The sequence below is a fragment of the Eptesicus fuscus genome, chromosome 9, assembly GCF_027574615.1.
Source record: "Eptesicus fuscus isolate TK198812 chromosome 9, DD_ASM_mEF_20220401, whole genome shotgun sequence".
In the NCBI taxonomy this organism is placed as follows: Eukaryota; Metazoa; Chordata; class Mammalia; order Chiroptera; family Vespertilionidae; genus Eptesicus; species Eptesicus fuscus.
In genome coordinates this window covers 36,103,741-36,247,919 of record NC_072481.1, presented here as the reverse complement: position 1 = coordinate 36,247,919, position 144,179 = coordinate 36,103,741, and the positions used below count along the sequence as shown (strand labels likewise).

Here is a 144,179-nt window from a genome sequence, read left to right as displayed (position 1 = left end):
GCTTCATCTACGCTACTGCTGATTCTCTATAGATTATTCTTCATTCCAGTTAGTGTATCCTTCATTTCTGATGCTATTGAGGTTACCACTAAGTTCATTGAGAATCGTTATAATCAGTGTTTTGATCTCTACATCTAGTAGATTGCTTATCTCCATTTTTCTTTTTTAGTTATTTTTTGATGTTTTGTTCTGCTCCTTCATTTGGGTCATATTTCTTTACATTATCATTTTGGCAGCATACCTGTTTTTGTTTCTATGTATTAGTTAGAATTGCTATATCTCCCAGGCTTGGTAGAGTGGTCTAATGTAGTAGGTGTTCTATAGGGTCCAGTGGCACAGCCTCCCTGATCATCCAAGCTGGGCACTTGAGGTGTAACCCCCATGTGGGCCGTGGGACCAGCCTGTTCATCATCTCTACCACTCGTACCAGTCTCATGGTAGCTTTTTAAATTCCCTACTTTTAGGACTTCCATTCAACTATATTTCAGACAGCTCAGAATGATGGTTTTTCTGTAGATTATTGTAATTTTGATGTGGTTGTTGGATCAAGACACACTTTCATTATCTATACATATAAAAGCCTAGGCAACTGAACGACCAGTCGCTATGACATGCACTGACCACCAGGGGGCAGATGCTCAATGCAGGAGCTGCTCTCTGGTGGTCAGTGCACTCCCACAGCCAACCTCCTGCAGCCGGCCAACCTCCCGCAGTCCCTCCCCCTGGCCAGCCGGCTCTGATGACCCCAATTGGGGCCACTGGCCAACCTCCTGCGGCCCCTCCTCCCGCCGGCCAACCTCCCATGGCCCCGATCAGCCCTGATTGCTGGCCAGGCTGAGTGACCCCACCCATGCATGATTTCATGCACTGGGCCTCTAGTAAGAATATAAAATGGGTTAAAAGTAAAAGAATGGATAAGGACAGCTTGTGCCAAAAGTAACCAAAGATAAGGTAATATAGCTATTCTAATATCAGACAAAATAGATCATAAGACAAAAAGCATTAGTAGAGATAAAGATAATGATTTAATAATGATACATAATGATAAAGGTGTTTAGCACAAAGATATCAAATTTATAACACATGTAGGTATACACACTAATCTTGTACCCACCACTCCCATGTCACATCCCTCTGTGTATCAAGGATGTGTAACAAAGTCCAATTATATGTTTTCTATCTGAGTGCCTGCAATGGATTAAATTTTTGTGTCCTAAATTTGTATTTGAAATCCAACCTCTCAATGTGATGGTTTTAGTCGGCGGGGCCTTTTGGAGGTAATTAGGTCATGAGGGTGGAGTCCTCACAAATGGGATTGAATGCCATTATGAAAGAGACACCAGAGAGCTCACTCATCTTCCTCCCACCATGTGAGGATGCAATGAGAAGATGGCAGTTTGCAACCTGGAAGAGAACCCTCACCAGAACCTGACCATACTGGCATCTGATCTCAGACCTTCAGTCTCTAGAGCTGTGAGAAATAAATGTCTGGTGTTTATAAGCCACCTTTTCCATAGTACTTTGTTATAGCAGCCTGAATTGACTAAGAGAATGCCTACCTTTCTTCTCTCTATTACCCTTGCTCTTCTTGCACTATGTTCTTGTCAAGCTTTCACAAGCTCTCTTGGGGTCCATGGTTTGGTGTCTGCATTCCTATCCTGGTTTCTAGCCCTCTGGGGCCTGCCTTTCATTCTGCTTCTATCTCTGCTCTAACCAGGCATTTAGCCTTATCTGACACTATCACCTAAGAAATGGCATGCACACATACCTCATAGACTTTTTGAACAGAATAGTGGTCTGGTATACACTCCTCTCCTACTAGAACTAATATCCCACAACATTATATTTTGGAGATTAAGATCCTCCTAGGTGAGCTTGCATGAATCACCTTATCTGTGCCAAAATTGCTGCCTCACCCAGGGGATTGGTCTTCCTTATTCATTTCTCATTTTCTTGCATGTGAACTAGCCAAACTCAGATAAAAAAATTGTAAGTTATAAATATCATTTTCAGAAAAAAATTAGGCAGAAAATATGTTTCTCTTTTGCTGATGGTGAGATATTTTATCACCTTATCTCAGAGCTCAAACTGCTTTCATTGGAAACTGTGGCTTGTTAAGTCATCTTGAGGTAGGCAAATACAGACAAGCCTAGGCTTCAGCTAGTGCCAAAGCTTCTGAGAAATTATGTATTATTTTCTCTGTGTGGGACATAGAGTCAAAAAGGAAAAGGGGAAAATAGAAAGAAATCATTATAATAGCATCATATGTGTCGTAAGCTGTGTAACACATCTATGATCCTCAAGTCATTGGTAAAGCAATGGACATTACAAATGCTTGGGATATTCGATTCCTTGTAGACATTATTAAAGTCATTGAGGTCTGCTTTTGGGATTATGTGGAAGCTAAACAGGGACAGAATGCTTAATTTTAGTGGCTAGAGATATAGGTGACATGCATATTTTGATTCTATAGAAGTTTCAGAGATTTCTGGTCTTCCCCCAAATATGGAACTATTTAGGAATTCAAGGACACTTCATCTAGGACACTGGGGAAGAGGAAATACCCAAATAAGATCTGGATCACAGGTACATTCAGTAAATTACATGTCCCACTCTGTCATATCCAGCTCTGCTTTCTGAAGCTGCCAGAAGAGTTTTATATCTGCTTTATGCTCCCAGATACTGGCCTGTGACTTCTCAGGAGTCCCCAGACTGGTAGAAGTCTCCAATTTGGGGTTAAAGTAGGACACTCTCACTTATAGCCTCCTTTTATTCTCATCAATTAACCAAAGCTCCTGTGACTACTGCCACTCAACCTCTGGTTCATAGCTGGGATTTTACTTTTAAAGGCCAACCTCTTTCTCCATGTCTGCTATTTCTTGAGACAGTGCCTCTGTCAAGGGCCTGGTTGCTGTGGGAAATGGATCAGAAACTGAGAGAGTGAGTGGTAGAGACTTACTAGTACTTTATGGAGTTAGCAGTCTGTTCATCCTACTGCTTAGACCTGGTGTGACATACAATCTTTCAAGTTCCACAATATTCATATGTGACCTGTGAATCCTTACTGTGTCTCCTCACATATCATTGTTCCTCTCTGGGCATTAGTTTCCCTAAACTTAAAATGAACCAAGAGATTTTTTTTTTTACTAGTTCTGTGCTGCTAGGAATATGATCAGGTCATTAGAAGGAAAGATTAACATTGCCATCTACTTCTTCTTGTACCTCCATTCTATTTTTTAAATTCCCTGCTTGATGTCTTTAGTCCTAATTTTTATCCTGGCTCTGCCTGGGACCCTATTTTCTTTAGAATAGGGTCTCTGCCTGGTTCTAATTTGACCTGATAGAGACAGTACTTCTGATCTTAAACTATTGCCTCTGTCAGTTCTCCTAGAAGTTATGCTGCATATCATTAGCTACCAGACTTTCAGCCTTGTAATCTAAGACCTGGAAGCTTTTAAAAGAATTGCTCCTGGATTCTGCCCTCTTGCCACCAACAATAGTGACCACGATCTGTCACTATGTCTTTTGGGGACCAAGCAGATCCAAGTGGCCTGTTTGAACTCTCTGTCTAAATGTCCTTTCTTTGTATTGAAGCCTGCTGTATTCAGGGACTGTAACTTTATATCAAATAAAAACTTCTTCTGCTTCCATTGGGTTTCCTCCTTTCTTTTCCGAAGAATTCAGGCTTCACAGATGCCCTTCACTTTACAAAAATGGTGACAATCTGATTGGCTGCTGCTGATTAGACCCTGGACATTTGATTGAATCTGGGAAGAAAAGATGCATCTCTGGGACGGAGGCTCTCTGGAATATTGTGCTGTATAAAGGCAGAAATACTGTCATCTGTTTAGTAACTGTGTCCATCACTGTGTTCTTTTCAAAGCTCTCTTTCACATAGACCATCATCATTGTAAGGTAGGTTGGGGAGCTATTTATATTTTACCATATTAGCAATAAAAATGAGGATTTTAAAGATGTAAGACACTTGCTTAAAGTAACACAAAACTACACATGCTTGAGAAAAACAGAGTTGTTTAATTTTAATGAAAAGCCCTATGAAGACACAGGCTTCTTTTCATTCTGGCCACTCCCCTCCCCTTCCTGCCCCCCCATTTCCTATCAGGATCTATGGAAACCAGGCGGTAGCTCAGATCAGAGAAGACAGGATTCCAGGCAGGGCCAGGACAGACATCTGAACTGAAGCAATCAAACAGCACATCTAAAAATGGAATGGCAGAGTAAGGAAAGGTAGATGCTATGGTCAGTAGAGTATAATCCAGTAATAACCTGGATTCTCTCCTAGGCTCTCTGTTTACCTTCTTTCAGTCCAAGCTTCTATCCAGCAAAAATGTTTCTGCCATGCTTCTTTGTGTGTGTGAGTCAATTCCATCTATTATTACCCTTTTAATTCTTTCTTTAAATTACAGTTTGCATTCAACATTATTTTGTATTCGTGTCAGGTGTAACAGCATGGCTGTTAGACAGCCACTTACTTTACAAAGTGTTCCCCCTGATATTTCAGGTAGTAGGTATTTACCATGATTCTTAAAACTCTGCATCTACAATCCCATCGTCTACGATATTTCAGACAGAAAAATCCTTACTTCAGGTAACACACATAATTCCACACTTTCTGTGCCTGTAGAGAGTCCGTGGAAACTATAACTCCTGCTCTTCCAGTTTGTAAATTTTCTGCCATGTTGATGGAATCTACTAAGGAAGGAAATGTTTCTCACTCTTCTCTCTCTTTTTCTCCTCAAATATTCAGAAACAAGGATCAGCTGGGATAATGGAATGGGTAAACGAGTAAAAAGTCTATTTCTTTAACATGTCCCAGATTCAAATGTTTTGACAAATATTTAGTATCTTATAAGATATAATTGCAAGAGGAAGAACTTGCCATTTTCAGAAATATTTTGCCTAGTGAATGGTCTATGTCTCCATGTTTTGCAGAATTATCATGTTTGCTATCAAGCTATGATCAAGTTTCTCTGGATGATTGGTGAGCAGGACAATGGTCCTTAAGTTCCTTCTGTCCCAGTAAATGCAAGTGGGATGTCAAAGTCATGTTCATATTCATCATATTCATATTTAATTGACTCAGCACTGACCTTTGTTTGTTGGTGTGGTAGTTTGATTTCACAAACATGAGACTTAGCTCCATTTAACACATACAGTAATACTTTGAGAACAGAATTAATATTTCTCTTTTATGAAGCTTTGTCCCAGATCATGCAGCACACAGCAAAAGCAGGCAGGAATATAACACAGGCCAACGTGATTGTCTGTTACTCCACATTACTTTATAAGGTGTGTATGTGGGGTTAGCCCACAGACCCTGGGGCATCAGAGTTAGGAATTCCCCTTAACAGGGGATGCAGAAAGTCAATAAAAGAAGAGTCTAGACAGTGATGGGCAACCTTTTGAGCTTGGTGTGTCAAACTTCGCCAAAAAACTGAGCATAACTGGGGTAGTGTGTCACTTTGAGGAAAAAACTAACTCCAAGACTCTAGTCGCAAATGTTTCATCCTCAGGAGCAGCAAATGTTTCATCCTCGGCATGCGGCCGCGTGTCATCAGAAATGTGTCATAGGTTCACCATCACTGGTAGGACGTACTTCAGATGAGGCAGGTTGAGCAGGCAGTTATTCAGCAGACTGGCAGGGTTCAGGATCCAGGAACTCAGGGGATCAGCTAAAATAGCCCCCAAGTGCAGATTGGGCAGTGAGGTTTATTATTGCTGGATTTTGTTTTGCTGTATATGTGCCTCCACAGCTAATACTATTGTTAGCAATATTCTGAGAAAGGGCTTACAGGGGTCCTCAAACTTTTTAAACAGGGGCCAGTTCACTGGTCCCTTAGACCATTGGAGGGCCGGACTATAGTTTAAAAAAACCAACTATGAACAAATTCCTATGCACACTGCACATATCTTATTTTGAATTAAAAAGCAAAACGGCAAAAACACCCGCATGTGGCCCTCGGGCTGTAGTTTGAGGACGCCTGGAGAATATGCTTCATTTTAATGCTGCATGATGGTGCCCTCTGCAACAAAGTTGGGTTGGGTCAAGGCAAGGGGCAGTGCTGGAGAGTCATTCTCAAGAATTTAGAAGGGATCATGGCAAAAGCAATAGCCACACATGGGATACCAGGCAGGTACACAGACAAAGGCAGACCAAATCCCAGTGATGAACGGCTCCTGTAAGCCAGGTCTGGGCAAGGCTTGTGAATTCTGACCTGGGAGAAGTGGACTGGATGAGCCTCAGACACGTAAAGTAGGGAAGTAAAGAATGTCTGCTATGTTTGACATGCCTACTCACATCTCAAAGGCTTCTCAAATCTGACAATACAAATACTAAAAGTGTGGGCTAGCTACCCCAGAGAAAAGGCTGGGGTAGCTAGTATTTCAACTCAAGTAGCATACAAAGACTTGTATCTTTCTCAAGTCCATTTATAGAGCATAGGGTTTCCTCACCATAGGGGGTACTGACATTGAGTTCCAACTTAGGTGATTCATCCCTTTCTGCTCCTGAGGAAGAGAAGATCTTCCCCAAGAAATCAGAATGATGCCCCAGCAACACTCCATTTCAACAGTGATAAAGACTCAGTCTACTAACCTGCTCAGGCCTCCAATACATCTCCCCGCTCTGGTCTTCCTTTTGAAAACTATCAATCCCACCATGCTTTTATTTTATTTCAAAATTCAAATTCCTGCAATCTCTTCTTCTCTTGGATTCTTTTATACCTTTACTTTTTCATTTCTTTTTTTTCCCTACCCATTCTATCTATTGGCCCAGGATACTAATTCTATGTAACTTCACTCTATCCATATATTCACCTTATTTTTATAATTCTTTCTTCCTCCCTCTCTTAGTTAATTTTATGTGTCAACTTGGGTATTTCATGGTTCCAAGTTTTTGGTCAAACATCAGTCTAGATGTTGCTCTACAGGTATTTTTAAGATTTTATTAATCTTTAAATCAGTAGGCTTGTGGATAGATCTCATGCAATCAGTTAAAAGTATTAAGAGAAAAGATTGAGGTACCCTGAAGAAGGGATTCTACCTTTGGACCCGAGAGAGCAACATTAACATTTCCCTGGGTTTCCATACTCCTGGCCAGATCTACACAACTCAGAATTGACAACCCCCACAATTGCATGAGGTAAAATAAATCTCTCTGTGTATATATACATCCTATTGGTTTTGTTTCTCATGAGAATCTTTAATACACTCCCTCAAAGAAAACTTGACTCAGCCCCATGGAAACCACCTCCCACTAAGTGGGTGTCACTAACTGCTTTTTCTCTCCCACAATAGACCACAGAGACAGGAAGCAGAGTCAGCATTCTATAAGCCTCCCATTTACTACCTCAGAAGTCATATTCTTTTTTGATCAGGTAAAAGCCCATCTTTCTTTGTTATTGATATTATCCAACCAAGAGAGTACTACTTTTATGTTTCTTACTTTTGTCATCTACAACCTCCACATCACGTCCACTCATTCACTCAAGATAACAATGTCTGGCTCTAGCCTATACATTTGGGACAGTGATATCTATCTTGAAGGATAGTTGTCAGAACTAGAGCCAATATGTATAAAATACCTAACTCTGTGTGACCACATAGGAGTTATTAGCATTTATTATGTTTCTATACAGGTCCTTGTATAACCAGATGAGGCTCCAATGACCATAAGGACAAGCCATCCAACAGCCCTGGTTTCAAAGCTCTTTGACCTTCATTCCAAAAACTTCCACCCAAACTGCTCTTTGGCCACTCATATCACAGCAAAGTACTGTATCTTGTTAGTTTAAGAGGGAAGCATGTTCCTTAAAACTCCCCAGCCACTTACCACAAACTAGTTTTACATATTTCAGCCAGAAGAAAGACTTACTTAAGAAAACTATTTCTGTGATTTCCATGAAAAGAAAATTTCCCCAAACACTACTGGTCTCTTGCTCCACCACTGTATTCCTCCCATCAAAAGAAGAGAAGGTGTTATGGTTGGTTGGTGACAGGATTAACCAAATTTTTTCTCAATTTGCTTGGAGATAATTTGTCAAAAGTCAGTGACCACAGGGATTCAATTTATTTTCTAAACTCAGACCAGTGTAAAATCCTAGACAGTATTTTATTGTCCAAACACCTATTTCTTTTCAGGTGGTCTGAGGAGGATAGGAGTGGTGAGGATGGGTAAGCAGGGAGTCCATTTGGTTTTTAAATTAAGCCAGCAATTTTACTGGTGATAAAGCATTGTCATTTATTAGCCTTCTTAGATCTCACTTGTCATCACAAAAAACTGCTTTACCTGTCTGAAGTCTTAAAGGACAAAATATTGATTGATAACCATATCTTTAGACCATCAGGATTTTTCACACATTTTCCTACTGTAACTAGTCTTTTATTACATGAAGACATAACCCTAAACTCCCTCTATAGTTTGTCATGACAACAACCAATGCTGAATTGATCTCATTCCCAACAGGGCTCTGGATATGTGGAACAGGGACTATTGGTGGCTGTTGTCTGGAGTCAAGTGAACTTTATGCAGTAGAAATCTCTAATAAGTCACTGTTGAGAGACTGGGAGGTCCTGGATGGACACAAGCAAGATACTGGTTCAAACTTCAAAAGGGGAGAATGTGTGTTTGAGTGTGAACATGTTATACACTGAGATGCCCTACAGTGTGAACCATGAGAGTCCCTGCTGGGCAAGCACAGTGCCCACCTCAGTGGCTGATGAGAAGTCACATCCTCTCTCTGGACTCTAACTTACAAAATACCTCATCTCTGCTAACCTCTTGACCATAATTACCAAGGGGTCAGATTCAAGTCTCTTTGGGTAACTCCTTCTTTTTACCCCAAATGTGAGAATTATTTTAATTTCCTAAGGATTTCAGAAAACAATGACAATTGAGGATACTTCCAAAGACAGAAGTAAGATAATTATCACAGACAAAAAAAGTAAAATACAAAATTGAATGTTGTAAGGTGATATTTGACAGGGGATTTTCTTCATTTAGGAGTTTGGCTGCTACTTGGATGTACTTATGCTGCTGTTTCTGTTGCTGGTGGTGACTTGCCTTGGCTTGACTTGAGTCTGTCTGCTCATTTGAATCACTACTGTGAGTGAGCTGGTTGCCAGTGCAGCTCTGCCTTGCTTCGTTCTCTTTATATAGCAGCAACGTTATCAAGGTGGTGCTTTTGGGAACATTCAGGGAGCAAGGACTTGTTCAAATTTTGAATGGATTAAGTCACATACATGTGAGTAGTCTAATCCTCTTCTTCCAATTTAGCTGTGGCCATTCTCAGGTTCCATTCTGTAATTTTTTTTTTTAATCTAGTTTTTCTTACTATGCTGGCTACTGCTCTGCTCTAAAAAGGGAAATTTGTTACGGGCCCATTTAGGGAAAGCTCACAGGGGTAAACTATTTGATTCCATGATGAGTTCAGAGACACCTAGTTTCTGAGAAAAGCAGATGCAGAAAATAAGTTTTCCTTCTCTTTTGTCAGATAGGTTACAGACACTAATATAAATAGGACATGCAAGGAAATGTGTCCAGGTTCAGAATAAGAGCAAGGGATACTCCTTTTTGAGACAATGATTCATTCTGATATTTCCTTAAGGTCATGATTTAAAAGGGTCTCCCTCAGATTTAGGGCGCTGCCATATTCAGAAACTTAAAGGCCAGGTGTCAGGATGCCACAGTGTGATGATTTAGAGGCAGGCCATTGTTGACAGGACACATTCATGCTCTCCTCGTGGAGATGTATGAACGGATAATAAAGAAATATATAATATATAAAATATGTCCTATATATGTAAAAAATATGTAAAATAGGGGTCTGTTATTTATTTATTTAGCATCTTTTTAAAGTTTATTTTTCAATTTCATTTACATTCAATATTATTTTGTATTAGTTTCAAGTGTACAACATAGTGGAGAGATAATCATATACTTTATAGTGATCCCCTTGATATTTCCAGTACCCATCTAGCACCATACATATTATTACAATGTTATTGACTGTATTCTCTATGCTATACTTTACATCCCCATGACTGTTTTGTGACTACCAATCTGTACTTCTTAAACCGTTCATGTTTTTCACTCATACTGCACACCCCCTCCCCTCTGGCAGCCATCAGCCTCTTCTCTGAGTCTATGAGTCTGTTTCAATTTTGTTTATTTATTTTGTTTCTTAGATTTCACATATAAGTGAAATCATATGGTATTTGTCTTTCTCTGACTGACTTATTTCATTTAGCATAGTACCCTCTAGGTCCATCCATGCAAATGGTAAGATTTCATTTTTTATGGTTGAGTAATATTTCATTACATATATGTAACAGTTTTTGTTTTTTTATAATTTGTCTATTGATGGGCACTTGGGTTGCTTCCATATTTTGACTATTGTAAATAATGCTGCACTGAACATACGGGTGCATGTATTCCTTCAAATTAGTGTTTTGGGTTCTTCAGATATATACCCATAAGTGGAATAACTGGTTCATAAGGCAGTTCCACTCTTAATTTTTTGAGGACCCTCCATACTGTTTTCTGTAGTGATTGTACCAATCTGTATTCCCAGCACTAGAGCACGAAGGTTCCCTTTTCTTTACATTCTCATCAACACTTGTTGTTTGTGGATTTATTGATGATCGCCATTCTGACAGGTGTGAGGTGATATCTCATTATGGTTTTAATATGCATTCTCTGACAGTAAGTGGCATTGAACATCTTTTCATGTGTCTATTGACCACCTGGACATGTGTCTATTCAGGGGAAGTGTTTATTCAGGTTTTCTGTAAAGACATGTTTTTTAGAATAGCAAATCTTCTGATCGTGTTTGACTTTCAATATTTCAACTATATTATTACCTAGTCTCCCCTCTACCCCCACCATCAAAATTATGTGGAGTTTGCTTGAACACTTCCCCAGCAAGGGAAAAATTGGGTATAACTATTATAGTCTTCATGTCAGTAAGTAGTTATAAAGCTGTAAATAGTATTTATAACTTTTTTCATTATCTAATCCAGATTCCCCTTTTCCTCACTTTAGAGAATCAGAGTTCTTTACCTGTTAGGAGACTCTAATCTTCATTCCTAAAACATTTGAGTCTTTAGTGGTCTTGCCTTTATTCATTACTGTGGTCTTTAATTAACACCTACTATTGAACTTGAAGTAATTAGATGTGTTCAAGAGAATCCCCTGGATTCCAGGCATAGTCTTCTCTGCCTTGAGAGTGTATATTACCCTTTAATAACTGGATTTCAATACATTTTTGCCTATTGATTCAGTAGTATAAGGAGCCCAAATTTGCCAAGTGGCAGTCTCAACTTCCATGTTACCAGGGATATATTGCTTACATTTGTGAAATTATTCCTTCCTTGAGAAGACCTTTAAACTGACAGAGCTCAAAATTATTGGAATGGGAAGCAAGGGTTCAGTGAATAGATTATTTGGTATGATAGTAGGAGAACCTCTCCCACTTTTGTCTCTAGTCTTGAATCTATGTGTTTTGGCAATTGAATTAAAAAGCACCACGTATAAATCATTGGTTCAAAGATAGACTGATTCTTATGGGGTCTTGTTACAGCCTTGCAGATGGTGCTTTCCAGCAAGCACCATACCTGAGTCTTCAATAGGACATGGCAATAACCTATAAGGCCAGCTGCTTCTGTGTAAAGGAATATATGATATGATCCATCAATTTCATAAGTAGGAGCTCATTACTGTACTTTTTATGGTAAAATTAGTTCCTGAACCAGAAACCATTTTGTGTGGAACACCATGACAACAATAAAGCATTGTTATAAATTTGTTCTTGGTGAATCTGGCAGAAGCACTGCAGCCAAAGAAGGCAAATGCATATACGGGATAATTATCCAATTCATGAAGGACAAATTGTCCTTTTCACTATGGTGGCAGAGGTCCAATATAATCAATTAGTGGAGAATGGTTTCTCATCCAGAGGAATACTTGAAAACATGGGGCTTAATGTTTAATCCATGCCATTGGTAATTGGGCAACCAGTTATGTCAGTAGGCAGAAATTGTGGAGAGGGAAAATCCATCTTGTTGAGCTCATGCATAGACCTCATCGCACAACCACACCTGCTTTGAATATAAGCCCATTAAACAAACACTGAGGTTGTTCACAAGAAAAAGTTGATTTACATCCACAGAATGGGGCATCTTGTCCACTTGATTATTGAGAGCTTTCTTTGCAATAAGCAACCTTGAATAACCATGCAAAGAATTTATGAATATTTCCATACTTCGTGCTCATTGTGAGTGGTACATTCACACAAAAACTTTACTAGACTGCCTTTCATTAACCCTTTGCACTCGCTTGCTTTTTTCTCGATTCCTTTATTCTAATGCTAACCGTGTTGAGTCACACTCGACATCCGAGTGCAAAAGGTTAATCTTCCTACTTCATATATTTCAAGATTCTGACCAGTTGGCCAGTCTATCAGTTGGTGTTATGAGCCAGTATAGATCTTTATGGTCACCTAGTGTCTCATTATGAGGCATCTAGTCTTGACCAGAGTGCAGGGATAAGCCAGAAGCTGATTCTCTCAAGGAGAAAAGTTAATTGCTGAAGATGGTCTGCCTTTTCCCCCCAAATCTGTAGATATTTACATGGTTATTCTTGAAAATGAGAGACTCAGACAATCTGATTTCAAAGCTCAATATACACCAATCAAGACAATATGGCTATTGCTGTAAAGATACACAAATAGATTAATAAAAGATAACAGAGTCAATAAATAGACCCAAATTTTCTGCACTTTGAACCTTTATCAAAAATGAGTTATCAATATATATACCTACTAGAGGCCTGGTGCACGAAATTCATGCATGGAGAGGGGTTGTCCCTCAGCCCAGCCTGTACCCTTGCCAATATGGGACCCCTCAAGGGATGTCCAACTGCCCGGTGGGATTGGGCCTAAACGGGCAGTCGGACATCCCTCTCACAATCCAGGACTGCTGGCTCCCAACTGCTTGCCTGCCTGCCTTTCTGATTGCCCCTAACCGCTTCTGCCTGCCAGCCTGATCACCCCCTAACCACTCTGCTGCCAGCCTGTTTGCCCCCAACTTCCCTCCTCTGCCGGCCTGGTCACCCCTAACGGCCCTCTCCTGCAGGGTTGATCACCTCCAACTGCCCTCCCTTGCAGGCTTGGTCCCTCTCAACTGCCCTCCCTTGCAGGCCAGGTGCCTCCCAACTGCCCTCTCCTGCTGGCCATCTTGTGGTGGCCATCTTGTGTCCACATGGGGGCAGGATCTTTGACCACATGGGGCAGCGATATTGTGTGTTGCAGTGATGATCAATCTGCAGATTACTCTTTTATTAGACAGGATAGAGGCCTGGTACAGGGGTGGGGGTCAGCTGGTTTGCCTTGAAGGGCATCCCAGATCAGGTGGGGGTTCCCTTGGGGCGTGGGGCGGCCTGAGCGAGGGGCCTGTGGTGGTTTGCAGGCTGGCCACGGCCCCTGGCAACCCAAGGGGAGGCCTTGGTATCTGGAATTTATTTTCCTTCTACAATTGAAACTTTGTAGCCTGGAGTAGAGCTAAGCCTGGGGCTCCCTCAGAGGCCGGCAGCCATTTGTGTTGGGGTTATAATTGAAACTTTGTTGCCTTAAGTGGGTGGGCCTGGCCAGGGTGTGCAGAAAGCTTTGCTTCCCCTGTTGCTGGCGGCAACCCTGGCCTGCTCTCTCAAGCTCCATTCTGCCGCCATTTGTTTGAATTTGTTTACCTTCTATAATTGAAACTTTGTAGCTTGAGTGGAGGCTTAGGCCTGCAACGGCTGGCAGAAAGCTTGGCTTCCTCTGTTACCTAGGGAACCTTGCTCTCTGTGGCGGTAGCCATCTTGGTTTGGGTTAATTTGCATACTCGCTCTGATTGGATGATGGGCATGGCTTGTGGGCATGGCTTGTGGGTGTGTCAGAGGTATGGTCAATTTGCATATTTGTCTATTATTAGGTAGGATCCCCCTGTTGATACAACACTGTTTTGATTAGTATAGCTTTCTAATACATCTTGAGATTAAATAGGGTTGGGTCTTTAACTTCATTATTTTAAAAAATTATTGGAATTTTCCCATATAATTTTGATGTATTATATAATTTCCTCAAAATAACATGCATGGATTTTGGGGTTAAGTTTAGTTTATAAATAAATTTCAAAGTATGGACTTATAAACAATACTGAGTCTTAATATATCTTTCTACTCAGGTGGGTCTTCAATTTCTAAGATGTTTTGGAATTTTCATTGTAAAAATTCTATACTTATTTTATTAAATTTATTTTGAGATGTTTAATTTTTATGTTATTGTAAACTGTATTTTTTAAATTTAATTTTCTAATTATAATTTGTAGTATCTGAAATAAAATTTATTTTATTTATTGGTGTTATTTTCTGTAGTCTTATTATATTTATTTATTTATTAGCTTTAAGGTTTTGTTTTTATGTAGATTCCATAGGTTTTTCTATACATATATTCATGTTACCAGTTAATAGAATAAGTGTTACATTTTTCTTTCTGATCTTTATGCCTTTATTCTTGTCTTCTTACACTGGATTGGATAAGTACAATATTAAATAGAAGTAATAAGATCAGACATACTTGCTTTAGGCTCTAGCTTAACAGAAAGTGTTTAGCATTCCATCATTAAGTATGACATTAGCTGTAGGTTTTCTATAAATACCTTTTATCAGACTAAGAGAGTTTTATTCTATTTATATTTTGAAAAAATTTGTTATGTGTTGAGTTTTGTGAAATAATTTTTTTCTGCATCTGTTGAGATGATCATATAATTTTTGTCCTCTATTTTGTTAATGATGTAAATATTCTGTTCCACTTTTTTTTGTTTTTTTACCTTTTCTTCTCTTTTAAGTTCAGTTTGGATTCTAGTTTTCACTCTTCAGGTTTACTGCCCCCCCCTTTTTTTTATGGTGTCCTATTTGTGGTAGACCCATTTAAATTAACTCGTTTTTAAAAAAAATTTTATTATTGAAAGTATTACATATGTCCCCCTTTCCCTTCTAAATTAACTCTTTCTATATAATATCATGTATTTATATTTATTATTTTTTAAACAGTGTCCATATTTCTGGAGAAATTTTTCATCTGGTCACTCATATTGTACTTTTCTAACTAGATATTTTATTATATTTATCATAATTATCTTAAAGTTCTTGACTTGTAAATCAAATATCTAAGCCATCTCTAGGTCTGCTTCTACTGACTCTTTCCTCTCTTGATGAGTCACATGTTATTGCTTGTTCATATCTGATAAACTTTTATTGCATGTCAGACAATGATGTGCTAATTCTAAGTACTGAATGCTAACTCTAATCATATAAAGATATGTTTCTTCTTTTGTCAGGCTTTTAATGGGGGGGGGGGGCTAAATTAATCTAATTTGTAGTTGACCTGCATCATGGCAATTTCAGCTTTTGTTTCATTTAGTTTCACTACTTACTTGAAATGCTGTGGGCATGTGATCAGAATTTCCTTTAAAAGGAATCTGGGAGCAAGTTGTATGAGATATCTTTATGCTCTACAACCCAGTTGTCATCTTCCTGATCTCTGAGACATCTTTCTCTGATTTATATTCAAACTGCAAGCTTTTTGGTTCACTGAGGAATTCTTTTTGCTCTCTTGTTATATTTAGTTGTTCCATTTCTTAGAAGATCTTTCACTGCCCTCTTTCTCTGCCCCAAGCTGTTAGAAGGCCAATGCAATGCTACTGATGAATGAGTCTCTAGGAAGAATTTCTCTCATATTTTCTACCTTTCCCTCAATCTTCAGCAACCAATGTCTTGTACTTGAGGGACATCCTGCATGCCTCAGGTGGTCTCTCTCTTACCTCTTATGCCGTGTCCCCAGTTTTTCGTACACTACTCTCATGCACTAATTGAATTCCCATGGGAAAAAGTTGGTGTTATATATAGACTTGCTCTGTGGCAAGAGCTATTCTAATCTATCAGCTCAGCCCACATATGACTGTTAAAAGTTTAGTTTATTTTGTCCATGGTAAATTTTCCTCCTCTGAAAATTTCACCAGAGATGAAAGAAACTAGAAACAGGTCTTTTTTCAACTGGATTTCCGCCCCCCTGGAATTTAGTTCATTAGGTTTCTTTGAGTTCTTAGCTCTCTCATGGTCTTTACAAAGCTATAATTTTATAGCTTATTAACATTCTCATTTTTAGGGTGGAAGTAACAGTCTCTTATTACCTAAAAAAATGAAACAATTTTCAATTTTTATCAATGTCTCAAGAATAGTACAAAGAACAAATATGCCCAGAGACTCCATAAAAGTATTATTATTTGTTCCAATAAAGTTCTTTTTAGCAGAAGATTCCAATCCAAGATTATACATAGTGTCTACTTTTCAGGTCTCTTTAGTCTTCTTAAGTCTGGAAAATTGCTTCAAATTTTCTTTCACTTTAGTGACCTGGGCATGTTTTATAATTATAGAACATTTATTTTGTAGAACATTTCAACTTAAATTGGTGTGATGTTTCTCCTTGATTAGACTCAAGTTAATAACTTTAGGCTGAAATACAACATAATTAACCCTATGTTAGTCTCATTGCATTATGACTGGTGGAATATGATGTTGATTTATCCTATTTCTGGTAGGAACTTTGATCACTTGATTAAAATGTTGTCTTCCATTGCAAAAATAAATTTTACATATTTCCCTCATTTTTATTGATAACTATTTTGTGGGGGAGATTATGTAAAATCTCATTTCTCTTTTTACTTTTACCTATTACATTTTAGTATTCATTAATGTGACTTATCAAATTAATTATTATGATGATGGTTGAAATGGGTGATTTTCTAATTTCCTCATTCCTACTTACTTAGTATTCGACTGTAAGAAAAATTTTATTTATTTATTTATTTATTTATTTATATGTTTACATCAGTTTGAACTCATGGGTTTCTATTTTATTCAACAGATATAATCCATAACTATATTATTTACTTTGAAGCTCAAATTGCCCCAAGTTAGGCAGTGAGAGTCCTGAATTCTGTGTCCCCATCATATATTAATTTAAGGCTCATCTTGTTCATGTGTTTGTTTTTACACTATGACTCTGGAATTAGTTATTTGTCTAAAGAACTGTGATTCCATTGAGAATGGAGTGGTATTTAGAGACCAAGAACTGGGTGCTATATATACTCAGTGCTACTGAAGTGCTAGTACTCCTAGTCCCTCTCAGTGGACAGAGATCAGAAAGAAAGAAAGGAAAAAAGAAAGGAAGGAAGGAAGGAAGGAAGGAAGGAAGGAAGGAAGGAAGGAAGGAAGGGAGGAAGGAATTATATACATATATAATTTTATTGCTCTTTATATATGTATGAATATGTGTATATATGTGTGTCTATCTACACTAATAAAAGAGAAAGATGCAAATTGACTGTACCTTTGTGACACCCACCAGCCAATCAGGAGTGGGTATGCAAATCAACCCAACAAAGATGGTGGGTTAATTTGCATATGCAGGTGCCAAGCGGTCAGAGGTGTTACACACCACCCCAGCCGCTCCGGGCTTCTGTGCAGTGTGGGAAGGCAGAAAGGCGACTTTGGGCCGGAGCGAAGGCAGTGCCGGCAGCCAGGGGAAGGAAGGCCCATTCTTGCACAGATCTTCATGCCAATTGTATATAGACACCATATTTTTCTTTGTTTTTACCTTATCCTTTGCTGTGTTATGATTCAATGTGGATTTATGTTTCTATAGATTTTATTTGTATGATTTCATGTTAAACCTTGAATAAATGCTTCCTTATATATAGATAGACACACATACACACATATTTATACATTTATTCTCTATCTACCTATATATATATTAAAACCCATGCCTTTAAACCAATTATTCTAACACAAAGTCACAGAATCTATTCTAGCTTTCTTTCAATATTTGTAGCTCCTTTATTATATTGTAAAAGGCCTGGCTCCTATTATTTCATTATTTGTTGTTTTTTAAAAGTTCTTGACTGATTTTACTATGAGGTAATGATAAGCAAGTTGTTCTGGAAGGTTATATTTTTTTCTTAGTATTAGTTTGTTCCTTAAATGTTTGATTTGATTAAATTCACTAGTAAAGTTATGTGTGCTGTTAGTTTTCTGTATAAAAAGATTTTAATTATAAATGTAATTTCTTTAATAAATATCCACTATTTATATTTCCTATTTCTTGTGTCAGCTTTATTTCTAGTTTCCCACTTAATGTGCATTGTAAATTTATTGTCATAAAATGTTCACAATATTTATTTAATTTCTACCAGAATACCTTCTTTACACAAACAATACTGGCAATTTGCTTTCCCACATTCTTTTCTGCTGTTTTACCAAAGATATATCAATTTTGTTCATCTTTTTATTTAAAAAAAATCTTTATAATTTAATTGATTTTTCTCCATGTTAATTTTCTATTTCATTGATTTCTATTCTTGTTTTTATTTAACTTCTTCTACCTTCTAAAAGTTTGTTTTGCTTCTGTTTTCCAGCTCCTTAAGGTAGAAGCTTAGACATGAATTTAATCCTTTAAATTTTTTCACATAGGCATTTAAAACTACAATTCTCTATCTAAACTCTGCTTTAGCTGCACACTACATATGTTGAAGTGCTGTGTTTCAATTCACATTTAGCTCATAATATTTTCTAATTTCTCTTCTGAATTTTTTTGACACATGGACTATTTGGTAATGCATTGTTTAAATTTCAATTATTTGACTATTTTCTAGATTAAAACAATGGTTTCTATTTTACTTTCCTAAAATAAGAGGACTTATTCTTTAGGATTTTAATTGTTTGGAATTAATTGTGACTTGTTTTATGTATTTGATCTGTCATGGTGTATGTTCAGTTTCTGGATATAATCTTCTATAAATATAATTTTATTATTCAACTTCTTTATTTTGCTCATTTGATGGGTGAAAAATTGCATTTACCTGATTAGTAGTGAGATTATGAATTTCTTTATACAGATTTATCTGTTCAAGTCTACCCTTTGATGGATTTCTTTTTCATACAATTTAACAATTTATTCATTATTAGCATAGATATTTAATTTAAAGTTGTAAAATTAATTTTTCCATATATTTTGTACTTTGTGGACTTATTAAGAAATCCTTTTCACTCCAATGTCACAAGACACATTATCCTGAGTTTTTATTTACTCCTTTTTTCATAGAGTGAGCTGTTTTCTTCAGGAATCCATCTTTGTTCAACTGATAGGTAGTTCTACCTGTTTTAGTCAGGGTTGTGGCGGAGAACAAAAGGCAGATTCAGATTAAATTCTGAAGATAACCAAATGAAGAAAATGTTTATTCAAGAGTAACTGGAATTAAGTGAGCTAACAAGATCCTCAAGATCTGGCTAATGATGAGTTATCTCCCCTCATCATGAACAACAAAGGACAAAATAGTGTTTCCAAAGCCTGAGAGATCCAGAACCTTGTGTGATGGGCCATGAGCTGGCTCTGTAGTTGTAGAGAATGAGCCCATTGGCTGAAGTGTGGGCCAAAATGAAAGGGAGCAGGAAAGAGATAGCCTGGCCTCTTCCCAATCTTTTTTTAAAAAAATATGTATTTTTAAATTGATTTTGAGAGAGAGGAAAAAAGAGAGGAAAAGAGAGATAAAACATAGAAGAGAGAAGAACATTGTCATGAGAGAGTAACATCATTGATCAGCTATCTCCTGCATGTCCCCTACTAGGGATTAAGCCCACAACCTGGGCATGTGCTCTGACCATGAATCAAACCAGTGATCTCTTGGTTCCAGGGTCAATACTCAACCATTAAGCCACACCCAGCTGGGCCTTTTCCCAATCTTTAGTCCCCTTTCTATGGCAAAAGGACCCCAAATTATTGAGTTGGTAGAGGTCAGCTATGCAAACTACATAGGAAGGAAAAGAAGTGTAAGAATGGTTCTGAAGGGACAAATGGAGAAAGTACAGCTTATACCACATATATTAAATGCTGCAGGTAGTGTTTTTGACTCTCTATTCTGTTTCATTTGGATTTGAGTTTTCTAATACCAGGACTACTGTGTGTGTGTGTGTGTGTGTGTGTGTGTGTGTGTGTGTGTGTGTATTTTCTTCTACTATAGTTAATTAATATATAGTAGAATGAATCAAAAAACTTTGTTGTTCTATAATTATCTTAGCTATTAGTAAATATTAATTCTTTCCCATAATTTTTAGATTAAACCATTTTATTATTTCTAATATTCTACTACACTGTATTAGAACTACAGTGAATCTATATATTAATATGAGATAATTTAAAATGTTAATATTTTTTCCTCCATGAATATTATGTAATTATCCAATTATTTAGGTATATAAGACATTTTTAAAACTCCAAAGAGAGCTCACACATTATTTAAATTAACTTAATTAAGCTGGAGGAAAGGAGTACTATTTTAAAAAATGTATTTGTATTTGTCCATCATCTTATCACTTTCTATGTAAATTATATCATCCATATTTATTAGTTTTTCTTCTTCATTTCTAATATTGCTACACTGACATCTTAATTTTCTAATTGTGTTAGATAAAAATTTTACTTAAAGAGAAAAATTCCAAATAATTTTCCTCATTAAATATACTTTTTATGGAGATGTCTATAGGTAGCCTTTATTAACATAACGATGATCCTTCCTATTTTCATTTTCAAAGACTGTATCCATCATGTACAATCTTCCCAGATACAAGATTCCTAAGATACTTTATTGTGAGTTTTCATCATAGAAAATTTAAATGATTCAGTCTTATGATACATAATAAAAACATTGTTTTATGCTCTATTTTCAAGAAGAGGCAAGTCAAGTTAAAACTTGTGCTTGAGAGTTGTTATTGAATCCTGATGGCAAAAATGAGTTTGAACAAAGTCCTACACACTGGGTGGGGTTGCCACCTTCAGATTTTTCTTGTGAGGGGAAGCTGTTGTACACAGGTATTCATGTATGTTGTACATGTGTTTAAGGGTGTGAGGAGGCTATACAAAATATCTGGAAGGAATCTAGGTCTTTAACAATCTAGAGAAGCTGACCTACCAGTCTTGAAATGTGTGCCTTTAGCTTTCTTTGATCATGTTTAAGAAAATCTTAAAGATAAATATTGAATAGGTAGAAATAATATTTATAATATATTTGAATTAAAGAATAACAATAAACTGAACAACCATGTAACTGCAACCCAAACCCATTTAAGAAAAAAAAAAAAAGAGACATAACAGTTTCATCATTAAACAAGATGAAAAAAGACCAAAGGTGGGTTTCCAAGGTTTACAAAGGTGGGGCAGCTCCTTCTGTTTTACTTGGTGCTCCATCATCTTCAGCCTCTGGCTTCCACTTCAAGATTCAAGGTAGGTATGAAGTATAGCTATCAGGATGACATTCAGTCTGACTCCAAGGAGGAAGAGAAGAAGCTGTGACTCCTTCCTTTAGGGATTAAAGAATGTTGTTTACAGTTCTGTTTGCATTGCTTTGGCCAGAAATCAGTTATACAGCTTCACCTTGCTGCCAGGAATCTGAAGTGTAGCTTTATTTGAGTTGTTCAAGTTCCTTCATACACACTGGATGTTCTTCACTAAGGAAGGAAGAGAAAATGATTCTGTTTAAGAGACAACTAGTGATTTGTATAATAAGGATTAATTAATATATTTTAGATACTGATCCTATGTTAGTAGTAGGTGTTTCAAATGTCTTCTTCTATATCAGAACTTGCCATTTTACTTGCTTTATAATATCTTTAGATAAATACACTGTTAAATTTAATGGAGTTGAGTTTTCCATTGCCATTTTATTCATAGTTTGAGAAATTTGTCCATATTCCAATTTCATAAAAAATATATTACTATTATCTCCAGATCCAGTCATGCTGTTCCAAATGGTAAGAGTTCCTTCTAAGCAAAATAAGCCAGAGAAAGACAAATACCATATGATCTCACTAATACATGGAATCTAACGAACAAAATAATCTGATGAACAAAATAGAATGAGAGGCATGGATATATGGAACAGACTGACAATGTCAGAGGATAGGGAGGTGGGGAGGACTGGATAAAAGGAAGAGCAGAGATTAGCCGAAGAACATACTGTATATGCAACAATGTGGTGAAGGTCCAGGGGAGGTTGGGGTGGGGGCTGGATGGAGGTGAACATTCCCAGAGGGGAATGAGGGACATCTGTAATAAAATCAACAATAAAAAGGAAAAAATATATTACTATAAAATTATTCAACATTTTTATAGCTTTGACTTAGCTTATTTATAGCTTATAGATTTAGAATCTCTACTTCCTCTGTGCAGCTGTCTCAGCACCATTCATAGAAAGTAATTATTTTCTTAATTGATTTGCAATGCTACTTCTATCATGGATAAGGTTTCCATGTGTGTTTGGATCTATTTTGTTGATTTACCTATTCATCAATTTCTACATTAATATCACAGCTCTTTCTTATTACAATAATTTTATTTTATTTTATTATTTATTTATTTATTTATTTTTGAATTTTTTGAATTTTTTTATTTTAATAAATCTTTATTGTTCAGATTATTACAGGTGTTCCTCTCCCCCCCACCATAGCTGCCCTCCACCTGACTCCCCACCCCCCCCATGTCCTTACCCCCCGCCACTGTCTTCATCCATAGATGTAAGATTTTTTTTGTCCAATCTCTTCCCACACCCCTCAGACCCCCTTCCCCTGAGAATTGTCCATCCTCTCCCTTTCTATGTTCCTGATTCTATTATATTCCCCAGTCCATTCCGTTCTTCAGAATTTTTATTCACTTGATTTTTAGATTCACTTGTTGGTAAGTATGTATTTGATGTCTTTTTGTTGTTCATAATTTTTACCTTTACCTTTTTCTTCTTCTTCCTCTTCTTAAAGAATACCCTTCAGCATTTCATGTAATCCTGGTTTGGTGGTGATGAACTCCTTTAGCTTTTTCTTGTCTGTGAAGCTCTTTGTCTGACCTTCAATTCTGAATGATAGCTTTGCTGGGTAGAGTAGCCTTGGTTGTAGGTTCTTGCCGTTCATCAATTTGAATATTTCTTGCCACTCTCTTCTGGCCTGCATAGTTTCTGTTGAGAAATCATCTGACAGTCGTATGGGTACTCCCTTGTAGGTAACTAACTGTTTTTCTCTTGCTGCTTGTAAGATTCTCTCTTTGTCTTTTGCCCTTGGCATTTTAATTATGATGTGTCTTGGTGTGGTCCTCTTTGGATTCCTCTTGTTTGGGGTTCTGTGTGCTTCCTGGACTTGTAAGTCTATTTCTTTCACCAGGTAGGGAAAATTTTCTGTCATTATTTCTTCCAATAGGCCTTCAATATCCTGCTCTCTCTCTTCTTCCGGCACCCCAAAAATCCTGATGTTGGTACGCTTAAAGCCATCCCAGAGGCTCCTTACACTATCCTCACACTTTTGGGTTCTTCTTTCTTTCCGCCTCTCTGGTTGGGTGTTTTTTGCTTCCTCATATTTCAGATCTTTGGTTTGACTCTTGAGGTACATTGATTTATAGTTGAATTTCTGTATATTCTTTATTTCAGACAGTGTATGCTTAATTTCTGACTGGTCCTTTTCCATTTTTTTGACATTCTCATTAAGGTCCTTGGAGGTCTCTTCAAGTTTCTCAAAGGTTTTTAGGAATGGAGAGGACCTTATAAATGTGGTTCTGAACTCTGTGTCGTCCAGTAGTTTACTTTCCTCCATCTCTCCTATTTGTGACATTTTTCTGTGTCTCCGCATTTTGGCTACCTCCCTGTGTTGATGGAGTGGCTTTGTGTGGTCAGTGACCTATAGGGGCCAGTAGCTCAGCTTCCCCAATCACCTGAGGTGGTTGCTCTTGGTACACCCCTTTGTGGGCTGAGTGCAAAGTCTTAGTGTAGTTAAGCCTTGATTGCTGTTGGTACACTGGGAGGAATTGACCTCCAGGCCAATTGGCTGTGAGGACCCGCTGTATCTATAACGGCAGAACTGCTGCGCTGTAGACATGCTTATGGTACAGGCCTTGTTTCAGTGGGGTTTTGGTGCTCAGTGAGTCCGCCTCCCGAATGTGTCACTTATGGATGTGAGGAGTTGAAATCTGGTGTCTCACACTGACCACTAGGTGCATTGGCTTCTGGATCTCCAATGGGGTGCAGTTCAGCTACTGTCTGAGAACTGCAGCCCTCTCCTCCCTGCTTGGAGTTTGGAGGCCTTGGAGCTGTCTGTACTGGGTTGCAAGTTTACTAGCTTAAACTGCCTGCAATAGAGAAGGCCATTCATATGCAAAAGCCACTGCTTGGAGCTTGGGTGTATTTGTAGGTTATGCGGGGCGGAGTCTCAGAGAGTCACTAGGCTAGGGTGAGGCAAACAGCGATGGCTGGCAGTGAGCCTTCTCTGCCTACCACCATGTCCCCGTGTCCCTGTGTCTCGCGCCCCAGCAAACGATTATTCTTGCGTGCAGCTCTGCAATCAAGCCACCTTCACTTTCTTACCCAATGGCAGACAGCCCAGCTTCTCCCCAGAAGCTGAATTTCAGAGAGGTCGAGAGCTTGTCTCTCTTCAGGTTGAAGAAAGCAACGCCTACCACCAACCGGCTCTGGTGACAGCCTGTTTCGCACACGCGTGCATGCACCCGTACCTCAGTTTTTCAGCATTTGCACCCTGAGTGCTCCATCTAGTTGTAGGAGCTTCCACTCAGCCAGCTTTCCTGTGGTTCTGGGTGATAAACATTTTGTCTTTTAGTTGTATATTTGAAATTGTTGTGGACGGCAACAGTTCAGATGTTTACCTACACCGCCATCTTGGATCTCCCTACAATAATTTTATAAGTCATGATATCATTTCACTCAGATTTTATCACATTATTTTTCTTTATTTTAAACTATTTTCATTATTGACATTATTACAGATGTCTCCATTTTTTCTTCCTTTGCTCACCTTCATCCGGCCCCTGCCCGCCTTACATCTGGCCATCACCACACTGTTGTCTGTGTCTATGGGTTATGCATATACAGTATGTTCCTTGGCTAATCCTTTTACATGTTTTTCATTCAGTCCTTTACTCCCCCCTTTCCTCTGACATTGTCAGTCTGTACCATGTATCCATACCTCTGGTTCTATTTTTCTTGTCAGTTTATTTTGTTCATTAGATTCCATATCTTGGCTCTTTTTTGACCCAACACTATCCTATCTATGTTTTGGAGTCATAATTTTAAGATTTGTAATACAAAACAACAACCAAAAAATTAAAAATTTTGACTGAGAGTGCATTGAATCTATAGAATATGTTATGTAGAAGTCTATGATATTGAATTTTCTAATCCATAAACACCATGTTGTGTCTCTGGGATTTTGGAATACTGATGTAGTATCTTTCAATAGATAGTATTATAATAGAATGTCATAATTTCACTAATAAAAATTTTGCATTTTTGGTACATTTATTCTTGAGGAATTTATATTTTTGTTGCTGTTTTTAACAATTATAATTGCAAAAAGCTATATATGTTAACTCTTGTTGGCAGAAATGCAAGTAATTTTATAATAAAGAAACAAAGTAAGTATTTAGAAAAATATTATTTTCTACGTAAAATCACAAATTGTTTAACAATCAGTTATTAACATTTTGTTTATACGATTGTTTGTTGAATGTTGATATTATTTTGGGTTATATATGTAGGCTTACTGTTAAGATATTTATATTCCTAATTTAGTTATTACCAATAATGTCATCATGAAGTTTACTAGAGGCCTGCTGCATGAAATTTGTGCACAGAGGCGGGGGGTGGTCCCTCAGCCCAGCCTGCACCCTCTCCAATCTGGGCCCCCTTAAGGGATGTCCGACTGTCCAACTAAACGAGCAGTCAGATTCCCTCTCACAATCCAGGATTGCTGGCTCCCAACCACTTGCCTGTCTCTGCCTGATTGCCCCTAACCGCTTATGCCTGCCAGCCTGATCACCCCCTAACCACTCCACAGCCAGCTGGATCGATGCTTAACTGCTCCCTGGCCAGCCCGATTGCCCCTAACTGCCCTCCCCTGCCAGCCTGGTCACCCCTAACTGCCCTCTGCTGCCAGTCTGGTTGCCCTTAACTGTCCTCCCTTGCAGGCCAGGTCACCCCCAACTGCCCTCCCCTGTCAATCTGGTTGCCCCTAACTGTCCTCCCCTGCAGGCCACACTCCCCCGCAACTGCCCTCCCCCACAGGCCTGAGTCCCCCCCAAACTGTCCTCCCCTGCAAGCCTGGGCCCCCCACAACTGCCCCCTCTGCAGACCTGGTCTCCCCCTAGCTGCCCTCCCTGCTGGCCTAATCGCCTCCAACTGCCCTTCCCTGCAAGCCTTGTTCCCCCCAACTGCCCTCCCCTGCTGGCCTGGTCCCCCAAAACTGCTCTCCCCTGCAGGCCTGGGCCCTCGCCAGGTGTCCTCCCCTGCAGGCCTAGTACCAATAAACTGCCCTCCCCTGCTGGCCTGGTCACCCCGAACTTCCCTCCCCTGCTGTCCTGGTCCACCTCAACTGTCCTCCCCTGCAGGCCTGGTCCCCCGCAACTGCCCTCCACTGCAGGCCTGGATCCCCTCAAACTGTCCTCCTCTGCAGGCCTGGTCCCCCCCAACTGCCCTCCCATGCAGGCCTGGGTCCTCCCAAACTGTCCTCCCCTGCTGTCCTGGTCCCCCTCAACTGCTCTACCCTGCAGGCCTGATCCCCCTCCCCCAACTTCCCTCCCCTGCTGTCTTGGTCCCCCTCAACTTCCCTCCCCTGCAGGCCTGGTCTCCCCCAACTGCCCTCCCCTGCAGTCCTGTTCCCCCGCAACTGCCCTCCCCTGCAAGCCTGGGTCCCCCCAACTGTCCCCAACTGCCCTCCCCTGCCAGCCATCTTATGGCGGCCATCTTTTGTCCACATGGGGGCAGCCATCTTGTGTCTTGGAGAGATGGTCAATTTGCATATTACTCTTTTCTTAGATAGGATTGTACATGTCCCTTGGTCATATATGCATGTATTTATCTGATCATACATCCAGATGTAGAATTGCTGGATCACAGGCTGTTTATTTTCAACTTCAGTGGAAGATGCTAAAGTGCTTTCAAATACAGTCGTCCTTCTTATCTGTGCTTTCACTTTAGGAAGTTTCAGTTACCCATGGTCAACCAAGGCTCAAAAATATTCAATGGGAAATTCCAGAAATAAACAACTCCTAAGTTTTTAATTGCATGCCATTCTGAGTAACATGATGAATTCTCGCACTGACCTGCTCCATCCCACCTAGGACATGAATCATCCCTTTGTCCAATGGAACCACACTGCTTATGCTACCCACACATTAGTCATTTAGCAGCTCTCTTGGTTATCAGATCAACTATTGTGGTAACACAGTACTTGGTTCAAGTAGCTCTTACTTTACCTAATAACAACTCCAAAGTGTAAGAGTAGTAATGTTGGCAATACATACGTATATGTCAAAGAGAAGCTGTAAGTGTATATATAGGGGTCAATGCTATCTATAGTTTCAGGCATTAACTGGGGGCCTTAGAATGTATCCCCTACAAATAAGAGTGTACTGACGTATCATTGTACCAATGCATTCAAACTGGACATGAACATGAGGAATGCCCAGGACACATTATACCACAGCCTCATAAAACTTGGCATTGTCAGCCTTTTCCACTGTAGCCATTCTGGTGGGTGTGACAATTATATTGTGGTTTTATTATGTATTTTTCTGATTCTTAATGAGGTTCTACATCTTTTCTTATCTTTACTGCTATTGAGGTATTTTCTATGTTAAGACTGTTCAGGTCCCTTGTCTATTTTTCTTTTGGCCTATCTGTTCTAAAAGTCATTTGTGTCATTCAAATTTTAAAAATATATATCCAGGATATGAGCTCTTTTATCATTTGAAGTTTTGCAAATACCCCCAATCTGTGTCATTGCTTTCAGCTAATTATTCTTTCCAATTCCATTTTCTTTTTAATGGATAGATTAAACCATTGTAAGACACATCTAACTTGCAACTTTTCTCTCCTTTAATACATCATTTTATATTCTTGTACTATAAAACACAAATCTCAAAATGGAATCACATCATTTATATTTGCATATAAGCACTCCATATTCTAGCACGTCAAATCTAATATTTTATTTATTAACGTATTTGAGATCCTTCATCAATCCAACTTCACTTAACTGTTGATTATATGAACAAATATGTCCCTCTCAATCCAGCATGCTAATGCCTATCTCCATATCATAGCAGTGTCGCCTTTTTTCTATCTAGGGTTCCTAGAAAAAGAGCCCAAACTTATTACTAAGAGTTTATTAGAAGGGGGTTGCAGTTTAGGAGCCTGGCTAGTGTGACTCAGTGGTTGAGTGTCCACTCATGAACCAGAAGGTCATGGTCAGGGCACATGCCTGGGTTGTGGGCTCAACCCCCAATAGGGGGCATGCAGGAGGCGGCAGATCATTGATTCTCTCTCATCACTGATTTTTTTTTCTCTCTCTCTTCCTCTTCCTTTCTCTCTGACATCAACAAAAACATTTTTTTAAAAAGTGAGGGGGGAAATTAGGAAATAAAGCAAGAGAGGAGTAGCATTTATCTGCTTGCTTATTCCTATTACCTGTTAATATCCCCATATATCTTACATCTGAGTGTTTTGACTTAGCTCTTCTGGGCAGCTACTGGGGAGTCTAGATTCCACCTCCCTGATGTGGCATTTCCTTTGAATGTGGAAATAGTGGGTGAGGCCAGAAATTCCATAGATTCAGATTTGTCAGACCCTGCTAACACAGTGATCTTATCAATGTTTTTCTAAAGCTGGCCTATCCCCCACAGCAGAAGGCACACAGTGTCCCCTTTAGGAAATGAGGCCACATCAGAAGCAGCAGCCAGGGCTCTCCATTGACCAAGTGGCTCAGGCCAAGGGACAGATGAGGCCGAGTGGAGATGTACATAGCTGGGTTCTGTTTACCTTTATGTTCTCGTCTACCACAGCTGCCCTTCAGAATAGTAATCTAAGGAAAGCAACGAGCCACAGTAGAGCACAGGAAAGAAGGAGAAAAAGAAAGCATCTCAATGGGTCTGACATTTGTGGTTTGACTAAGTCATTTGGTTGCACATCAAAGGGAATTCTCTAGAAAGACAGGATTTCAAAATTCTCTCTCTCTCTCTCTCTCTCTCTCTCTCTCTCTCTCTCTCTCTCTCTGTGTGTGTGTGTGTGTGTGTGCGTGTGTGTATTACCATGATTCTTGCTGCCTGATCCCCATTGCTATTTCATTTTCCAGGTGTGATGGAGCCTTCACTTTCCTGTGTACCTGGATACTTTGTGTCCTTTCTCCTCTTACAGATGGTGCTCACCTCGGGTAAGGACATCTATTCTTTTTCATGGTGTGTCACAGTGATAAAGAAAGATCATGGAGGAAAATGACCCTGAGGGAAATGAGGACGTTTTCTCACTGATGTTTTTCTGGTTCCACCCTTTTTGTTGTAGTATAGAGGATAGAAAGGAGGCTGTAAACAACTTGTGATTAAGAAATGTTATTTCAGTGACTGAATCTTTCTCAGCCCCGACTCCATCCACAGTGCTGTAATGATGTGCCTAGGAGATGAGACAGATAAATTCTCACTGGCAAATCATAATGAATATACCCCTTATGTTTAGGAACAAAACACAGTCATTTATGTGACTACCAGTTTAGTTTTGAATTAGAAGTTTAGTAGAACCTCAGGTAAAGCGCTGGATCTGTCCACAAATTTTTCTTATTGCAGTAGACCTTAAGTCTCATCATTCAGATTCCTTATGGTGAGAAGGAAAAATGTTGTCGGCAGAGACAGGAATGAATTTGGCATAGTTGAAAGAAGCCAAAACTCAGAGCATTGGAGGAGCTGTGTGATAGTCACCTATAGGTTTATAACAGGTTATCCCCCAAATGAATGTTTTCAAGCAACCAACATTTTATTACATTTCACAGTTGGTGGGTCAGGAATTCTGGCTAGCACTTTCTTCTGTTCCACGGGACACAGACTGAGGTCACTTGGTGTATTCAGCTGGTGGGCAGGATGGTCTGAAGAACCCAGGGTGGTTTCTTTCATGTCTGGAACTTTGGTGGAGTAGGCTGGAAGGCTGGGATTATCAGATGGCATGTCAACACATGGCCTTTCTGCCATGGTGGACTCAGGGGAGTCAGACTTCATTTTGGCAGCTCATGGCTTCCAGAAAGAGTGTTAAAATATAATAAAGGAAATAAATTAAACGAATGAGAGCTGCTAATTTCTTAAGACAGGCTCAGAAATCATTGCAGGTCATCTGCCATATTCTACTGAGCAAAGCAATCACAGAACATACAGTTTCAAGAGGAGGGGACATAGACCCTTTATCTTCATGGAAGGCACATCAAAAAATTTGTGGCCACCTTAATCCACCAAAAAGGATACTGAAAAAAGCAGCTGTGTGTTTGATAAGTAAAGGATATTGTTGGGCAATATTGGTTCACATCCTACCTCTAGACAATGGGAGAATCTCCCATTCCTTTGGTAAGTATTTACAGAGTGCCTAGTAGGCACAGACAGTGTTTTATGCACTGAGGATAATAAAGAGAATGTAAAAAGGAATAAGACAAAACTCTGCTGTTGCATGACTTACGTATTAGTGGGCCCTGAGAGAAAATAAAGACAGAAATTAACAATATCAGGTAGTTGTATGTGCTGTGAAGACATGTGTAGGTATGATTAGAGGAGATGATAAATGGGTACTCATACAAAATTTCCTAAGGAGTTGCCATTTAAGCTGGGACCTGAGAGATATGAGGCAGAGTGTGGATGTCAGAGTGGAGATACTCCTGAGAGTCAAATTCTGAGTCAGAAAGAACTTGGCATCAAGAACCAGAAAGAGGCCAATGTGTCTGGAGCAGAGGGGTCTCGGTGAAGCATTTTTCTGTGGCCTTCACACTAAAACCTCGGTCTCCCACTTCCTTCACAGAGCAGTTCACTGTGCATAGCTCCAGGAGCCGCCACGTGGTCCTGGTAGGCGAGCACACTGAGCTCAGCTGCCAGCTCTCCCCACCGCAGAGTGCGGAACACATGCAGGTGGGCTGGTATCGGGATCACTACCAGCCGATTTCCATTTACAAGAAGGAGAAAAAGCACTCTGGAAAAAGCACTCAGAACTATACAAATCACACAGTGCTCCTGAAGGATGCCCTGGGAGAGGGCAAAATGACCCTCAGGATCCATAATGCCAGTGTTATTGATGAGGGGAAGTACCACTGTTTCTTTAAAGATGGTGACATCTCTGAAGAGGCCGTCATGGATCTGAAGGTAGCAGGTAAGGGCAGAGGAGTCATCTCTGGGTTTTCTATGTAGTGCCGCTCTGGACCCACAATCCAGAATTCATGAATGGTGGGCCATGAGGAAAATATCTCAGGGTATTTAAAAAATCTATAACTTTTATAATGTACAGAAAAATACATAGAATAATGTCATAAACTAGATACTTGGTTAACAATTTATTATATTTACTTCAGATCAAGTTAATGTCACCTTTGTGCTCATCAATGATGCTATTCACTTGTTCCCTTTCCAAGAAGTAACCATTAAACTCATTGTCTCTTTTAGTTAACAAAAAGGCATTCATAAAAATATTATTATTTTGTGTGTTTTAAATTTGCACAACAGTATCATTATGCATATTCTATTGACCTGATTACACTCTTAGTTTTTTATTTTTATATCAATCAGTGTTTATTCAATTGGGTACAGTTCATTCTTTAACTGCAGTATAGTATTCCACTCCATAAATATATGACTATTGATTTATGTATTCCCATATCAATGGACATTAAGGTAGTAGACAAATTTCTGTTCTTATGTTAGACTGTAGTATTTGTGTCCAAGAGTTCTTTTAAAATATACAGCTTGCAGTTAAGTTACTAGGCCATGGTGTACAAATATCTTCAAATTATTAGCAGTTACCCACCAACATGATTGGATCAATTTATATTTGACTCAAGTCATGTAAAAGCTACATCCACACCGATACTTGAAATTACTATGTTTTTAAATGTTGGCAAGTTTTAAAAATATTTTTATTGATTTCAGAGAGGAAGGGAAAGGGAGAGAGAAAGAGAAATATCAATGATGAGAGATAATCATTAATCAGCTGCTTCCTGCACACCCCCTACTGGGGATTGATCCTAAAACCTGGGCATGTGCCCTGACTGGGAATCAAACTGTGACCTCCTGGTTCCTAGGTCGACGCTCATCTACTGAGCCACACCTGGCAGGGCAAACTTTGATTTTAGTTTAGCTTATCTTTAATAATAATAAAGTTTTATTTGTTATATAATAGAGACCTTTTTTTCTGATTCTTACCTGTTTATTATTTTTTCCCATTTTACTATTGAGTTCTGTGATATATATATATTTTAATTTGTGGAATTGTTCTTTATTCTGGATATTACAATTTAGTTTTTATTTATGTTGCAATTTTTTTTAGTCTACTGCCTTTTAAAAAATGTATGGTAACTTATTTTACATAGATTTAATTTTGATATTATTAAATTTATAGTCTACCAAATTATAATTTATCATTTGTGTCACATTTGAGAAATTTCTTCTTATCCTCATTTTTGAAGATATTTGCTTTAAATTTTTGAAGCTATATTTTCACATTTAATTCTTAATCTATATGGATTTTACCTTTGTGTCTTTTAATGAGCTAATAAAATATATATTTATTGACTATTCCCAAAAATTATAAGGTAATTCTGTCATCTACCAAGTCCATACCTCTGCATGGGTCTTTTTATGAGTTTTTATTATGATTACTTTTTAGGTCATCATTATCTAATTATCTATACCTAATACAATACTGCTTTTCTTAAATTACTACAGCAATGTGTCTTGGTTTGTGTAGGGTATATCTAATCTTGCTATCTTTCTCCAAAATTGTTTTAGCCCCATATAGTCTGAATTATAATTACAAAGTTAAATCCTCTTAGGAATTATGATTAAAATTGAATTGAACAAATAGACTAGTTTTGAGAGATTTGTCATGTTTCTTTATTACATCAGTGCACATTTACTCAGCCTTTTATTTTAGTTCAATTTATATTTCAGTTAAATTTGATATGTTTACCCATAAAGATCTTGTATAACTTTTGTCAGAATTCATTAGTTAATTTTTTTGGATTATGAATGAGATGGTATTGTTACAAAAATTAATGATTATGGTTGTAATGTAGAAATGTTGCTGATTTATTTTGTTTTATTTCAATGTTATTTACTTTTAAATAAAAACATCAAGATTCAAAATTTAATAATTTAAAAAATGCATAGTAAAGTCTCCCATATACTCCAATCTTACAGCTATGAATTTCACCTCCCACAGGAAACTAATGTGATTAACTTCTTACACACTACCTCTTGAGATATTTTACATTTATATGCATAATATGCATAAACATACATACGTCCATGCATATACAAACATACAGACATATATGTATTTATCTGTATATAAATTTTATATATCCACTAGAGGCCTGGTGCACAAAATTCGTGCATGGGGGGGGGATGTTCCTCAGCCCAGCCTTCACCCTCTCCAATCTGAGATCCCTCTCACAATCCAGGACTGCTGACTCCCAAATGCTTGCCTGCCTGCCTTCCTGATTGCCCCTAACTGCTTCTTCCTGCCAGCCTGATCACCCCCTAACCACTCCCCTACCAGACTGATTGATGCCTAACTACTCTCCTGCCAGCCTATATGCCCCTAACTGCCCTCCTCTTCAGGCCTGGTCCCCCCTAACTGCCCTTCCCTGCAGGCCTGGCCACCCCTAACTGCCTTCCCTTGCAGGCCTGGTCACCCATAACTGCCCTCCCCTGCAGGCCTGGTCCCCCCCACTGCTCTCCCCTGTAGGCCTGGGTCCCCCCAACTTCCCTTTCCTGCAGGCCTGGTCACCCCCAACTTCCCTCCTCTGCCAGCCTGGTCACCCCTAACTGCCCTCCCCTGCTGGCCTGATTGCCCCCAACTGCCCTCCCTTGCCGGCCTGGTCCCTCCCAACTGCCCTCCCCTGCTGGCCATTTGTGCTGGCCATCTGTGTCCACATGAGGGCAGGATCTTTGACCACGTGGGGGCAGCCATCTTGTGTGTTGGAGTGATGGTCAATCTGCATATTACTCTTTTATTAGATAGGATAGAGGCCTGGTGCATGGGTGGGGGCCAGCTGGTTTGCCCTGAAGGATGTCCCGGATCAGGGTGGGGGTTTCCTTAGGATGTGGGGCGGCCTAGGCGAAGGGCCTGTGGTGGTTTGCAGGCTGGACACGCCCCCCCCCCCCCCCCACCAGCGACCCAAATAGAGCCCCTGGTATCTGGGGTTTATTTATCTTCTACAATTGAAACTTTGTATCCTGGAGCAGAGCCAAGCCTTCTGCTTGCTCCGTGGTGGCAGCCATTTCTGTTGGAATTTATGTATCTTCTATAATTGAAACTTTGTAGCCTTGAGCAGAGGCCTGGGCTGGCCAGGTTGTGTGGAAAGCTTGGCTTCCTCCATCGTTGAGGGCAACCCTAGCCTCCTGCTCTTCTAGCTGCCGCCATTCCTATTTGGATTTATGTATCTTATATCATTGAAACTTTGTAGCCTTGAGTGGAGACCTAGGCTGGCAAAGCAGGCAGAAAGCTTGGCTTCTTCCATTACCGGGGAAACCCAAGCCTAACTCCTACTCTCTGTGGCCTCAGCCATCTTGGTTGGGTTTATTTGCATATTTGCTCCTGATTGGCTGGTGGGCATGGCTGGTGGGCATGGCTTGTCGGTGTGGTGGAGGTATGGTCAATATGCATATTACTCTTTTATTAGATAGGATAACTTCTTTTTAAATAAATGCTAATATACTACATACTTTGTTTTAAACTTGCTATTTTTTCTTAATAAAAAGAAATGAAAAAGATTCATATTATTATACTAGAGGCCCAGTGCATGATTAAATCATGCATGTGTAGGGTCCCCTAGGCCTAACCTGCCATCCAGGCCATATCCACTGCCCCGCAAAGCCTAGCATGCTCCACGGACACACAGCTCCCTGCTTTTGATCGCGGAGGAGCTGGATGCCTGTCTGCTGGTGCACCAGGCCTTTCAGAAGCCTCCTGCGAGGCGGAGGCTTCTGAAAGGCCTGGTGCCAGAGCGGACAGGCACCCAGCTCCCCTGCTTTTGATGGTCTGCGGCAGGACATGGGCTCGCTGCCCCAGAGGCCCCTTCTGTGCCACAGCACAGCCATGGCGCAGATGCTGAGCTCGCGCCGCCGCTGGCGACGCGAGCTCAGCGTCTCACTGGCCCAATCGTCCACCCCGGCCACTCCGAGTCCCGCCCCTCCGCGCCTTCTGGCCAATCGTGGGCATAGCGAAGGTAAGGTCAATTTGCATATTTGTCTATTATTAGGTAGGATGATTTTTTTTTTTTCCTATTCATTCTGTGGTTGCAATGTTTTCCATTGTGGGAATGCTTTAGAAATTATTTTACCTATACCTTATTAAAGAATATTCAAGTTGTGTTCCAGCTTTTGGTGTGCAAAAAATGCTCTAATAATTTAAGTAAATTACTACATATGTAATTTCACACCTCTTCAAATATTTTTCCCATTTTAAAAATCACATTTGCCTGTCTTAATTTATTTATAATATTTTAAAAATATTCTGGACTCACTCCTTTCTCAGATATATTATAAATGTTGTCTAGTCTGTAGCTTCAATTTTTTACCTTCTACATGTTGTCTTTTGTTGAACAAAAATTAACTTTCATAAAGTCAATCATCTCTTCCATCGTTAATACCTTTGATGCCCTGCTAGCTTGGGTGGTTATCTCTGCCCTATTTGTGGTCATCACCATTAAAGTTATGGCACACTCTGCCAGCCACAGAGAATGAAAAGGAACATTTACTTCTTTTATTCTTGAGTCCATACCAATAATTAATGTCAATTCTCTCTCTTCCTCTAGCTCTAGGCTTGGATATACAGATTAATGTCCAGGTTCCTGACACAGAAGGGCTCATGGTAGAGTGTAACTCAGGAGGGTGGTACCCACAACCCCAGATGAATTGGAGAGACAGCAGAGAGAATGTAATTCCAGCCTCATCAAAAATCTTCTCTGAGGATGGAGATGGATTATTGCACCTAAAGACAAGTGTTCTGCTAAAAAACAGTACCCATGGTCCTATCACTTGCTGCTTTCATAACCCAGTTACTGGTCAAGAGAAAAGGGCAAGTATTGTCCTACCAGGTGAGTACCTGTGGCTTAGTTCTACCAAGGAAGAATGGTTTTCATCAGTGTGACAAAATAAAGACAAAAGTAGGTGACATAATAAATGAGAAATTGCTTTATAAATAGTGAACTGCTGTAGACATGCAACATTTAAACCTTATTAAGTATCTAGACACAAGGAAAATACCAGATGCTCAGGGAGCCTGTTCTTAAAAATTGAAGGAACTGTAATAATTAGAGAAAAAAACCCTTATTCTGTTTAGCATCACAAGGCTTCAAAAGTTATATGTCATTTGACTTCTAGATTCACTATTTCTAGCTTTATGAACTTGGATGTCATGTAACCTTCAAGACCATTGATTTTTCTCATTTAGAGATGGTAACATATATTTTTTGAATTTGAAATAAAATATCAGAAATAGGATTTATAAGACATAAAGCAATATGTAGAATTAAGAGTGATTTAAAAATTATTGATGTCATAAGTGGACTGTATTACTACCTTGTGAAGAAATAGACATGTAGAAAAGTCCATTACTAAAGATTCAGCAACTGGTAAGTGATATATCCAGGATTAGATCCTAACTCCTCACCCCATTATTCAGGGCTATTTTTCTCTGGTACAGGGTGGTTATGATCAGAGAGGTTAGCTATAAATTGTAAAACTGTTCTTTGTGCTTCAGCCTGTGACTAGGTCTAGTCCCCAGACAAATTATGATGGATAGAAAGAACAAGAGGTAGACAGAGTGAAAGGATTAATTTTAAGTAGGAAAACAGCTTAACTATTACACAAGAACTTTGCCCCTATCAGCAGTTCAAACACAATGGAAATCTTCAGATAGTTCATGTGGCTGTACTCCTTAAAGTAATTCAAACACTCAAGTTCATGTGGATTGTTGACCATCAATCTCCTTAAAGATCTTTTGAAAACCTGTTGATCAAGCAAAAGTAAGTTTATTAGACCTAAGCCCATAAGAGAGAACATAATCTTTATAGAATATTAATAGCATTCTAGAATGGGTAATTAGGGGAGGATATTTATAATTTTAGAACCTCTAAAATTTAAAAAATATATATTTATCTTGATTTCAGAGAGGAAGGGAGAGGGAGAGAGAGATGGAAACATCAATGATGAGAGAGAATCATTGATCAACTGCCTCCTGCTTGCCCCCTACTGGGGATTGAGCCCAAAACCTGGGCATATGCTCTGACTGGGAACCAAACTGTGACCTCCTGGTTCATAGGTTGATACTCAACCACTGAGCTATGCTGGTCCAGCATACTGGGTGATTTTAAAGTAAGTCTTGCAAGCTGAGAAAACTAGTTAGAATTTGCAGTTTATAATATAACTAGAGGCCCGGTGCATGAATTAGTGCATGGGTGGGGTCCTTCAGCCTGGCCAGCGATAGGGGCCAATCAGGGCTGGCTGGGGGAGAGGACTGCAGGAGGTTGGCCAGCTGCAGGAGGTTGGCTGTGGGAGCACACTGACCACCAGGGGGAGCTCCTGTGTTGAGCGTCTGCCCCCTGGTGGTCAGTGTGCATTATAGCTGCCGGCCGGTTGTCTGGTCATCCAGTTGTAATGGTCGCTTAGGCATATATATATATATATATATATATATATATATATATATATATATAACACTTTGAATTAGTGAGCATAGCAATATGAAGGTCTTGAAGTGAGTCTTGAGCTCATCATTAGTTTTGTTAAATAAGCTATTTTAGTTATTATCTCCCAGGAGCATGTATTTCCTGGAAGCAGTAGCCAACTTATTGTTGTTTGCTTTCAGTTGCATAGTATAGGGAAAGGAAAGATGCCTAGCACCAAAATAGTTTACCACAAGAATAGGAAATTGATTTGTTCTGGTATTGCTTAACATAGGGACAGGGCATTATTTTGGTTTCATTTCTCAAGGGGGACTATGGCTGAAAAGGAGAAAGAGAGGGCATTCCCTGAGGGACATCATCAGTGTCTACCAGAGGGACTTTGGATGTGATCTCAGGTCAATTTCAGCCTATTGTTAGAGTACTCCTGAAGAGTAGGTAACTGTTTAACTCGGTCCAGTTCACAAAGGCTTAGTATTAGGGAATTACAAAATGTTCTTTTTTCCTCATAGTCATGGAAATATAACTAGGAAGTTGATAAATAAATTTAGGAAGCCCTTTTCTCCTGTTCATCAAAACCTCACTTTATGTGCTTACATCTCTTTGTAACCCAAAATTAACTCCCCTGGTTAACTCACAGTTTCAATTTTCTGTTTTACTTCATGGGAGACTTACTTTTGTTTTCCCTTTCAATCCTACATTTATGTTCTGAGTCATTCAGGAATCTTGGACTAGCCGACCTGTTCAGTGTTGTTGAAGCTGAAGTATAAATTTAGAACCTTGGACACCATGTCCTTTCCTTGTGGATTTTTTTTTTTTCATTTGAATGAAAACCTTTCATAAAATGAAAGAGCAAATTCGGTCCCAGTGATACCCAAGGAAGGGGTGAATAATATACCTTGACAATGGAGCTGTTATTTTTATATGTTATTTGTTGTTGATAAAATTCAAATTCCAATAGTTTGGTGCCAAACCCTGCTTTACTTCAAACCAGTTTTTAATTTACTACATTAAGATATTTATTTTGTGTTCTGCATCTGAAAATTACATTATATGGAGGTATTGATTGTATGCTTCTATAATTTGTTTGTTTGTCTGTTTCCAAGTTCACCTTCTTCATTCTCTGGGAAACAATGCTTGTCTCTTTTCACAATATCTCATACACAAGGCTTTTTGAACCCAGGTCACCAGTGATTGGTAGTTAATGGTACTAACTGCTGCTATAGTGCTTGTCACCATCAAACAGAGCAAATACAGATATTGCACTTTCCCTATTTTCTGCACTTTGAGGACTTTCATGCTCTATCAACACTCAGAAATTTTTAACTTTAAAAAATATATGTATTTTTATCAGGCTATTGAATGTTTACTCCTGGGAAAATTTTTCTGTCACATTGGTACTAGATTGCAGGGAATTTAAACACTGAATGTCAGAAGACTTTTACAGTTTTATTTTCTGAAGTTTCAGAACTCTTATATGTATATAACAATTTTAAACTTCCTAGAATTTTACCAGGGGCACTTCTGATCCAGTTCCACAGCCATTGGCTTCCTCCAAAACCCCATATATTGTGGTGCCCAGGATCCTGTCCTGTAATTTCCCTAGTCTCATAGATTTGTCCCCTGGAATATAAGAAAATAAATAGAAAGTTATTTCTCCATTCAGTCCTGTTCCATCCTTGCCCAATACCTCCCAAATCCTGGTCTTTCCCCAAGTCCCGCTACACTGGCCAGTAGTCCTCGTCTGAGCCCAGAGTGCATACATAGTACAGAGTGTAATAGGGGCCATAAGTGTGTATCTTGCTTCCTTAGAGCAATATTCCATGCCCCTTGGAGTCTTGTGATCCTGCTGCCCTACTTACCAAAGCTTTCATTTTGCTCTCTCTCAGATATCCTGTTAACATCGGAGTATATGTCGACAATGTCATATATAAAGTCGTGGCTCCTGATATATTTAGCACTCATTATGCATTTTCTTCTGTGTTTGAGAACAAAAGGTATTTCTGTCAGATATTAAATGCTTTGAAAAGGTTCATACAAAAAATGTGTAAACTTGCACATCTGAATGTATCCCACTGCTATATTTGCCAAATAAGGTCTTAATGTCTTTAATTATGCTTCAGGTCAAGCTGCAATTCTTCCTCCTTATGCGGCTCTCAGGGGTGCTGCTATAGTGCCTGTTACCACCAAATAGTAGTTGGTCCTGATTCCTTCATAGCTATCATTGCTTATTTCCCAGTTCTTGGAATTTCAATAATAGTAATTCTGTTCTCTTCAATAGGCAACCATGGATAGTTAGACTTACCACTCAAAGTGTTCAGAATATTTTACTTTGATAACAAGAGAAAGAAAAAGAGATGAACCAATATCCAGATTATTTGGTCCTCCTTAATCTCCTCTTACTTCTTTTGCGCTTCCTATGAAACTAACAAATATATTCTCTTTTATAGTGGGGTCAGTTGTTACTTTACCTTTTTCATTGTTTATTTGAGTCCTCTCTCTTTGCTTCTTGGTAGGCCTGGCTAGAAGTTCATTAATCTTATTTATCCTTTCAAAGAACCAGCTCTTGGTTTCATTAATCTTTTATATTATTTTTTTGGTTTCTATGTCGTTTATTTCTGCTCTGATCTTTATTATTTCCTTCCTTCTGGATACTGTGGGCTTTTCTTGTTGCTCTCTTTCTAGTTCTTTAAGTTGCAAAGTTAGATAATTTATTACCAGTTTTTCTTTTTTCTTTTCTTTTCTGTTTTTTTTTTTTTTTTTTTTTTTTTTTTGAGGTAGGCCTATAGAGCTTCCCTCTCAGGACTGCTTTCATTGTGTCCCATAGATGTTGGATTGTTGTGTTTTCATTGTCATTTGTTTCCAGGATGCTTTTTTATTTCTTCTTTGATCTCTTTGGTAACCCAACCAGTGTTTAATAGCATGCTATTTAGCCTCCAAGTGTTTGATTTTTTTCATTGTTTTTATTGTAGTTGATTTCTAGTTTTATACTATTGTGACCTGAAAAGATGCTTGTTATGATTTCTATCCTCTTGAATTTGAAGAGATTTTGCCTGTGTCCTAATATGTGGTCTATCTTTGAAAATGTCATAGGTGCACTGGATAAAAATTTATATTCTGTAGCTTTGGGGTGAAATATTCTGAAGCTGTCAATTAAGTCCATCTGATCTAGTGAGTCATTTAGGACTGCTGTTTCTTTGCTGATTTTTTGTTTAGAGGATTTATCCAGTGGTATCAGTGGGGTATTAAAGTCCCTTGCTATGACTGTATTGCTACCAATCTCTCCCTTGATATCTTCCAGAAGTTGTTTTATATATTTGGGTGCTCCTGTATTAGGTGCATATATGTTTACCAGAATTATATCTTCTTGTTGAATTGCTCTCTGTAGTATTATGTAGTGGCCATCTTTATCTCTTGTTATGGTCTTTACTTTGAGGTCTATTTTGTCTGATATAAGTATTGCAACCCCGGCTTCTTTCTCATTTCCCTTTGCCTGAAAAAATTTTTTCTATCCCTCACTCTCAGTCTGTGTGAGTCCTTTGTTCTGAGGTGGGTCTCTTGCAGACAGCAAATATATGGGTCATGTTTTCTCATCTATTCAGCTACCCTATGTCTTTTGATTGGAGCATTTAATCCATTTACATTTAATGTTATTATTGATAAGTACTTGTTTTTCATCATTTTTATTTTTAATGTTTGTGTTTCTTTTTGCCTTTCTGTATCTTCTTTTTACAGCAGTCCCTTTAGCACTTCTTGTATTGCTGGCTTGGTGGTAATAAAATCTTTTAGCTCTTTGTTGTCTGTGAAGCTCCTGATTCCACCTTTAATTTTGAATGATAGCCTTGCTGTGTATAGTATTCTTGGATTCAGTCCCTTGCTTTGCATCACTTTGTATATTTCATTCCATTCCCTTCTGGCCTGGTGTGTTTCTGTTGAGAAATCAGTTAATATTCTAATAGGAGATCCCTTGTAGGTAACTTTCAGTCTCTCTCTGTCAACCTTTAAGATTCTTACTTTGTCGTTGGTGTTTGCCAATTTAATTATGATGTGTCTTGGTGTCGGTCTTTTAGGGTTTATCTTGTTTGGGACTCTATGTGCTTCTTGGACTTGCGTATTTTTTTTTTCTTGCCAATATTAGGGAAGTTTTCTGTCATTATATCTTCAAATAGGTTTTCTATTCCTTGCTTCTATTCCTCTCCTTCTGGTACTCCTATTATGCAAATGTTGTTTCATTTTGTATTGTCCCAAAGCTCCCTTAGGCTTTCCTCTTGCTTTTTAAATTTTCTTTTCAGTTGCTGCTATGTTTGTGTGTTTCTTCCTACCTTGTCTTCTAATTCACTGATGCGATCCACAGCCTCTTCTGGTCTACTGTTTAAGCCTTCCATTGTGTTCTTTATTGCAGCTATGTTGTTCTTCATTTCCTCTTGGTTCTTTTTCATGTTGGTGAAGTTCTCAGTAGCTCCTTATAATTTTCGTCAAGTTATGTGTATTTGTCATTGAGTTGTGTGTATTTGTCATCCACTCGTTTGAGCATCCTTACAACCATTACTCTGATTCTTTCTCTGACATGTTACTAGCCTCAATTTCATTTAATTCCCTTTCTGGTGATTCCTCTTTTTATTTCCTTTTGGGATTGCTTTATTGTCTTCCCATGTTTTGCTGTAATGTTTAATTGTAGATTTGATTCTTTTGGGGATGGTGCTACTATTGTTATCTCTCAGGTCTCCTTGGCTTGGTAATCTAGTGTAACTCCCTACTTTAGCTATTTGGGTTCACTTGATGTAGGCCTGCAAGCTGGAAAGGCATGACTGCAGTGTCTAGAAGTCAGCAGCCATGGAGGGGAGTGTACCAATTTTTGCTGTCTTGTGCCCTTGGTTGAAATTGTACGTGCCCAGGAGAGACTCACAGTGGCACCCAGGAGCCATCTGTTGTGGTGGTGGGGCTCAGGAGGCCTGCACTCTGGAAAGGTGTGTCTGTGGTGTCCAGAGTTCTGTAATTGTGAGGTGGGCAGACACAGCTTTTGCTGCTGTCTCTGTGGTTGGATACACATGCCCCCAGGGGTGGCTCATAGGGACACCTTTGGTGCATTTGCCAGCAGGGTGTACTGACACACTCTAAAGGGCCCTGGTGCTGAAGTCACGCAATTGCAGTGTCTATGGGCAGGTATCCCAGAAGAGGGAATCTAGAGTTTCTACAGCCCAGCAGTGTGACCCTGTTTGTATAAGTGCTCACCCAGTGGGAACTCACGGTGGCACCCCAGGGCTGCCTATGGAGTGTTGGGCTTGGGAGGCTTGCATGTTGAAAAAGCGTGCAACTGTAGTGTCCAGAGTTCTGCCACTTTGGGGTGGGAAGACTTAGTTTTTGCTACTGTGCCTGTGGTGGCAGCTCACAGGGGCATCCATGGTGTGTTTGCCAGCATGGTGCACTCTGAAGGCCTCTGGCACTAAAGCCACACAATTGAGGTGTCTGTGGGCAGGTATCTGGGATGAGTGAATTCAGAATTTCTACTGCCAGGGGAGTGCATCCCTATTTGTCCAAGATCACATCCAGTGGGGGCTTACAGTGGCTCCCAAGAGTGCCCTGCAGATCAATGGGCTAAGGGGGCCTGCTCACTTGAAATGTGCAACATTGGCAGTGTCTTTGCTGGTGCAAAGCTCTGACACACTCTGAGGGGCCCCGGCACTGAACTTGTGCAGCTGGGATGTCTGTGGGAAGTTATTCAGGAAGAGGGAATTCAGAATTTCTACTGCAGGGCAGCACACCTTTGTCTGTAGAAAATCACACCCAGCAGGGGCTCCCAATGGCTCCCAATAGCTGCCTATGGAGTGGTGTGCCCAGGAGGCCTGAGCGCTGGACACATGCGTCTGTGGTGTCCAGAGGTCTGCGCGAGTGGTGCACTCTTGGAGGTGGAGGTCCCAGGGTCCGCTGGTTTGCAGAAGAGGCAGCAGGATTTTGCAGGAGTGGCTGCTGAGACACAGGCAGTGTCCAAGGCCTGTCTGGGTGGTGGTGCTGATGAGTTCCTAGAAATGGCCACTCTACTCTTCAAGATGGCATGGGCTAAGTGCCCAATTCCCACAGTCTAGAAAGTGCCTGCAGTGGTGGGCCTGCAGTGGTGGTAGTCTCTCCCTGTCCCAGAGAGCCTGGTTTGCCAGCCCCTGCTGCTCCTGCTGGATTTAACTGTCCCTCACTCACTTATCGCATACCACACACATCCACACACTCTCCTTTCATCCCCTCACTCACTCACTTCCTCTCCCTCACCTCCGTCCTGCCAGCACCATCTTTTTCGAGTCTCGGTTTGAATATTTCTTGCCAATCCCTCCTGGCCTGCAAAGTTTCTTTTGAGAAATCAGCTGAATATCTTATGGAAACTCCCTTGTAGGTAACTTACTACTTTTCTTTTGCTGCTTTTAAGATACTCTCTTTATCTTTAACCTTTTGCATTTTAATTGAAATGTGTCTTATTGTGGGCCTCTTCAGGTTCATCTTGTTTGGGATTCTGTGCAAAATAGCAACAAAAGCCACATTCCTTTCCAGATTTTCTCTACTCTAAGCTAAATATTTATAGTTATTTTCTTTGCAATATATGTTTCAGAATTACCCAACAATCTTATCATTTTCCTCTAAGAATGTTATGAATCAGTAAATGAGTCTTTTCTTTAATCTAGCTTGATATAGAAAATTATTCTATATAATAAAAGCCTAATATGCTAAGTGTTCAGTCGTCCAGTCATCCGTTCAAAGTGTAAAGTGCTAAGATATGCTAAGGCTGCTCAACAGCTTGCTATGACATGCACTGATCACCAGGGGGAAGACGCTCTGATTGGTAGGTTAGCTTGCTGCTGGGGTCTAGGCAGATAGGGACTGAGCGAGACAGGCCAGACACATCCTAGGGCCCTCCCGTGGTCCCTCCCTGGCTTGCCAACCTCCTTCATCCCTCCCCAGCCATGATGGTGCACTGGTGGGGTCCTTCAGCCTGGCCTGTGCCCTCTTGCAATCTGGGACTCCTTGGGGTATGCTAGAGAGCCAGTTTTAGCCCAATCCCACAGGCCAGGCCAAGGGACCCCACTGGTGCATGAATTCGTGCACCGGACCTCTAGTAGTTTAATAAGAAGTGTTGTCCAGGCTTGAAATGATCTTTCTCACACTTCAGTAAGCACCCTAGAAAATAGATATTCAAGTAAAGATTGTCTGAATAGCAGGGATGCTGTGGAGAAGAGCCTTGCATTATAACTTAAGGCCTTTACATCTATAAAATTCTTGGCTTCCAGGGAACTTTTTGTTTTCTGAACTAACACAGAGTTTCCCAACACTAGTATTTCATTGGCCCCATAAACTTTAAACCCTTAAATATTTACATATTATAGTGACCAGGGCCCTACTCTTTCTAGATCTTATTTCCAGGCTGATTACATGCTGCACCGAATGGGGAGAAGTAAGAAGAGGTCATTCTTCATAACCATGCTCTGTCCCTAGCCTAAATGACTGTGAGCTCTTATTCCTGGCTTTATCTTTACCCACATTCCTGCCTTTCATACCTGAGCTCTGACAGAGGTTGAATACCTCTAAGTAGACATAGCAACGAGACCTTTAAAAAATTTTCCTGTACCCAGGGATACATTGTTGTTATTCCACTGTATCCCTAAATGACTCCTTCCTAATTCTCTTTCTCTTTGACTCTTTTTCAGGTATACAAGCCAATTGGTTCATTTATTGGGGAATTGTGTTTAATTGTTTACCATTCCTGATGCATGCTAGCATCTTTCCTGTCTACTGGTATCTGCGGGATAAAGGTAAGTGAAACTAGAAAAGTGAAATTTTTTAGGTCATTTCTTCTTTGGCTGATACCCTCTTCACTAGAAGGTATTTTCATAAAGCTGAATGACCTTTAAAGTAACAGGAAGAGGAGTCAGAGTTCATGTGACATCTAAAAGTCTTCAGATTCTGTTTCCTGAACTGTTAGAGGCCCAGAGTTTTAGGCTGTACTGATGGTGTATGTCTGCCACTGCTCATGGTGATAGTTGCTTGTGCACCAAGGGAAAAGATAGATTCCTTCAGATTTTATGGACATTTCATTCAAACTTATGAAGTCCAGACACTCACTTATAAAACACAGTTACTGATGTCACCTATAGGTTGGCTCTAAACCCATGATTCAAAACATTTTTGAGTTATGGATCTTTGAAAAATTAATAAAAAAATATAAAATCATAATTTTAATTATTTTATTTCCTATTCAGTATCCAAAGTATTGAAAGCTTATCATTTTGCCTATATACTTAGATGCTATTTAGAACTGTAATTATAATATACTAGAGGCCTGATACACGAAGATTTGTGCAAGAATGGGCCTTCCTTGCCCTGGCTGCTGTCACTGCCTTTGCTCTGGCCCGGAGCCAACTTTCTGTCTTCCCACACTGCCCAGAGGCCCGGAACTGTTAGAGGCCCAGAGTTTTAGGCTGTACTGATGGTGTATGTCTGCCACTGGGGCAATGCGGAACACCTGTGTCGTTGCCATGGCGACAACACAAGCCTCCTGCCCTCAGCTGCTTGGTGCCTGCGTATGCAAATTGACCCGCCATCTTTGTTGGGATAATTTACATACTCACTCCGATTGGCTGGTGGGTGTTGCAAAGGTATGGTCAATTTGCATCTTACTCTTTTATTAGTGTAGATCATGTACTTTATTATGATAGTATCTGAGAATTAGCAATATCTTTCATTCACTTGCAATTGCTGGGAATTATTTACATAAGACAATGACAAGGTAAACAAAAAGATCACTTTATTATTTGGGAGGGCTTTTTCAAATCTATTACTGAACTGGCCCCAAACAAAGCCTATTACATATATTTTCACTTCCAGTTACAAACCCAACCCTCAAATCTTAACAAATGAGCTGAGAAGACAACCCTATCAGGATTAACTAAAAAGTAGTAATATGTAAGAATGTATAAGATGGCATTCTTTTTCCAACATTATGGGGAAATCTGACTACCCAAAACAACTCTCTGATAACAATGTATGTGCTGCAACATCTATCTATTTATCTATCTATCTACTATCTCTCTATCTCTCTATCTCTCTATCTCTATCTCTCTATTAAAAAATCTATATTTATTTACCAACCACTATTTTCAAGTTATTTTTTTAGCTATTTAGAAGCATTGCTAAAGGAAATTCTTCATATAGAGGAAAATAATACAGAAGGAAATGTGGATGTTAGAAATTAAAGAAGAGTAGGAAAAATGGTAAACATCCAGGTAAATCTATTAGACATTCTTCTCCTTTTGAGTTCCTAAGAAATCCCAGTTAGCTATTTCTCTTCATGTTGTTCCATCACTTGGCATTGGACACAGGGAAGAACAAAGGAAGAATACAGCAAAGTGGATTTTTTAGTCCATGTAGGGTGCTATAACAGATTGAGTAGCTTAGAAATAGAACTGACTCAATAATGAATACAGATGGAATCATTAAATGGGATGATTAAAATTATAAAAAGGAAAATGAAGTTATTAAAGATACACAATAAGAAAACAAAAGAAGAGTGGAAATGTGTAGATAAAATAGAAAGGTCAAATAAGCACAGAATAATGTTAGAGATTTGAAATATTAATAAGCAAAAGGGATAATGAACTATTTAAATACAATAATTTTTAGACAGGATAGATTAAAGAATTTAAATCCAATTTTGTGCTTTCTGAAAGGGGAACATTAAAGCACAAACATTATTTACTGAGTCTGAAGTGAATTAATACCTTAAGTATTCTTGGAAGTTAAAGAAAAGTGCCTTGGATTTCATCTTTTCTTATGGCTGAGTAGTATTCCATCATATATATGTACCACGTCTTCATTCAGTCATCTAAGTGAAACTCCATATTTTTACACATACTATTCCTTCTATTTGGAATATTTAACAAATAATATTCTCAACCTGAAAATCTCTATCTTTAAAGATACAGATTTCATGCCATCTCTTCTGAGAAGCTACCTTCTGCTTCCATTTATTTCAACATACTTTTTAAAATAATATAAGTTGGATTGTTTTGTCCTCCAACAAGTCTATTCTCCCAAAGATTGTGAACTCCAAAGGGCATTTGATGACTCTATAGGTCACAGAGCTTCATGACCTCTTCCCAAATGAAACAATCCTTGTGTGCTGAGCAAGTGAGAGAAGAGAGAACAGCATATGCACAGCTGCTGTGTGTTTTACATACACTGACTATTTAGCCTTCACAAAATGTGAAGTGCATAACAATCCCATTTTACAGATGAAGAAACTACATCTTGTGCTTTACCCAAAACACAGAACTCTCCAATTTTTATTTGTTTTCAAAACATTTGATTTTTTAAAAATAGATTTTTATTGATTTTGGGGATGAAGGGAGAGGGAGAGAGAGGAGAAGACATCAATGATGAGAATCATTGATCTCTGCCTATGGTCCAGGTGTGTGCCCTGACTGGGATTTGAACTGTGACCTCCTGGTTCATAGGTAGATGCTCAGCCACTGAGTCATGCTGGCCAGGCCATAACATTTGATTTTTTAATTGTAATGTTTAAAATGATGAAATAAAATTTTATTGTAAATATCAATTATAAATAGAGTGTTGACATTAAAACTGATTTATTTTTAGCATTATAAGCAATTCCATTGAAAATATTTTAAGCAAACCATTTTGTGTGATATAGTGTATTTTTAAATAACTTTCTTATATACTATCGCCCAAATGATGTAACTATGACATTTTGTTAGTTTATTATTCTTTGATATGCTATAGATGTTGGGAAATTTTATTAGAATATCCCAGCTACCTATGTAACAGTGAGAAGTAGAAAGTGGAGTGAGATTCAGGTATATTTCAAGCTCACTACTAGGGAGATTTGAAACTTTGATGGGGAAAAGGGTAAATAATTCTTGAAAAATACCACATTTGAAGTTGCAATTGAAAGTAACAAATGTGTGATGACACATTTCCTTCCCTGTTCCCTCAGAGCAGCAATAAAAAGAACAAAAGTTATCTTATACTATATAGATATCACCTCCAAGGAAATGCATTTTATGACACTGTTTTTAGAGAACAAAGGGAGATGGTAAAATGTTGCATAACCAAAATGAAGGTCAAAATCTTAAAGCACTCTGTTGATATAATATAGCAAGGTGAAAAGAAATTTAAAAAAAGCCAAACAAAACTGGTTAGCAAACATTGTAATCCGGATTTCTATTCCCTAGTGAAAAAAATACCTTTGTAAAATATTAAGATCATGATATAATCATGCTAAATCATAACCTTCTCACAGTTGATCTTATATAATTGCTAATCTCTAGAATATAGAATATTCAGGGATTGTTACATTGGTGTATGTGCAAAGTTTATTTTTATGAAACAGAAATACTCAAATCAGTTCACAAGATGCATGCACAATAAATAATATTTAGAGTAAGAAAAAAAAGTACTTGGAACACCTTATTAATGTTTAGCTCCATGGAGTTATAAACTATGGTTGTTGAAGATTTTAATTCTATGTTATTCAAACCTCATACAAGATTATTATAATTATTGTTTTATACAGCACTAGAGGCCCAGTTCATGAAATTCATGCACAGGGGGGGGGGTGATGTCCCTCAGCTCAGCCTGCACCCTCTCCAATCTGGGACCCCTCGAGGGATGTCCGAGTGCCCAACGGGATCAGGTCTAAACGGGCAGTCAGACATCCCTCTCACAATCCAGTCAATGCTGGCTTCCAACCATTGACCTACCTGCCTGCCTGATTGCCCTCTAACCACTCCCCCGCCAGCCTGGTCACCCTAACTGCCCTCCCCTGCTGGACTGGTCACCCCCAACTGCCCTCCCCTGCCAGCCATCTTGTGGTGGCCATCTTGTTACCACATGGAGGTGGCCATCTTTGACCACATGGGGGTGGCCATCTTGGATGTTGGAGTGACAGTCAATTTGCATACTACTCTTTTATTAGATAGGATTATCTATATATATAAAAGCCAAGTGACCGGAATGCCAGAACAAACAGAACGACCGAAACAACTGGTCACTATGATGTGCACTGAGGTGGCCAACCAGCCTAACAGATCACTGCACCCTCAACCTCCCATAGCCCCTACCCCAAGCTGGCCCAGCCCCAATCAGCACCCCCATACCGATTGGGGGCAGGACTGGCTGGCCAACTGCCCATGGCCCCTCCCCTCAGCTGGCCCTGTCCCTGATCGTCCCCCCACCCTGGTTGGGGGTGAGGCCCACCGGCCAACTACCTGTGCCCCTCACACCTGATCAGCCCCCATTGGGGAAGGCCTGTCCAGCCAGACCCCACCTGTGCATAAATTTGTGCACCAGGCCATTAATTTATTTATATTTATCCATATATTTACAATTTTTAAATTTTTATTCTTTCTTGCATGCCAGACTTTTTCAGATGTGCTATTTTTCATGTTACTTAAAAAAAAATATTTTTTTTCTGGCCTGCAGATATTTTCTGGATTGTCTCTTTCAATTTTTGAAACATATATGGGTATTTTATAAGATTTTATCTCTTAATTGAAATATCTAAACTTGTTTCTGATTATTGACGAATGTTGTCTTTATAGTTTTAATTCATTTAACAGATATTTAATAAGGGCCTACTATGTGCCAGGCACATTTCTAAATATTGGGGATTCAACAATGAACAAAAAACTAAAAGGCCTTGACCTTCTGGAGCTTACATTTTAGGGACCATGTTTTACATTAATGAAATGAAAACTATCATCTCTAACTTCTGTCTAGTCCTTATCACAATGAAAGCATTTTACAGTTTTGTATTTAGTATTATGGCTCCTTTATCTTCCTTTGTCCATTTGTTACTTAAGTGGATTGAATTTGAGCTCCTTCAACATCATGGTCCTATCCAGTACACATTACATATTCAAATTTAGTCTTCCATCACCGAGCTGCAATTATATAGACAATTTTGTTTTATCCAAATGCTCAGAGGTTCAATTTATTATCTCTATGATGCTTCTAGAACATTTTGCCTCTGCAGCTCCTAACCAAGTGTATGTAAACAAATGAGAGTGTGTTCTCAGTTACCTGTGAATACATGAGTAGACCCCTCCTGGTGTGCACTCATGGCTCAGCCCAAATTCCATGCACCCTCTGGATCATCTAAACTACCAAGTCTTATCCACTCATAATGCCTGGAGTTGCTGTCCCAAATTAGACCTAGGAAAAACACACACAAGTAAATGAGGATTAGAAGGCAGATTTTCCTTTTTCAGTGCTCCTCCTTACCTTGTTAAGTGGGATATGTTTTCTTTAGTTGTGCATATTTTCCAGTCTCTATTTGGTTTTGTTTAAAAATATATATATATCCTACCTAATAAAAGAGCAATATGCTAATTGACTGTACCTTCGCTATGCCCACAGCCAATCAGGGTGCTATGCAAATTAACCCAGCAAAGATGGCAGCCCCCATGTGCTGCTCTGCCCCCCATTGCGCGAGTCCCGCCGCCTGCGCCTCCCGCTGCCCAATCGGACGCCGCTATGGGGGGACCGATAGGGCCGGCGGGAGGCGCAGGCGGTGGGACTCCGGGCGGCCAATCGGTCCAGCGTGAGGTTCGGGTGGTGGGACTCGTGAGTCCCTGAGTCCCGCACCTCCTGCCAGCCTGATCGGCCGCCACTGAGGGAGGACCAATCTGGCCAGCGGGAGGCGTGGGCGGCGGGACTCACAAGTCCTCCTGCCCCCCCCCCCCCCCGCGCCTCCCACTGCTCCGATCGGCGGGTGGCCAGAGCCAAGGACTGGGTCCCTGGTGCCGGAGGAAAACTGGTGCCAGCGGAAAACTGGTGCCAGCAGCCAGGTGAAGGAAGGCTTATTGCACGAATCTTTGTGCAATGGGCCTCTAGTGTGTGTGTGTGTGTGTGTGTGTGTGTGTGTGTGTGTGTGTGTGTGTGTATTAATTTTCTCTTTTCCAGTGCTCACTTCGGCAGCACATATACTAAAATTTTCTCTTTTCCAGCCTCTGTTTTGGATGCCCAAGCCCCATTTTATAGTACTTGGATGTGTGATATGTCTTGGATCCTGGGTATACTGATGGCATTTTTCACCCTACTCATTTTTGGTCTGCTTTATACCCTGAAAGGTAAGTGAGATGGAGAGGGTGGGAGCTCTGATGACATTATCACCTATACCTCCACCTGAATCCCTTGTATGGTTAATTTGCACTCTGAAACTTCTGTTATAGGGTCAAATAAGCTCTGAAAACATGGCATCTTGGGATATCCACATTTTTCTTCTCCAACAGCAAGCAGAATGAGGACATTTTAGCAATAACCTCCTGCCTTGCTAAATACTCATCCCATTACATTACCAATCCCCCTTCACTGATAGAACACATACGTGTGGGAATGGGGGCTTTACCATTTACATTAAAGACTGGGCAGCACCAGAGAAAGACCTCAGCCCAACCATGCCTAGCTGGTGACCAATTAATTGTTGAAAATTTGCTACAGATTCACAAAGGGAAGTTCCCTTTGACATTTCAATGGAATTCTTCCTTCAATTAAAACTTATGATATGGTAATGAAGGCACATGTATAGGGAGGGGTGCCATACCATCCATATCAAAAGAGAGTCCCATGTAAAAATCAATAAAAGCAAAAAGAAAGAGCAGATGTAATAGGCTAAGAGCCAGAGCAACCAATGCAGATTTATTTTATACTTTTTTGAATGCTGTGGCTCCAAATCCTAATTAATTATTTAATAATTTTTCTTGTCTCAGACTAATAAATCAATGTAGTCCATTTAGAGACCTGTGGGTTATACAGTGAAAAAAAACAGAGACCATACCTACTAGTAAGCTGCATACTCTGCCATTCCAGGCCTGTGAATAAAACTTTGAGAAAAATCCCACTGACTGCAACTTTTCTCATTTTGCTTAAGTTTGGTATTTAGTTCTAGAGGTTTTTTCTGCAATGTGGGTCTTAGATCCTTAAATTTTAGTCTTTTTTTTTTTAAAGCATTTCTCCCCATTCTAGTATTGGGAATAGAAAAAGGTGAAGACATTTGGGAAGTTACAGAATCTGAATGCCTGCATCTTATTATTTACTATCTGTGTACTATACCAACAATATCCCAAGGGAAATGATGAACATAGACATGGCTGGGGAAATTGCTACTCCTTAGTATTAAAAACTTTCTCTAAAAGAGAGTTAAACTCCAATAAGTGTAGATTGGCCCTACTGCTATTTAAATTTAAGTTAAGCCTCAGACCATAAACTAAAATGGCACCAAATAACATAGATCTGTAAGCTCAACAAAGACTTTCCCTTTGACTTGACCACTCTACTGTGAAGGATGGCTCATACAAACAGGGCATGAAAGGTTGGACAAAACAGCAAATTGGTTTTCCTTTTTGGGTTGGGATGTCCATATTATCCTTCCCTTGTTTGCCCCAAGAGAGGTTTATATTTAGGTTCTTTCTCTTTCCAGAGATGATAACGAAGGCACAAGTACAGGGGGAGGTAGCATACCATCCGGACAATAAGCAATTTCTGTGTAAGAGTCCCATGCCAACAGAAAAGAGCAGAAGTAACAGCATAAAAGCCAGAGAAGAGCTGTACTCATTCAAACACAGGCTCATTTTATTTCCTTCTTGCCACTGCTCAGGCCTTTCCCTTCTGTCTGAGAAAGAATCAGATAAATTCCAATTGTTCATATTTTGTTTTTTATAGCAAAGGTGGAGATTTATTGAAGAATAAGTACAGACTCCCACATGGGGAGAGGGAAAGAGTCCCACAGAATGGACTCCCAAGTAGGGAGGGGGGAAAGGGTCCCCCAATTGGTCATAATTCGGTCGTGTCCAAATACACACTACTGCTCTAAGCCCTTGAATTGGGGGGTTTCTTTTATGAAAGGGGCCAAAGTATGTGTCTTGTCCTGGCTTGTTTCTATCTAAGTCAAGCAATTGCAAAGGTGTCAGGCTTCCTTTTCTTGAATTGCACTGCCAAAGGAATGGGTCATAGCTGTGGTATTTGAGTTAACATTTCACTTACAAACCATATCATTTAACTCCCTTAACAAATATATTCTAACTATCCCAATGTGGATTTGAACTACATCTGTCTTGGGAGAGATTCCACTTCCTTATCTAAATGATATACTCCAGGTTTGTAGTAGGCAGCACTCAAATTTTGTGACGTCTGTGATATTTAAGCCAATATCTTTGCTTCTCTGTATGTATCTCTTCATCCGCGCAAAGTTCTTGAATGACACATATAACTTACATTAAAATGATTGTTGATACTGGTTTCTGCTATAGAATTTAACCCTACAAAGAATTACAATCAAATACATTATTTTCTTTCCCCAATTTCATTCTGTCTGTAAAATGTAGATTTTGATTTTGATTTTCATTATCCTGTGAATGTCAGTGAGTACCATCATGGCCTCTGATGTGCACTCCTCCCCATATCTTAAGTTTAACTATACCTGAATCTATGTACCTCCAATAACAACAGTCACTGTTTCCCTAATAGATATTTCACAAGAATGGATTTCTGACTGCTCATCTGAAACACAGGACACTTGAGGACAATGGAACGAGTGATGAAAACTTTGAGGAAAAGGCATTTTGGACCAAGGAACTGTACTTTTGTACAGAGCCAAATAATTGTCAATGTGTGAGAGCAAAATAAAAAATTTCATAGATATTTTGTAGTCTTTCAGTATATTTATTACATATATATTTTCCTTGCAAATTTACATGAGAAATTACCTACACCAAATGTGATCACACCACAATTAAGATCTCAAGCAACAGAATATATATATGTAGAAAAGTGATAAGCCAAGAAACAAATAAATGTACCATAAGATCTAAATATTTTCCTGCAATAATTCCAATGTACCATAATAAGCTATATAAATAAACTTAAATCTCTAATTTTTAAACTGAGACTAAAATTGGATAAAATCACAAAATAAAATATTTTTTATTCATGACATAGGCTGTGATGGTTATGTGTTAATTTTATGTGTCAACTTACAGAGAACATATTGACAGCTATAAAAGGGGAGGGATGTTGCAGAGCTGAGTGAAAAACGTGAAGGGATTAAACAACAAAAAAAGAAACCAGTTCATACACAGACACTAGTACAGTGATTACCAGAGGAAAAGGGGGGTGGGGAAGAAAGAAAAGGACATAGGGGGAATAAATGGTCATGGAAGGAGACTTGACTTATGGTGGTGAACACACAGTACAATATATAGATGATGTATTATAGAAATGTACACCTGAAATCTATATAATTTTATTAACCAATATAACTCCAATACATTAAATTTTTTAAAGAAGAACTGTAAATAAACAAAATTTTATGTATCAACTTGCATCTATGAGCATGTTATTGGAAGAGATTAGCATTTGAATCAGTAGACTGAGTAAAACAGATGGCTCTCACCAATATGGGCAGGCAACATCTAATCCAGTGAGGGCCCAAATAGAACAAAAAAGTAGAGAAAGAGCAAATTGGTTTTCCTTTTTGGGTTGGGATGTCCATATTCTCCTTCCCTTGGATATCAGAGCTCCTGGTTCTCAGGCCATTAATCTTAAACTGGGGCTTATACCACTGGCTCCTCTGGTCCTCAGGCCTTCAGACTTGTGCTGAATTATACCACCAGCTTTCCTGGTTTTCTAGCTATAAAAATGGCAGATCATGGGATTTCTTGTTCTTCAAGACCACGTGCACCAATTTCTGTAATAAATTTTCTATTGGGTATATTTTTCTGGAGAACTCTGATTAATATGTATGCTTAAAACTTAATGGTAAAAGCAGCTTCAATGTAAAAGGATGGAGAAATAAATACCAAGAACATAATAGCTGTGTAACTAAATTAATACTAGTGATTATACAGAAAATGTAATTGCTGGTACATAATAATAATAGGTGTCAGTGTTTTAAATTTTAGTCATTCTGGTTGGCATGTAGTGCTATCTTATTGGCGTCTTAATTTGTATTTCTGTGATGACTACATATACAGTATAACCCAGTATAAAGTATAGGGAAAAGCAATATATTTGACCATGATGCAATTGTCTATCTCAGTGCAAAATAATTCAAAGCAATTGTAAGTGTCTACATAAGACTTTGAGAGTGAACTGTTGTACCTTAATACAAAATATCAGAGAAGGAAAAGGTTGATGTGGACCTAACACCTCAAAGAAAGATATTTTGAGAATGTGGAGTTTAAATTGGCCATTTAAGATAGTTAACTTTTGGGGCTTAGAAAAGAAGAGAAAATACAATAGGGGGACACTGAATAAAGCTAAGTAAGAAATAGAATTTTTGTAAGATTGGCTTGTTTTTAAACAGTCTTGCTTCTCTCTTAAGTTCTTGGTAATTTGAAAAGGTCCACTGTGAGATCTGTCTGGTTGGATCAGAACTAGGAACACCCTAATAAATAGTTCACTGAATGACAGAGTTAAATAAGTTGTGGAGTTTGAGGTGCTGGTTTAGAATATTTTGATAGGATTAACCTTAAAATAAGAAGAGACAAGGAAACTTGTTCTTCTTTCCCTCTCCCTCTCCCTCTCCCTCTCCCTCTCCCTCTCCCTCTCCCTCTCCCTCTCCCTCTCCCTCTCCCTCTCCCTCTCCCTCTCCCTCTCTCAACAAAGAAGAGGTCATGAGAGCACACAGTGAGATTATGGTTACCTACAAGCCAGGAAGAGGTACCTTACTACAAATTGATCTTGAACTTTTGGCTTCCAGAACTTTGAGGAAATAAATGTTGCTTATTTAAGTCACCTAATCTATAGTGTTTTGTTATGGCACCCCAAGCTGACTGATGCATTTCCTCTATAAAACAAGAAGTAAGCTGGGAAAAATATATCATAAATCAACTTTTATCAGAACTCTGGAAACTAACCAAAAGCTTGCAATAACCATGGAAACAATCAGAAAAAAATCTGAATTTAGATAAGAACAGTGAGCTTTGCAGTACTTTAAATTACCCTTTTATATTCTGCATCTCAGCTCAGTGGTTACCTTGCAAATAACAGCCTGCATTCCCTTACTAATACTGGAGGTGGAGAAGAATGGACCTCATTAGCAAAAATATATACAGGGAGGAACCCACATGGATGAGCTAGATGCTCACAAAGAGGGAGTGAAGCCAATATCTATTCTTATTGCTTCTGGCTACTTCAGGATTATTGCTTCTGACCTCGTGGAAGAGACTATATTGCAGAATCTAGGGCTCTTCATCACAGTGTTAACTCATACATTTGGCATAGGAGTCAGAGATTTGGGAGAATTCATGGGAAAGTAGAGCAATTGCAGCTCTAACTGCACATTTCCCTTGTAACCCACTTAACCTGGAAACATGAAAGAAAGAGAATTCTGGAAAGTATATTTCAGCCTAGACAAGTTGAATCATTATAAAGCTATTGCAATGTCCTTAAATCAAAATTTTCATATCTGAGTAAGGATAAAATCATCCTACATAATAAAAGGGTAATATGCAAATTACATCACTCCGCTACGCCCACGATTGGGCGGCAGGAGGCGCGGGGGGGGGGGGGTATAGGACGCCTGGCAGTGTAGAAAGCGCTACCTTCTCCCAGGTCCTGTGCTGGCACCGCCGCCTCGCTCACCCTCAAGCCCCCCTGAGTCCTGACAGGAAAGTGTGTAGAGCATCCTGAAGGAGTTGTACCATTCTGGGTTCTTTTGCCCAAAGAAACCCTTTGGGATGAATTCAGAGTCACATCTCACTTCCCATGAGACTGGAAGAACATTGTAAAAGGATTTTGACAAAAGCTTTCCACATCTGTGTTTATTCTTTTGAATCCATAAAACGACCTTAAAAAAAGCATTCAGGCCACCTAAGAGAGAATGCACTTTCTGGCCAGAGCACAGAGGAAGGATTCTTTTGCCCAACAGGTTAAAGGGAGCAGAGCTGGCACAGTGGGAATGGCCCTGGTGCCCTATGAGGAGACCGGGGGAATGGGGTTGCAGAAATTCCATAAGCCTCTTGCCACCTTCTCCTTTGCAAACCACACCATCCAGATCCACCAGGACTGGAGGCAACTGGGAATCACAGCCGTGATTTGGGATGTGGTAAGCAAATCTTGGGGGGCCTCTGAAAACATCTGCAATTGATTATAAGACTAGTCTTTATTTAAAAAGAAATAAAAGAACAGCTTTGTTGAGATATAACCCATATACTGTACATGTCACCTAAAGTGTACAATGAACTGGTTTTTTAAAGTAAATTCAGAGTGGTACAACCACCACCATGCTCAATTTTTAAATATCTTCATGACCCATCCCCTCCAAAAAAAACCTTCTAGAATCACTTTCCTGATCATCTTCCCCAAAATAGATTTTTTTTTATTTTATTGATTTTTTACAGAGAGGAAGGAAGAGGGATAGAGAGTTAGAAACATCGATGAGAGAGAAACATAGATCAGCTGCCTCCTGCACACCCCCCACTGGGGATGTGCCTGCAACCAAGGTACATGCCCTTGACTGGAATCGAACCTGGGACCATTCAGTCCGCAGGCCGACGCTCTATCCACTGAGCCAAACCGGTCAGGGCCCAAAAATAGATTGCATTTTAAGGGTGGGTAAAGGAAAGTTGAGGGAAGTTAAAACACTGCACAAAGGATATTGTAAAATGACAAAGCCCAAAGTGAAGATCATGTGTTTTCTTTAAGAAATATATATTTTTTTAATTTCAGAAAGGGAGAGGGAGAGAGAGATAGAAACATCAATGATAAGAATCACTGATCAGCTGCCACCCACAGGCCCCCTACTGGGGATTGAGCCCGAAACCTAGGCATGTGTGCCCCTGACCAGAATCAAACCTGGAGTCTTCAGTCCACAGGCCAATGCTCTTTCCATTAAGCCAAACTGACCAGGGCCATGTGTTTTCTTCAAGTTCTGCGTGGTTGTAATGGTCCCCAAATCTATACTAATAAAAGGGTAATATGCTAATTAGAGTGGTTGTCTTCCAGACATCCTTCCAGACAAAGCCGCAGTGGCTACAAGGGCCGAGGCTCAGGCAGCCATTACCAGCTGCGAAGTGCTGAGGCTCAGGCCAGCAGTGGCAGCAGCATTGGGGTAATGGGGGCAGTGCCCCCAGAGAAAGAGGCCAGACTGGGGGCCAAGGCACAGGCAGTTTGGGGTGATCAGGCCGATAGGGGAGGGCAAGGTAGGGGCAATCAGGCTGGCAGGGGATCAAGATAGGGGCGAGCAGGCAGGCAGGCAGTGGGGTTAGGGGCAATCAGGCAGGCAGGCAGGTGAGTGGTTAGGAGCCAGCGGTTCCAGATTGTGAGAGGGATGTCCGACTGCTGGAAGTTGGACATCCCCTGAGGGGTCCCAGATTGAAGAGGGTGCAGATTGGGCTGAGGGGCACCCCCCCCCACCCAGTGCACGAATTTTGTGCACTGGGCCTCTAGTCCCTAATAAGATTCTAATATCATTTTTTATAGAAATAAAAAAAATCTTAAAATTTGCATGGAACCACAAAAGACTTCCAAAAGCCAAAACAATCTTGAGAGAGAACAAAGCTGGAGATATCACACTTCCTAATTTCAAACAATATCAATACAAAACTATACTAATCAAAACAGCCTGGTACTGGCATTAAAACATAGATCAATGGGGAAGAATCAAGAACAGAGATATATGACCAACTAATATTTAAAAATATGCTTATACACATATACATACATATATGGTTTATATGTAGAATGGAATATTATCTATATACTAGAGGCCCAGTGCACAAAATTCATGCACGGGGGTCGGGGGGATGGGAAAGAAGGGGAGTCCGCTCAGCCCAGCCTGCACCCTCTCCAATCTGGCACCCCTCGGGGGATGTCCGACTGCCGGTTTAGGCCCAAGGGATTGGGCCTAAACCGGCAGTCGGACATCCCTCTCACAATCCGGGACCGCTGGCTCCTAACTGCTCACCTGCCTGCCTGCCTGCCTGATCATCCCTAACGGCCCCCCTGCCAGCCTGATCACCCCTAACCACCTCTGCCTGCCGGCCTGATAGCCCTAACTCCCCCCCCCCCCTCCCGCGCTGGCCTGGTCACCCCACCTGCCCCTCCCCCCCCACCAGCATGGTTGCCCCTAATAGCCCCCCTGCTGGCCTGGTCACCCCCTGCAGCCTGCTGTTCAGTCATTTGGTCATCCCTCATCTCCCTGCCAGCCTGGTCTCCCCATGCAGCCTGCTGTTCAGTCATTTGGTCATCCCTCATCTCCCTGCCAGCCTGGTCTCCCCATGCAGCCTGCTGTTCAGTCGTTTGGTCGTCCCTCACTAAACCCCTGCCGGCCTGGTCACCCCCTGCAGCCTGCTGTTCAGTAATTTGGTCATCCCTCACTAACCCCCCTGCGCGACTGGTTGCCCCATGTAGCCTGCTGTTCAGTCGTTTGGTCGTCCCTCACTAAACCCCTGTCAGCCTGGTTGCCCCCTGCAGCCTGCTGTTCAGTCATTTGGTCATCCCTCACTAACCCCCCTGCCAGCCTTGTTGCCCCATGCAGCCTGCTGTTCAGTCGTTACTGTGACAATTTGCATATTCCTCTATTATTAGTATAGATAGATATAAAACCTAATATGCAAATAGACCGAATGGTGGAATAACCGAACAACTGGTCGCTATGACGTGTACCAACCACCAGGGGGCATGTGTGGAACATGGTGGGCATTGGCCGCGGCGGGATGGTGGAGCAGGTGAGCGGGGTTGTCAGACCAAGGCGGCGGGCGCCAGTCACTGTCATGGGGGTGAGCCTCTGGTGGTTACTGAAAATTTTGCTCCCACGCACCATGGTCCCACCTGGCGCTTGCACCTGCTGCCAGCGCCAGCCCTGGCCTCACTCACACCCGCAGCTGGCGCCAGAGCCACCACTTGCACCCACTGCCAGCCCCCAGTGCCAGTTCCGATTGCTCTGTGCTGTCCATGGTTGCAAGTGGCAGCTGCCTACCCCCATTGCCCCTGTGGGCTTCTCTACCTTCCCCTGCTCCTGAGGGGCGATTGGGGCAGCAGCTGTGGCTTGCACCCACTGATGGCTTACACCTGCTGACGGCACTAGCCCCGCTCACACCCACAGCGGGCGTTGGCCCAATCGCTCTGCGCCATCTGTGGGTGCGAGAAGGGCTGGTGCTATTAGAGTGTGGGAGGGGCAGTGGCAGAAGTGGGGCTTCCGGCAGACAGGGGACAGGGGACTATGGCAGCAGGGGTGTGGAGGATGGGCTGAGACCTACTCCGGTGCCCACCGCAGCCTCGTGGCCCACATTTCCTTTCAAGGTGCACGAATTCGTGCACTGGGTCCCTAGTCTGAACATAAAATAAGAGAAAAAACAGACAATAGAAACAGACTTAACAGTCACATAGTCAATTAAAATAGTAAAATTAGCTGATAAGTTTTAACTAACTATAATTGATTTGTTCTAGCATGTGAGGAAGAGTTACATAACATTACCATAGAAGTGGAATCTAAAAAAAATACTTGGGATTTCTAGAAGAATAAAATGTTATATTTGGAACTTAAAAAAAAAAGCGCTCATCAGAAGAGTTTAGCAGCATAGTGGGTAGGGATTTGTGAACTGAGAGACTCTATAGTTGAATATATCCAAACTGAAAAACAAAAAGAAGAAAAAATAGAATATACAGAAAAAAAGCATTGGGAAATAAGAGAAATAATGAAAATATCTAACATACATGTAACTAGACACCCAAAACCAAAAGACCATAATGCAGGAGAAATATTTGAAGAAATAATGGTTGGAATTTTATTTTTAAATTCATGTATTAAATGAGGAATGTGAAACTCAAGCAGGATAAATATAAATTTAACCATATCAAGCACATCATAAACAGACTATGAAAAACAAATTGAAGCAAAAATGTTTAAAGCAACCTAATATACATTGTCTTCACAGAAGCAATAATAAGACATCACAGATTTTTTTCAACATTTAATACAAAGGGTCTGAAACAATGAAATAACCTATTTGACACTTTGAAAGGAAATAAGATCCAATTAGGGTTTTGATTAGGTGACAATAGCCTTAAAATGTAGGTTAAGTAAAGACAATTATATCACTACCTGAGAGAAGAGATTTTACTTTAGTTTAAGAAGGTATTTACAAATACCATGATCTCCTGGCTCTTGAATAAAATTAAAAACAAGGTTATACCTTTATCCTCATGTGAAAAGTGCAGTCAATGCCTGAATTTTTGTAAGCCAGTATTTCTGCTTCAAGTTTTCTAGTTTTTCAGAAAGCCTTATCTCCCTTACACTTTAATATGGGAGCTGAGAGCATCCCTTGGCTAAAATGCCACAGATTCCCACTATTTTATGTAATAAAGAGATGATACGCAAATTGACTATCACTCCAATATACAAGATGGCTGCTCCCATTTGGTCAAAGATGGCTGCCCCCATGTGGACATAAGATGGCCACCACAAGATGGACAGCAGGGGAGGGCAGTTTTGGGCGATCAGGCCAGCAGGGTAGGGCAGTTGGGAGGGACCAGGCCTGCAAGGGAGGGCAGTTGGGGGGACCGGGCTGGCAGGGGAGGGCAAGTAGGGTCAACCAGACCTGCAGGGGAGGGCAGTTGGGATGACCAGGCCAGCAAGGAAGGGCAGTTAGGGGCAACCAGGCTGGCAAGGGAGAGCAGTTAGGGGTGACTGGACCCCCAGGGGAGGGCAGTTGGGGGTGACCAGGCCTGCAGGGGAGGTAGTGAGGGGTGACCAGGCCAGCAGGGGAGGGCAATTAGGGGAAATTGGGCTGGCAGGAGAGCAGTAAGGCATTGATCAGGCTGGCAGGGGAATGGTTAGGGGGTGATCAGGCTGGCAGACAGAAGTGGTTAGGGACAATCAGGCAGGTAGGCAGGCAAGTGGTTGGGAGCCAGAAGTCCTGGATTGTGAGAGAGATGTCCAAGATTGGAGAGGGTGCAGGCTGGGCTGAGGGACAACACCCTCCCCTCCCCATGCACAAATTTTGTGCACCGGGCCTCTAGTATTTAATTAGATTCAGTAAATTTTCTTGAACAAATTCTCTTAAATTTGTAATGTAAAACTAACAATAAACTAAATTATGCACAGGTTATAATTTGCTGTATATCTCTGTTTAAGGTATTAAATTATTTGCCAATTCAGCCAAATATTCAGTAAATATTTGTTCTTATTTATTTACCAGTCACAACTATCTGGAATTTGGTATGCAGTTTGTGTTTTTGTAGATATTATGTGTGTGCATGTATTTATAAGTATATATATACTGAGTGGCCAGATTATTATGATCTCTGAACACATAATAATCTGGCCACTCCGTGTATTTGTATCTCACATGGGTACCATAAGCATTCTAGACTTTTGCTGGAGATCAACCACCTATTTGTTCTGAGCTTTCTATCAGCCAGTGCAAAGGGGAAAACTGATCAGGTGCACGATTTATAGTATCTTTGATGTCAAATAAATGAGGTACTCAAGAGAAGTATACTGAGTGGCCAGATTATTATGCATTCAGAGATCATAATAATCTGGCCACTCAGTGTATTTCATATATAATTATTTTATTTTACTTCAAATTTATATCACTAAACTTGAGCATTCTTTCTAAGATGTACTCATGTTTTAAAATGATCTGTTGCTGCAAACTGAATGTTTGTGTCCTCCTTCCCTCCAAATTCGACTGTTGAAATCAGATTCCAATGTAATGGTATTTGGAGGTGGGATTTTAGGGTGTGAATAGGTCATGACAGTGAAACCTTCATGAATAGTATCATGCCCTTATAAAAGAAGCTCCAGAGAGCTCCCTCAGCCATTCCATCATGTGAGGACACAGCAAAAAGACAGCTGTCTATAAACCAGAAGGTGGGCCCTCAGCAGACACTCAATTTATTGGATCCTTGATCTTAAACTTCCCAACCTCCAAATCTGGGAGAAATGAATTTCTGTTGTTTATAAGCCACCTAGTCTACAGCATTTTGTTATAGCAGTCTGATTGGACTATGGCATCTGCTTAATACATGTTCATGGCATTGAAAGGAAATTTACTTATTTACTAAATTTTATTTCCACCTTGAAAAATAAATGTTTTTGTTATTGGTGGGGAGAGATCCTCCTCATTCCCACCTGTTGCTCATGGGAGTGGGCTTCTTGCAGTACACAAGAAAACGAATTTCCTGAGACTTGTGTGGGAGGATGAGATACTATAGAAAGCTTTACTTCTGTGGAATCAAATCCCTGAGTTTCCAAGGTGCCATTTCCCTCAGGCCCCTCAAGGAAGAAGTCCCGTTTTGTCTTTAGCAGGTCTAAAATCAGAGCCAGTGTCCAGAGTTTCTGTTCCATGTTGGAGCAATCCAATCCAGCAACAAGCTAGCTTAGTTTGTGTTTCCAGTTGCAATCTATCAGTCAGTCCATTGCATGTGGGGTCCACAGGGCCACATGGCTATGAGGGAAACACAGGCAAATGCAATGAAGTAGGAATAAGAGAGCCCCACAGGTCAAAAGCCAAGAGCCCCCAAAGCCAAGAGAGAGCCAAGAGTCAAGTGCTTTTTTTTATTTGGGAGATTATTTATCCCCAAATTTTCATGGGCTTGCATTAGCTCCACCCACTCTGGTCAAAGATCTTTGTTTCCAGGTTTGATTGACAGAAAATAGCAATTTCACTGTGCATGTGTCTATCTCCCCTTTGTTGGACTGCTCCCATCAGTGACCTGCAGGGAATGGCCAGTGGTACCCTGGGGAGTGTGAAATTACAGCTTCCTGGTGAAGCTGCCCAGATTACATGCTTAAAAAGCCTGTCCTCCCTTTGATCTTTTCCTATTATTAATAACTAGAGGTCCGGGGCATGAATTTGTGCACTAGTAGGGTCCCTCAGCATAGCCTGTGGGGATCTGGATGAAACTGGCAGTCCAACGCCTCCTGCTGCTCCTGCCTGCTGCTGCTGCTCATCCCTGCCCTGCTGCACCTGCCACCATCACCACCGCTAGGTAGGCTCACTGTCATTCCGCTGCGGTCTCTAAGAGCACACTGACCACCAGGGGGCAGCTCCTTTATTGAACATCTGCCCCCTGGTGGTCAGTGCACATCATAGCAACCAGTCAACCAGTCAACCAGACGCTTAGGCTTTTATATATATAGACTAGCTAATTACAAAGATATCATTTCTGTCTTGCTCTTGCTTTCTAATTTCATTCAGAACCACAACAAACAGAAATATAAAAATTTAATTTATTTTTTTATGTTATAACTAGAGGCCCAGTGCATGATTAAATCATGCACGTGTAGGGTCCCCTAGGCCTAACCTGCCATCCAGGCCATATCCACTGCCCTGCAAAGCCTAGCATGCTCTGTGGACACTGCTGGCAGCCTGCTCCCCGCTTTTGATGGCAGGGGGTCTGCTGGTGCCGGAGCGGACACACAGCTCCCTGCTTTCGATCGCGGGGAAGCTGGGTGTCTGTCTGCTGGTGCACCAGGCTTTTCAAAAACCTCTGGTGGAGGCTTTTGGCCTGGTGCCGGAGCGGACAGATACCCAGCTCCCCCGCTTTTGCTTTCGATCGCGGGGAAGCTGGGTGTCTGTCCTCTGGTGCTGGAGCAGACACCCAGCTCCCCGCTTTTGATGGTTGGTGGCGGGATGTGGGCTCGCTGCCCCAGAGGCCCCTTCTGTGCCACAGCACAGCCATGGCTCAGCGTCCCGCTGGCCCAATCGGCCACCCCGGCCACCCCGAGTCCCGCCCCCCTGCTCCTCCTGGCCAATCGTGGGCATAGCGAAGGTACGGTCAATTTGCATATTACTCTATTATTAGGTAGGATAATTTTTGTTAATTGTTGACAATTATCTCTCTCAGTGGTTTTTACTAATTTATTTTCAAAGCAGGAATGTATGATGTCCCATTTCCACAAATAATCATAAAAATTTGATTCCTTTAAACATTTACTAGTCTGACAGCAATAAGATGAAGTGTCATTACATTGAATTTCATTACCCTGAATTATGATTTTTAAGAACCTTTTCACATATAATTTTATTTTATAAATGAAATTTCTGTAGCACCATATCCCGAGAAAAGAGCTACACAAATATAAATTAGGTAATCATGATTAGGAACCTATGAAGCAGGTACTATTGTTTTATCTGCCAATTCCTGGTGCCCAGAAGCATATTAAAATTTTAATCAATATTTGTAGAATTGAACTTGCATTTCTTTAAGTGTTTTCTTTATAAATTTAAGATTGCCTTGTTAGTATATATGTACTATGCACTAATATTTAGGAAGTTTCAGTATATGGTCCTTATCTTCATTTTGTGAGTGACCTTGTTATCCCTGCCAATTTCTTTTTAATTATATTTTCCCCCAATATTAATATATTTTTCCACATATATTTTTGGTAGAAATTGTATGGTTTTTGGTCTTTGTATCCTTGTATTTTCCACTTTTCTCTGTCATTATGCTTTAGTTAAGTCTCTTGTAAGTATCATAGATTTGAGAGTAGTTTTCTTTTGTTTACTGCTTGACATGACATTTAATTATTGATGTAGATTTATTCCTAATTTCAAAGTTACTTCCATTTTACCATGTAGATTATTGGTTTTATTCCAGTTATTCCCTTAATTTTGTTATCCTCTGATAACATTTTCCTCTCTTTTGCATTAATTCATAGTCTGTACAAAAGCTACAAATGAAATGCAAATTTGAATATATTTTATTTGTCCTCCACCTGACAATTACTTGGTTATACACAAAATTGTAGGGCCACTGTTAACGTAAGAAACATTCAAACCTAAAGAGAATTTTTGTGAGCCAAACTGTCGACAATTTCTGGGAAGCAAAATCTCAAAGGATTGAGAAAATGCTCCAGAGAATGGCAGTTTTTCACCTTTTTAAAAATACATTATGATAAAAAGAGAAGATGTAAGGTGGGTTACATAAAATCCACTGGTGATAAATTTGAAAGGCAAGAGAAAGAAAAGTGGGAAACCTCTGGGATTGGATAAACAGTAAAATGAAAGATACATATTTCCTTTACATAGGTGGGTACAGGAGAGTTAACAGTCAACAATTAACTCAATAACAGTGAGGGGATTTGTGGTCTCTACAGAGTGGTGCCTGAACATGAGGGGTACAGAAAAAGGTGTGTTATCACATTCCAAAGGTGTGTTATCATAGATGCAAAAAGACAATAGACAGGCTTAATTAAGGTGAAAATTGATCTTTGTCAGAGAAGATTTCTAGCTAGAATATGACTACCCACCATAAACTGCTTTTAGTTTAAAAGTTTTAATTTCAGATCATCCTTTGTGGTTATTTTAGGTCTCTGAGTTTGTAAGGTTGCCACGTAGGCCTCCTCTTCCACTGTATACCTTAATCCAGAGTTCCGGACGAGATGGTTGATGCTTGTTTAATTCCTATATTTCTAGGACACCTGTCAAGGAATTATAAATTCACATCTTACTAAAGACAAATAGTTCAATGAAAACATATTTGAGAACATATGTACCTCCTTTGAGATGTCAAAGACATCTTTGGAAAACCCATGAGAAACAATTTACTTAGAAGTCATGAACTTGAATTCTTTAGCTTAAATCAATGAGAGGGAAATTTCTGTAGGGTGGAAGTCTACAAGGAATAAAGGCATCTAGAAAGGGGTCTGATTTAATTTGCATGTTCTCTCTTTGCAACTGAAGTAAATGTAAATGGATAACTTAGTGAAATTTAATTAAGAATTCTCCCTCTCCTCTCCTCTCCTCTCCTCTCCTCTCCTCTCCTCTCCTCTCCTCTCCTCTCCTCTCCTCTCTTCTCCTCTCCTCTCCTCTCCTTTCCCCTCCCCTCCCCTCCCCTCCCCTCCCCTCTCCTCCCCTCCTCTCCTCTTCTCTCCTCTCCTCTCCTCTCCTCTCCTCTCCCCTCCTCTCCTCTCCTCTCCTCTCCTCTCCTCTCCCCTTCCCTCCCCTCCCCTCCCCTCCCCTCCCCTCCCCTCCCCTTCCCTCTCCTCCCCTCCCCTCCCCTCCCCTCCCCTCCCCTCCCCTCCCCTCCCCTCCTCTCCTCTCCTCTTCTCTTCTCTCCCTCTCTTTTTCTACACCCTCACACTCAGATACTAGTAAATCAGTATTTGCTTTGAAAAGGCTATTGCACAGTAAAACCGATATGTATGTCACAAGACACATGAAAAGTTGCAGTGAGTCTGTGGATTTGCTTTTTAAATCTTTTTTTTTTCCTAAATATTCTTATGTATCCTCTTAACCTGCTGGAACTTGGAAATTTGTAAAACATAAGAGACATGGAATTGGAATAATCAACTTTCAACATAGGAAAAAAGCTCAGACCATTCGATAAATGGGCAAAGAAAATAGCCACTAAAAAAGGAATAGGAATAATCATAATATCCTAACACAAACTTGATATAATTAAAGGAAATATTTAAAAATTGTAGAAAATCTATTTTATAGACTTTTTGTCTGTAAAATAAAATTGACTTAGTTATGAGAGGTGGTTGATTTTTTAACTTAAAAATCTAACCACTAGTTTAGAGTACTTCAATTTGGCTAGGCTATCGTGAAGTTGCTGCTATCAAACTCTATAATATTAGCAATAGGAGACATATTAGTATAGTATAAATGATGATAAATAGAATAAATTGAGTCTTTTCAGTTCACTGCATTGTATAAACTCTAGTCCAAATCAATTAATGTATTGTCTTGATTTTTTTTAAAGTGGAATTCTGGGTGCTTGATAAAAATCTTTGAGTTGGTAAAGCAAATTTTTCATTGGTCTCAATAGGATACTGAGGCGCAGCATCAAGAAATGCACTTACAGCCCTAGCTGGTTTGGCTCAGTGGAGAGAGCATTGGCTCTCAACCGAAGGGTCCCAGGTTTGACTCCAATCAAGGGCATGTACCTCAGTTGCAGGCTTGATCCCCAGCCCTGGTTGGGGGTACATGTGAGAGGCAACCAATCAATGTGTCTCTCTCACATCAGTGTTTCTCTTTGTCTCTCCCTCTCCCACTCTCTCTAAAAGTCAATGGAAAAATATCCTCAGGTGAGGATTAACAACAACAACAAAACAACTCCATAAATAAACAAAAAAATGGATTATGAGGACTTCATACTAAATGTGATAAAATTCATATCTCTAAGTTCTGTTGAAAAATACCCATGTGTCAAGGGTTCTTGAAAAATAAAATAAAAACAAAAGAAGAAGAAATGCATTTACAGCCCCATGAACCTGAAAATAGGATTTGTTTCTTAGCAAGACTGGTCTCCTCCACTGTGACAGTAAAACTTCTCCTTGATCTAACCTTGCTTTTAATCCCACTGGGTTAATAAGTAAACCTGACTTAGTGGAAGAAATTGGCTACAGGCTCCTTACTACCTTCCTTATCATTAATCCATGCCTATGGATGCAGGGATAAGAATTGGGCAGTTGCTTTTGGTGGCAGAAACTAGGAATGAGAAGCATAATTCTGTATTGTTGGAAGCACACACTTGTACCTTGCATTGGGTTAATTTCAACTAATAGACTGTTTCTCAATATTACAGAAGTAACTAGGAGTCTGACTCCAGACCAACATCCTATGTGTGATCCCTTGTGTCTGACCACAGGAAATTGCAAAGGCCTTGCCTAGCAGGCCCTGAGTGGGAAGGCTGTCCTCTCCACATAGGGCTTGGTGCACAGTCAATGCCTTGCAGTCAAGGACTTAGTCCCCCACTCCAAGGGGGCATATCTGTATTCCTAGCCCAGGAGGCCTTTTGGAGACCTTATTGGGGGTTTCAGCTGAGATCCTTTCCAGTCACCTTTACTGAAACCTTCTTTTTATTTGGGGAAAGGGGGACGGGGCGGGTTTGTCTTGACAAACATTCTTTACTCTGACTCAGTGTTTTTGATTCCCATTTTTTTCTGCCTCTCTTTTATCTTCCTATCCCCACCTCATTCCAACTCCATAAAACTGCAAAGCCTTTTGTTCAGTGCTCCTTTGTAATGAGACACGATTTTCCCACCAGCACTGCATGTCACCTGATCTTGGTTTAGTGCTGTTCCATGGGGCAAATGGAAGAGTAAGGAGCCAGCACTACTTTCCTTTTTGGCTTCTTATACCATAACAGGTGGATAAAGGTTTGACTATTACTTTCTTTTTGGCTTGTTAGCCTAATTGACCATCTCAACATATGGCAGCTCTCTACAGGTAATGCCGGGAAAGGCAGGAGTCAATGGATGCAAAGATGAAAAAAGAAGTACCCATTCTTCGTGGTTCTAGGATATGAGTCTTTTTTGGGTAAGTAAAAATAAATTATAAGGTCAAAATTTAAAACAGAGATCTTAACTTAGACCAGAATTAGGAGGGCCTGTAGGGGAAGCTCTCTGGTGGTATAATTGGTTAGCATGAGGTACTTTAACAGCAGTGTATAGGTAGGTGATGTTGTGGTTTAAAAACCTCAAGTTTTGTCTGGCTGGCAGGGCTCAGTGATTGAGCATGGACCTATGAACAAAGAGGTCATGGTTCAATTCCTGGTCAGAGCACATACCTGGGTTGTGGGCTCCATCCCCAGTGGGGGTGTATGAAGGAGGCAACCGATCAATGATTCTCTCTCATCATTGATGTTTCTATCTCCCTCTCCCTTCCTCTCTAAAATCAATAAAAACATATTTTAAAAAATAAACCTCAAGTTTTAAAACCATCAACATTCTGTATTGTTCATAATAACCACCATGAATCTGCATTCTATATATTGGAGGGGGGAATCTGCTGGTAATCAAAAATATATATTTGCATAGCCTTTCCTACCTTTTTAAAAGGAGCTTCTTAAGGCTGTAGATTTCATTGGTGGGACACAAGTATCAAGTATTACATTTTTCTTTCCTAGTGACTAATTCTACATTTCCTACATTTTCAGAAGAAGTCTATCTTTCATCTTTAGGCATCAGTTAGGGCATGTTTCAAAGTTATATGCCCTCTTGTGAATATAGATTCAGAAATGTTTCTGGTCCAGCTTTTGTGGACACTTAAAAGTTTCTGAAAGAGAAACTATAATATTAAGTTTTCAATTCTGCATTTGAGATCCAAATGGAAGAAAGCACCTCTGGTTTATGAAGAGCTCAGGATACAGAGTGTTTTTAGATAAAATAGTGGGGCCTTCAAAGTTTACTAAGAGTGTTGTCACATTATGAAGTCTGACTGAGACTGGCATTGGAATCTGAGGCACTAACACGGGCAGAAACTCCAGGAGCCTCCAGGAATCTACAATCAGGAAACCCTTACACAGGGCATAGCTTTTTTTTTCTTCCTCCAGCTATTAAGGCACAAGGACTGGAAAGGTCACCTCTTGGGACATCTGCAGGTCATTCAGATGAATGGTACCTTCTGAGTTACCTCCCTTCCCATTCCATTTACCTCTGAATCTAAAGTAAATAAAGGAAATGATCATGGTGATGAAGACAGTCAGAACACACAGGATCACCGTGATATCTTCCAACCACATAGTATCCAATTGGAAATGTGGATCTGAAGCAGGAACTGAAGAGAGATGCAATAATTAGGAAGGTCGCAAGTTTATAATTTTTTTTCTTTTCAAGTTCCTATTCCTCCATACTTCTGGGCTTATATGAGGGTGGGGAGAAGTAGGGTGGGCCCTGTGGATGATCCTGGAGATGAGTATACTTGGGCTCAGTCTTGAAGAGGGCGGTGTAGGAGGAGATACACATTCTTCTACTCAAGAAGCATGACACTTGTTTTCTAGTTGGCCACAGTTTAAAGCATAAGTAGACACTTTATGTCTTCATCTTTTTTAATGCCTTCATCTTTTTAATCTGGTGCTGTAGGCCCTCAAGAATTCCAGGCCTTGTCCAACCAGTGTTGCTCAGTGGTTGAGAATCAACCTATGAACCAGGAGGTCCTGGTTCAATTCTCAGTCAGGAAACATGCCCAGATTGCAGGCTCAATCCCCGGTAGGAGACAAGTAGGAGGCAACAGGTCAATGATTCTCTCTCATCAGTGATGTTTCTCTCTCTCTCTCTCTCTCTCTCTCTCTCTCTCTCTCTCTCTCTCTCTCCTTCTCCTTTCCTTTCTGAAGTCAATATATATATGTTTTTTAAAGAAGAACTCCAGACCTTTTGAGAGGTATTGAGAAAGAAAATAGTTTACAATGAGCAGAATCTCTGAGATGGGAGAGATCTTAGAATTCTCAAAAGCCATCCTCTTATCTGGAGCAGAAGTCTTCTTTAAAGTACACTTTTTGGATGACTCTAAAGTAGAAAACATCCCTATCTCATAATATTTGTTAATATATCTTGGGAAGGGAGCACCATTACCAAAAGTTAAGGTATCTGTTTTATTACTGGATAGCTATGCCTACTTTCCTATATAAACTGTAGTTTGCCTCTCTGATAGGGATTGTTCATGGATTCCTAGTGAAGGGATTCAGAACAGGCCTCCCCAGTATATATTACTTTGGCTTGGGGATTATTTTGAGCTGAAGATCAAAAATTTTATCTCTCCCTTAAAGAATTTAAATCGGGTCCTTGTCCATTATGTGAGTTATTATCAGAGATAACCTTATATGACAGAACTATAGGGCAGGGCAAACTTATAATTACTGAACAGCTGCTCTTATTATTCTGTGAATTGCCCTTCTCCCCTCTGTAGCCCCAGGCATTTTGCCTTATTCCTTAGCTCAGAATGTCCTATACACTTCATTTTAGCTTTCTGTCTTGAAACCTCATGTATGTGGGCCCTCTGACTCTCTTATATGAGTAGTGTTCTTGTATATAAGATGCAGTTAAATTTTGTTATTTGTCCCGTTAATCTGTCTCATGGCTATTTAATTATTAGACCAGCTGAAAGAACTTAGAAAGGTAGAGAAAAATTTCTTCCTCCCTCAAATTTTCTATCTTATAGAGAAAGACAACCAATATGGCAAGGATGAGGAAGCAGGGGTCAGGAAGTCTTAAATCCGTATCATTGAAATAACTGATGATATTGTCTTTAGAGAAGACTTAGCGGCGTTATGATTGCTGGTCTCAACTTTCATGTCATGAGGATAAATAAGTCAAAATATTCCATATGGTCTTAGACTATACAAATGGAGGGGAAAGAATTCACCTAAGTAATATATATTCCCTCCACCCCTATAATTCGAGAGAAATTATTTGCCCTTGCTAAGGTCAGAGATTTCTTTTATAAATAACCTTATACAGTATGTATACAGTATCATCAATATTTAATAGATAAAAAAACTATAGTTGAGAGAGTTTATAAATAACATTCCCAAGTTCACACAGTTAATAGTATAACCATGGAAGTCTGGCTCTAGTCTGGCCCTGATTCTTGGAAAAAAATGGTGTACATCTTGAAGATTTCACTGTGCATAAATTCCACAGAGAATAGGCACAGCAGAATAGGTCTGTTGAAGATGCAAACGCTGGCTACCTCTTTTTAGAAGAAACAATTACCTACATTTTGGAAAGCAATCTGATTTATTATAAAGTATTCAGAATAAGAGACACATGGTTCGAATCCCAGGAATAATCTTATTACTTGCCAGAGCAACTGAAAACTGGGAATCACGTTTGATGTTTCTCTGTATCTGCATTTCCAAGATGGAAAAGATGACAGACATTGCATAGGATGTTACAGAATTAAGGTATATAATGCTTGTGGAATTTTCTGGCAATGCATATTTGTTAAATGAATTGATAAGTGATTTTTGAATTGATAGGCACCAAGAAAGAAAATTAGTCCAGAAAAGGCAGGATAGAGTGGGAGGCTGCTAAATGAGACATTTACAGAGGAAGCAATATCTTCAGCAGAGAGTCCATCTTAAGAAAAGAGAAGGGTCAGTAGCAATTGGAGAAGAGGTTAGCAGATGGACCAGGTTTATTGCCTAATTATCAGGAGTTGTCAGCCATGTGGGCAGAGACCTCTGCGATGACTCAATGTTAGGTTCTCAGCGAAGAACAGCAAAAATAAAGTTTAATCTCCTGACTCATTCTTAAGGATTTCAAGTCAGTTTTGACAATGACAGAGACCTGCAGCCTATTCTTGGCACTATGGGCTATCTCCTGGAAGCCTCATAAATCACTAAGTGCTCAGGCTATATTTCCCTGCAGTGATCTATTTTCACAAAACGACTAGGCCTAAATCTCTCTCTCTTTATTTCCTTTTAATTTCTTTTCATAGAGGAACAGAAGGCTGCAAGATCTAATTTCCTAAGCTGGGATCCCAGCTCCACCATCACTTAACTGTGTAAGTGAGCTATTTAACTTCTTTGTGTACCAGATTTCATCACCAATAAAATCTAATTCACTGAAGAGTAAGTACAGTTGACTCTTGAACAACTCGAGGGTTAGGGACATAGATCCTCTGCACAGTCGAAAATCTGCTTTTAAAACTTTGATTCCCTCAAAATTTAACTACTAATAACCTAGCAGTTAAAAATAGCAATTTTTTCTGAAACCGGTTTGGCTCAATGGATAGAGCATCGGTCTGCGGACTGAAGGGTCCCAGGTTCGATTCCGGTCAAGGGCATGTACATTGGCTGCGGGCACATCCCTGGTAGGGGGTGTGCAGGAGGCAGCTGGTCGATGATTCTCTCTCATCGATGTTTCTAGCTCTCTATCCCTCTCCCTTCCTCTCTGTAAAAAATCAATAAAAATATATTTAAAAAAAATAGCAATTTTTTTAACCAGAGTCTTGTTGATCACACATTCAATTAACACATATTTTGTATGTTATATGTATTATGTACTATATTCTTACAATAAAGTAAGTTAGAGAAAAAATAATGCTATTAAGAAAATCATATGAAGAGAAAACACATACACATATTTTATGTATTCATAACATACCTCATTCTTTCTTATTTTAAAAAATATTTCTAGGCTATAATGTTCATCAAGGCTATAATGTTCTTCAAATTGTCACAAATCTCCAAAAAGTTTTCCAATACATTTATTGAAAAAAAAAATCTATATATAAGTGGATCCATACAGTTTAAACCCATGTTGTTCAAGGGTCAACTATATATTAATCTATGTAAAATCTGTAGAGCACACAATAAGTATGTAATATACTAGTATATAACCTACTATTATAACATTTTGCTTATTTCCTCTGACATGGATGGATATGACATTTAGTTTGCTAACATGGTTAATATGCCAGACTCAGGTATGGACTTCCTTAGAGTAAAGTATAAAAAGCACTTCCAGTCTGGTTTGATGTAAGGTCATTTGTGTCTTCATTTCACAGAAGAAAATTAATAAATAAAATCCTCCAAAATAATCAAGCCTTACTTTTGACTTCCACATCATGATTTTGTGCCTATAGCTATATCTCTTAGTTTATAATAAGGAATTACCTTACCTTGCTGCTCATTGCCTTACATATATAATTTCCATGGGGACCTCAAACATAAGAGCTGAGGGCACACTTCAAATGTGTTAGCTTCAGCTATTCCCCAACTTATACAATTACTTTTATAATTTCACCCTCAAAGAGAGCCAGAGAGAAGGAAAATCAGTTTCATGTGTTTATGCACACCATGAAATTGAGCAATATGTATGTGAGCATATGAATTTATTTTGAGAAGAGGGTCCTTTGCATAAGTCTCTAACAGAAATCTGTGACCGCCAAAAGTTTAAGATATACTGAACTGCTATCTCCTCTAGGCTAAAGGTATGGAAAGAATTGGCATATTTTCTTAAGTGAAGTGATGGAGGACTGGTGCTAATAAAATGAAGAAAACATTTTCTTTCTCTAAGGGGCAGAAGTGTCAACAGTTTGTATCATGAAACCCATGAAATTCAGAAGACTGGAATCCAAATCCTATGACATGAGGTCCAAGTGTTTTTTGTTCCTGTAATTCAAATAAATACCACTCTCCTTTGGTTAAATGTTTTGCCAGAGACTGGGCAATTGGAAAAGGAAATATGTTCTGGACATTCCCACCTCTTTTGATCCCACGTACCTCTGCTTTTGTGATGCAAAAAGGAAATGAGTGAGGTGATTACAACTAGGGAAAGCACCAATATCATTATACCCACTACTACAGGATTTATCATTTTGCCGCAACAATCTGAAGAAAAAGAGATATAATAATTGTTGGTTATTGCTGTGAAGATACTTTGGATTGGGGGAAAATGCACCAAGAAAGCAAGAGATATATTTTAATGCCATCCCTCTGTATTGTTTTAGAATAGGACTAGGGAAAAATAAAAGAACAGGACAAAGATGTAGTCTAAAGGATCTAAAGGACCTAAAGGTTCTGAAGGCTTAGGTCTAAAGGTGTTGATGACCAGGACAAGAAGCATAGCTGTTTCTAGGATGAGACAGGTTTTTGGCTGAGGCTACATAGACCTGGAGAAAAGCAACTCATTTTTCATTTCCTCCATCTAGCCCATCAATCAAGGTGCATGAGACAAGAGTTATGCACTGATCATTATCATTTTACCCAGATTTGGAGACCTCTGACTGTGTAAAAATCTCATGAAACAAAGGGTGGTCAGACAACGTATTGTTTAAAATCAGATTTTATATCTATATATCTACAACTATATCATTATAGTGTCATGGGCTATCTAGTTTTTCCATGAAAATCTTCTATGGTGTGGGGGCTCACTACCACGAGTGGTGCCCATTCTTTTGCTGTAGAGTTAAAGGCACAATTTTACTTTGTAGTTCAATGATCGCATATAAAGATTCATGAACATTATGGTGGCATAACAAGTCCTTTGTTTTTGTCTCCCCCATCAACAACAAAATTTGGCACCCATCTACAACAGGAAGTGGGAGTTGTGGGACACAGGGCCATATATCAAGGCACCTAGGAGGAATCTTGCCTACCTGTGCATCCAGTATTAGGCAGACAGTCTTTGGTACAGACTCTGGAACATATAGAACACTGTTCCCTGGATCCTTTCTGCTGTAGTTCTGAAACACATGTAAAACATGGACTTGAGTGGTTAGCTACCTAAGAGAGAGCCTTGTGGAAGTCCAGGTTTCCAGAGAAGAAATTCCAGCACTCTATTAGAGAGAAAAAAAAAATGTGGAGGCATTGGAGTGCATAAGAGGACCAGCTTGATGCCTCCCCAAGTAGGAACAGAGTAGGGCTAAAAGAGATGGCTATGATTTCTCCCTTGGGTTATGGGAGGGCCAATGAGTAAATGCCTGGCTTTCCCAGCTATACAGGAGACTTCCAAAGAGACTCATTTATCTCTCAGAGTATCTAGTATATTCAATGGGAAGGTCCAGGGTGGGGAGATGGAGGTAGAAGCAGATCAGGAGACTGCATATAAGATTTAAGGAAGTTATTAATGGGATATGGTTCTTGCTGAATGCATTGTGGATTCCCATCAAGAAGCCTGCCTATGAGCTATGGGGAAGGCCTAACCCAAGGATCTTCCAAATTGGCCTGCTGGCACACCCAGCACACTTCATGTCAAATCCACACCTCCCTCCACTTTGTGTCTGGCTCCCTGTTCCTGCTCTGGAGGGCAGAATGAGTAGAAAGTGGGCCAGGGTGTGTGAGATAGTGAGAACTGTGTAGCCACCTCCAGGGAAACAAGAGAGACAGAGTAGCCAGCATGGTGTGCTGTAAAATCAAGAAAAAACATACAAGCTACAGAATCCTGCCATAAAAGGGTGCAAGTGTGGAGCAGGTGTATCCATAAAAGGTCTGAGAGAGCCTCAGAACCTAAAGCAGTTGCAGTCATGCACCTGATAAGGGGTTAATATCCAAACTATACAAGGAATTCAAACAGCTCAATAGAAAAGAATCATTTTAAAAATGGGCAGAGGATCTGAATAAACTTTTTTTTCCAAAGAAGACATACAGATAATCAACACGTACATGAAAAAATGTTCAACATCACTGATCAACGGGGAAATGCAAGTCAAAACCACAAGGAGTTATCGACTCATACCTGTTAGAATGGCTATTATTAAACAACAAGCAATAACAAATGTGGATGAAAAAGGGCCACATACTAACCTGATGAGCTCACGGAAGGCCTGCATGGCGGCCTTGCAAACTGGGAGAACTAAAGTAACCAGAAAGGATGGTCTGAAATTAAAACTTTTTAAACTAAAAAGCAGTTTATGGTAGTATCTTTCCTGATAAAGGTCAATCTTAACCTTAACTAGGCCTGTCTATTGTCTTTTTGCATCTACAATAACATATTTTTGGAATGTCAAAGTAATTTTCCTTTTTTTGGACCCTTCAAAGCACAGGCACTGCTCTATGGCCACCACAAATCCCCTCACTGTTATTGAGTTAATTGTTGACTGTAAACTATCCTGTACCCACCTATGTAAAAGAAGTATGTGTCTCTCATTTACTTTTTATCCAATCCCAGAGGTTTCCCTGCTTTGCTTCTTCCTCCCTCCCTAATCTATCATCAATGGATTTTATATATCCACTTGTGTCTCCTCGTTTTATTGTAATGTATAACACAGTGTGTAAAACTGCCATTCTCTGGAGCATTACCTCAATCCATTGAGATTCTGCTTCCTGGAAACTGTCAACACTTTGGCTCAAATAAACTCACAAAAATTCTTCAAAGGTTTGAATGTTTCTGACTTTAACACAAAAGTTGGCCAGGATGTAGAGAAATGGGACGCCTTATAGTGTTGGTGGGAATCTAAATTGATATGGCCACTATTGGAAACAGTATGGAGGTTCTTCAAATACTAAAACTAGGAATTCCATATGATCCAGCAATTCAACTTCTGGATACAGTCATGTGCCATATGTAAAGACATTTAAGTCAACAACAAGCCATCTACATGACCGTGGTCCCATCCTATCTAATAAAAGAGTGATATGCAAATTAACCATCACTCTGCTATACCCACAAGCCACACCCACCAGCCAATCAGGAAGGAGTATGCAAATTAACCCAACTAAGATGGCTGCAGCCACTGAGCGAGCAGGAGGCTTGGGTTTCCCAGGCAATGGAGGAAGCCAAACTTCCTGCACACCCTGGCCAGCTCAGGTCGCCACTCAAGGCTACAAAGTTTCTATTTTATAGAAGATAAATAAATCCCAACAAAAATGGCAGCAGCCACAGAGCTGGAGGGAGCAGGAGGCTTTAGTTGCCCCTGGCAATGGAGGGAGCCAAGCTTCTGCAGCCCTGGCCTGCCTTGGTCTCTGCTCAAGGCTACAAAGTTTCAATTATAGAAGATAAATAAATCCCAGATACCAGGGCCTCCGCTTGGGTTGCTGGAGGGCATGACTGGCCTGCAAACCACCACAGGCCCCTCACCCAGGCCACCCCACGCCCCAAGAGAACCCCCACCCTGATCCAGGAAACCCTTCAGGGCAAACCAGCTGGCCCCCACCCAGGCACCAGGCCTCTATCCTATCTAATCCTCCTATCTAATAAAAGAATAATATGCAAATTGACCATCATGCCAACACACAAAATGGCTGCCCCCATGTGGACACAAGATGGCTGCCACAAGATGGCCAGCAGGGGAGGGACCAGGCCTGCAAGGGAAGGCAGTTGGGTGCAATCAAGCCTGCAGGGGAGGACAGTTAGGGGTGACCAGGCCAGCAGAGGAAGGAAGTTGGAGGTGACCAGGCCTGCAGGGAAGGGCAGTTGTGGGGGACCCAGGCCTGCAGGGGAGAGCCATTGGGAGGGACCAGGCCTGAAGGGGAGGGCAGTTAGGGGTGACCAGGCCTACAAGGGGAGGGCAGTTAGGGGCAAACAGGCTGGCAGGGGAGCAGTTAGGTATCAATCAGGCTGGCAGGGGAGTGGTTAGGAGGTGATCAGGCTGGCAGGCAGAAGCAGGTTAGGGGCAATCAGGAAGGCAGGCAGGCAAGCAGTTGGGAGCCAGCAGTCCTGGATTGTGAGAGGGATCCCAGATTGGAGAGTGTGCAGGCTGGGCTGAGGGACACCCCACTCCCCCGTGCACGAATTTTGTGCACCTGGGCCTCTAGTATATATATAAACCTAAGCCACTGTCCAACCATCCGACTGTTCAACCATTCGCCTGGTAGCTATGATGTGCAATGACCATCAGGGGGCAGATGCTCCAACCAGGAGAGGAGGGAGTCCAATTCCTTGCGAAATTGGATATGGGTTAGGTTGCCCCAAATCTGCTTCACCCACGCCCTGAACCCAGAGATCGGTTTTGGCCCAATCCCTGCAGGCCAGGCCAAGGGACCCTACCAGTGCACAAATCCGTGCAACAGGCCTCTAGTAATATTTTAATGGAACTGAAAGTTTTCTATCTCCTAGTTATGTCTTAGCCATCATAATGTGGCAGCACAATGCATTACATAAACACTTACCATTGTGTTGTACAGTTGCCATTAGTATTTAATAGAGTAACATGCTATACAGATTTATAGCCTAGGAGCTGTAGGGAACAGAATGTATCACCCCCAAAATACGTCTATTTGGCATAAGAACTATTTTAGGCGGGTTAATTTTAAGAAAGAGCAGACCTGGGAGAAGTGCTGAAAACCAAGTAGAAGATATCCTTTGTAAAATGCATTTACATTTGCAAGGAAAAATCTCCATTTGTAAGGGTGTCTTCTTAGTTGTACCAGGAAAAGGGGGATGGTCTTATCTCTAGAAATGCTTATCAATGCAGAAGGAAATGACTTAAATATGCATCACAACCTTACCCTTGTCTACTGTGATTTTCTGGTAACCTCACCCCCACCCCCACCCCCAAATCTTGTTTAGTCTTCAGCTGAAGATGGTATTTAAGGTGCTAGCTTCAGCTGTTTTGGTGAGTTACTCAGTTTTCCTGGGTCTCTCCCATGTTATTAAACTTTGGTTTGTTTTTCTCCTGGTAATTTTTTTTATTATTATTACTGTGATGTCTCAACCAAAAAAACAAAAAAAAAAGGTAGAGGGAAAATTATGTTTCTCTTCCCTACAGAGCAATCAACTATACCATATATAGCCTAGGTATATAGTAAGCTATACCATCTAGATTTGTGTAAGTGCACTCTATAATGTTCATACAATAATGAAATTTTCTAATGATGCATTTCTCAGAATGTATCCTCATCATTGTGGGGCATGACTGTATTTATTTGAAGAAAACGAAAACACTAACTTAAAAATATATGCATTACCACGTTCATTGTAACATTATTTACAATAGCCAAGAAATAGAAACAACCTAAATGTCCATTAATGAATGCATGAAGAAAATGTCACACACACACACACACACAATGTAATATTATTCAGCCATAAAAAGTAATAAAATATTGCCATTTGAGTCAACATGGATGGAACTTGAGGGCATTATGCTAAGTGAAATAAATCAGAAAGAGAAAGACAAATACAGTATGATTTCACTTACATGTGGAATCTAAAATAAAATAAAATAAAATAAAATAAAATAAAATAAAATAAAATAAAATAAAATAAACAAGTTTGGGCCTAGACAGAGTGGCTCAGTTGGTTGGAGTGGTGTCCTGTACACCTAAAAGTCACTGATTTGATTCCTGCTCAGGACACAGACCTAGGTTGCACATTCAATTCCTCATTGGGGATGTTTGGGAGGCAACTGATCCATGTTTCACTTTCACATGGATGTTTTTCTCTCTCCCTCTCCTTCCTCTCTCTCTAAAATCAATAAAAAGAATGTCCTTGGGTGAGGATTAAAAAAACAAACTTATAGATACAGAGAACAGATCGGTGGTTGCCATAGGAAGAGCATGGGAGAATGCACAAATAGGTGAAGGGAGTCAAAAGATACCAACATTGCCCTAGCTTGTTTGGCTCAGTAGATAGAGCATTGGACTGTGGACTGAAGGATCTCAGGTTTGATTTCTGTCCAGGGCACCTGCCTGGGTTGTGGGCTTGTTCCCCAGTAGGAACCCTGTAGGAGGCAGGAGGCAGCTGATCAATGATTCTCTCTTATTATTGATGTTTCTCTCTCTCCCTCTTCCTTCCTCTCTGAAATCAATAACATAGATATAGATATAGATATAGATATAGATATAGATATAGATATAGATATAGATATAGATATAGATATAGATATAGATATAGATATAGATATAGATATAGACCAACTTCCAGTTTGAAATTAAATAATTCATGGGAATATATGTATGCAGCATGGCAACAATAGTTGCTAATATTGTATTGCATATTTGAAAGTTGTTAAGAGAGTAGAACTCATCACAAGAAAAAAATTCTGAAACTGTAGCAATGAATGTTAATTAAATTTATTGCAGTTTAAGCTTCCCCACCCCCTTTTTCATCTACCGCCTTTCAAACGTACTTACTTTTTAATCTGCGATATAGATCAACACTTGGCACCATGATAAATATCACCAGCAGACCCAGAATTATGCTCAGAATCATTATCCAAATAAAGTTCCACGGAAACAATTGATCTGAAATAGAGAGCCACAAAACTTACCACTTAGGAAACTTGGAGCATTTAGACTTATCAAACGAGGGATGATGATTATCCAAAGCTTATTTCCAATCAAGACCCCTGAACCTGGTTTATTACTAGGCCAGTTTGGGGGGGCAGTTATACTTGAGTAGTTGAATAGTGAGGAAAGGTCTGGAGTGGGACTGAGCCAGGTGTGAGTGAAGGAAGGCTCCCCCCCCACCCTGCGCCACCCCCGCAACCTCATTTCTTCCCATCCATTCTATCTCTTGTTCTCCCCACCAAGTCTCAGACCCAACTCAATCCTTCAGTCCTTTTGTCTAAGCAATTAATATGTGTGAATTCCCTAATATATAGCCCTGAATTCTCTAATATATTCTCTGTGTTTGACATTATGCTTCATAATATATTTAGAGAAATATGTTTATGTAAACTTTCCTCCTTTTCATCTTCTTTGGCCTGCTGGCTGTACATGCTGGGCATGGACACCTGTCATTTTGTTTGGTAATCTGATGTCTTTCTTCCCAGAGAAAAATCTCTATTTCATCTAGAACACACCATTATGTACAAGGAAGTAAACCCAAGAAGTAGCTAGAGAGCCAGTCACAAGTTCTGCTACTCACAATTTTGGCTATGTTTGGTGGGCAGGAACCTGGATTGAGCTGGTGCAATTCATGAGCTTGAGAATCCCATGACTTTGGAGCCAATCCTATATCCAGATGAGTTCTCCTCCCCTCCTCCACCACCCTCCACTGCAACCAAGGGAGCTGAAAAGAACTTTGCCAGCTCACAGGCCAGACAGGAACACTGAATTTTGATTATGATCTTTTCTTTATCATAACTTTTGAATCTTATCCATGTTTTCTAATGGACAGTGAATGAAAAATAAGATCTCCCTCAGATGTCTTTATTTCCCAGAACTTTAACTTGATCCCCTAAGTTTGTGTTAATTACATTTCTTTTAATATATGTTTTTTAATATACATATCTACTTTAAGAATGTGTTAACTCAGAAAATATGCATCTTGTCATTTACTGAAGTAAATAAGTTAACAAAGATTTTATCCATTTTCCTTTCTTTGTTCTCTCTCTCTCTCTTCCTCTCTCTCTCTCTCTCTCTCTCTCTCTCTCTCTCTCTCTCTCTCTCTCAATATATATACATGGCTTAGAACTCTCAGGGCAGGGGGTGGGTAGTTTACTCTTTCTTTATACCCTGTAACTGCTTGTCTTATAGAAGTGTCTTGCTGTTTGTGACACAACCATAATATCAAGCTTTGGTTGTTTTCTGGAAGATCAAGTGAGCAAATAAACACAAAAATAATCTAAAAGTAGCAAATTGTTAAGCTTGTTAGGGAACTTATTCCTATTATAATATTCCTGAATCAGAATATTCCTGAAAGTATCTGACTCCAAGATTAATTTCATGGATATACACAAATACTAATACATATATATTTTCTTGGCAGTTGACAAGGCACTCATTTTGGTTTATTCCAATCATTCAAGTATCAAATACTTATTGCTTACTTAATATTTGAAGCAGTTGGGGTATAATAAATACATAAAACCAACAAAGATTTCTATCTTCATGTTTTAGAGAGGAAGATAGATAAGGGACAATAAAAATAATGAATAAGTTACAGAGTAAGTTAAAAGGATATTATGTTAAAACATTAAAGCAAGGTAAGAAGATAGGGAATCCTGGGTAGTGAGGGCAGCTTGCATTTTTTAAATTATCTTGTTAAAATAGTCCTTATGGATCTATTTTTGTTCATCGGTTTATGTATATTGGGTGGGAAGAGATCAACCAATGAACTTGAATGCATACTAGTATATGCATAACCCATGGACACAGACAATAGGGTGCTGAAGGCCTGGAGTGGGGGTCAGTGGCAGACTGGGAGAGGTCAATGAGGGCGAAAGGGGACATATATAACACTTTCAACAATAAAGATTTTAAAAATAAAGTAAATAACATAAATGTGCAAAAGAAAAAAATAAAGTAGCCCTTATGAAAAAGGTGAGAGTTGAGCATAAGCTGGAAGGAGAAAGGGCATTTAGTGGAATTACAGTGTTCTGGGAAGAGGAGCAACTAGAGCAAAGACCCCTACATAGGAGCAAGCCTGGCATGTTGGGGGACATAGCCTAGAGTAAATAAAGGAGAATATTAGGGGATGAGGTCAGCTGGGTAATGGGGCACAGATAATGAAGGGCATCATGGGGCATTTTACTCTGAATAAAATGGGGAACCATTGCAGGGTTTTTAATAAAAGGTAATGTTGTGTATCTTACATTTTAAATGGATTCTCCTACCTAAATGTTAAGAATACATCATAGTGGACAAGGCTAGTAATAGGGAGGTCTTTTCAGATGTCATTGCCAATATTCAGACCATGGGTGATGGTGTCTCAGACTTGCATGGTGGAAATAAAGTGGTGAGACTCTAGATTTACTTTAAAGGTAGACCTAGTATTATCTTTTGACAAATGTGATATAGAATACGAGAGAAAGTTGGGGGTCAAAAATGACTCCAAGGAATTTGTTCTTTGAAACAGAATATGAAGTGTGGAGTGGGAAGGCAATAAATTACCCAAGTCAGGAGGTGATTGGGAGTTCAGTGTTTGATGTGTGGGATTTGGGATATTTATTAGACTTCCACATTGAGATGCTGAGTTCAGAAATAAGACTAAATTTAGGGAGAGAGATCTGGGTAGGAGATACCATTTGGGGAGCCATTGTCATATTGATGGTATGGAAAGCCATGCGATGGAATTAAGACACAAGAGAAAATTCTCACAGATTAAGCCTTGGGGAACTCCTGTATCAAAGGGTAGAGATAAAAGATAAAGTAGCAGAAGGAAATAAGAAAGAAAATGAGCGAAATGATGAATAAAGCCAAGAGAATGTAATATCCTAGAAACCAAGTGAAGAAAGTATATTAATTTTTCTCTTTAGTTTGTAAATTTTATGACAATGGTCATCATGTGAAGAACAAGTACACTGATCTCACCTGATAGGACAATGCTTGTCCTTTCCTCTTGGCCAGTTACGGGGTTTCGAAGGCAGCAAGTGACATTCCTATGGGAGCTCGATTTAAGGAGAAGGGTCATCTTCATGTTGAACAATTTATCTGTGTCCTGTGAATGGGATATGGATGTAGGCGGAATGATCTCTCCTCCGCTGTCTCTCCATTCCATTTGAGGCTGTGGGAACCAACCTCCTGTATTACATTCCACCAAAAGACCTTTGGTATTAGGAGGATGCACAAGAATCTGTATTCCTAAGCTTGTAGCTGGTTGGAAAGAAAAGGGGAAAACAGTATTTTTACTTGAAGAAAAAGAGGAAAACAGAGAAAGAAAAGCCTGCGTCCCCCACTCTAATCCCCGTTCCATTAGCTATACTGACAGCCAAGCACTGTGGGGCTCTGATTGTCATCACAAACAGGATAAACCAGGCCGAAGGGTTATGGTTTACAAATTAACAACTCCGGGAGAAAACGCATGTTTGTTCCATTTATCAATTCAAAAATACTATTTTTTGTTATTTACTACATCTAGGAGACTTAGCTATAAATATGGATATAATAATGAACATAAACAGTCAAGATCTCTGTCCTCTTGAATTTATAGCTTATTTTTTTTCTTGTTTCTTCACCATTAGTCATGTTTGAGCTGCCATCAGTTATAAGAAAACAAATAATATAAATGTGTTTAAAACTTTAATAACATTTTATGTGTATGTCTTTGCATGCAATGAGTATTTGCATAAAATGGGTAATACACTAATATTATAGAAATAAAGCAGTTCATATCAGTTTAGAGAAAATAACTAGTTTTTGAAAAATTTCAGTTCATTGCCTGGGACATCAATGTCCCTGGCTTGCCCTAAATGTGCAGACAAAGGAAGAATAACAGATTTAAAGCATTACTCTAGAGCAGCTCTGTTCAATAAGCTTCTGCAATGATGAGAATATTCTATATCAGTGCTGCCTGATGCAGTAGCTATTTGCTACATGAGACTATTAAGCACTTGAGATTTGGCCAGTGAGACTGAGAATTGATTTGTAATTTTACTTAACTTAAATATAAAGTTAAATAGTCACATGCAGCTAATGGTTGTCATTTGGATAGCTCAACTCTAAGCAATAATACTGAGTGTCATAATCTCTATACATAAAACCCTAATATGCAAATAGACCGAACGGTTGAAAAATCAAACAACTGAACAACTGGTCACTAATGATGTGCGCTGACCACTAGGGGACACATATGAAATATGGCGGGCATCAGCAGCAGGTGGCACAGTGTGGAATATGGCAGGCATTGCCCATGGCGGGATGGTGGAGCAGGTGAGCAGGGGTGCCAGACCAAGGTGGGGTGCCAGTTGCTGTCATCAGGGCGAGCCTCTGGTGGTTACTGAAAATTCTTTGCTCCCACGTGCCTCTGTCCCGCCTGGTGCTCGCACCTGCTGCTGGCGCCGGAGCTGCTACTTGCACCCACAGCTGGTGCCAGATCCACTGCTCGCACCCGCTGCTGGTGCCCAGCGCCAGTCCCACCACTTGACGCTGTCAGCAGGTGCGAATGGTGGCTGCTGGCCCTGATCACCCCTGAGGGCTTCTTCACCTCCCCCTGCTCCTGAGGACGATTAAGGCAGTAGAGTCCCTGGCCCAGGCTTGGGATCCTCCCAGGCCACCTGCTGCTTCACTTACTATTACATTCCTCAGGGGATGTAGGACTGCGGTGATCAGGCCAAAACCAGCAGTCCGACATTGCCTGAGGGGTCCTGGATTATGAGAGGGCACAGGCCAGGCTGAGGGACCCTATCAGTGCACGAATACATGCACCAGGCCTCTAATATATATATATATATATTATATATATACACTATATATACTATAAATATATATAATTTTTATATATGCTAATACATTTTATTAGTATATATATATATTAATTTTCTTAAATATATTTCAAAAAACCTTCATCTACAATCTTAAGTATCCTCTAATATATATATGTATATATATGTATATATATATGCATATATATATGTGTGTGTATATATATATATACATATATATATATATATATATATATATATATATATATATTAAGATTGTAGATGAAGGCTTTTTGAAATAGATTTAAGAAAATTAGTCTGAAACTAAGTAGTCAGTGAATTGAATCAGTGAGAAAAGGGAATAAATTTTTTCATTAAGGAGACTATTATAAAATTTAGCTACTTTACAAAGTTTCACTAAAGTGTTGTCAGAAATAATAAAAGCATAGTAATAAATCCTGAAAGGAGTCTGTTGATACTTTACATATCTAACAGTGTATATGGACATGGGAAAAACAGTTCTGAAAATGGTAATGTGTGCAGGCACAATTTGCATTCTTAATCCTATACTCTCCTCAGTTACAAGACTAAATGCATGAATTTGAACTTGCTAACCAAACCATGCAATATTCAGAAACACTGAGGATTTCCCTACTATTCAGCCTCAGATGGGTTGAGAATCATGGATGTGTAGAAACCTCAAAGAGATCCATCCCTACCTGTGACCTTCACTTCTGTGATGGCTTCTTCATCGAAATCACCATCTTTGAAGAAGCAGTGGTACTGCCCATGGTCATCAACACTGACATTGAGGATCCTGAGGGTCACTTTACCCTCTCTGATAGCTTCTTTCAGGAGCTCTGTCCGCTCCACATACCTGGAGATAGTTTCTACATGCAGGTCTTTGCCATTGTTGTATAGGTGAACAGGTTGTGTATAGCGATCCCGGAACCAGCGTATTTCCATGTGTTCTGCATTTTGTGGTGGGGACAGCTGGCAGCTGAGCTCAACTATGCCACCAAATGGAGCCAAGATTGGCCCCTGTAAGCCAGTCACTGTAAACTGTTCTGGGAAGGGAGATGGTAAGCAAATAGTGAGAGTATGAGCTACACACACACACACACACACACACACACAATATTCCACATGTTTCAGTTAGGTATTAAAGGCCATTTTGCCACACTTAACATATTGTAAAAATATGCAAATATATACATTATATATTTCTGTTCTTAATAATTCCACATTAATTTCTAATTTGACTCATAAGGATAATTTGAATTTCTACCATTCCAAATATCAATGGCTTTTAAACATCCCCTACAAATGGGCAGAAGACCTGAGCAGACATTTCTCCAAAGAGGACATACAGCTGGCCAAAAGACATATGAAAAAATGCACAAAAACATAATCATCAGAGAAATCCAAATTTAAATCATAATGGTGGATATGTAACATTATGACCCACCTGGAAAACTCACATATGCTGGTGGTGGAAATGTATGTTGGTAACTATTTCAGAAGAATATTTGCAACATAATAAAATAGCACATAACCTTGACCAGCAGTTCTATGTGTAGGAATATTTCCTACCTATATACTCACAGGTTTTGTCAAATTCCTGTGTAAAATGTTCATGGAAGCGTTACTTTGATCAGCCAAAGACATTATACCAAAAAAAAAAAAAAAAAAAAGTGCACCAGTAAGATTTCTACTATTTAACAAGTAATTTTTACTAGAAACTTTCTCTTTTATGCCATTTATTGTCTCAGGCTTTGCTTATATTTGTCTCTAAATACACTATATTTATTTCTGCTTTGCATACATCCCCTTACAAAGGCAAATTTTATCATGTGTTGGCTCCCACTAGCCTATTTCTTCCTTCCTCATTGGATGCCCCACTGCACTGATAACTCACATGGATTCCAACATGGACCCATATCCTAGGCCTCTTCCTCACTGTGTGAGTGACACATACACTGATCTTCTCAATATGAATATTGGGTTCTCAAGGGCAAGTATGAAGTCTTCTTCATTTGCTTCTTCTCCCAGGAATTTAACACAAATTCAAGTACGTGATAAAGAAGACTTGCTGATTAGAAATAATTTTTCCCAGCTATAAGCTGGATCCTATAGTACACACCCTCATTACATAATTATGTATTAAACCTGAGGAACAAATGGTCAAAAGAGCTTAACCCTTTTCCTTGGTCCTTGCTTTTTCTGGCATAATTGATACTACCATGACTCACGCAGGTAGAAGAGAGAGTCATACCTGAACTTGGTGCTACCATCTGAAGGAGGAGCATGGGAACAAAGTATCTGGTGAGAGATGGTCCTGTAGTTTCCATTACACCTGTGATAACAAGTGAGGAGGGTTCAGAAACAGCGATAACAGGAGTAAGAATTTTCAGAAATCACGTATTTTAACATGTTTTTTAGGCATTAATAAACTCTCAAGTAGTGTTGCCAGACAATGTTGTAAGAGTGCTGGATGAGTCCCAGTTATCTGAATATCAAATCAAGTTATGGATATAAGAACGCTCAAACCTGTAGAGAATTTTAATGAGTTTATGAGCCAAACTAATACATATGTGTGGCTCATATGCTCAAATGCTCAGGAGAATAACAGTTCTGCAGCTTCTTTTATGTATTTGGAATTAAGGAGGGGACATAAGGAAGATTACATGAAGGTGGGCAAAAGCAAGGTGGGGATTGGTTTACAGGATGGCTAACTAGATTGTAGGCTCTCATGATGTTTGCAGCTTATTTCAAAGGTATGTTAACCTAGATGCACAGAAACAATGTACAGAGCTTCCTTAGGCAAAGATAAACCTTGTGCTAGAAACTTATATGCCTGGGGCATGGTGACCCACCATGAGTTGCCTAATTAGGAATTTATGATCAGACACCTTGTATGAGGTTACTTTCAATAGAACCTCCCTTTTTTTGTTCACACAGTGAATAACTTTCTGGTATACATATTTCCCACCCAATATTTGGCATCCTGTGCAATACTTATTTGCTACATCTGGAAACTCCAACTCTTTTTAAAATTTTATTGATTTTTAGAGGGAGGAAGGAAGGAAGAGGGAGGGAGGGAGAGAGAGAGAGAGAGAGAGAGAGAGAGAGAGAGAGAGAGAGAGAGAGAGAGAGAGAGGGAGAGAGAGAGAGAGAGAGAGAGAGAGAGAGAGAGAGAGAGAGAGAGAGAGAGAGATGGTGACTGGTTGCATGACTAGGTGACTGGGGAATAACATGCATAAGAATAACATTTTCTTTACACCTGAACAATGCAGACTCCAGAAATCCAGCCCAACATTTGCTGTGATATGATACTGCAGACTGAGTTTCAAATGACCCACAAAAAAAAAAAAACAATGAGAAAAGACTTTCCCTAGAGGGGACTGGGATCTCTGTTCATACTATCTCACTAGTCCATAAATATATCTGTCAAGTCCCTTGAAATGTAGGTACAGGTGGTCTCCCAGAAGGCACAGGAATAGGAAGGGATGGAAGAAGTGCTGCCCATCTATGAACAGAGAACTCAATCCTAAATCTTACACTTACCGGAGTTCCTGACGCAGCTCTCCATTGTCCCTAGAGAACGACAGTGCCAGAACCAGGCAGAGTACTAACAAAGCCCCTTCTCACTGCTGCCCTCCACCTCTGGGCACCTGATTCTGCAGTGCTGTCCTTATGTTCCTTTCCAAGGGAAATTCCAGGGAGACTGGCTGTTCCAGTCTGAGGGTAGGAGTCTTTGTTTAGCTTTAGTGATTGCAGTTGGCATTGCTGTACCAACATCACAAGTACTAACAAGACTTGCCTCGCTCTGAAAGGAAGCACCACCCAATCTGATTTTTGTATTCTATATAACTCATGATGAATAAAATGGGTATGATCAAGAATTTATTTTGAACACTGTACTGTACTTAGAAAAGAAAGAAAAATAACTATGGAAACACAAATAAAAGACACTAAATTTAGATCAGGCATTTAAGGAAGGTGATGATGACTAAGAGGAGTCTTAAATAACATGAACAGTTAGCCATTTAAGAAGAGGAGCAGAATAGGTTTTCTAGGTTGAAGGAGAGACAGCTTGCAAGGCATTTGAGAGAAAATGTTCAATTCAGAAAACTTCAAGTAGTTTACTGTGGCTACAATGGGAGATATGATTAGAGAAAGAGGTGAATGAGCTGTACAGAGAAACAAAGGCAAAATTGTGGTTTGAATATTAAGAAATATGTATAATATATACTTAAGTATATATATATATATATATATATTCACACATATTCATTCCTAATTCTTATATAATATAGATAATATACATGAGTACTAAAATATATAGCTACATATATAAGTATATACATGTGTTATAAAGAATGATATATTTTTACATATATGATTGCATAAATATAAATATATATCATATCTAAGTTTTATGCACATATATACATATCCTAATCGTGTATATATGTATAATATACAGGGTCAGGCAAAGTAGGTTTACAGTTGTGAGTACACAAAACAGAACTTATTCTTATATTGTTAGTTACTAATTATTGTATTATTTATTTGTATCACAACAATAAATACTTTTGCCTACTCCTGTATATGTGTAAATGATGATATCTTATATAATAAAAGGGTAATATGCAAATTGAGCCTAAAGGCAGAACAATCAGGAATGACAGGTCGCTATGACGTGCACTGACCACCAGGGGGCAGATGCTCAATGCAGAAGCTGCCCTCTGGTGGTCAGTGCGCTCCCATAGGGGGAGCTCCACTCAACCACAAGCCAGGCTGATGGCTGCTAGTGCAGCGGCAGTGGCCAGAGCCTCTCCCACCCCCTTGGCACCATTAAGGATGTCTGATTGAGGCTTAGTCCCACTCCCCCAGGGAGCGGGCCTAAGCTGGCAGGTGGACATCCCCTGAGGGGTCCTGGACTGCAAGAGGGTGCAGTCAAGGCTGAGGGCTCCCTGAGTGCATGAATTTTTGTGCCCTGGGCCTCTAGTATATACACACACATACAGTATGTCTATAATACACATTTGACTATGTTTATACATATACAAACATATGGACGATACAGCACATAATGACATATGAGATAAAAACATACATATACACATATACATATGTAGATGAATAATCAGGGTCAAGTACAGTGAAAAGTTAAAGTAGTGGCAGAGCAGACAATGCATAATTAGAATGATTTGAGATCTATTTGGGATGAGGAATTGATTGGTAGAATGTATGGATTGGGGAAGTTAAGTGAAATAAAGACTTTCAGGGTGTCTCCCAGAGTTTAGCATTTAAGTGACCAGATGAATGGAGAAAATATTTCTTGAGGTACGGCTTAAGGGAAGAAAAGCAATTTTAAACATGAGAGTAAAATGTTTGTGTGTATATATTCTTGTGAACAAGCTTGGTTTGGAACAGATTGATCAGATTGATTTGAATGTACATTGAATCCTCAGGAGGTTTTGTTTATGAGGCACTTGGTTATTTGGATCTAGAGCTCATAGGTTCATCTTTGATCCCCTCTTGAGGGGGCTGAGACTCCTCTGCCTCAACAGAACATCCATCCACCTTGCAATTCTGATATGTCTCTGTATCAGGCTGTTGAGATCACACATTTGAATCAACTAGGGAATATTTAGAGCACCTTTGGAGTGGGAAATACCATTAGCATTATTTATTTATTTATTTTTGGTTTTGTGTATCAACTTTTAAAATTGAGAATAAATTCACATAACATAACATTTACTATTTAAAACTGTATAAGTCAGTGGTTTTTAGTATACTCACAGTGTTGTACAACCATCATCACTATCTGATTCCAGAATATTTTCATCACCCTAAAAAGAAACCTGTGTCTCCCAATTTCCCCCTCCCTCCATCCCTGACAATCACTGACCTTCTCTGTTGATCTTTCAATTCTGGACATTTCATATCAGTGGAATCATACAGTATGTGGCTTTTATGATCTGCTTCTTTCACTTAGCAAAAACGCTTTCAAAGTTCATCCATGTTGTAGTAGGTATCAGTACTTCACTCCTTTTTATGGGTGAACTAGAGGCCCGTTGCATGAAATTCATGCATGGGCGTGGGGGTGGGAAAAGGCCCTCAGCCAGGCCTGCACCCTCTCACAATCTGGAACTGCTGGCTCCTAACCGCTTGACTGCCTGCTTGCCTGATCACCCCTAAACACTCGCCTGCCTGCCTGATTGTCCCTAATCCCTCTGCCTGCCTGCCTGATCACCCCTAACTGCTCATCTGCCAGCCTGATCACCCCTAAACCCTCTTCCTGCCTGCCTGATCACCCCTAACTGCCTCTGCCTCGGCCCCTGCCACTGCAGCTTAGTCTGGAAGGACATCCAGAATGATCTCCAGAAGGTCATTTGGCTGTCCAGTCTAATTAGCATATTACACTTTTATTATTATAGTGTTCCACTTATGAATATACATCTTTTAAAACTGTTAACTCATTAACAGATTTTATTGTTTCCATTTTTACTTTCCATCCCTCATTATAGTGATGTTCTTTTAAAAAATTTGAACTATGATTAGCATATTGATATAAATTTAAGACATATGTTGATTTGATTCATTTATATATTGCAATATGACTACCACCATAGCATTACTAACACTTTGATCCCATCTCAAATTATCATTTCCTTTTTGTGATGAGAGTGATTAAGATATAGTCTCATAGGAACTTTGAAGTTTATAGCACAGTTTTGTTGACAATAACAGCTGTGATGTGCATTTAGATCTCCATGACTTGTTTATCTACTATTACAAGTTTGCACCCTTAAACAAAATCTTCCTGATTTCCCAAATCCTCAGCTTCTATTCTATTTCTTTATGTTCTGTTTTTTTTAGATGCCATTGGTAAATTCTAAAGTTCCCTGAGATGATTAAATTGTTAAAAACTATGTCTCCATGGCTAATGGATAGTTCTGACACACACTTACAAATTTTGAAGGCTTTGACAGAAAGCATTTGAGAGGCAGAGTAATGAAGTTTTATGAATTGAGGGTATTGGGAAGGGTATTGGAGGTATTCCAAATCCTATCAGCTCTGCTATTATTATTCTCTAGTTCTGAGTGTGGGATTGCACTGTTAGGAAGAACAAGCTTCATCTTGCAAAGAAGTGGCTTCATGTGCTGTCATCTCCATCTGCTGCATTAGGTAATGAGAACACTTGCTTTCACTCTCTGTTTACAGTCATAGTTTCATCATGGTTGATGGGAAAATTCTTCTCTAAACAATGTAGGAGGGTTTATATGATCTTCAGTTATTCCTTAGGTTGGTCACATAGACATAACCATAAAGAAGAAGAATAATGGCCAGGCTGGTAGGGCTCAGTGGTTGAGCATTAACCTAGGAAAAAGGAGTCATGGGTTCCATTCCCAGTCAGGGCACATGCCCAGTTTGCAGGCTCAATCCCCAGGAAGCAGCTGATCAATCAATGATTATCTTTCATCATAGGAGTTTCTATCTCTTTCCCTCTCCTTTCCTCTCTGAAATCAATTTATATATATATACACATACATACACACTAGAGGCCCAGTGCACAAAATTCTGGCATGGGAGGGGTCCCCCTAAACCTGGCCTGCACCCTCTTCAATATGGGATCCCTCTCACAATCCGGAACCACTGTCTCCTAACTGCTCACCTGCCTGCCTGATGCCCCTAACTGCTCTTCCCTGCTGGCCTGATCCCCTAACTGCTCTCTCCTTCTAGCCTGGTCACCCTAACTGCCTATCTGCTCCCTGCTGCTGGCCTTATCCCCCAACTGCCCTCTCCTGCCAGCCAGATCCCCTTATCTGACTATCTGCTCTTCTCTCCTGGCCTGATCCCCCTAACTGCCTATCTGCTCTCCCTTCCTCTTCGTGCCCTTCGGACCCCTGGCACAGGCATGCTGAGAGCTCTCTGCCATGGCCCCAACCCTGTCCTGATTGGTTGTTACATGATGGCATCCTGGCCAATTTGCATATCCCCCCCCCCTCTCTCTCCATATATATATATTAGAGGCCCAGTGCACGAAATTCGTGCACGGAGGGGCATTGTCCCTCAGCCCAGCCTTTACCCTCTCCAATCTGGGACCCCTCGAGGGATGTCCGACTGCCCGTTTAGGCCCGATCCTGGTGGGATCAGGCCTAAATGGGCAGTCGGACATCCCTCTCACAATCCAGGACTGCGGGCTCCCAACTGCTTGCCTGCCTTCCTGATTGCCCCTAACCGTTTCTGCCTGTCAGCCTGATCACCCCCTAACCACTCTGCTGCCAGCCTGTTTGCCCCCAACTTCCCTCCTCTGCCGGCCTGGTCACTCCTAACTGCCCTCTCCTGCAGGGTTGATCACCTCCAACTGCCTTCCCTTGCAGGCCTGGTCCCTCTCAACTGCCCTCCCTTGCAGGCCAGGTGCCTCCCAACTGCCCTCTCCTGCTGGCCATCTTGTGGTGGCCATCTTGTGTCCACATGGGGGCAGGATCTTTGACCACATGGGGGCAGCTATATTGTGTGTTGCAGTGATGATCAATCTGCATATTACTCTTTTATTAGATAGGATAGAGGCCTGGTACAGGGGTGGGGGCCAGCTGGTTTGCCCTGAAGGGCGTCCCGGATCAGGTGGGGTTTCCCTTGGGGTGTGGGGCGGCCTGAGCAAGGGGCCTGTGGTGGTTTGCAGGCTGGCCACGCCCCCTGGTAACCCAAGCAGAGGCCCTGGTATCTGGAATTTATTTTCCTTCTACAATTGAAACTTCGTAGCCTGGAGCAGAGCCAAGCCAAGCCTGGGGCTCCCTCTGAGGCCGGCAGCCATTTGTGTTGGGGTTATAATTGAAACTTTGTTGCCTTAAGCGGGTGAGCCTGGCCAGGGTGTGCGGAAAGCTTTGCTTCCCCTGTTGCCGGCGGCAACCCTGGCCTGTTCTCTCAAGCTCCATTCTGCCGCCATTTGTTTGAATTTGTTTACCTTCTATAATTGAAACTTTGTAGCTTGAGTGGAGGCTTAGGCCTGGCAAGGGCAGATGGAAAGCTTGGCTTCCTCTGTTACCTAGGAAACCTTGCTCTCTGTGGCTGTAGCCATCTTGGTTTGGGTTAATTTGCATGCTCGCTCTGATTGGATGGTAGGCATGGCTTGTGGGCGTGTCGGAGGTATGGTCAATTTGCATATTTGTCTATTATTAGACTATATATATATATATATATATATATATATATAATGAATAAAAATCTCATCAAAATGTACAATTTCCTCCCATCCAAATTCAGTGTTAAATTAGATTTTTGGCTCTTGCTTGGGATCAATAAATTTGGAGTGTTGCTCCAAGCCTAGCACCAAAGAAAAGCTAGATAATCAACAAAATCATAACTTTTCTTGAACCCTTCTGAGTTTGTAGAGAAAAAGGTACCCTGAAACTTCCAAGAATAGAAGAGTCACAAGCACTGACTTAACCTGGGTGGAACATAGGAATAAAAGAGGACACCATAATACACAAAAATAGAAATATTAGTATATTTATGTTCCCATCACCAGCTTTAATAAATATCACCTAACTGACAGGTTTGTTTTAAGATATGTAATTACCCATTTCACATCCTTGCCATGTTATTTTGAAGCAAATCCTAGACATGATCCCATTTCATTCATAAATATTTTAGTATATATCTTACATCTCTAAAAGCAGGTCTTCTCTAATATAGTCACAGTAATATTATTATACCTAAAAATTAAAAAATTAATAGTATCCTCAGAGATATAACCAATACTCATATTTCCAATTATATAAAAATGTCAACGTTTTAATAATTTATTGATTTAATTATTCATTCATTTACTAGAGGCCCAGTGAATGAAATTTGTGCACGGGGTGTGTGTGTGTCCCTCAGTCCAGCCTGTACCCTCTCCAATCTGGGACCCCTCGAGGGATGTCCTACTGCCCGTATAGGCCCAATCCTACTGGGATCGAGCCTAAACAGGCAGTCGGACATCCCTCTCACAATCCAGGACTGCTGGCACTCAACTGCTTGCCTGCCTGCCTTCCTGATTGCCCTGAACCACTTCTGCCTGCCAGCCTGATCACCCCCTAACCACTCCCCTGTCAGCCTGATTGATGCCTAACTGCTTCCCTGCCAGCCTGTTTGCCCCTAAATGCCCTCCCCTGCAGGCCTGGTCACCCCTAACTGCCCTCCCCTGAAGGCCTGGTCCCCCCCCCCCCTCAACTGCTCTACCCTGTAGGCCTGGGTCCCCCGCAACTGCCCTTCGTTGCAGGCCTGGTCGCCCCCAACTTCTCTCCTCTGCCAGCCTAGTCACCCCTAACTGCCCTCCCCTGCAGGCTTGATTGCCCCCAACTGCCCTCTCTTGCAGGCCTGGTCCCTCCCAACTGCCCTCCCCTGCTGGCCATCTTGTGGTGGCCATCTTGTGTCCATATGGGGTCAGTCATCTTTGACCACATGTGGGCAGCCATCTTGTGTGTTGGAGTGATGGTCAATTTGCATATTATTCTTTTATTAGATAGTAGGATTAGGTAGGATAGAGGCCTGGTGCACGGGTGGGGGCCAGCTGGTTTGCCCTGAAGGTTGTCCCGAATCAGAGTGGGGGTTCCCTTGGGGCATGGGGTGGCCTGGACGAGGGGCCTGTGGTGGTTTGCTGGCTGGCCACGCCCCCCAGCACTCCAAGTGGAGACCCTGGTATCTGAGATTTATTTATCTTCTACAATTGAAACTTTGTAGCCTTGAGCAGAGCCAAGCCTCCTGCTTGCTCCCTGGCTGCAGCCATTTTGTTGGGATTCATTTATCTTCTTTTTTTTTTTTTAATATATTTTATTGATTTTTTTACAGAGAGGAAGAGAGAGGGATAGCAAGTTAGAAACATTGATGAGAGAGAAACATCGATCAGCTGCCTCCTGCACACCTCCTACTGGGGATGTGCCTGCAACCAAGGTACATGCTCTTGACTGGAATCGAACCTGGGACCTTTCAGTCTGCAGGCCGACGCTCTATCCACTGAGCCAAACCGGTTAGGGGGATTCATTTATCTTCTATAATTGAAACTTTGTAGCCTTGAGTGAAGGCCAGGGCTGTGGAAACTTGTCTTCCTCCATCGCCGGGGCAACTCAAGCCTCCCTCCTCTCTCCAGCTCCGTGGCTGCTGCCATTTTTGGTGAGATTTATTTATCTTCTATCATTGAAACTTTGCAGCCTTAAGTGGAGGCCAAGGCCAGCCAGGGCAGGCAGAAAGCTTGGCTTCCTCCATTGCCGGGGAAACCCAAGCCTCCTGCTCTCTCCATGGCCACAGCCATCTTGGTTGTGTTAATTTGCACACTTGCTCCTGATTGGCTGATGGGTGTGGCTTGTGGGTGTAGCAGAGGTATGGTCAATTTGCATATCACTCTTTTATTAAATAAGATTTACTTATTTAATGACAAACCCAGAGACATAAAACTCTGCTAAAATTTGTCCAAATTCCTGATCCACTGAAAGTGCATGAGTTAATATATATTTACTGTTTTTTCTTTTTCTTAAAAGTGCTTGGAGAGTTTTAATAGATACTGAATACCACCCCATACTAATTTTTCCCCCCCCCTCAACCATCCTTTCAACCTCCTCCCCTTTGGCAACCATCAGATGTACTCTGAATCTATGGGTCTGTTTCTGTTTGGTTTTTATTCATTTGTTTTGTCTTTTCAGATTGAACATATAAATGAAATTATATGGTATTTGTCTTTTACTGTCTGACCTACAGGGTGAGGCAAAGTAGGTTTACAGTTGCGAGTACATAAAGCACAATTTATTCTTGTATTATTATTTACTAATCATTATATTATTTTCCATAGGAACAACTGTAAATCTATTTTTGCCCAACCCTATATTTCACTTACCATAATACTCTCTAGTTACTTCTATATGGTTGCAAGTGGGATGATTCCATTCTTTTTTATTGCTGAATAATATTCCTTTTGTGTGTGTGTGTTGTGTGTGTTGTGTGTGTGTGTGTGTGTGTATGATATTTTCTTTATCCATTTATCTATCAATGGACACCTAGGTTGCTTTCATATCTTGGCTATTATAAATAATGCTGCATTGAACAAAGGGATGCATATATCATTTTTTAATTAGTCTGTTTGTTTCTTTGGTTTTTAAATAATACCAAAAGTGGTATTGTTGGCTCATATGGCAGTTCTATTTTTATATTTTTAAAGAAACTTCATATTGTTTTACATTATGTAAAATTCCACCAACAGTGTATATAGGTTACCTTTCCTCCACATCCTTGCTAGCATTTGTTGGTATTTTGATAATTGCCATTCTGATAAGTATGAGGTGGTATTTTATTTTGGTTTTGAATTGCATTTCCTTGGTGATTAGTTATGTAAAGAATCTTTTTATATGTCTACTAGAGGCCCGTTGCATGAAGAGATTCGTGCAATAGGCCTTCCTTCCCTTGGCTTCCAGCACCGGTTTTCCTCTGGCACCCGGACCCAGGCCTTTACTCCGGCCAGAGTCTGTCATCTTCGTCTTCGCTGCAGACTCCTGAGTCTGCAGTGTTGTCTTTGCTGCAGCACTCCACTCCCATAGATCCCTTCGTGCCCTCTCCACCCCGCGTCCTCCCTCTCATAGCAGGTGCCCTGCCCACCTGGCCACTCCACACCTGGAGCAGCTTGGTGGCCGCCATCTTTGACCTTCTAATTTGTATACTCACTCTGATTGGCTGTGAGTGTAGCAGAGGTATGGTCAATTTACATGTTTGTCTATTATTGGGTAAGATTAACCATCTTTGGAGAAATGTCTGTTCAAGTCATTTGCCCATCTCTAAATCAAATTGTTTGGTGTTTTTTATGTTAAGTTGTATGAGCTCCTTAAATATTTTGGATATTAATTCATTATAGGATATGTTATTTGTGAATATATTCTCCCATTCAGTAGGTTTTATTTTCATTTTGTTGATGGTTTCCTTCACTGCACAAAAACTTTTTAGTTTGATATAGTTCTATTTGTTTATTTCTTCTTTTGTTGCCCTAACCTGAGGAGACATATCCAAAAGACATTGCTAAGATCCATGTCAAAGAGTGTAGTGCACATATTTTCTTCTAGGAGTTCTATGGTTTCAGGTCTTACATTTAAATCTTTAATCCATTTTGAATTTATTTTGTATATGGTGTAAGAAAGTACCTGTTTCATTTTTTGTATATATCTGTCCAGTTTTCACAGCACTATTTATTGAAGAGACTGTCTTTACCCATTTGTATATTCTGGCATGCTTTGTTTTAGATTGATTGGCCTTATAAGTGAGGATTTATTTCTGGACTCTGTATTCTATTTCATTGATCTGTATATCTGTTTTTATGTCAGTACTATACTGTTTTGATTATTGTAAGTTTGTATTATAGTTTGAAATCTGGGAGTGTGATATTGATCACTACATTCTTTCTCACAATTTATTTACCTATTCAGAGTGTCTTGTAGCTTTATATAAATTTCATGATTAGTTGTTCTAGTTCTCAGAAGAATGCCATTGGCATTTTAATAGAGATTAAATCTGTATATTTATTTAAATAGTAAGGACATTTAAAATATTAATGTTTCAAATACATGGACATGGTATGCCCTCTCATTTATTTGTATTTTCTTCAATTAATTTATTCAATGTCCATAGTTTTCAGAGTACAGGTCTTTACCTCTTTGGTTAAATTTATTTCTAGGTATTTTATATTTTTTTGATACAATTGTAAATGGAATTTTTTCTTAATTTATTTTTTGATCATTTATTATTTGTGTATAGAAATGCAGATTTCTATATATTAATTCTGTATTCTGAAAATTAATTGAATTCATTTTTTAGTTCTAACAGTTTTTTGGTAGAGTCTTTATGGTTTTCTCTATATAGTATAATGTCATCTGCAAATAGTGACAATTTTACTTCTTCCTTACCAATTCGGATGCCCCTTCTTTCTTTCTTTCTTTCTTTCTTTCTTTCTTTCTTCCTTTCTTTCTTCCTTCCTTCCTTCCTTCCTTCCTTCCTTCCTTCCTTTTCTTTCTTTCTTTCTTTCTTTCTTTCTTCCTTTCTTTCTTCTTTCTGTCTTTCTTTCTTTCTTTCTTTTTTGTTTTTTGTTTTTTTTTTTGTCTTATTGTTGTGGCACGATTTCCAATACTGAGGTGAATAGAAGTGGTGATAATGGGCATCATTGTCTTGTTCCTGATCTTAGCAGAAGAGCTTTCAGCTTTTTACCATTGAATAATGATTTTAGCTGTGGATTTGTCATATGTCACCTTTATTATATTAAAGTATGTTCTCTGTATATTCACTTTGTTGAGTTTTTATTATAAAGAATGCTGAATTTTGTCAAATGCTTTTTCTGCAACTATTGAGATGATCATATGATTTTTTTCATTTCGTTGATGTGATGTGTCATGTTGATTGATTTATGAATGTTAAAGAATCCTGTATTCCTGGGATAAATCCCACTAGGCATAGTGTACTGTATAATCCTCTTATTTGTTTTTACATTTCTTTTTTAAAAAATATTTTTAATTTATCTTTATTATTGAAAGTATAACAGATGTCCCCTATTTACACCCATTGCCCCCTCCATAGCCTAACCACCCTCCTACCACACTATTGTCTATGTCCATGGGTTATGCATATAAGTTCTTTAATCTCTTCTTGGCCCTTCCCTGTAATCCTTTCAATGTATTGTTGAATCCATATTGCTAATAATTCGTTGAGAATTTTTTAAAAATATGTTTTTATTAATTTCAGAAAGAGGACAGGAGAAGGATAAAGAGATAGAAACATTATGAGCAACATTGATTGACTGCCTCCTGCAAGCCCCTTAATGGGGATTTTTGCATCTATGCTCATCAAGGATATTGGACTTTAATTTTCTGTTTTGATAATGTCTTTGTCTGGTTTTGGTTTTATAGCAATGCTGGCTTTGTAAAATGAATTAGAAGCATTCCCACCTCTTCAATTGTTGGGAATAGATTGAAAGGGAAACTGTCTGGTCCTGAAATGTTGTTTGTGAGAGTTATTATTATTATTATTATTATTACTAGAGGCCTGGTGCACCAAATTCGTGCACGGAGGGGGGTTCTCCCTCAGCCCAGCCTGTACCCTCTCCAATATGAGACCCCTTGAGGGATGTCCGACTGCCTGTTTAGGCCCGATCCCAGTGGGATCGGGCCTAAACAGGCAGTCGGACATCCCTCTCACAATCCAGGACTGCTGGCTCCCAACTGCTTGCCTGCCTGCCTTCCTGATTGGCCCTAACCGTGTCTGCCTGTCAGCCTGATCACCCCCTAACCACTCCGCTGACAGCCTGATTGATGCCTAACAGCTCCCCTGCCAGCCTGTTTGCTCCCAACTTCCCTCTTCTGCCGGCCTGGTCACTCCTAACTGCCCTCTCCTGGAGGGTTGATCACCTCCAACTGCCCTTTCTTGCAGGCCTGGTCCCTCTCAACTGCCCTCCCTTGCAGGGCTGATCCCTCACAACTGCCCTCCCTTGCAGGCCGGGTGCCTCCCAACTGCCCTCTCCTGCTGGCCATCTTGTGGTGGCCATCTTGTGTCCACATGGGGGCAGGATCTTTGACCACATGGGGGCAGCTATATTGTGTGTTGCAGTGATGATCAATCTGCATATTATTCTTTTATTAGATAGGATAGAGGCCTGGTACAGGGGTGGGGGCCAGCTGGTTTGCCCTGAAGGGCATCCCAGATCAGGTGGGGTTTCCCTTGGGGTGTGGGGCGGCCTGAGCAAGGGGCCTGTGGTGGTTTGCAGGCCGGCCACGCCCCCTGGTAACCCAAGCAGAGGCCCTGGTATCTGGAATTTATTTTCCTTCTACAATTGAAACTTTGTAGCCTTGAGCGGAGCCAAGCCAAGCCTGGGGCTCCCTCCGAGGCCGCAGCCATTGTGTTGGGGTTATAATTGAAACTTTGTTGCCTTAAGCAGGTGAGCCCGGCCAGGGTGTGTGGAAAGCTTTGCCTCCCCTGTTGCGGGCGGCAACCCTGGCCTGTTCTCTCAAGCTCCATTCTGCCGCCATTTGTTTGAATTTGTTTACCTTCTATAATTGAAACTTTGTAGCTTGAGTAGAGGCTTAGGCCTGGAAATGGCAGGCGGAAAGCTTGGCCTCCTCTGTTACCTAGGAAACCTTGCTCTCTGTGGCTGTAGCCATCTTGGTTTGGGTTAATTTGCATACTCTCTCTGATTGGATGGTGGGTGTGGCTTGTGGGCATGGCTTGTGGGTGTGTCGGAGGTATGGTCAATTTGCATATTTATCTATTATTAGATTAGATTATTACTGCTTCAATTTCATTGCTAGTAATCAGTCTTCTTAGATTTTCTATTTCTTCCTTGTCCAGTCTTGGAAAGTTGTATGCTTCTAGGAATTAATCCACTTCTTGTAGGTTGTCCACTTGCTGGCACATAATAGTTCATAGTGTTGTTTAATGATTCTTTGTCTTTCTGTGCTGTTGGTTATAATTTTTCATTTTATTTATTTGGGCAATATTTTTTCTTGATCAATTTAGCTATAGTTTCATTTTTGCTTAAAAGTGTATTGGTTTAAATTGACATCCAAATATATATACTGCCCTGGCCGGTGTGGCTTTGTTGGTTGAGTGTTGTTCCATGCACCAAAAGGTCACCAGTTCAATTCCTGGTCAGGATAAACATACCAGTGTTGTGAGTTTGATCCCCAGTGGGCAGGGTTTGTGTGTGTGTGTGTGTGTGTGTGTGTGTGCAGGAGGCAGCAGATTGATGATTCTCACTCATCATTGATGTTTCTATTTCTTTCTCTTTCTCCCGTTCTTTCTCTCTAAAGTCAATAAAAACACATTTATAAAAACAAATATATATATATATATATATATACATTTATATATGTTATAATTCATTGATATACAGAATGTTTTAGTTATAAAACTATAGAGTTAATCTTCTGTTTCTCACATTTTATTTTTTTGCAACATTTATTGAAGAACTTGGATCATTTCTTGTGTAGTGCTTTCCAGGTCTACATTTTGATTGCATTTCTGTTGTCTTTTTCCATATATTCATTTTCTTACATGCCCTGCAAATTAGAAGTTAAAATAGAAGTTTAATAAGATTAAAGGTTTTTCTTTGTGTTTTCTTTTTTTCCAGCAACATGTCATCAATATTTTGTTATTACTTCCAGAATAATCTCTGGTTGTCTCACTTTCTGTCATAGTAGCAGTCATTGGTTTTCAGTGACTATGTTATTAATATATTGTTACATTATTTACTTAAATAGTCATTATATTGGCAACTGTTATAATTATATTATTAAACTGTTATAATTATAACAGTATTTTTAAATTAATATTTTATTGATCAAATTGTTTTACTTATTTCTTACATATTAGTTTTTCATCTAATTTTTTACATATTCTCATTGCCATTTGAAATTTTTTCTTAAATAATTTTAATATAACATATGGTAATAATAAATTCTTTATATCCTTGACTATTTTTTGCTCTTATAATAAGTTATTTGGAATAGGTAAAATTGTGGGCTAAAAACACACTCACTCATTAGAATCCCATATATTGTTATTGTTTCTTCTAACATATAATGATACAAATGAGATGTTCACTGTCCATTTAATACTATGTTCATTTAAGAAAATTATGTCAAGAAAGCAATGGGAATTACTTACGGTTTTATGAATTTAAATTCACTTATAGGAAGTTGTTAGGGGGAAATTACATATATCTGAACACTTACTGGCCCTCATTCAGTTCAAAATCTTGGCCAAAAAAATCATAAGAATTTTTAGTTTACTACCTATTACTTGGGATTCCTGGCTGAACAAAAGTGGAGAAATGGTAAAATTAATTCAAGAAAAGCAGAGTGAACAGTTAAATAATGTCAAAATTGAATCAAGTCTTAGTAATTTTTAGTGAACAGAATAACAAGAGCTGGATAAATCAATCTATGTGAACAGCAATGTCACAACATGAGCTTGGAGAGACCTGCATTGCACTCTTTTTAGGTGCTAGAGATATAGATGCCAATATAAAAATTGACCTACATGTTGCAGAAGGAGAGTGAAAAATCTGAGAAGTACAGCTATGATTTCGTGTATTGCTAGCTGAAGGTCAGAGCAGAAGTCTGAAGGTCAGAGCAGAAGCAGAGTCACTCTGTGATTGTGCATTGAGATACTATAACTTAACCTTAGTATGTAAATGTATAACTTGACAAAATATAATTTGAGACTTAGTTTGTTTTCCCTCTAAAAAAAGATGAACTTTGGACTAATAACCAGGCAGAAAGTGGGGCCTTACAGGGAATGGAATATAAATGTGTGAGGAAAAATGATAGATTAGAATCATGACTAACCCTGATCACTTACCTTTTACTGTGAAGTATAAAACAGTGATAAGCACAATGTAAAATACCATCAGAATCAATACCATCTTTGCCATATCCCGTATCCAGTCATTATACAAAGAAAAGAAAGGATCTGAAATAGAAACTGCAAAAGGTGTAAAAATTAGAAAATTAATTAAACTGAGAACAAGGGGGTGCCGGGAACCAATTCTAACATGTCATAATTACAAGAGTTTTATCAAAAGGTTGGTGAAGCTTGGGCAGCTCAACAAGGGTGAGCCACATATGTAGTTTACCTGTTGGAACACCAAACGGCACTTACCCCAAACCTGAATAGGATTGTCTGCTGCCAGACAGCTCAGGACATCTTATTGCCTCCTGTTGGCCAAACACCTAAACAGCTGTAGGCTATTTCCCAAACTCACAATGCTTCTGTACCCTTTGAAACCTTACCCTTTGAAGTGTATATCTCCACCTTGCCTTAGGACAAATTGTGTTAAATAAATAGCACAGGGTCCTTAGACAAGCAAGTAGTCTTCAATTCCTTTAGCTGAAGATCCTCTGACCCCCAATGCCTTTCAAAATTATCTGTTGTCTTTGGACTTCCTTTTAATCTACGCATCAGCTCCTTTCTCCAGATTGCTGAACCCTTTGTAATGCTGGGACAAGAATCCCAGCAAGGGGGAGAGAATATTCAAGAACCAACATTTATTAACTTTACTTGTACTGATAATTTAGTATTTAAAAGCCATCATTTTACTACTTAAAATGGACTAATCCAATTAATCCTCATAACAACTATATAAAATAGACTCTAATATTTTTTATTTTCTTATTATTAATTTTGAGTTGATGTTCTAAGTTGAGACTTGGATGAGTAGAATAGATTTTGTGTTTGGGAGAGATGTGGATCTCTGGGAATGAAACATTATCATAGGCAGAATCGACCACCTTCCCCCGCTCCGAGGGATACCTGTACCCCAATCCTCAGAACCTGTAAATATTTTGCACTGCATGGAAAAAGAGATTTTGCAGATATAATTAAGATTATGAACCTTAAAATAGGAAGATTTTTCAGGAATATTTAGGTGGGGAAAATCTAATCATATGAGCCCAAGAAATCAGAGACTTTCTCTGGTTGCAGTCAGAAATATGTGGCAGAAGGAGAAGTCAGAGATTCCAAATGCTAAAAGGGACTTGACCCACCATTATTGGCCAAGCATAATAAAAAGCAAGTGAATAAATCCAGGCAGCCTCTAGTCCTTCTGCTAATAATCAGCAAGGAAATGGAACCTAAGTACTACAACTACAAAGAACTGAAATTGTCCAACAAACTAAATAACTTTGGAGGTAGATGAGTGAGGCTCTGTGTATAATCTATACTGGAGTAAAATTCCTTTTCATCATGGATTGTGAAACTAGAATAAATGATCTGTTCTAAAGTATAATGGTGCAATAGGCATAGGAAAGCCATTATAAACATTCCATTGAAATGAAGAGAAAATGAGAGGAAAAATATTTAGTTACTACTACCAAACAATTCTAAATTTCTATGGGGCAAACTCCGCTAGGTTTCAAGTCCTGGGGATAATTCTCTAGGACTCATGGCTCTGGCTTCTGGGCCTGGAGTCCTTATTCCAGTTTCATAAAGGATAGTATATGTTAGTAGGCTGAATAATGGACTCCAAATATATTAAATATCTAATCCATGGTACCTTATGCAGTAAAAGAGTATTTGCAGATGTGATTAAGTTAAGGATCTTAAAGTGGGGACATTATTCTAAATTATGTGGTTGAACCCAATGCAATTACCAGTACTCTTATAAGAGGGAAGTAGTTTATTTTAAACACAGAGGAGAAAATGTGGAGACAGAGCAGAGAGAAATTTACTGTTATGCTGCTGGATTTGAAGATTGAGGAATGGGCCATGAACCAAGAAATACAAGGATGAAGCTCTAGAAATTGTAAAAGACAAGGAAATTAAATTTTCATAGACCCTCTGGAGGGTGCACAGTCTTTGTGACACCTTGGATTCAGCTGAGTGAAACCTGTGTTGCTCTAAAACACTAAGTTTGTGGTAAATTGGTACAGTGGCCATAGGACAGTAATATCTGTTTGCATCTTACAGTTTTATTGTCTTATTTTCTGTCAGTAAATTTTGGAAATTCAACAGTCTTCTTTCATTTTATTTTTCTGACCTGGTTAGTACAAGTTGGAAGTTTTTCTGCTGGTATAACATTCTCAAGAGCTTTGAAGTTTTCCTGTGTATGTTATAGGGACAAACTCTATTATATAAGAGATCCCTCAACAGATGTCTCCAGGATAATATAATAAGTATTGCTAGTTTCTGCTGATATTGCTGAAGATATCCATGAATCACACATCTAATCTAATCTAATCTAAGTATGCAACCCTCTGCATGATCGGATACTCTAATTTTATTTTATTCCTCCAAGATTTCAGCAAAGGATTTTCCAAACACACCCTAAGCTTTCTCTCTAGAGCACAGTTTACTAACAGTGACTCTCCTAATTTTAGCATTTTTTAAAATCATTTCAATTGCTGAGAATTTCCCACATCATCAAGTCTTGGTTCCTTTTTGTTTAACAGTTGTTACATCAATCATTTTTCCCCCTCTCACATCCTATCTAATAAAAGAGTAATATGCAAATTGACCATACCTCTGCTACACCCACAAGCCACGCCCACCAGCCAATCAGGAGCAAGTATGCAAATAAACCCAACCAAGATGGCTGCAGCCACAGAGAGAGCAGGAGGGAAGCTTGGGTTTCCCTGGCAATGGAGGAAGCCAAGCTTTCCGCCTGCCCTTGCCAGCCTAGGCCTCCACTCAATGCTACAAAGTTTCAATGATAGAAGATAAATAAATCCCAACAAAAATGGCAGCAGCCATGGAGCTGGAGAGAGCAGGAGGCTAGGGTTGCCCCAGCAATGGAGGAAGCCAAGCTTCTGCAGCCCTGGCTGGCCTAGGCCTCCACTCAAGGCTACAAAGTTTCAATTATAGAAGATAAATAAATTCCAACAAAAATGGCTGCCGCCACAGAGTGAGAAGAAGGCTTGGGTCCACTTCAGGCTACAAAGTTTCAATTGTAGAAGATAAATAAATCCCAGAAACCAGGGTCTCTGCTTGGGTTGCTGGGGGGCATGGCCAGCCTGAAACCACCACAGGCCCCTTGCCTAGGCCTCCCCATACCCTAAGGGAACCCTCACCCTGATTCAGGATACTCTTCAGGGCAAACCAGCTGGCCTCCACCCATTCACCAGGCCTCTATCCTATCTAATAAAAGAGTAATATGCAGATTGACCATTACTCCAACACACAAGATGGCTGCCCCCATATGGTCAAAGATCCTGACCCCATGTGGACACAAAATGGCCACCACAAGATGGCCAGCAGAGGGCAGTTGGGAGGGACTAGGCCTGTAAGGGAGGGCAGTTGTGGGCGATCAGGCCAGCAGGGGAGGGCAGTTGGGAGGGACCAGGCCTGCAAGGGAGAGCAGTTGGGGGCAATCAAGCCTGCAGGGGAGGGCAGTTAAGTGTGACCAGGCCTGCAGGGAAGGGCAGTTGTGGGGGACCCAGGCCTGCAGGGGAGAGCAGTTGGGGGGACAGGCCTGCAGGGGAGGGCAGTTAGTGGTGACCAGGCCTGCAGGGGAGGACAGTTAGGGGCAAACAGGCTGGCAGGGGAGCAGTTAGGCATCAATCAGGCTGGCAGGGGAGTAGTTAGGGGGTGATCAGGCAGGCAGGCAGAATCAGTTCAGGACAATCAGGAAGGCAGGCAGGCAAGCAGTTGGGAGCCAACAGTCCTGGATTGTGAGAGGGATGTCCGACTGCCCGTTTAGGCCTGATCCTGGTAGGATTAGGCCTAAACGGGTAGTCGGGCACCCTTTGAGGGGTTCCAGATTGGAGAGGGTGTAGGCTGGGCTGAGGAACACACACCCCCATGCACAAATTTTGTGCACCAGGCCTCTAGTTTTACTATAAGCAGCAAAAAAGAAACCAGACCACATCTTCACATGGGATATTACAAATATTTTCATAATAATAATAAAAAAAAACATAACAAAATGTATGGGAAGCATATAAAGCAGCACTTAGAGGAAAAATTATAATTATAAATACCTACATTAAAAATAAAGAAAAATGTCAAATCTATAACCTAACTTTATACCACAAGACACTGAAGCAAGACAAGCACACTATAATCAAAGCAGTCAGAAGAAAAGAAATGATAAAAAATAAAGCAGAAATAAATAAAATGGATAATAGAAACATAATGGAGAAAATCTAAAAGCAAAAGCAAAGAATGGATTACTTAAGAAGATTAACAAACTTTATTAGGATAAGAAAGAAAAGAAAAAAGATTTTAATCACTAAAATCAGGAGTAAAATGGGAGACATCATTTTTGAGATCACAGAAATAAAAGGATTGTAAGGAAATATTATGAAGAAATGAATACCAAAAATTTAGATAACAAAAGGACAAATTACTAGAAAAATATAAAGAGGGAAATTGACTCAGGAAGGAAAAGAAAACACATATAGGCCTATAATATGTAAAAAACTGAATTCATATGTTAAAAAATTCTCCACAAAGCTCAGGCTCAAAAGGCTTCACATGTAAATTCTACCAAACATTCATAGAATTTATACTACTCCTTCACAAACTTTTCCAAGACATAGAAAAGATAGAATCACTTCCCACATGATTGGATCAGACCAGTATTACTCTTATATTAAAGCTAGACAAAGACATAACAGGTGGAAAAAACTACAAGAAATATATCTTATGAATATAGACACAAAGTCCTGAACCAGAAGAAATTATTTCTCAAATAAAAGAGTAATACTAACAAACCAAACCATCTATAATAATAAAAGGGTAATATGCTAATTAGACCATTAGACTGAATGTCCTTCCAGGCCTCATTCTGGACAAAGCCGGGGCCAACGTGAAGCCAGGTCTGGGTGCCTGGTGGCAGTGGCCAGAGGGAAGCAGCCCGAGTCCCAAAGGAAAGCCAGTGCTGGCAGCTGGGGGAAGGAAGGCCTACTCTTGCACGAATTCCATGCATCAGGCCTCCAGTTTTTTTTATATAAGGCACTAGAGACTTGATGCATGAAAATTCATGCAAGAGTAGGCCTTCCTTCCCCCACCACCAGTTTCCCTCTGGCACTTGGGGCCTGGTCTTCCCTCCCAGCTCTGGCTTTATCCGGAAGGTTGTCTGGAAGGATGTCTGGTCTAATTAGAGTAATAGTATAATTGTTATTCACCATGACCATGACTTATCCTAGCAATGAAAGGTTAGTTTAAGTTCTACAAATTAATATAATACAATGAATAAAAGACCAAACAATATTCATCTCAATAGATTCAGAAAAAGCATGTAATGAAACACAAGAACTTTTCATGATAAAAACAATAAAATGTCAGAACTTTTTTTGAAAAAGATATTTTGTATTGATTTCAGAGAGGAAGTGAGAGGGAAAGAGAAATAAAAACATCAATGATGAGAGAGAATCACTGATCCGCTGCCTTCTCCATGCCCCTTACTGGGGATAGAGCCTACAACCCTGGCATGAGCCCTGACCTGGAATCAAACTGAGACCTCTTGGTTCATAGGTTGATGCTCAATCACTGAGCCACTGAGGCCAGGTGAAAAGAATTTTCAATTTGATAAAAAGCCATCTATGAAAACACTGAAAGCTAACATGAGACTATGTAGTGAAAGAGTTAATGATATCCCTTTATGATCAGTGACAATACAAGGATGCTTGCTCTTACCATGTATCCTATCTAATAAAAGAGTAATATGCAAATTGACCATCATTCCAACACACAAGAGGGCTGCTCCCATGTGGTCAAAGATGGCTGCCCCCATGTTGAAACCAGATGGCCACCACAAGATGGCCAGCAGGGGAGGGCAGTTGGGAGGGACTGGGCCTGCAAGGGAGGGCAGTTGTGGGTGATCAGGTCAGCAGGGGAGGGCAGTTGGAAGGGACCAGGTTGGCAGAGGAGGAAAGTTGGGGATGACTGGGTCTTCAGGGAAGGGCAGTTGGGGGGGACCCAGGCCTGCAAGGGAGAGCAGTTTGGGGGGGACCAGGCCTGCAGGGGAGGGCCCAGGCCTGCAGGGGAGGGCAGTTAGGGGCAATCAGGCTGGCAGGGGAGCAGTTAGGCATCAATCAGGCTGGCAGGGGAGTAGTTAGGGGGTGATCAGGCTGGCAGATAGAAGTGGTTAGGGGCAATCAGGAAGGCAGGCAAGCAAGCAAGTAGTCCTGGATTGTGAGAGGGATGTCCTACTGCCCGTTTAGGCCCCATCCCTCAAGGGGTCCCAGATTGGAGAGGTTGTAGGCTGGGCTGAGGGACAACCTCCCTCGTGCACGAATTTTGTGCACTGGGCCTCTAGTATTCAACGATTTCCTAGTAAGGGCAATTTGACAATAAGAAAGAAAAGGTATTCAAATTGTAAATGAAAATGTAAATCTCATTCACAGATAATATAATCTTATCTTGTAGAAACACCTAAGGAATTCACACAGATGCACATGTACACACACAAAGTATTAGAACAAATAAATAATGAATAAATGAATTTAGCAAGGTTTCAGGATATAAGATCCAAATACAAAAATCAGTGCACTTCTATAATTCGCAATGGTCAAGATCAATGTAAAATTTAGAAAACAACTCTGCTTACAATAGCATTAATAAGGATAGAATTCAACACACTGAAGCGAAGGCAGTAACTTGGCAATCTGGAGACACATTTGTTGGGGAAAGGGCTCAAACCACAAGGAACAACATTTCATGGACAAGCTAAGTTGGCATTCAAGAGCAAGGCTCCTGGCTTTGGATTCAAGATGGTGAAGTACCATTGCTTCTCAGCCTTTAGGCTAAGATCAAGTGTAGTGTCTGTTCTTATCAGTTTAATATCTGATATTTCCACCATCTAAGGACAATATATTAAATGTATTTTGGGACAGGGAGATGGAATAAGAGCTGCTTCATCCACTCCATGCTTTGACCCAGTTTTACAGTACTTTCAGGAACAGTGTATCAGAAAAAAAAAAAAAAAAAAGATGGTGGAGTAGGAAGATCTTGAGCTTACCTCCTTTTATTGATTTCAAAACTACAACTAAATGTAGAACAGTTATCTCTGAAAATGACCTGAAGACTAGCAGAACTTACCTAAGGATATAAAGAAAAAGACACATTGAAATGGGTGTGGGAGGTAGAGACTGAGTAGAGTCAGAACCCATCCTAATCCACTCTCTGTGCAGTAGCCCACAAAAGGGAAGCATATCACAATAAGGAGGTCCCCACCAAAGAGCAAGGAGTCTGAGTCCCAGCCTGGGGACCAGCACCAGGAATAGAAGCTCTGTAAGATTTGGCTTTGAAAATATGTGGGGCTTGTGGCTAGGAGAACCAAAAGGCTGCAGGGAAACAAGGTTGTGCTCTTTAAGAGTCCCAGCAGAAAGGCAGTAGTCTGAAAAGCACCCAGGTCTTAATGGAAGGTGATACATTAACTAATTTTAGGGTGTGTGCTGGAGGGACATGGATCTCTTATAACTTTCTTCAGAAACAGAAGCCATTTTTTCTTCCTTTCTTTACTCTCCTTCCACCTACTTGGTCTGACACTAGTAGGCGCCATTTATGATACTCTCCATTAACCCCTAACACTGTCACCCCACCCTGGCATTCCCCTGAGGACCCACCCAACTGGCACCCCTTCAAAGCAGCCCCTGCCCTGCCACACCCTATGGGTATTCTCAGTTGGTACCAATACACAGTCAAGGCTGGGCCTCACAGACCAAAGTCTTTCCCTGTACACAGTATGCCCACAACAGCTGCAGCTAAGGCTTAGAACCAGTTGGACCAGGGACCAGCCTCAGCTGCTAGTGTGTCCTGAGTAGTTGTGGCTCAACCACAACAGCAGGAAACATTTCTGGTGCCCCTGAATCTGCTGACAGGGTGAGAATCCACCACTGGACCCACAGGGCATCTTCTAAATAAGGTCACTTTTTCAAGACCAGGAGACATAATTTATCTGCCTAATACATAGAAACAACAGGCAAAATGAGGAGACAAAAGAATATGTTCCAAAGAGGGGGAAAAAAAATCAATACAAAATGCAAAAAAAAATAAATAAAATAACTAAACAAAATGGAGGCACCCAGCTGGTGTCGCTCAGTGGTTTAGCATCAACCTATAAACCAGGAGGTCATGGTATAATTCCCAGTCAGGGCACATGCAGGCTCAGTCCCCAGTAGGGGGCATGCAGGAAGCAGTTGATCAATGATTCTCATTCATCATTGATGTTTCTATCTCTTTCTTCTTCTCTCTTTCTCTCTGAAACCAATAAAAATATATTTTAAAAGGTATTTTTTTCTAAATGGAGGTAAGCTGTTTACTAGATAAAGAGTTCAAAGCAATAGTCATAAAGATGCTCATCAAACTCTGCAGACAAATGGAAAACTTCAGAATAAATTTTAATGGAAAGAGTTGAACAAAAGTCCTATATATGTTGTTGGTCAAGGCCTATTAAGCATGAGGATAGGAACTGAGGGAAGATAGAGAGCCCTGCTGATAACCACCCTAATTCTCTAACATTCTTCTTTGTGGTTTAAAAGCAATGCTTCAAGTAAAATAAAGTTTCAGGGTTTTTTTGTTTGTTCGGTGGTAATTATCTTGTATATACATTTCCTTAAAATTCTTTAAATAATTAAGAATTGTCAAGTGTCAAAATCATATTTTTTAATATTATTATATTGCCCTGGCGGGTTTTGCTCAGTGGATAGAGCATCAGCCTGTAGACTGAAGGCTCCCGGGTTTGATTACAGTCAAGACATATACCTGGGTTGCAGGCTCAATCCCCAGTGGGGAGCATGCAAGAGACAGCTGATCATTGATTCTCTCTCATCATTGATCTTTCTCTCTCTCTCTCTCTCTCTCTCTCTCTCTCTCTCTCTCTCTCTCTTTCTCTCTCTCTCTCTTTCCCTTCCTCTCTGGAAAAAAAAAATAAAGGAAGATAAAGTTTATCATCTTTATCTCTTAGTGATAGCCAGGTTTTATAAATATTAAGTGCATGGAAGAATTTCAATGTTTCATACGCCTTCTGAAATTGCATGCAAACTGTAGAGTAGAGGTATATGTAAATATTACTCTCAGATGGAACATTGTATATTCAATATAGACACTAAGCTGCAAATAGATAAACACTAACTTATTGGTAGAATCATGAAGGCACACCATCACTGGCCCAGTAAAGTAAATGAGTGGTTGGACTCCATATTTTCCGGAGCCAGAATGTGCTTTCCTCCTTGTATTGGAAGGGCAATACCCTTAAGCACAGTTGAGAACATTGTCAGTAGTTACAGGACCTTTAGTTCTTGACACCCATAACAATCTTAGTGTTGGGATTTAGTTCTCTAAGATGTCACCCAAACCACTGATCTTCTTGGTGATAATGAGAGAGTCACAAAGCTTGACTAAGCAACCCCCCAGGAAACAGATATCCAGGAAAGGGAGAGTCCCTGAACCCATTTACCTTGTATCCGGAAGTGCAGATATATAACGAGCATTGCACAAACGCATAAAAAACACATTCCTTGAGCAGTAATTGAGTTCATCGTGTGAATGAAGTCACAATGAAACACTGAAACAGAGAGAGTTAGAATTAATTAATGAGGGATGCAGCAATTGTGGGCATCACTGACCTAAGGACCACTATCAGAAAAAGCATAGCCATTATCCCATGCCCACTCAACCTAGACAGGACTCAGGATGTGAGCTTAGTTTGTGAGTGGTGGCAGGGCCTAGGAAGATTGGACTTGTAGACTAACAGGGCTAAGAAAAGTTTCCATTCCTAGTTCTCACTACCTAACCTACCACAAAATTAATCTGTCTGGGAGGACTGGAGAGAGGTCCTAGGAATCTTCATCAGATTTCTGGGGATTCTGAGGATTGTGGGACTGACCAGATGTAGCTGTGGTGACACTGAGCTGGCTGAAAGAAAAATCTATCTGTATCCATAGACTCTGAATATACTTATACATTTCAGCTTGAATTCCACTGTCAAGGAGCTTATTTTTACAAGCTAAACAGAGATGATTAAAATGTTTTTCTGTGTATTACTAAAATATGTATTCATTTATTTTTTTTTAATCTATGTCACCTTCCAGGGGAAAGTAACAAGAAAAATTAGGTACTTTCTAGAGAAACTCAATTTATGATCTCCATGCAAAGACTTTCATGGGGAAGCAAGGAAATTCTAATCATTGTTATATAATGGGTAAATATGTATCAGTAGGTTATATTTTCACAATGAAGAAAATCCCCATGATACTATGCAACAGGCTGCCACATGAGTTGCTAAGCTTCACAACCATTAAGGTGTGCAGGCGGAAACCTGACACTAAATATTAGAAAGAAGTACAATGAATAGAGCATGAGAATTGGAGCCAAACACATCTGCATTCCAATCTTGGCTCTGCTTCTTATGAGCTAGGTGAGCCATGCCATCCTCACCCATCAAATGGTGACAATAATAGCACTGTCTTTCAGGCTTAATTTAGATAAATTCTGTGAAATGATTATCACAATGCCTAGCATAATGTAGGCACTGAATAAGTATGGTATCAGGTTTTAAGGATCTGGTAAAAAAAAAAAAAAAGAGCACAATGAATTGTATCCTCTCTGTTGACTCATCTCCTCATCTCCATTTAATTGTCTACTTCATCTCCAAATTCACATCCCCCCAGCTAGCAGTTTACTCAACTATATATGAGATATTTTGCTTGGTAATATTTTGGAAGAAGAGTTGTTCTTAATAAAGTCTAATGTACTTATACCTGATGGGCCATTGTATCATTCAGTGATATGTTCATAAAGAAAGATGATATAGTTATTTAGTTTAGCCATAAAACCATAGGGAACAGCCTGGTTACAAAGGACTTGTTGATTTAGAGACATTTTTTTTTCCATGTTAGTTTTGTTCTAGTCCTCGAATGGAGATAGTATCTTAAACATTGATGCCAATCTGTGCAGGCAAGGAGATTGTGATAAAATGAAATGTATCCTAGATACATTTGATTTTGATTGAATAGACTCTTACCTAAGACAGAAAGCACTCCTGGGGAATACAGAAGTAACTGGGCCTACGCAGCTCAGGAGACATGTATATTGACCTTATTCCTCTAAAAACCCTTGTCCTGGGAAGCTCCTAATTGAGAGGTGTGGAGTCTAGCACTTCTAAAGTGAGAAACAAGTTCTAAATAATTCTATGCAAGGCTTGGCATTTGTTGACAAATGTCATACTGTTCTATTTAAGCACCTCATGTGACTTGGGTATCACATTAAGAGAGATGCCCTAAATAATTCCACCTTTGTTGCAGCAGTTACCTTTTTTTTTTAAACTCTGACAGACAGGGAGCACAAAAATAAAACACAACATCACACATATAAGTAGAGATAAAGCCATGATCCAAATGTGGACTGTAATAAACAGGTTATCTGAAAGAAAGAGCAGAACAATGTGAAGTTCAATAAACGCATGACAAGAACCACTATCGCATTAGAAATTTTACTGCTAATAAGCAAGATTCCCCTTTAAATCCTGCATTGTCTTTATTTTTTTTTGTATTTGGGCCAGGGCTAAAGAGCAGTGAAACTGTTTTAGTGACAAGTACAGAGGCTGAGATTGAGCTTGTTTGGGGGACAGAATTGAAACTGAGGCCAAGTGGAATGGAAGAAGTCTCTCTTGTCTCTTACTAATATCCAGTACAAATGCTTCCTGATTATAAAGGAAACAATCGAGCAGAACCCTGGACACCATCATAAGTCATGCTGGGGGTTGAGAAGCTCAGTGGCTGTAAGAGATCCTCAAAATTATCTGGAGAGCTCTTAGGATGTAAGGATAATGGAGACAGAGGTCTTTCTTTTATGGTTTGCATTTTTGACAAGGTATCTCGTATAAAGTATTTTCCTTGAAAATGGTTTCAGTTGTAGCATTTAAATTCTAACCTACATGAAATTTATTTTTTTATATGGTTGCATGCATGACTCTTTTTTATAAAAAAGGTTAGATAGAGTAATTTTGAAGTTAGTATGGAAGAATGAATATCTGTAAATAGTAGAAAAAAGTTTAAATAAATAAAGAGAATTTATTTTATCAGATAAAAAACTGCCTATAATACATAGGGATGTAAAGTATAGCATAGGGAATATAATATTGTATTAACTATGTATGGTGCCTGGTGGGTTCTGCATTTATCAGGACGATCACTTTGTAAGTTATGTAAGTGTTTTATATAACTATGTTTTATACCTGGAACAAATATATTGTATGTTAATTATAATACTATATAATAAAATCCTAATATGCTGTGTCCAGTCATCCATTCAATCAATCAAAGTGTAATATGCTAATGATATGCTAAGGTTGTTCAACTGCTCACTATGATGTGCACTGACCACAAGGGGGCAGACGCTCCAACAAGTAGGTTACTTTGCTGCTGCGTGGGGACTGAGAGAGATGGGCTGGACATGCCCTGGAGCCCTCCCATGATCCCTCCCCAGCTGTCCAAACTCCGGCACCCCTCCCCGGCCCCATTGTGCACCAGTGGGGTCCATCGGCCTGGCCTGTGCCCTCTCACAATCTGGGACCCCTCCAGAGATGTCGGAGGGCCGTTTTTCGGCCCCATCCTGCTCAATGCAGGAGCTGCCCCCTGGTGGTCAGTGCGCTCCCACAGGGAGAGCACTGCTCAGCCAGAAGCCAGCTGCAGCGGTGGTAGCAGGAGCCTCTCCTGCCTCTGCAGCAGTGTACCAGGCCTCTAGTTAAAAAATAAAACATTATTAAAAAACTTATTACAATGATGTGATTATATTTATTTTGTATTAATTTTGTTTTCATGGATATAAATATTCCCATTCAAAGCATTCTTCCACAAACATTTTTGTCCTTTTGAGGTCTTTTAGACAGGGTATGTGTTGTTTTTCAAGTGGGTTCTGCATGTGCCTTGTGACTCTATGTATTTGTGGCTAATGTTAAGTGCATGCTACTTTTCCCCAGATTTGTCTTGGGGGTTTTAAACTTTTTAAAAATTATTATTATATCTTCACTGTAGTTTACAATTAAGAAAATATCTTACATATTTGTCTTTTGGTTTCATATTTGCCTGTACCATCATATATTTGGTACTTTTTAATGATAGCAACATTTTTTTGGATAGCTTTTCAGAAAAAACTTTCCATGCAGTGCTTTTGCAGATTTCATGTTTATGTTAAATGCTTAATATGTTTTAATATTTGTGAATTAAATAAAGGTGTAAGAGCTTTATTTATTACATAAAATGTGAAAAAATGATAACAATATTGCTCATCTAGTCCCAGTTTATTATTATGTAACTTGACTTCAGGTATTATCCACTTAATTGCATCAGACATGGCTCCATTTTTGAAATATTATGCTTATTTTAAAGCCTATTCCAGTTTGATTGCTATATGAAACTAATATTTGAATGTATCTGTGTAATTCTTTTTAATTTGTATAAGAAGCAACTATCTTAAGTGAAACAGCAGGAAATATCAGAAAGAGAAAAAGAGGTTCTAATGGAAATTATTTGTTATCATTGATAAAAGAATGAGATCAAAACAAATATTTCTGAATATTGCTCTTTTGTCTGCTGTGTCTGCTTACTTCCTACCTTTCTCCTTATTCCTTCTCAGATACTTTTTAAGTTTCTTTTATTCATCTAAAGGACATCTAAAAGGTATGTTCCAAAATGCAATTCTAGAATTTATTTTTATTTATTTTTGTTCCCATTCTTTTCTTTTATCTTATCCAGTGTCACAGTTGTAAATATTCTTCTTAGGTTGAAGATATTCACATTATGTCTCAAGCTTGGTCCCTTCCATAAAATTTTAACTCCTAGTCAACAATTTTATTTGCATGTCATATAAGAATGGTCTATCTCCAAGATATGCTCATCTTGACACACTTCCCCATCTGAGTAGATGCAAACTTATCCTTCATGACTCAGAACCCTAAGTTTATAATTATTCTTTATTCCTCTCCCTTTCATCACATATTCAATCGATCAGTGAGTCCCATCAGCACTTCATTTAAAATATTTATAGAATCTTATCAACTTACTATCTTTTCTGCTATACCTATTTCCAACATCATTATTATAGACTCCTATCTAGTCAGGGTAACATCGCGCCCGCCCCGCCTCAGTTTGATTTCTAATTGTCTAAAAGGATTAGAGAGGATTTTTAGGAAAAAAGGCTGTGCCTTCAATTAGGCCAGAAAGAGACTCCCTGAAGTGACACATGAAGACCCACCACTCTGCTCCTGTAATCGGTCTAGATTTCCCTTAGCTAGGTGCTGTTGTCACACACAGGGCATAGCTTTTTCCTATTTGACCTTTGATGTCCAACCACCATGCTTCTGAAGGTGATATATTGGTCAATAATAAAAAACTTGCACTTTAGTTCCAAATTTTACTTACTGTTGGCTTCTCTCAACCTCTGTTTACCTATAAATGGTCATAATAATGCCTTCTTACTGAATTTTCAGAAAGTCTTAAAGGTAGTGTTAGTACTTTAAAGAAGATTTGTTCTTCTACTAATACATTTATATAACAAAATGTCACAAAAAACCATGAAGTATGATTATACTTCTTTCTAAGATAAGAAAAGTATATTCAGGAAGGTAAGTGAGATATTTTAAGTTACTGAGCTAGAAACATGTTCAGCTTACACGTGAATACTGTGAATGAAGATGGGTACTCTGTAGTAAATCAGTGCCAAAAGTAACTTCACAGGCTAGTCTATACTAATAAAATGGTAATATGCTAATTAGACTGGGTCGACCGGACATCTTCCAGATGTCTGACTTCCTTCTGGACAAAGCCACGGTGGCAGGGGCAGAGGCAGAGGCAGTTTGGGGCGATCAGGCCAATAGGAGAGCAAGCAGTTAGGGGCAATCAGGCCAGCGGGGGAGCAAGCAGTTAGGGGTGAGATCAGGTTGGCATGGGGGAGCAAGCAGTTAGGGGGATGATAAGGGGCAGTTGGGGGCAATCAGGCTGGCAGGGGAGTGGTTAGGTGGCAATCAGGTCAGCAGGGGAGCGGTTAGGGGGTTGTCAGCAGGCAGAAGCAGTTAGGGGTGATCAGGCGGCAGGCAGAGGTGGTGAGGGGCAATCAGGCAGGCAGGCAGAGTGGTTAGGGGCAATCAGGCAGGCAGGCAGGTGAGTGGTTAGGAGCCAGCAGTCCCGATTGTGAGAGGGATGTTTGATCCTTGTGGGATGGGGCCTAAACCAGCAGTCGGAAATCCCCCAAGGGGTCCCAGATTAGAGAGGGTACAGGCCGGGCTGAGGGACACCCCCCTCCCTTGTGCATGAATTTCATGCACTGGGCCTCTAGTTTGATCATAATGTCCTAACTGGCAGGTCATGGTGGATAGTCACATCCTAAGCCTATAACTTCTTTAGCAAAAGGCTTACTTTCACCTTAATCAAGACTTACCCATTGCTCTTGTGCCCCTGGGTTAACAGACCTTTGAAATGCCAGAGTAATCCCCTTTTGAAGACTCCTGGGAGGCATAAGCACCCTCAATGGATCACACAATCTTGTTAACTATCATGTAATCTAATCACAGAGATTTCCCTGCCTTGCTCTCTCCCACCTTCATGTAATCTTTCTTTCGTCCCTCTTTAATTCAAATATATGAAAAGAACTGCAAAACTGTCCTTCTTGTGAGCATTTTAGATCTTGCTTCCAGGCATGTCATCAGTTTGGCTAAATAAACTCTTACAAAAATTCTCCACAGGTTTGGACATTCTTGCAATATTGTAAGGGTCTAATGAGATAATGCACTTTCCTTTAAAGCTATAAAGTGTACCCAAACCTATAACGATTATAAAAAGTCACATTGAAAGAGTGCTTGATAATGTACAAAGCTTTTTAACATGAATTATCTCATTTATTTTCTCTATACGTTGCTTTATTGACAACCAAGCCCTGCCAAACACTCACCAGCTAAGATGATATTTATTTGTTTCTCTTTATCTGACAGAGGGTTTCGAATGTAGCAAATCATATCTCCCTGTGATTTGTATCTGAGAAGAGTCATCTTGATGTGGAATAATCCAGCTCCATCCTGTGAATAGGATTGTGATGAATGTGGAATTACCTCTCCCTTGCGGTCTCTGCACACCATCTGGGGCTGTGGGAACCAGCCTCCTGAGTTACACTCCACCATAAGTCCATCAGTTCTAGGAATCTGAATATGGATCTGTGTCTCCAAGCCTAATGCTAGGTAAATGAGACAGAAATCAAAATAGTTATTGTATTGAGGTTGAGTTGAAAGATGAAAGGCAAAGTGTCTCATTAATCTTGTATTCTGCAATATAAGAGGTAATACTCAAATCTATATCCAAGCTACAAGTTAGACTATCTTTGGTCACTCAGCACTGTTTATTTACTGCATAGTATAATTTTGCATTAGATATAGGGATTCATCTTCTATTTAGAACACTTGAGATACTTCGTAAAACATGAAATTAAATAATTTTAGACAATAAATTAAAAAAATGATATATTTTTCAAATATTTCAGCTCCTGGGGTCACAAGGCCATTGATATGCAATGTTCCACCCTAAACATACCTGCTACATTCAGGTCCATGCTTGCCATATTGCTGAAGTTGCTATCCTTAAAGGAACACTGGTATGTTCCATTATCAGAAACGCGGATATTATGAAGTCTGAGAGTCACTTTGCCCGCCCCAATAGCTTCTTTCACAAACTCTGTGCGATCCACATATTCTGGGGCAGCTTTTCCTTTCACTTCATGACCATCTCTGTACAGGTGAACAAGCTTACTAGTAGAATGGTCACCCTTGAACCAGGACACCTCCATATGTTTTGCACTTTGTGGTGGGGACAACTGGCAGCTAAGCTCAGTCTGTCCTCCTACCATAGCCACCAAATGTCCCGTGGGAATGGCCACTGTCCACTTTTCTATAGAGAAAGATAGAAAACTAGGGTAAATTTGAGGCCAACTACATCTTTGTTGCTTTATATTAAAGGACACACTATGATTTCCATCACACATTTCACATTCTAAATATTCAGTTCTGAACATATCTGTCTAAACCAATGTTTTATTTATTTAAAAGATCTATGTTACTGCATTATTTTCTTTAACATATACTCACTTAGGTTCTGAGAAGATGGCAGAGCAAAAAGCACCAAGAATCTGAATCCCTACTTAGACAATAATTGCACTGGCAGAATCTGTCTGAGGTAACTATTTTAAATTCTGAAGATTATGTAAGGCCTTCAACTTCCAAGAGAAAACTTGGATGGTAAATTGCATTAATTGTGATACATTTTAGCTCATATCACAGTAGCATCTACCCAATTCCCACCTTTAGCCCAATGGCAGGCAACTGTGCAATTCTCCCTGGATACAACTGTCTGAGGGACAGTGAACTGGCACCCTGTTTAAAAAGTTTGAGGACCCCTGGCCTATGGGATCCTGAGTAAGCTCAAAGGACCCTGCCTTTCAAATACTGGGGATCTGTGCTGTCATTCCTGATTGCTGCTTCCAATCACAGAGATTGAAGGTCAAAGAGGCAAGTATTGTACCTTCTATTTTTTCAAGCCACTCCTCTCTAACTGAAGTGACATTCTGGGAATTTAAAGGGTCAGCATCCTTTCATTCACCCCTTCATTTTCCTCTTTTTCCCCTGTTGAACACCAGACATTAAAGATTAGAACATTCAAAAGCAAGTACATATATGTGGAAAATTAGAAAGTGACCACATATGTTCAGGAAAAGGGACAGGCTCAGAAAAGACCCAAGGAGACCTAAAGTTTATATCTCAAGCTGATCCTGGGCACACCAACAGCCTACAACAATAAAACAAAACAAAACAAAATAAGAACAATAAAGAAAACAATTTAAAAAAGACAGCAAATCCTAGAAAAGGAAGGGACTCATATTTTGAGTTAACACATTAGATTTCAATATCCAGTTTTCTTTTTAAAAATCACAATACATACAAAGAAACAGGAAAATATGGCACATTCCAAGGATCAAATAAATAAACAGAAACTGTCCTGAAAAAGACTTGATGGCAGATCTACAATTAAAGACTGTAAAACAACCATCTTAAAGATACTACAAAAACCATAGGAAGAAGTGAGATAGTCAACAACAACAAAAAATATATGAACAAAATGGAAATATCAATAAAGAACTGAAAATCTAAAAGAAAACAAAATGGAATCCCAGAGCTGAAAAACACAACTGAAATGAAAAAGTCACTAGAGGGATTCAAAGGCAGATTTAAACAGGAAGAAAAAGAATCCATTAACTTGAAGACAGGACAACAGATATTATTAAGCTGGAGAACAGAAAGAACAAAGATTGGAAAAAGTGAAAGGAATTTAAGGGGGTTTGTGGTACATCATTAAGTAGACCAATATATTTATTGTGGGAGTCCCAAAAGGGGAAAAGAGAGAGAAAAGGGGGCAGAGAGAATATGTGATATAATAATGACTGAAAATTCCCAAAATGTGATGAAAGACATGACTATAAACATCTATGGAGTTCAACAAACTCTGAGATGAACTCAAAGAAAATCTCAAATAAACACTTTAAAGTCAAACTTTTAAAAGACAAAGATAGAATCCTGAGAGAAGCAAGAGAGAAGCAACTTATCACTTATGAGGGATTATAAACATATTTCTCATCAGAACTTTGGAATCCAGAAAGAAGTGGAATAATATATATATATATATAAAGTGCTAAGAGAAAAACAAAACAAAAAACCCTGTCAACCAAGATAAACAAATCTGAGGGAATTTGTAGCCACTGGATCTGCCCTACCAAAAAAAAAAAGTAAAAGAAGAAAGAAAGAAAGAAAGAAAGAAAGAAAGAAAGAAAGAAATTACTCAAGTAGTTACAGTAACTTGAAGCAATATGAAGAAATAAAGTACCCAATGATAAATACATGAGCAAGTATAAAAACTATTGTTATTGTAACAATGTTCTCTAACTCCACTTTTTGTTTTCTGTGTGATTTAAGAAACTAATAGATTTTTAAAAAAACTTATTAGTCTAAAAGCTAGCATTATTGCAACTTTGGTTTATAGGTCCACATTTTGCACTGTAAATTATAACAGCCTAATGTAATTAAAATAATTATTAGTTTATGTCTTAGGGCACACAATGTATAATGTTGTACCTTCAACAAGTGAAAGGAATAGGTATAGAGCAGTTAAAGAAACAGTTTTTAAAAATCTTATTATTAAAGTTAGGCTGTTATATATTTAAATTAGAGTGTTATACTTTTAGGATGTTAATGCAATTTCTATGATAACTACACAAAAATAGCTATAGAATATGTAAAATAAGAAATGAGGGAGGAATTTAAACTATTTATACAAAAACTCAATTAGATACAAAAAAAAGTAATGAAGGAAATGAGGGACAATAAAGCAAAATAGCATACAAAAAATAAATAACAAAATTACAAAAGTAAGTAATTACTGTAAGTGTAAATGGGTTAAAATCTCCAATCAACAGACAAAGCTAGAAGAATGGATATTCTACCTCCAAAGACTCACTTTAGATCCAAAGACTCAAATAAATTGGAAGTGAAAGAATGGAAAAAGATAAGCCATGAATGAAGAAAAGATATTGATGATTGCACAACATTATTAATATATTTAATATTAATGAACTTTACACTTAAAAATAACTAAATAGTTAATGTCATTTTATGTGAATTTTACCACAATAATTTTTTTTTATTGATTTTAGATAGAGAAAGGGAGGTGTGGGGGAGAGAGAAGGAGAGGAATATTGATTTGATGTTCCACTTATTTATGCATTCATTGGTTGATTGTTATATGTGCCCTGACAAAGGATCAAACTTACAATCTTGGTGTATTGCAAAGATGCTCTAAACAACTGAGTAACCCAGCCAGGACCACAGTGAAAATGTATACTTGATGGAAAATAAAATCACATATGGCAAAAAAAGAATAACAGCAAAGAACAAAGACAACAAATAGAAAACAGTAAACAAAAATAGGTTAGACATTAATCAAGTTATATCAATAATCACTTTAAACATCAGTGGCCTAAAGAAACCAATTAAAACACAGAAATTGTCAGAGTGATTCAAAAAACAAGATCCAATAAAGTGTTGTCAACAATAAACCCGATTTTAATATAAAGGGTTTCAGTTTTACAAGAGGAAAAGTGTGACATATATAAAACAGGGCATGTTATTCATCCTTAAAAAATAAAATCTTGTCATATGCTACAGCATGTATGAACCTGGAAGAAAATATATAAAATTAAATAAGCCAGTTACAGAAAGACAAATGATGTATAACTCCACTTATATGATGCATCTAACATAGTCAAACTCATAGAAGCAGAGTAGAATGGTAGTTGGTTTTTGTTTTGTTTTATTTTGTTTTTTTGTGACTGAAAGGAGGGGAAAACGGGGAGTAGTTTTTAAATAGGTATTTTGAAAAACAACATTATATTACTTTATGGGTAATGCAAATACCTTATAATAATGAAGAATTCCTAGTATCTTTCTCCATTTCTTTGCATCATCACTGTCATTCACTTTAGTTATACATAAACTATAATCATTGATTATATTGTTGCTGTTATTATTTTGAACAAATTATTATTTTAGGTCAATTAAAAATAGAAAAAATTAATATTGCCTTACTTTATTCCTTCCCTATTGCTTTTGCTTTATGGAGACCTGATTTTCTGATCTGTTTCACTTTTCTTCTCTGTGAATAACTTCTTGTAGCATTTCCTATAAGCTCTATAACTGAATTGGGTGGGTCCCTAGGCCCCTGGATTCTTTAAAATTTTTTTCTTTAATTTTCTGTTGTTTTAATATCATATGCCTCGATGTAATTTTTTAGTATTTATCCTGATTCGTGTTCTGTAGGTTTCCTGGATCTATGGTTTGGTGACTTATATTAATTTAAGGAAATTCTTAGTCATTATTATTTAAAATATTTCTTCTATTCCATTCACATATCACACTTTTTATAGTTGTCTCACAGTTATTGGATTTTCTCATTTAAAAAAAAAACAAACTCATTTTCTATTTGTTTTTTAGTTGTTGTAGTTTCTATTGATATTTTTTCAAACTCAGAGATTCTTCCCTCACTCATGTCTAGTCTGCTAATGAGTCCATGAAAGGCATTTTTCATTTATGTTACAGTGTTTTTAATCTCTATAATTTTTTTTTTTTGTTTGTTTTTGGTGTTGAGCAGCCAAAGTGTCATTCAGTAGATGAATGGATATAAAAGCTGTGGTACATTTACATAATGGAATACTACACTACCATAAAAAGAAATAAAATGTTATCCTTTGCAATAGCATGGATGGAGCTAGACCAGTCAGAGAAAGACAAGTACTCTATCATTCACTCAAATGTGGAATTTAATGAACAAACTGAACTACCAAACAAAGTAGATACAGACTCATAGATAGAGAGCAGGCAGACAGCTCTGGTTGTGTGTGTGTGGGTGTGTGGGGGGAGGGGGTTGGGGGAGTATTTGGGAGAATGGAGGGATTGAACAAAAATAAAGAAAAGAGAGAATTCACAAACATATGAAAATGTTGTGGTGATTGCAAGAGTAGGGGTGAATATAAAATTTAAAAATAAAAAAGAAGCCCTAGCCAGTTTTTCTCAGTGGATAGAGCATTGGCCCGTGGACTGAAGGGGCCCAGGTTCTGGTCAAGGGCACATACCTTGGTTGCAGGCTTGATTCCTAGCCCTGGTCAAGGCACATGTGCGAGGCAAACAATCCATGTGCCACTCTTACATCAATGTTTCTCTCTCTCCCCCTTCTTTCCTCTCTCTCTAAAAATCAATGGAAAAATATCCTCGAGGGAGGATAAACATACATACATACATAAATAAATAAATACATACATACATAAATACCATATTTCAAAAATTTTTCCCCTTCCTAAAACATGAGGTGATTTTTCTCCAATATTTACTGTTAGATCCTAGTAAAAATGCTGGAGGTAAAATTCACAAAAGTGAGTTCTCCCATGACTGAGCCTTCCTGGAGCTTTTAACTTCCAAACTTGTCGACACTGAGCTTCCAGCAATTCAGTAATTATAGCTTAGATCTCCTAAGCCTGGTACTGGTTTCCACAAAGGTTTCTGATATGGATGGAGGTTGAGTCTCTAACTCTCTACTTGTCTAACTCTCCCATTTGTCCTATAACCTCACTTACCTGTTGATCCTAAAAAGAGTTATTGATTTTCAGTTTTTTTTCAGTTTTATAACTTGATGTTAGGATGCATGGATGACTTCCAAGGTCTTTACATGCTGAACTGGACACTGGAAGTCTGTCCTGGGTTTTTCCATAGCTGTGACACAGTAAGAAAAGAGTAGATGTGCTTACCTGATGTTGATGTCATCACTTGTAGGAGAAGAATACCCACAAAGTACCCAGAAAAAGAAGAGGATTTAAGCTTCATTATGCCTGGGGGAAAAAAAAGGAGAAAGTCATAGACTATGAGATATTTGTGAAAATTGTCAAGATATATTAAATTAATCAAGATCACAAAGAGGGACAATTTTGAAACTTTTCTTTCAGAGTAAAACTTCTCTCAGTGTTCAACAAAATGATCGTGTCCATCCAAAGTGTTCTGATTAGAAAAGGTCTTCCCAGTCCCTTTTTCCCACTAAATCACACTTGCTTTTTATCTCTCTTTCACTTTGTGACCTAACCTACTAAGTGAACATTTCCTCCAGTAGGTGTAACAAATAGAACAGAAGAAACATTCTAAGTGAATGAATTGGGTGAGGAAATCAAAATGGCAAGGACAAAAGTATGAATGTCTAAGCATGCATGGTAAAGTAAGGAAAGTATTTTTTGAATTCATGCTCTTGAACAATTAAGATGAAACCAAATTCAGGTGGTACTAAAATAGCTCGTTAATAAATGATTTTAATCCTCACCTGAGAAGTGAGCATATTTTTCCCATTGATTTTTTTGGGGAGGAGGAGAGGAAAGAGGAGAAGGGAGGGAGAAGGGAGAGAGAGGAGAGAAACATTGATGTGAGAGACACATCAATTGGTTGCTTCCCATACGTCCTCCAGCTGGGGGCAGGGATTGAAACTGCAACCCAGCTACATACGTGTCCCTGACAAAGAACTGAAGACCTTCCGATAAGTGCAGGCCAATGCTCTAACGACTGAGAAGCAATAAAAAAGGTGGTCAAACAATATATCTTGAAGGGCGATAAGATGTAGAACTTTATTAAAATCATAGCCATGTACTATAGTAATGAGTCAATATCTGAAGGAAGAAATTTATATGGTCCTACAAATTAACAAAATCTATCTACTATTGAAAAAAAGAGAGGTTTATTCGTTCTATATTTATTGTTTTCCAATGTGAAAACAAATTAAAGTAATGGTGATTTATATTTTACTAGTGTCCCGGTGCATGGATTTGTGCACATTGAAAAGGAAATTAATTAGAAGGTGGCCAATGGGGCGGGACTAAGCAAGACAGGCTGGACATACCCTGGTGCCAACCTCTCGCGGTCCCTCCCCAGCCAGCCACACCAGGGGTGGTTCTGCAGCTCAAAGGCCTTCTTTGAGCAGGGTCCCTCTGACAGGTGGGTTCCCTCAGCCTGGCCTGCGGGGATTAGGCTGAAACCATACATACGAGGGTTCCCGGTGTATGAGAGGGCACTCTGCAAAGTTGCTATTGCTTGGTGGTCAGTATGCATCATACCTACTGGCCGGTCAGCTGATCGCTTAGCCTTTTATATGTATAGATTATTTTACATGTCTAACAGATATGACAAATAACACTGGCCCACTAGACTATTCACATCCTAGTGTGTGGAGGTAGGTTGGTAGGTTGGCATACCACAAAGAAAAACAGATTACAATTTCCAAAGAGATGTAATGATCTCTAAATGACTCCCTCCTTTACCATTCCTATTCAGAATCAGTAACTTAAACCTTGAATCTATGAAAGACAAGTGCTTATTTTTAAAAGCAAGTGATAAGAGAAATAAAAGCACATGTCTATATTAAGACTTGTATCCAAGTCTTGATATAGCTTTGTTTGTAATAGTTAACAACTGGATGTAATGGCTTTGTTTGTAATAGTTAACAACTGGAAGTAATAGTCAATAACTAGAAATGGACAAACAAGTTGTGATACATCTATATGATGTAATATACTTAACAAGAAAAAGGAATTGACCATTTTACATACGTGTGAATCTCAAAAGGATTGTGCTGTGTTAAAGAAGTTAGACAGAAAAAGTGGTCCATACTGTGTGAATACATGAATATAAAATTCTAGAAATTGCAAGTAATCTCTGTGGTTGCTTGAGGAGGGGAAAATGAAGAGGAAGGAATTATTAAAAACCTGCTTGACTTTTCCACCATTTTGGGGAGTGATGGATATGTTTATTATATTTATTAGAGATAGTTTCACAGAATATATGTATGTAAAACTTAAATTATTCACCTTAAGCTTATGCAGTTTGTTGTATGTCAATTATATCTCAATAAATCTTTTTTGTAAAGTCTACTTAAAATACAATTAAAATAGTAATAATAATATTTTATGAAATATTTATATTTAATAATGGTACCATTTATATCATATCTAAAACATTGGCCTCACTGTAAGTTTTCTTCTAGTTGTTTAAAAAAAGAGACTGGGACTCTGGGTGGGTGGTTCAGTTGGTTGGGGCATTGAGGCATCCTCCAGTGCAACCGATCAATGTTCGATGTTTCTCTCTCTCTCTCTCTCTCTCTCTCTCTCTCTCTCTCTCTCTCTCTCTCAATAAAAGCATGTCCTTCGGTGACGATAAAAGAAAAGAGAGACTGGAAAAGGGGCACTATTTCTGGGACCCAGAGCAAAAAGAACTGGTTTTTCGTTATTAACAAGCCAATACTAACATTGGAAAGCAGATCTCTTTTGAAACACCTCACTGCCTGTTAACTTTCTAAATCCCCGGTATCACTATTCTGTGATGAAAAGATTGGCAGTGAGACCTCTAACACCATGCCTTGTCCTTAATGTCGTTCACAATCTGATCACGTACCTGAGCTCCAGGATCCAGAAGAGATTTCTTTTCCTGTCCTTCAGAAAGTCACCTCAAGGTCTCAAGGTGATTCGCAGTGCTCCTCCACCAACAGCCGGTAACAGCTACACTTGCGTGGAGCGGGTTCTCTGTTTACCAGAGCCTCCACCTACTGCCTGCTGGGGGAACTTTTTTTTCTGACATCTGATATCAAAGTCCCTTCATAGGAAAACCAACAAGGTGTCTGTTTCATGTATTATAAAATCTCAAATCTATTTGCAGCTAAACCTTGCATCACCCAAGAGAACTCCATGTTATGTTTTGCAAGAGACAGGTCCCAACATGACATGCCTTAGGCTGAGATGACATCTGAGCTCAGGAGTCTTTCTGCATGTATTTTCCCTTGGTTCTTACCTTGCCTTCCTGAGAATGCTGGGATGAACCTAAGGGGAATTCTGTTCTTATTAAGTTATACGCCCTTTATGTCATCTCTGTAAACACAATTTAGAGTTTCCTCCTGCTCATCCACCCCTACTGAACACTCCTTTCTACTCCCCTATACCAGTGCTGTTTTCTTCCTGAAAACCATATTACTTGTAATTTTGAGAAGAGCACAGACAAGCACCTGGAAAATAATATTACAAGCTTTTTAAAATTAACCAAACAATGGATTTTTAAAATTAAGCCTCCTGGATGAGGCTTAGGTAGCCTTCTGCTGGAAATTATCTGGTCCATAGGGGACTTTTAAGGATTGTGTTCTAAAAAGGGGTGGGAGCCCTGACCGGTGTTCTCAGTGGTTAGAGCATTATCCTAGGGACTGAAAGGTCATAGGTTTGAATCCGGTCAAGGCTAAGTACCTGGGTTGCAGGTTCCATCCCCAGGCCAGGTTGGTGTGTGTGCAGGAAACAACCAATCAATGTGTCTCTCTCACATTGATGTTTCTCTCTTTGTATCTCTCCCTTTCCCTTGCACTCCCTCTAAAAATCAATAGGGGAAGAAATATCCTCAGGTGAGGATTAACCAAATAAATAAATAAATATTTTAAAGGGGGCCTGGACATAGGCCACTAGTACCACAAAGTACAGGTGTAAAATGAGGCTATGGAGGACATAAGTTACAAGCTGATATGCATTGTCTCCAGATCTCAAACCACCAGTGTTTTGTGAAGCACCTCAGTACCAGGAAGCCCTAAATCTTCCTATGGTAGGGGTCTTATGTAGAATTGTTCATATAAGTCTATTCTAGCTATGTAACTAGACTTAACCTTTGAACCTAAAATTTTCCTACTCCTGGTCTCCACCAAAATCTGATGCTACTCTTAGATAATAAGCAATGAAGATAGGCTGATACTTCTTGTCTGTGACAGCTCACAGAGCCATGGTTTTATAACATCAGATATCTTTAGTTAATAGATTCTACACCATTTACCAAGGGTAATAAGTCTGAAGATAAGTATTCAGTTGATCCAGACCAACTGAAATTAACCAAATGCTATAAATAAACATATTCTTTCCTACCTTCTTTCTGTAACATTAGCTCTACCTCTTTCTGATGGTGAGCACAAATTAGCCCTACCAAGATAGTGGGGAAACTATCAACTTTCCTTAATTGCTTTTCTCTTAACATCAGAAACCTAAACACTGTGTAGAACTTTTGATTCTAGCTCTGATGAAATAACAAAGGTGGGAGCTAATGTCATTAAATAATTATAAAGCAAGAAAAATTTGCAAAATAATCTGTTTTTAAATTTTAGGAAACAAACACAAGAAAATCAGTGAGTCAAGTCCTAAGATTGTCTCAGCTTTCTGGAGGTAATTTTTTATTGTGGGCAAAAGAACAGAGAACACAAACAAAACCCCAATAGGCCTGACTAAATCATGAAGACATACTATGCCTCAGGGAGGCTAAGGTGGCAGGAAGATGTAAGGCTGACTTTCAGAAAGAAGAGAACTATGAGTAAAAATAGTACCAGACCTTTTCAAACAAAGCCCTTTGAAAAAATTCTGACTATTGAATAGCACATATAAAAAGTAGGCAAAGAATGATCAACATTGCCTTAATGCAAGCACCAATGGAAGAGAATAGAGAGCCTAGAAACAAACCCTCATATATATGATCAAATGGTAACAGAAAAAAGTGCTAAGATCATTCAACGATGAAAGGAGAGTCTTTTGAACTATTAGTGCTGGGAAAACTGGATATCCACATGCAAAAGAAAGACGTTAGACTTTTGCTTTACATATACAAAAATCAACAAAATGGATTAAAGACCTATGAAAGCTAAAATTATATGACTCTCAGATGAAAACATAGGGGAAATTTCATGATATTAAACTTGATAACGATTTCTTGGTTGTGATGCCAAAAACACAAGCAACAAAAGAAAAAAAAATTGATATATTTAGCCACATCAAAATTAAACTGTGCATAAAAGGACAAAATTAACAGAGTGAAAGGCAACCCATGGAATGGAAAAAAGTATTTGCAAATCACATACTGATAAAGATTAATATCCAGAGTATATAAAAGATTCCCAAAATAATAACAGCAAATTATTTAAAAATGGGCAAAAAAGTTGAATAGACATTTCTTCAAGGAAGATATACAAACAGCCAGTAAGAACACGCAAGGGTACTCAACATCATTAATCAGTAGAGAAATACAAATAAAAAACATACCATCTCATACCCATTAGGATAACTACTATAAAAAAAAAAACAGAAAATAAGTGTGGCAATGATGTGGAGAAATTGAAACTCTTGTGCATTGTGGTGAGCATATAAAATGGCACAGCCTCTATAGACAACAGTATGGAAGTTCCTGAAAAACTTAAAAATAGAATTACCATAGGATCCAGAAATTTCATTTCTGGGAATGTATCCCACACCCTAATTACCCCCCCCCCCCAAAAAAAAAGAAAGAAAGAAAGCATGATCTTGAAAAAATGTCATACACCTGTATTGATAACTGCATTATTCATAGTAGCTAAAATATAGAGATATTCCTCCACTTAGGATGGGGTCATGTCCTAATAAATCCATCTTAAGTTGAAAATATCATTAAGTTGAAAATGCATTTAATACATCTAACCTACCAAACATCATAACTTCCCTGACTGGTGTGGCTCAGTTGGTTGGGAATCATCCCATGCACCGAAAGGTTCCTGGTTCAATTCCTGGTCTGGGCACTTGTGTAGGTTTCAGGGTCAATCCCTGGTTAGGGGCATGCAGGAGGCAGCTGATCTGTGTTTCAATCTCACATCGATGTTTTTCTTTCTTTCTAAAAATCGATTTTAAAAATCTTTAGAAAACCTAAACCCAAACATCAGAAAAGCTTAGCCTATCTTAAATGTGCTCAGAACACTTACATTAGACTACAATTGGGCAAAATCATCTAACACAAATCCTATTGATAATTCCCAGTATCAAGAGAAAGTATACTGCATATCACCAGACTAGGAAAAGATCAAAATTCAAAATTTGAAGTACGGTTTCTATTGAATGTGTTTTACTTTTGCACCATCAAAAAAAAAAAATCATAACTCACAACATCTAAGGTGGCAACCATCTGTAAAAGTAACCCAAATGCCCACTGCTGAAACAGAAAAAGCAAAATGTGGTATCTACATTCAATGCAATATTTTTCAGCTTAATTCTGAAATATGTTGTGACATGGAGGAATCTTGAGGACATTATGCTAGGTGAAATAACTCAGTGAGAAAAAATAAATACTATATGATTCCACTTACTTGAGGTACTGAGAGTAGTCAAATTCATGGAGACAAACATAGAAACGTGACTGCCAGGGGCTGGTGGGAGAGAGGAATGGGACTTATTGTTTAATGGATAGAGTCTCACTTTCGTAAGCTAAAAAGAGTTCTGGGAATAGATGGTTCCACAACAATATGATTGTACTTCATCATTAAACTGTATGCTTAAAAATGGTTAACATGGTACGTTTTGTTAGATGTATTTTACCATAATTTTTTAAATTGGGTGGAAAAAACTATAGACTTCAGACTAGCCTAAATTAATTCAGTGTGTGGAATGATATTGAATTTTAGCCTAACAAAAAGTTACTTTGTTCATCATGGTAAAATTAAAATTCTAGTTGAATAAATAAAATTTTATGAAAGTTCTAAAATGACATAAAGTTATGTTCAGAAAAATGTAATCCTCCCACTCCTTTTATGCTTTCTACTTGTTCTCACCCTCATTGTATCCTCTTTATCACATAAATTCTGGTGTGTTTCTAGTAATCTATCATTTGATATTTCTAATTTTTATTGGATTTATTTTCTCTTTGGACCAAGATTTGAATAGAAAAGGTTTGACAATTTTTTCTTTACATTTCCCAAGTTTTTATGATTCGTCTATTTGTATTTTGTTGTTGTTGTTGTTGTTAATCCTCTCCGAGAATATTTTTTTCCATTGATTGTTTTTTTTTTGTTTTGTTTTGTTTTTTTAGAAAGAGTGGAAGGGAGAGCGGGAGAGAGAGCTAGACAGGGGAGATATTTATCTATTTGTATTTTTGTTAACAATTTCTTTTTTATGGCATTTGATAAGTCAATCTGTTCTTCACCATTTCTCCTTCAGAGAATTTAGTAAAGTTGTTATTCCTGGGTTAACAAAGAATCAGAAATGGAGTCAGTACTCAATAAATGTTAACTGTAATTATTCCAAATTTTAGAGTTCACTTGCCACTGTGATAGACATTGGATTAGATGATGGGATTGAAAATTTTTAGTCAGAGAGATTATTTTAGGTTATCATTATTGTAATATAGTTGAGAAGTTGTTGTACATGCAAATCATACAAGAGTTGATGGTATACTCATTTTGCAAATATCCTACAAGGTCTTTGAAAAAAATAAAAATAGTAATATCTAACAAATACTCAGTGTCTCATATTTGCCAGGTATTATGTCCAAAGTCCCACAGCCAGTATACAGTAGACTTGGGATTAAAATACAAGACGTGTGAGACTCTCAAATCTGTGCTAATTTTACAGTCCTTGACTTCCTCTTTTTTTTAAAAAAAAAAATCACACTTAAACATCTCTCCCCTGATTCTTTATAAATTGCATATATTTTCCACATGGTATACATGCCTTTTTATTTGTTGTCCTCCCACAATCAGTAATCATGAATAACACACACACATCATTCAGCACACCTTTTCCCACTTAGTATATATGACTTTTGTGTAGGAGTTTCCTTTGAAACTGAGACCGCAGACTATTTATTTACTGAGGAGAAGAGGTTCATTTTAATGAACCAATTAAGCACCTTAGGAAAAAAATACATCTGACTAAACAGGCTATAAATCCACAGTTGCAAAACCTATTGGCACACTTATATGACAAACCTACAGCCAGCATCATACTCATTGGGCAAAAACTAAAACCATTTCCTTAAGAAAAGGAACAAGACAGGGATGCCCACTTTCACCACTCCTGTTCAACATAGTACTGGAAGTACTACCATATTGATCAGACAAGAAGAAGAAATAAAAGGCATTCAAATTGGAAAAGAAGAAGTAAAATTGCCATTATACTCAGATAACATGATATTGTATATAGAAAACTCTAAAGACTCCATCAAAAAACTACTACAACTAATAGATGAATTCGGCAATGTAGCTGGATACAAAATTAACACCCAGAAATCTATGGCTTTTTTATACCCCAATAATGAACTCACAGAAAGAGAAACTTAAAAAACAATCCCATTTACCATTGCAACAAAAAAAATTAAGATACCTAAGAATAAATTTAACCAAGGAAGAAAAGGACCTGTACTCAGAAAGTTACAGGATGCTGAAAAAAGAGATAGAGGAAGACATAAACAAATGGAAGAATATACCATGTTCAGGGATTGGTAGAATCAACATCATTAAAATGTCCACACTACCCAAAGCAATCTATAGATTCAGTGCACTCCCCTTAGGCATACTTCAAAGACCTAGAACAAACTCTCCAAAAGTTCATCTGGAATAAAAAAAGACCCCAAATAGCTGCAGCAATCTTGAGAAAGAAGAACGAAGTTGGAGGGATCACAATACAAGATAGCAAGCTATACTACTAAGTCACTGTTCTCAAAACTGCCTGGTACTGGCACAAGAACAGACATATAGACCAATGGAACAGAACAGAGAACCCAGAGATCAACCCAAGCCATTATGCTCAATTAATATTTGACAAAGGAGGCAAGAACATACAATGGAGTCAAGACAGTCTCTTCAATAAATAGAGTTGGGAAAATTGGATAGATAAATGCAAAAAAAATGAAACTAGATCAACTTACACCATACACAAAATAAACTCAAAATGGATCAAGGACTTAAATGTAAGATGGGAAACCATAAAAATCCTAGAAGAAGCCATAGACAGCAAAATAGCAGACATTTGTCGTAGCAATATCTTTACTGATACAGCTCCTAGAGCAATGGAAACTAAGGAGAAAATAAACAAATGGGACTACATCAAAATAAAAAGCTTCTGCATAGCAAAAGAAACCATCAACAAAATAAGGAAGCCCACTGCATGGGAGAACATATTTGCCAATGACATCAACAATAAGGGTTTAATCTCCAAAATTTATAGGGAACTCATACAATTTCACAAAAGGAAGATAAACAATACAATCAAAAAATGGGCAAAGGACCTAAGTAGACATTTTTTGAAAGAAGACATAAGGAAGGCCAAGAGACATATGAAAACATGCTCAAAGTCACAATCATCTGAGACATGCATATCAAAACAACAATGAGGTACCATCTCACACCTGTCAGAATGGCTATCATCAACAAATCAACAAACAACAAGTGCTGGAGAGGATGGGAAGAAAAAGGAACCCTCCTCCACTGCTGGTGAGAATGCAGACTGGTGCAGCCACTGTGGAGAACAGTATGGCATTTTCTCAAAAAATTAAAAATGGAATTTCCATTTGACCCAGTAATTCCATATCTAGGAATATATCCCAAGAAAACAGAAACACCAACCAGAAAGGATATATGCACCCTTATGTTCATAGCAGCCCAATATGCAATAGCTAAGATTTGGGAACAGCCTAAGTGCCCATCAGCAGATGAGTGGATTAGAAAACTCTGGTACATCTACACAATGGAATACTACACTCCTATAAAAAAGAAGGAATTATTACCATTTGCAACAGCATAGATAGAACTGGAGAGCATTATGCTAAGTGAAATAAGCCAGTCAGAGAAAGATAAATATCACATGATCTCACTCATTTATGGAATATAATGAACAACATAAACTGATGAACAAAAATAGAACCAGAGTCATAGAATCATCAAACAGACTGTCCAACCTATGAGGGAAGGTAGAGGGTGAGGGGGTAAGAGATCAACCAAAGGACTGGTATGCATACATATGAGCATAACCAATGGACACAGATGGTGGTGGGGTGAGGGCATGTGCTGAGGGTGGGGGTGGCCAGGGAGAGGTCAATGGGGAAAAAAGGAGACTTATGTAATACTTTAAACAATAAATAATTACAACGAAAACCTATTGGCACAAAAGTATACACAGTGTCATTCACAATGAACAGCATAACGAACAGGTGTAAGGTTAAATCAAAGGTATATACAGAACAAGAGAAAGAGTACAGAGCTTAGAGACTGAGGATCTGCTTTTGGAATCCCACCATGTAATTAGGAGCAAAACATAAAATCTTTGAGTCTGTTTCATTATCTTTTGAGTAGGGATATAGGTAACAACTATTCAGCCAAGCCTCTATGTGCATGAAAGTGAAATATTTTTTTAAGAAACTAGATACTCTAGGGCAGTGGTTCTCAACCTTCCTAATGCTGAGACCCTTTAATACAGTTCCTCATGTTGTGGTGACCCCCAACCATAAAATTATTTTCGTTGCTACTTCATAACTGTAATTTTGCTACTGGTATGAATTGTAATGTAAATATCTGTGTTTTCCAATGGTCTTAGGTGATCCCTGTGAAAGGGGTCGTGACCCACACGTTGAGAACCGCTGCTGTAGAGCCTAAGATCATTGGAAAACACAGATATTTACATTACGATTCATAACAGTAGCAAAATTACAGTTATGAAGTAGCAACGAAAATAATTTTATGGTTGGGGGTCACCACAACATGAGGAACTGTATTAAAGGGTCGCAGCATTAGGAAGGTTGAAAACCACTGCTCTAGGGCAATGGATACAATGCACAATTCCTGGTAATAGAAAACTATGGCAATACAAGAAGATGGTTGCACAAAGTATCACCCACATAATACAATCAAAGAGTTACTAATATTCCATTGTATGTACATACCACACTGTCTTTATTCATTTTTCTGTTGATGAATACTTGGGTTTTTTACATATTTTGGTTATTGTGAATAATGCTGTAATGAACACAGGACTGCAGACATCTCTTTAAGGTCCTGACTTCAATTCTTTTAGATATAGACCCAGAAATCGGATTGGTGAATCGTAGATTGTTCTATTTTTAATGTTTTGAGGGATATCCATATTGTTTTTCACAGTTGCTGCAACATTTGACAGTACTGCCAATAGTGTACAAAGGTTTAAATTTCTCCACAACCTTTATGGAAACGCTACCATTTGCAATAACATGGATGAGTCTGGAGGACATTATACTAAGTGAATGAAGTTAGTCATGGCAGTACAAATACTTCATGACTCCTCTTACAAGAAGGTTCTAAAATAGTTTAACTGACAGAAGCAGAGAATGAATAGTGGTTGCCAGGGGCTACTTGGAAAGAGGTGGGAGAAATAAGGAGTTTATTCAATGTGTTTAAGTTATGCTTAATAAACAAATTCTAGAGCTTACGGTACAAAATAGTGCCTATAGTTAACAATGTAGAATCATGCACCTCAACATTTGTTAAAAGGGTAGGTCTCATGTGAAGTGTTTTTACTCCAAAATACACACACACACACACACACACACACACACACACACACACTAAACAAAACAAAGGGGCAGGATGAAACTGGTGAGTATTGGCCATGTTACCTTGATTGTCATTATAGTATCACAGCTTTTGCATTTGCCAAAACTCATCAGATTGTACACATTAAATATGCGCAGCTCTTTGTATATCAATTATACTTCAATAAAGTTCTTTTTAAAAAGTTAGTAGTTAAATTACAAGTGCTTGTTCCCCAAAGTTATTGAGAGAAATGTTGCCTATTGGTACTGACAAAGATTCTCTGCTTGATCAAAATTTATTCAGGGTCTTGAAACTTCTCCTATGCCCATTGGTGCACTTCCTTATAAAAATCCAGTTTTAGCAAGAACTCTGCTAAGTCAGTTTAACTGGAATCCCCCACCCGCAATATCTGACCACCCTCAATGTCTGACCAGTGACTTCCTCCATCATCCCCACACGGTGTCTAATCACCCAGACATATCTTCAGCAAAGAATCCTGTCAGGTTGGTTTAGCCAGAACCCCCCTTACTCCTGATGTTTCTTCTTAGTAATTTTCCATGGACTGATTTCCACCTGCTCCTTGGCTGTAAATTCCTGCTTGTCCATGCTTCCTTTGGAGTTGATTCCCAATCTCTCTCTCCCGCTGTAAGAATACCACTGCAGTGGTCCCTATACCAATAACGGTGCTGATTAAAGAGGTTAATATACTTTTTTTGAAGTCACAGCTGTTAAGTAGCTGAGTGGACACTGAAATTTAGATTTGCCTGACTCCACCAATCAGGTTTTAAGCCACAATTGGTTTGAAAAGAGATTTACAGAGAAAACATCATGGCTGGGAGCCATATGAGAAGTAAGAGAATCCTGCTGTGAAAAGTGCCAGCTCCTTTAAGGCTTTAGAGGTGTGTCTGTGTATCGATTTATCATCCATTCATTAAGATTCAGTTCCCAGAACCAAGGTGGCCACCTGGGGAGAGCATCTACATTGGCAAAGCAGATGGTTCCTGGGAACTGCCTGGAATTCCCATCCTCCCCCAGATGCATCACAGAAACCATCACACCTCTCCCACCCCCTGATTGGCCTTTTGCCAATGCCAAAGCCTTGACAGTCATGATTCAAGATTTCACCCCCACCTTCCCCAGAAATGAAAAGGGAAGAGCAATAAAAGATCAACATCATGTACTTTTCTAGAAGCAAAATCTGATAGCATGAAGATCTTTTACGTTAACAAGAAAATTCAGCCCTAGCTGGTTTGGCTCAGTGGATAGAGCATCAGCCTGCAGACCAAAGGGTCCCCAATTTGATTCCAGTCAAGGGTATGTACCTTGGTTGTAGGCTTCTCTCCAGCCTGGGCCCTGGTCGGGGCTCATGCAAGAGGCTACCAATCGATGTGATTCTCTTACATCTATACAATATTTCTTTCTCTCTTTCCCTCTCTCTAAAAATCAATGGAAAAATACCCTTGGGTGAGGAAAAGAAGAGAGAGAGAGAGAGAGAGAGAGAGAGAGAGAGAGAGAGAGAGAGAGAGAAAGGGAGAAGGAAAGGAAGGAAGGAAGGAAGGAAGGAAGGAAGGAAGGAAGGAAGGAAGGAAGGAAGGAAAGAAAGAACTATGTATTGACTCTGTGTCTGGCATTATGCTGGTGTGGATAAAAAAAAGGGGGGTGTTCTCTGAAAAGTAACCTCACTGGGTAATATCATAAATTCCTAACTGGGCTGGTCACAGTGGGTAATCATGTTTCTGGCATATAACTTTTAGTTAAAAAGTCTATCTTTGCCCTGGCCAGTTTCTCTCAGTGGTTAGAGCATCGGCCAGAGGACTAAAGGGTCACAGGTTCAATTCCTGGTCAAGGGCATGTACCTCCTTTGCAGACTTGATCCCTAGGCCCCAACTGGGGCGCATGCAGGAGGCAACCTTCTCACACGGATGTTTCTCGCTCTCTCTGTCTCTTCTCCTTCCTCCCCTCCATTCTCTCTTAAAAAAAAAAAAATCAATGGAAAAGATATACTAGGGTGAAGATGAAAAAAAAAAAAAAGTTTATCTTTGCCTCATGCAAGCAATGTCCATTGTTTTTGTGCATCTAGGTTAACACACCTTTGAAATAAGCTGTGAACACCCACAAAAGAGCACATAACTACCCTGTTATTGAATCCTGCCTTGTTTTCTTACACCTTCATGCAGTCTTCCTATGTCCCCTCCTTAATTTCAAATGCACAAGAGAAGCTGTGATCTGCTATTCTCCAGAGCATTTGAGATCTTGCTCCCCAGCATATGTCCTCAGTTTGGCTCAAGTAAACTCTTCTGAAAATTCTCGACAGGTTTAGATGTTCTTACATTGATACCTGCTTATTTGATATTTAAATTGAGTTGGGAGTCTTACATTTTATCTAGCAACAGTACTGGCGAGTTCAGGGCTGCAGACACTCCTGTTATCGCTGTTTCTGATCCCTCCTCACTTGTTATCACAGGTGTAATGGAAACTACAGGACCGTCTCTCACCAGATACTTTGTTCCCATGCTCCTCAGACGGCAGCACCAAGTTCAGGCTTGACTCTCCTACCTGTCTGAGCTATGGCTACATGAAATATTCAAAAAGACAGCCATGGTTCATCGGGTTTAATACATAATTATGTAACGAGGGCATGTACTATAGGATCTAGCTTATGGTTGGGTAAAGCTAATTATTTCTAATCAGTAAGTCTTCTTTATCACGTACCTGGATTTGTGTTAAATACATGGGAGAAGCAAATGAAGAAGAACTAATACTTGCCCTTGAGAACCCAATATTCATGTTGAGGAGACTTAGTGTATGTGTCTCTCACACAGTGAGGAAGTGCCCAGGATATGGATCCATGTTGGAATCCATGTGAGTTATCAGGGGAGTGGAGATTCCAATGAGGAAAGGAGAAATGGGCTAGTGGGAACCGACAGGCGATAAAATTTGCCTGTGTTGGGGGATCTACGCAACGCAGAAATAAATATAGCTTATGTAGAGACAAATAAAAGTTGAGACAACAAATGACATAAAAGATAAAATTTCCTTGCAAATGTTACCTGCTAAACAGCAGAAATCTTACTGATGCACATTTTTTTTGGCATTCTGTCTTTGGTTGATGAAAGTAACGCTGCTACAAAAATCTTGCACATGTTTTTGAGCAAACCTGTGAGTTCATAGGCAGGAAATATTCCTATGAGTAGAACTGCTGATCAAGTTTATGCGCTATTTTATTTTCTTGAAAATGTTTGAAAGTAGTTACCAATATACATTTCCACCAGAGCACACGTGAGCTTGCCAGGTGGGTCACTATGTCAGACATTATAGGGGTTACAGGCGTTACAGGAACCAGGGCTCTTCATCTTTTCCAAAGTTACAGATAAGAAGTAATTCTCATAGTGCTTATATTTTACCTTTTATTGAGTGAAATTGAGTATCTTCCCCCAAAATTGTATTTCTGTTTTCTCTGAATGCCGGCATGTGTCCTTCCTCCAGGTCTCCTTTGCACAGTTGATCTTTCTTTTGTTGGTTGTTAAGAACTTTGCAGGTTTGGATGTTTCTTACATCGACACAGATGATGTTATGATGAGCAAAATCAGGCCAATCCCTGCTCTCTGGAGCTCAATGGGAAGAACATGAATATTTGAGAGCACAAAGCAAGGGGTGGGGACAGGGGTCCCTGGACAAGTCAGCAGCACATGCAAAGGCCGTGCAGTGGCAGGGAGCACAGCGCTGCCAGGAAATGGACGACCACAGTGAGGGGAGTTCAGAGAGCGAAAAGGAGGAGCTTTGAGGCGAAATGAAGCTGCAGGCAGAGCACAAGGGGACTAGTAAGCTTTATTCACCTTCCTGGTTTTAAGCAGAGTGTGGGGTTTTGGAGTGACATGCTCAGAGTGACATTTGGAGAGTTCTCTCTGGCTTTAGGGTGGAGGCTGGATTGGTGGAGGGAGGAGAGGACATGCCTCGCCCTGCCCTGGACTGAGCGGGAGTGAGTCCTTCACCCACACTCTAGAGCAGCTCCCTGTCTTTTCCTCTGTCCATGTTTGATCCCTACCCAGTGCTGCTTTGCGGAGGACTTCTCTCCTCTTTTCATACCCTGAAGCCTGATCAATAAATCCTGGTTTTGTCCGGCCAGCGTGACTCAGTGGTTGAGCATTGACCTAGGAACCAGGAGGTCTCAGTTCGATTCCAGGTCAGGGTACATGCTGGGCTGCAGGCTCAATCCCCAGTGTGGGCCAGCCGGTCAATGATTCTCTCTTATCACTGATGTTTCTATGTCTCTCTCCCTCTCCCTTCCTCTCTGAAATCAATAAAAAAATATATATTTTTAAAAAACCCTGGCTTTCATAGTCCTCTCTTAAATTACTTGCCTAGCAATTTTACACTTATGGGAATTATTCCTAGCCAAATAACCAGAGATACAGATATAGTAAGATCTGCATTTAGGGTGGGAAAGTAACACAAAAACCACCCTCTTCCCCTCTTCCTTAGTTCTTTTAATGTTTTTTAACTGAAACATTCTAAACACATTCTCTTTTTTCCACCAATAAAGCCAGGGGACCACTGGGTTTACTTGCAGCCAGAGATCCCTCTTCACACTGTAAGTCACTAGTTTTTGTGGTCCCCACTGAAACAGAGAGTATGGAAGTTATTCTATGTGGCTCTAAAGATACACTGATG

General features: G+C 39.5%; 3 protein-coding genes and 1 non-coding gene across 9 annotated transcripts; 2 read left to right on the top strand and 2 right to left on the bottom strand.

Annotated features, from left to right (window-relative positions):
* The first annotated feature begins 9,128 nt into the window (after window positions 1-9,128).
* LOC114230761 (putative selection and upkeep of intraepithelial T-cells protein 1 homolog) lies at window positions 9,129-54,856 on the top strand. 2 transcript variants are annotated; one of them, XM_028142222.2, is made up of 8 exons: window positions 9,129-9,263; window positions 29,291-29,368; window positions 30,985-31,329; window positions 35,993-36,274; window positions 39,751-39,858; window positions 45,550-45,654; window positions 51,868-51,990; window positions 54,386-54,856. In XM_028142222.2, the coding sequence occupies exons 2-8, from the start codon at window positions 29,296-29,298 to the stop codon at window positions 54,436-54,438; spliced, it is 1,089 nt and encodes a 362-aa protein (XP_027998023.2). In that variant the 5' UTR covers window positions 9,129-9,263; window positions 29,291-29,295; the 3' UTR covers window positions 54,439-54,856. The 2 variants fall into 2 exon arrangements, with proteins under 2 accessions (XP_027998023.2, XP_054577211.1); XM_054721236.1 differs by lacking the exon at window positions 39,751-39,858.
* Window positions 54,857-66,563: 11,707 nt separating this feature from the next.
* LOC103284212 (putative selection and upkeep of intraepithelial T-cells protein 1 homolog) lies at window positions 66,564-90,774 on the bottom strand. Of its 3 annotated transcripts, none has more exons than XM_054721233.1 (9): window positions 90,637-90,774; window positions 89,345-89,425; window positions 87,789-88,136; window positions 85,241-85,522; window positions 82,118-82,228; window positions 76,702-76,788; window positions 75,827-75,934; window positions 71,254-71,376; window positions 66,564-67,292 (listed from the first exon to the last, which is right to left on the bottom strand). In XM_054721233.1, exons 1-9 carry the CDS (start codon window positions 90,659-90,661, stop codon window positions 67,276-67,278), a joined length of 1,182 nt encoding a protein of 393 aa, XP_054577208.1. In that variant the 5' UTR covers window positions 90,662-90,774; the 3' UTR covers window positions 66,564-67,275. The 3 variants fall into 3 exon arrangements, with proteins under 3 accessions (XP_054577208.1, XP_054577209.1, XP_054577210.1); XM_054721234.1 differs by having other exon boundaries at window positions 89,345-89,407; XM_054721235.1 differs by lacking the exon at window positions 71,254-71,376.
* A 13,233-nt stretch (window positions 90,775-104,007) lies between these two features.
* LOC103284211 (selection and upkeep of intraepithelial T-cells protein 7-like) lies at window positions 104,008-130,815 on the bottom strand. Of its 3 annotated transcripts, XM_054720829.1 has the most exons (8): window positions 130,592-130,815; window positions 127,915-127,995; window positions 122,106-122,459; window positions 121,474-121,752; window positions 116,839-116,949; window positions 114,986-115,093; window positions 105,448-105,570; window positions 104,008-104,144 (listed from the first exon to the last, which is right to left on the bottom strand). In XM_054720829.1, exons 2-8 carry the CDS (start codon window positions 127,988-127,990, stop codon window positions 104,128-104,130), a joined length of 1,068 nt encoding a protein of 355 aa, XP_054576804.1. In that variant the 5' UTR covers window positions 127,991-127,995; window positions 130,592-130,815; the 3' UTR covers window positions 104,008-104,127. The 3 variants fall into 3 exon arrangements, with proteins under 3 accessions (XP_054576804.1, XP_054576805.1, XP_054576806.1); XM_054720830.1 differs by lacking the exon at window positions 116,839-116,949; XM_054720831.1 differs by lacking the exons at window positions 114,986-115,093; window positions 116,839-116,949.
* Window positions 112,312-112,500, top strand: LOC114229818 (U2 spliceosomal RNA). Its single transcript, XR_003615736.2, has one exon. It is a non-coding gene; the product is annotated as a U2 spliceosomal RNA (small nuclear RNA).
* Window positions 130,816-144,179: the final 13,364 nt, after the last annotated feature.

What these genes read in the sequence shown, in the direction of transcription:
- LOC114230761 (XM_028142222.2), top strand. Translation starts at nt 29,296, where the DNA reads ATGGAGCCTTCACTTTCCTGTGTACCTGGATACTTTGTGTCCTTTCTC. An exon ending in TCTGTGTTTGAGAACAAAAG is followed by an intron (nt 39,859 to 45,549) that starts GTATTTCTGTCA and finishes ACTCTTTTTCAG; the next exon opens with GTATACAAGCCAATTGGTTC. An exon ending in CTGGTATCTGCGGGATAAAG is followed by an intron (nt 45,655 to 51,867) that starts GTAAGTGAAACT and finishes TCTCTTTTCCAG; the next exon opens with CCTCTGTTTTGGATGCCCAA.
- LOC103284212 (XM_054721233.1), bottom strand. Translation starts at nt 90,661, where the DNA reads ATGGAGAGCTGCGTCAGGAACTCCG. An exon ending in GAGCTGCGTCAGGAACTCCG is followed by an intron (nt 89,426 to 90,636) that starts GTAAGTGTAAGA and finishes TTGTTATCACAG; the next exon opens with GTGTAATGGAAACTACAGGA. An exon ending in TTTGCATCACAAAAGCAGAG is followed by an intron (nt 71,377 to 75,826) that starts GTACGTGGGATC and finishes ATCTCTCTTCAG; the next exon opens with TTCCTGCTTCAGATCCACAT.
- LOC103284211 (XM_054720829.1), bottom strand. Translation starts at nt 127,990, where the DNA reads ATGAAGCTTAAATCCTCTTCTTTTTCTGGGTACTTTGTGGGTATTCTT. An exon ending in CATGGACCTGAATGTAGCAG is followed by an intron (nt 121,753 to 122,105) that starts GTATGTTTAGGG and finishes TCATTTACCTAG; the next exon opens with CATTAGGCTTGGAGACACAG. An exon ending in AATAAATATCATCTTAGCTG is followed by an intron (nt 116,950 to 121,473) that starts GTGAGTGTTTGG and finishes TCTTTCTTTCAG; the next exon opens with ATAACCTGTTTATTACAGTC.